This window comes from Cyanistes caeruleus, chromosome 1, assembly GCF_971803275.1.
Source record: "Cyanistes caeruleus chromosome 1, bCyaCae1.hap1.1, whole genome shotgun sequence".
NCBI classification, from domain to species: domain Eukaryota; kingdom Metazoa; phylum Chordata; class Aves; order Passeriformes; family Paridae; genus Cyanistes; species Cyanistes caeruleus.
In genome coordinates, this window is record NC_141701.1 from 24,685,404 (window position 1) to 24,829,582 (window position 144,179).

General features: G+C 38.5%; 1 protein-coding gene and 1 long non-coding RNA gene across 9 annotated transcripts; both read left to right on the top strand.

Moving 5' to 3' along the window:
* Positions 1-53,150: 53,150 nt before the first annotated feature.
* TRIQK (triple QxxK/R motif containing) lies at positions 53,151-114,152 on the top strand. Of its 8 annotated transcripts, none has more exons than XM_086882931.1 (6): positions 53,156-53,262; positions 70,771-70,867; positions 71,368-71,448; positions 99,139-99,224; positions 108,361-108,434; positions 108,916-114,152. In XM_086882931.1, the coding sequence occupies exons 3-6, from the start codon at positions 71,388-71,390 to the stop codon at positions 109,145-109,147; spliced, it is 453 nt and encodes a 150-aa protein (XP_086739057.1). In that variant the 5' UTR covers positions 53,156-53,262; positions 70,771-70,867; positions 71,368-71,387; the 3' UTR covers positions 109,148-114,152. The 8 variants fall into 8 exon arrangements, with proteins under 8 accessions (XP_086739036.1, XP_086739057.1, XP_086739044.1 ...); XM_086882898.1 differs by lacking the exon at positions 53,156-53,262 and adding an exon at positions 53,556-53,613; XM_086882887.1 differs by lacking the exon at positions 53,156-53,262 and adding an exon at positions 53,559-53,680.
* A 22,106-nt stretch (positions 114,153-136,258) lies between these two features.
* LOC111924552 (uncharacterized) lies at positions 136,259-142,903 on the top strand. Its single transcript, XR_015285009.1, has 3 exons — positions 136,259-136,373; positions 138,554-138,604; positions 139,718-142,903. It is a non-coding gene; the product is annotated as an uncharacterized LOC111924552 (long non-coding RNA).
* The last annotated feature ends 1,276 nt before the right edge of the window (positions 142,904-144,179 follow it).

The following is a 144,179-nucleotide window of genomic DNA, read 5'->3' on the forward strand; positions in this document are numbered from 1 at the left end:
GCATTCACCCTTTGCAAATATTGTTTCACTTTCATTGCCACATGTGGGATACTGAACAACACAATCGTACACTTGATTCTGTATTTCTTGACACTCACTGAAATCTCATTTCCAGAAATAGATGTGTGCTGTTTTTTGGTCTTTGTTAACAGGAGAACATGGTTTTCAGGACAGAAGAAATAAGCAGACAGCATATCAGGTGATCACAAGGAATCCTTGCTTAACCTTTGATTTGCAAGCCTTCCTAGCAGTGTTATTTCCACTTAACAACTATTCACTGATTTGCAAACCTTTATTAGCAGTGTTATTTAATATTGTATTAATTTAAGAACGTTCAGATGATTTAGTTATAATAATTTATCATTTTAACCTAATAGGTCTTTTTGTTTCCATTATTGCCTGTGCTTTTTTCATTTTCCCAGCCATGGTTCAGACTATTCAGATTACAAAACAGCCAGCAGTAGCAGACAAAATAATGAATATAGCTTATAACCATTGCAATGTGAAGTAAATATATAATAGCTGATAACAACTAATAAAAACACCAATAAATGATTAGCCCAGAGTCTGTGTGGAGCAAACTCACATTTTGAGTAAAAAAGCTTTGAGTTTCTCTTTGATAGTTTAGCAACTTTAATTGCCAGTGATCACAATGAAAAACCAGGAATGTACTGGGCTGCATCTCGGTTTTGTCCCTGCTGTGAACCACAAGCAGCATCGTGCAGTACTGAACTGGTCAACCCTTTCTCTGGGACAAAGTAGGGGAGAAAAATAACAAGAAATCTCATCAATAGGGGAGTGCTTTGGGATTAAATGCTACCCAGACTCTTTCACACTCCCAACTATTACCAATTCCACCTGAAAATATGAAATGTATAATGCTTTCCCATCTGCAAAGTCTCTCAAAAGACTGATAATTGTATTTAGTCAAGTTTGAAACACAGGTTAAGTGGGAATGGATGCCTTTCTGTGTCCTTCAGGAGTAAGTGCCTGAGCCCCAGACTGATTGCTAACATTGCCCATGTACATGACTGGGAGACACACAGGTTATTTATAGATGCCAGAAAGCAGAATTTTAAGCTTGGAGGTAATTCTTACACATCAAAGCATGTTTCAGAACTAAATATTTAAATTCCCTTTTCCCTAGAGAAAAAGAAAAGAAACTCAATAAATTTTCCCTGTGGAAATTTGATTTTGCAGAAACTGCATTTCTGTCACAAAAGATTGTATTGAAAAAGCTCTTGAACTGCTCTGGGTGTTCACAGAGAAGTAAGGAAGAGAATATCTATCTGCTTAAGTATTTCATATGAATGGACAGAAAGGCTTAGATTATTTTTCAAGAACAGAATGATTTGCTTTCAAGGGCATTTATTTCTTTGCTTCAAATTTAAAAATAATCTAATCTTTTTTTTTATATATAATTTTTTTTTAACTGTAGCGATAAATTTTCTTTTAAAAAACAGTCTAATTGTTAAAATAAGTGTTCATAATTGTTCTGTGTAGTAGTGTGTGAATGAGGAACAAGTGGAACATAGCTCACAAAGTTTGCTATTAAGTATTTTGGAGTAGGGAAAAAATACCAGGTTTCCCTTCACACAGGGTTAAGACCATATGAACGAATCTCTAGGATAAAGTGTAGCTGATTTCATTTATTGCAACATGATTTAACTTTTGTCATTTGTTGCTTTTTCCATCGGCCATGTGCAATAAGTTTTTTCAGCTGTTTCACCTCCTTCTCCAGAACATGTGTTTTTACAGGACTGAAAATAGTGGCTTTTCCCTGTGACAGTAAAATCCTCATTTATTAACCTACAGCAGCTAAATCACTCTTTCAAAGAATTTAGTAATATGAAGAACCCCTGCCAAGGAAAATTCAATGCAAATATAATGATTCTATTGGATGGTAACAAATACAGACTCTCACACTTTATCTATTTGGAGAGACTATGTAAGTCAACTGTCTGCCCAGAATTTACCACTGACCCAAGGAACAACCTTGAATAAGATGTCTTGCCCTCTCTCCACAATGATTTCTCCTGTCATTCTTTGTCTGCTTGGCTTGTTAAAATAATTCACATTTTGTCTTAGGTGTTGGTGTAGCATCTTTTACACTGTCAAGTTCTGCTCAGAGTTGGAGCTAACTGGTGAAATCAATGTATACTTAATAAGGGTAAGAGTTGTTCTGCAGAAATACCAAAAATTTAGAACCTTAAAAGTGGCAATTGCCATTATTGAAACATTAGTCCTCTTCTTGATTGGGAAATTGTGCAAAGGAGAAATGAAACTGTAGGAATTGCTCTGAAGTTTACAGACATTCTACCTTGTTGGTATGCAATATGCTATGGATTTTGCCCTGCTATGAATCTAGCTTTGCCTCCTAATTCACCCCCCATGCACGTAACTGACCTCCTGAAGTTCAAAGCTGTCAGTCCTTTGCAGAAGGAATCTGGGATTAAAAAGGAGATGTGGATCACCACTGTGCTATGATTTGTTTGAATGGGATAGTGAGCCACAGCTGGCTGGATGCTTATCAGGCTCATTGCAATGTCCCTTTGGCTACTTTTCCAGTTTCTACAGAGCAGTCCAGGGAAGACAAACGGGTGCCTCCTACCTCTCAGGAGTCAAGGCAAGGCAGAGCACACAGGCACCAGGTTTCTTTCTGCCTTCAGTGAGGTGCGGGCTGTTCACTGCCATCTCCCACTTGAGATCAGCACTGGCTGTGGAGAGCATTTTTTCCTCTCCATCTGTACCTGCTGGCAAAGAGGTTACTTTAATGCCTTGGAAGAATGGACCAGTGTCAAAGGAGCTCATCTTGATCAGCTCTGCCTGATCAAAGAGGCAATCACTGCCTCTAACTTTTACTACATTTTACCTGCGTGAATCATTCTTCATTTAAGACAAACTGATTGACTGATAGCAGCAATTTTGGTGGAGGCCTCGTGATTGCTAGAGCATGATTCTTTTCAGAGGTGACCAGCAGAGCACAGAGATCCTGGATTTGATTGTGGAGTGGCCATTAAGAGTGGTTCCTGCTCTGGTGAGATGCATGTTTGAAAACTTGCAGTATTACATTTTTACAGATTGGAGAACTGCAGCGCAGCATATGTAGAGATCGTGAACTCCTCCTGCTGTGGCCACAGACTTGCAGAGCTTGGCTCAAGTTTTGCCAGTCTCATGCTCACAGACTCAAATTAAAGATTGACTCCTTGAGCCTTCTGTCAGTCCTGCTTCCTCACACTGCACACAGAATAAATTACCTCCATGCTCTGTGGCTTATTCCTGATCTCATTCTTTCTTCCATCTGAAAAGCGTTTTTAGCATCACTTTCCACCCACATCACATTATAATGGAATAATTTTTTTGTTCAATTTTCTTTTTTTAATTGGAAATGCTGGGATGTGGATTTATATTTGTTATTGAATTATGGCTTTCTCAATCCTAAATATATGAGAAACTCAAACACTATTTGTCAAAAAAGGAATAACTTCAGTGCAGTGTAAATACTCTGAGTTTGTCTTCAACAAATCTGTGCAGCCATTAAACTTGGGTATCACTCTTTCAGGCCTGTAACCCAGGCTCCAGGCACAGGTAGATAGAAATGATGGAACGATAAAAACAATCAGCTGCACAGCAAGGCGTGTCCTCTGCAGCATTTCCATGTGCCTGCTAGCACATACGAAAATTAACTGGACCAAATGAGATGGCTTAGAGCAAGACCTACTGGGTGTTTAGAGAGTCAGTGTACCTCCTGGGAATGCTCTCCATGAGACACCTGGGGCAGAAAATCCATTTAGAATTGTGTGGTTGCCCTGGAGTGATAGCAGGATATACGTGATAACTGAGTTTGCCAACTTGTTACTGGGCAAAGCTTCAAGCTGCTCTCGATTCTGGCCTTCCCTTCAGTTTTGGTTACTCTGACATCTATGGGAAGTGTCACAGCTGACAACTGAAAGTGCTGAGTGAACCAACCAGTCTGAAGCAGCCCCAAAATGGGAGCAATGAGAGGACTCTGTGTCCTCAAACTGCATTCTGAGAGCTTCCTTTGACTTGATCAGGTGTACAACCTGAAGGGGTGTTAGATTATTTCACTGGATCTTCCAGTTCAAATGGCCTATTAACCCAGTTCTGCTCTATTACCCAGTAACCCTTACACTGAGGGTTGGAGGGCTGACTACCATTTAGGAAAGGGTGGCCAATCAAGCACCTTCCAGACATGCAGTATTGGCTAAGTTTCCAAGAGACAGAGACTCTGCCTCAGTGGTTTGATGATTCACAGTGTTAAATGTTACTTTATCTATATTGTCAGTATACCTGACGTGAGATGTTACTTTCTGTTAGACTAAATGGTGACTTCCATGGGTCCTTTGGGATTCATCATCCCAAAGTAGTCATCTCTCTACTCTCCATGCCATTTGTCAGTCTACATCTGATTAAGGAATCTGGATGTGTCACAGTATTTTCTAGCATATCTTCTCTAGGCTTCACATGGAGCTTAAGACTTTTTTCAAACTTCAAATTTCCAGTTTAAAACTGTGCACATTTCCCATCATAAGTCTTTTCAGTGTTCTGGGACATGTTAGCTCTTTGGCCCATCAAGTTAAAAAGCTGAAACTAGATTCCTCCAGGCATTGCACTGAAAGCTCTATATCAATTTCTCTGTATTTTCTACCCTTGAATCTTCTGAGTCCCTAGGTTCCAAGGTGTTATCCCTCACCTGCAGGTGTATCCTTCCTGCTTCTAAAATGTAAAGGAGTTGTAAAAGAGTGGATCCAAATAAGTAATCAGCCCAGATAATTCTGAGTGTCTTATTCTCATAATCAAATGAACTATGCAAAAATGTCTTCTTTGGAGCATTAGAGAAGAGAAAAGTCCTCATTGCATAAGTGCACTTGGGATTGAAAAACTAAAATGAAAATACTTGGAGATATTCATACACTGTCTTCTGGCATCTTATTCCTGGATTTCCAAGGAGCTGTGGACGTGATTCATAAGTATGTGGAGCACTGCAAAGTCCAAATAATTAGAAATTTAAAGGACTGACTAAAACCATAACCTCTTGTATTTAATGCAGAGTTTATGGATAAAAAATAGATATGGTTTTGCTGGTTCTCAAGCTATACACTTTCTTCCCCCTTTTCCCCCTCCCCAGTTTGATAAAATTTACTGAAGTGATACATGAACATTTCCACATTGTGACAACCATGGTTAAAGCATACAAATTCAAGGAGTGGTTGCAGAGGAAGAGAAATGGAACATTACTTAAAAAAAAAAAAAACAAAACCACAAAACAACAGACATCCCAGAAAGCAGTCAAATATTTATGCAAAATGAGTGTAGCTTTATACACTGGCACTGAACAACACAATGCTCTGTCTCACACAATACTGTCATTCATGTGCGTACATACTGCCACAGGCAAAAGTCCCACACAATGTATTTTTATACAATTGCTAGCATATTTCATTACAAGTTGTTTTTTTAATTCCCTTATGCAGGGATTCTCATGATAGAGACATTCTGTCTCCCTAGAGTTTCCTAAAAGGAGGAAGGGTTGCCATATAGAAACTAGAGAAAATCGTGGAATAAAACATTAAATTTCAGTTTTAAATAGCATTAGCAAAGAATAATGTTATAGTAATAACAAAGGAGATGGAAAGAAACTTTTTCTTCCCTTAAGAAAACACACTGAGTTCTATTGTGTGTTCTCAGAGCTATCATGTAAGCAATTAAAAACACAATGCAAAATAGAAGAATTGCTAGCATTACATTTATAATACACAGCACATTAGGACCCTGAAATCTCTTAGTGTAAATAAGAACTGGAGCATACCTCTGCAGCTGAAACACAGAGCAGAAGGACCCTTCTACCCCAAAAAAACAAATATCTGGTATCATTCTACCCACCCAAAGTGATATGATGACAGGAAATGGCCTCAAGTTGTGACAGAGGAGGTTTAGATTGAATATTAGGAAAAATTTCTTGACTGAAAGTGTTGCCAAACATTGGAACCATCTACCCAGGGAAGTGGTAAAGTTGCCATCACTGGAGACATTTAAAAGATGTGTAGATGTCATGCTTAGGGACACTCCTTAGTGGTGGACTTGGCAGTGCTAACTTAGTGGACCAAGTTAAACACTTGATGACTTTATAAGTCTTTTACAACCTAAATTATTCTACAATGCTACCTTGAAAGAATATCAAAAAGAAAATTTATAATGACTTAAAATTTGGGCAAGGCTAAAGAAAAGCATATGAAATGCTTCACTTTAGTTGTCTTAAAGTAGTTGTGGTGCAAAAGCCATGGTTGAATACACAGCAATCATATGCACAAGCTGAATCCTGGGCTGTGGGCTTTCTATTAAGCTGAAGCCCTTTGCACATCATGGGCAGTCTTTCCAGGTCATTGGTAGTATCTGGTCCCAATGTTCCTTATTCCAACACTTGGAAGGCCTGTGAGTGAGGAAGGAATTACATATACCATAAAATTATGTGGCTTTCCCTGTTCTACCCTCCCAAACTTGACTGCCCCTCTTCACTCAGCGTGGGTTGGAAATCAGAAATATGGAAGCATTGTCTGGTTCTTTCCTGCACAAATAGACTGATAATTTCCTGGGGGAAAAAAAGTAAAATAAATCCTCTGTGGAAGCATCTAGTGAGGAACCAGCTGTTTGTTCTTTTCTGAGATACCAGAGACAATGAAATGATGAAATCTGCACACAAGAAAAAGTCTGCTTCATAAATGAATAAAACATTGTTTTTAATTCCTCTGTGGGGGCTTTTCTGTGAAATCCAGGTGTCTTTTCCATTGAAACTCTCAGAAGAGGAAAAAATTACACTATTCATTACTCCAGGCACAGAATTTGCATAGAACACTTTTCATACTGTGGCTCTTGTCAAAATATCCCTCACTCTGCCACATCAGCTCTCTGCCACTATGTACTACTTGTGACTCCCTGGCATGTGTTTCCTATGTCCACTACACTCCAGCATGCTAAACATCCTATACCATGCATCCTCTTCACCTTTGCAGGATGGTTAAGATTTATTTTCCTACCTCTTCCTGGCAGACATCTTACCCTGCTTAAAATCCATAAATCTGTATGAAAACTTCAGGTCTTTATTAGAAGGGACATACTGAATGATTTGAAAGTGGACTCTATGGAGTGGTTTTTTTGAGATAATTTTTCTCTGACACTTTTCCCAGTGTTCACAGATACTTGTTTTGGGGGAAACCAGTTTGTTTTGTTAAATTACCAGGCCTTCAGTGTGCAGTGTTCAGTGTAGATTTCAGTGTTATTATGAAGCACAGAATAGGTAGGGTTTAAACAAGTCAGTTCCTGTAACTTCATGCCTTTTAAATGCATTACTTCTCTTTTATATCCTCTTAAATCATTTATGTACACATCACTATTGAACATACCATACTTTACATTCCTCGTGTAGCGGCACAGGACACTTACAACAATGCAAGGTAATTAAAGCTACAGGGTAAAACTCTGACCCTGTTGAAGTCAAAGGGAATTTTGTATCTTACTTCAATAAAGCAAGTATTTCACCCTGAGGCCCCTTCTGTCCCCCTCAGTCTTTCTGGCTGTTTGTGCAAAAAGTCCTGGAGAATATCAGGTCTCAGAGAGCCAATTAGCCAAAGACAGCTGTATATGAAAGCTTTCTCAAGCTGATGTGGAGTGGGCTGCCCTCTGTCTCAAGGAATCAGGCCCAGGCTGGAAGAGGTCCGAGCTGGGATGGAACTGTGGCTCCAAGTGGCAGCCCCCATGGGCGGAAGGTGAAGGTGGAGGAGCTGCTCTGCTGAAGCAAGGCCACAACTGGGTACAAAGCTCTGTGAAACTCATTGAAGGTGAGGGGAAAGGGCCTGAGGCTGTGTTGCCAGGGTAAGTGATCTGAGCACTTGAAAGCCAAATGTTTCCCTAATTGCTATTTAAAACACCACAGGCCCCTAACCTTCCCCACTGGGTGGGACACACAGCTCCCTCCCGTTGCCACTGAGGACCAGTACATGATGACTTCCCAATCCCCTGGGAAGGACCAGGGGATGTCTTACATTACGTGCAGAGGACATGCGATATTTTGCTTTTATTTTCTACTTTCCCAAGGTCTCCTCAACACAGGAGAGTAGAAACACAGGAGACAGCTGGCTGGAGAAAGTACTCCTGCAGTGGCAATCCATTCCTAGTTGTTCTGTGTCCCATGGGTTCCTTCAGCATCTCCCAGCTCATTTAACAGATGTGCACTTTCCACAAAATAAGAAACAGGGTGCCAGGCAGAGCTAGAGCAGTGGGTTGACCCATCTCCATCTCTACATTACAAAAATGAGATCTCTAATCAGCAACACCACTGGCTTATGGTTTGTAAGGCTTTAAAATGTGACCTACAAAGGTAAGTGTTTTCATGTACAAACTCTCCAAGCTGATTGCTCCTGGGAGGGTTGTGGAGTAGTCTGAGTAGCCCAGCAGGATTAGTTGCTCCAAGTGTAAAGCTAGATTTTGAAGAATGTAGGTGTATTCTGAAATACTGAAATTAAATAAATATATGAAATAATGAATTAAAACTATATTTCTCCTTGATATATTTGATTTCAATGGAAAGGATGCCTTAATATTGAGCAGTACATTGCAGATCATGCAGTGGGAGGATTGTACAGTAATTACAAGCTGTTGAATGCCTGGGTGGATATACTGGTACTCATAGAAGAGTGCACTTGGACTAATTCTCTCGGACCATGGTTACACTTACTGTGAAACTGAACCTAGAGAAGAAAAACCATCCTTGAATGTGGTATTAGATCAAGGCTGATTGGAGGTTTTTGAGATTCTTAAGCCTTATGAAAAAGTGAATCAGACATTGTTCACCTTCCAAGTGACTATGCCATTGCCTGAAGGCCTCCTCAGTGCTTGAAGTTCCTTGCTATTTTCACTTTACTTTTCTCTGTGGGAATAGAATGTGAACAAACAGTGTTCATTTTGGTACTCTTGTGCTGCAAAAGGTCAGGTCCAGTTCTACAATTCAATGTATTCATGTTTACAAAGAAGTGTTGTGTTCAATCTGGACACAGAAAGATAATGAAAGCTCTTTAAACTGGTCAAAGGAAGACATGGACTCATTTATCCAGTTAATTTTGTTGTTTTAAGAATAATGAAATAGCGCTTTTGAAAATCTTTGCTGAATTGCCTTGAGGAACCTTAGTGAAATCAAAATCAATGTACTTGTAAATACTTTAAAAGCTGCCCATGCCATGATGGCATGAAGTTTTTTGTCTCCATACTGCAGTCATTGGAGAGGATGACATAGGAGCTCCACTGTATTCTTATAAAATATTTGGATTTTTTTTTTCCTGAAATGCTTTATCAACATAGGGGTACGTTAGTCAGAAAGAAGCTCAGATTCAAAAAAATAAAGTTATCAAAATGAATGACCATAAGTTTATCTATCCCTGGCAGTGTTATTGATGAAATGCTGGAGTATTAAGGATTGTTGGATAAACTGGAAATAAATAGCTCTATTCTAGGCCACATCAACCGTGGAAGAGTTGTTTAATAATCCCCTTACAAATACAGACTTAATAATGAGATTACATAAACAGACCTTCCATTAATTTTCTTTCTAGTACTATTCCTAACTAAAAACAATAATACTCTTTTTTTTATGATGATATGTTTTGGGATGCAGTAAGAATTAGTTTCTCTTCTGGGCAAGCACAACTGGCACACTATCAGAAGACCATGACAGATGGTCAGAGGTCTCTTACAGATAGTACAACAACCACCTTTATTCCTGGTTGTACAGGGAGTAAGACTTTCAAAAAGGGATTTCAGGTGCATTCTGGTGAAAAGAGTTTTAGCCAGCAGGGAAGAATTGGTCACCGTTTTTCCTCTCAAAGTCACTCCTGATTATCTCTTGAGTTTCTCAGTCATCTGAGGTGCAGAGCTCATTGAACTTGCAATCATCACCAGCAGCAGCAGAAGGGTTAACTGAGTGCAACTCTAGGCAGAGACTGTTAGGCCAAACTAGGTCATCTTCCACAAAATATCACCACCATGCAATGTATCTCATGGAATGGTCTTTTGTTGTAACAAAGTATGATGCATTGAACTGAATGATTTCTTGCCAATCTTAATTTCCATCACATGGCAGCTCTGCCTTATGGGTGGTAGAGCCAGCTATTCAGAGATACCAATCTTCATTAAGTCCAGAAGGACTTATGCTAGGCACAAACTTTGTCAAACTGAGTATACTCTGAATTGCTGAGACCACCACAGTCAATAAGCCCATGGCCTTCAGTGTAAATGTAGAACTTATTTTACTTATTTAGCAGCTCCAGCTAAAAGAGGAATTTTCATGGATTCAGCAAGAGGCATTTTGGAAGAAGAGGACCTTTGACTGAAATGCTCATGCCAGGAGTGTGACTTTCCAAAATGCCCTTTCCTCCGGAGAATGAACAGATTTTTATTCACCACACTTTGAACAGATGGAAGAAAAATTTCTTTAATCCCACGCTGTAAGCAGTATTGTTTCCACTGTCAGTGGCGTGGCTTGCATTTTGAGTCTGAGCTGCTGTGTGATCCTCTGTGAAGGTGTCTCACATGCTGACCAGACAGTGTCCCAAGAACTTGAGGTCAGCGGCACAGGCTGTGGTAAACAGAGACCTGCTAGTGTCTGCTGTTTGTGAGTTCCCAGAGCAGGACACATGGATGTGATGGATGTGCTGATGTGCTGTGTGATAGGGACTGAAAAGGAAAATGCAGTGCATTGGTCAAGACCCAAGCCCATTTACAAAGTTGTTTGAAGTCAGTGGGTCAGTCAGCTGGAAGCACATGGTCAATGCAAACATTCACCGTTCACAGCCTGTGATCGCTCTGCTCCCACTTTCTACATGGAGTCTCCCTCCTATCAGGTGTGTGCTGCCCTTCCAAAAGCTACCTTCAAAATAAAAGTTATCATACCATATTGCTTGTTGAATTGACTGCTGTATTTATCTATTCCTTGACTGCTGTGAGGTATTGATCTCTTAAGATTGGATATGATCATACTTCCTCCCCTATTCTGACATAAGTATGGAAACAACTGTTGTTTGAAGGTCGTAAATCCTTCAAACATGATTATATTTTGTTCTTGTATATACCAATATGTGTTTTTTCATTAAGCAACGTGAACAGCATCTCATTTTGCATACCTTGTTTGTAGCTTTTTTTAATGAAAGGCTGAAATATAATAAAGTCATGTACTTGGAAACATAAAATTGTATTTTCTTTTTCATATATGTCATACTTTTCTGATGAACACCACCCAAACCCTGGTTTCCCCGACTGTTGAAATGACTGATTTACATCATTGGATAAGGATGGTTCTGCTGCCCAGACAGCCTTCTCCAAAACACTTGTTCTTTCCACTCTTTCTACGTATTATAATGAAGTGCTCTGGAGTAATCTAAATTATGTAAATACTCTTTCCTATCAACTATGCTTCTCATATATTCCCTTAGAGCAAGATTAAAACAGTGAAGGAAGTGTGCTTGATATTCCCTCTAAAATTCTCTGCACTTAAACTGTACTTTGTAGTGGCTTTTCTACTGGAATGAATTTGGCAAAGCAGAATTAACCTTGTCAGTCACCAAGTCAGTTTTTACGACACAGAATACTGTAACTAAGAATGCAGAAATAACAAGAGAGCCCCAATACATTCACCCTCCACTGATTCCTGCACCGAGTATGTAAAGTGCTTTGGGGTGCTCTGAGGAGATAGACCTAATATAAATGTAAAGTAATAGTTAGCAAAGAAAAGCCTTTTTGCCTGGAATCAAAGGGCAAGGGAAAATATTCCCGGGCAAAAAAAAGTTTCATGTCCAAACCCATGGATGGTGAGGGAAACTTGGCAGAAACCTGAGACACAGAAGTGAAGCACTGAGCTGCTGACTGGAATGTGTGCACTGAGCAGGATTTCGAGTAAAGGGAACAGGCTGCTTTAGCACAAAGCAGAGGAAAAAGGAGAGACCAGAAAGATGAAATGACTTAGAAGGGAGAGACCATGTACAAAGAGATGTGAAAACTGAGTAGTTGCCAGATCTTCCTGTTCTGGCTAATTTAGTCTGGTAAAGGTAGATGATAAATGAGATCAAGGCAACCATGTGCTTCTGAAAGTGTGGTACCTGCCTTTCTGCTGATATAAGGCCATAGGAACACCCTTTGCATTAGAAAATTAAACAGTTCTAATTTTATATGCACCTTATCTCTTTCTCTCTTGGCTGTCTGAAAGTCAAGAGCATTTACCAGCCCCTCAAGCCCCAGTTGTTATTCCAGTCATGTGTTCCCAAAGGGCAGGATGGATCCAGAACACAGCACGTGGGATGCTTCTGATGATGCTCTTGAATTTGAGAAAGATTAACTTCTTCTCAGGGGAAGAAGGGGAAAAAAGGGGAAGAATGAGGTGAAACTCCAATTGTGAACTGTTGAACAATATTGTTAGATGTCATTATGTGACAGAGAGCAAGGGGTTCTGTGTCAGAAACACCCTCCCAGCTGGTCCATGCTGCTGCTGAGCACAGTTGGGATAACAAATCAGAAATCCTAGAGCTGGCTTCAGCACACTGACATGGTCCAGGGCTACTATTGCATCTGGCACTAATTCAGGAACCTCTGCATCACACCTTGCTGCATGGTAAAGAGAAGGCCAATGGCTGACTGTTTATCATGAGCTCCACCAGTACAATTCATTGATATTTTTGCTTTAGAAACTCATTTGAGTTCCTCATTAGTCAGGCTGTTCCTGAAGTGTGAGAGAGTCTCTGAAACTACAGCTGAGGGTTTCCAATTTTTTTAAACAAAGCAAATAACAATTTCCAAAATGGTAGGGGTTTTAAAATTACCAAACTTTCTTCTCTGCCCTCGACTCTGTTTTGAATTGACTGTGTTCCTACTTGGTAGCTCTGAAAAAACATGGTGCCCTTTAGGCTTTACAAAATTCATACACCCATGTCACCTACTATAGAGCTCTGTTGTGACAGGATGTTCCCCAAATTGAAGATAAAATGTGATGCAATAATCATTATGCAATCATTAGTAACTAGCCATTTCAGTTTTGTGCTGCTGTTTTCTTGCCACATCTGGTTAAAGGAGAAAGGAGGTCCTGAACACTCTGAATGGGAGCTAGGGGTGCAATATCCCTCCTTTTTTAGAAGCATTTTCTTGCAAAAGATTTAGTGTAACTCAAACATCTAATTTTTAATGCAGAGCTGTTTGGCATAAACAGAAGTGCCTATAGTCAGATGAAAGGTCCAACAAGGTTCCATGTATAATTGCTTCCAAGGTAAAAACAGACGACCAGAAGATTTGTCCTACAAAATTTATAAATTAACTAAATACAACTTTGTATCAAAACACTCCCCATTAACACTGGACCACATGACAAATCCAAATGTTTCTAACAAGATTTTCTTAATTCTGGCTTTCTAATAATGTCTAAACAATTGAAGGATCCTTTGGTGGAAGGGAAGGAAATAAACTCGAGCAAAGCAGAAGCTTCAAGGAGAGCAGGTTATTTCAAAAGGGCTTGCCTTCCTGAGCATCAACATAATAGCCTAGTTTTCTTTATAAAATGTTACCAAATTAGAAGAAAAACACATCTCAAAATACTCTTTGTTCTGTGAATGCATGTTTGTGTAACAGCAGCAGCACTTATTCTGTGCCATCCCTTGTTCACGAGCCTGTTTGAGTTCCAATAATGGAAAATTATCATGTTGATTTGCTTCAGATTAACCTCATCTTCTTGTCATACTACAGGTATTTTCCATTACAAGAATCAAATATATGGTGATAGGTAAATGATTTTGATAAAGTCTGACAAATATTTTAAAACAGCTTCATAGCTGCTTATTTTATTTAAAAAAAACCACAATAGCATTACAAAATGGCATCTGTCAGATGTCTTTGGTAATTTTATCATTATGTGTTGTCATGACTTTCTACGTCTGGCTATAAGCTACAAACGCTTTTTTTCTGTGTTATAATTTTGCATATCTTAGAATTCTAAACCAATCAGTAATAAGAGCTGACTATAGTGACATCACCAGCAAAACTAACATTAAGGACTGTAAATAATTGCTCAAACCAGTTATAATGGGTTAGCTTCAGACTACAATAATTTTGTATCCCAGGCACAGAGCTGCTGATTGCTTCTTTTATGTTTTCCCCTTCAGATGCAGGATGTGGGAAAAGTGAGTGATTCTGATCCTGTAAGGACAGTACTAAGTCACAGTGCAGAAAGTATCGGAGCATACACAGAGGTACACACTTGTATGGCATTTACTTTATAGCTAACAGTTACTAGAAGACATTCAAAGTCAGCACTATTTTTGGTTATAACAAGACTTACCCCTTCAGTCCTTTCCAACACAACAATAACTTGTGCAATTGAAACCTTGTAATTCTGTTTCAGAAGGCAAGCTCTGCACTTACTTAAAATGTGTAGATGTTTCAAGCCTCTTTTTATCCACACCCATACAGCTACTGTGGTGTGCACAGTAACTGCCTATTAGGCAAATAAAATACAAACCTACTTGTGCTAAATGCTACTGGCACGGGGTTGAAACTTGAAGGTAGTCTTTGCTCTTTTTCTACAAATTTACCCTTTTATCAAGAGATGGAGAACACTTGACTGGTAACAAACTCTTGTGGTTTAACCCCTTTGCATTGCAGAGTGCAGCAGAATGTTTCAGTGTGATTGTCTGGGTTGGAGTCCAGTCACGAGGCAGAGAGCTTGAACAAAAATGGGTCTATGTGAAAATATTTGAGATGTCCTCTACATTTCATAATAATATTGACTTCAGAGATTTTGAAACTACCAGTAAAGCTTGTGAGGAAATCTGCAGGTCTTGGTGTGGTACAAAAAGTAACACCCAAACAAGCAAAACCAATGTGCCTAAATGACAAACCTTATCTTTACTACAAACATAGAAGGAGCTGGTAGTTTAGTGCAGAGCATTTTAAAACTGAACCCTATTGCTGTCTCATGCCTAATTGGTCCATGTGATAACATTTTCTGATCTCTTCCCAACTATGATCAGAGAAACAGTCCATCTAAAAATTCCAGTAGCATGATTAGCACTTAATGAGCCATCCTCTGAAAAAAGGAGAAGGGCTGAACAGCCAGCAAGGCAGAGCTGAGTCTTCTGATGTGATACCTCTGAAATAGGATCTCCCTCCTTTGACCAAGGACAGGAAGGAAATTCACCTTTTCCCCACCCTCTCTGTGGGTATCACCATCATGCAATACCCACTGACCAGCTCATGGGATGTAAGAGGGACAGAGACCCATTACAGAGCACAGTAGCTGAGCATGGGACTCCTCCTCTTGTTCTCACCGTGTCTGCAATCTCTGAGCACTCAACCCAGCTTGCTCTTTCAGTTTATGAAAGTTATGCTTTTTCAGTTTTCATTGTTCTCTCACACATCCATGATCCCACTTTAGCATCCATTTCCTTTGTCCTACCTATGTGAGGGAAGCACTTGGAATCTCATGAGGATTTCTATAATTTCCACCTTGGGAGATTTAGTGCATTTTTAGTGGCATTATCTGTCAGTCCAGGCACGAAAGTAAGGTCAGATCTATTCCTAGGGCCCTGTTGGCATCTATAACTGCCTGATTTGTGCTCTAACTGTATGTGACACCCACAGAGTGAATTTATTGTGGCAATCACTTTGAGCATATCTCAAGGATTTCATCATGATATTTTCTTGCTTGCAATGCCAGAGAGAGAACAACAGCATGGAATGCAATGCACAGAACTTCCTCTCTCATGAAAGAGAAATGAAGAAACAGAAAACAGGCTGAATTTCTCCAGGGTAATTTTATGTAAAAGAAAGACCAGCAACATCCTTTAAGGCCTGAAATGTCAAGCTTGTAAAAATAGTATTCTTGGGAGTTGTATTTGATCATTTGTTAAATACTGTGATATAAAATGTAGAAATCCATGTGTAATGCTTCAAATCCCTAATCTGGTTTAAAAGGTCAGTTGAAGCCTAAAAGGACTTGACATTTTCCCTTTAAAAATCTGACTTTTTGACTCAGAGCTAACAACATTTGAGCCTGAATGACCTGAAGGATAAATACAAAAGCTGATTTCAATTGAACTATTTAGAAAGCAGGGGATCTTCTAATTTGTAAGATAGCATTCAGGGAGGTTTTTCCATTAAGAACTCAATCGACTGAAAAATTATTTCCTTGGGTATTCCACAATCTTTCAATGCTTGTGTAAATTTTACACAGGAGGGGGCAGCGAGTGAGGCTGAAGATATATATAACACAATGCCAGGAGAGCAGAAAGCCTCTTATGAAACAGAGGTAACTGGTATTTGCCTCAAAAAGATGTACCCTTTTCACATCCTCTTTCACCGCCTTGGCAGACTGGCTCTGCTTCAGAATCTTTTGTGTCCAGTGCAAAGGAAGGGACAAGTGAGTACCAATGTCCTGGTAAGCATGAGTATAGTCCTTTCCAGCAGCACCCCTTCCCACAGACGTCATTTGGCTTGCAGTGGGTGCTCCATGGGGGTTTGATGGCTGCTTCCATCGAGGTGTGCACTAACCAGCTCCCTGGCTGTGTGGATATGGTTCCACGCTGAGCCTCTGGCTCTTCTGCCTGGCTCCAGCTGCACCACAGGTTCACTGTAGCAAATGAAAGCAGTCTCTTTCTCTTCCCCAAGCCTCCACTGCTCTCTGATCATCCAGTGCCCTGCAGTGCCAGACCTCCTCCTGCCTGCCCTCTGAGCTGATTTTACCAGTGCCATGGAGGAGAACCTAGGGATGCCTGGTGGTGGCTCACCCCCACCCCTCGGGCACACTCGTGGGTGTTTGCCCTGCTGTGCACAATCCTCCAAGTGCCCTGTGAGGCTGATGGAGGGGTGACATGCTGTGACACCTCACAAATCCCCCACTGAGGCTCTGCTCTGATCAGGAGGGTGAGAGGGTGCTGCCTTCCCTGGACAATTGCCCCATGGCTCCCTGGGCTGTGGGACCAGGACCATGGTGCCACACTGTCACCCATCAGTCACCCCCTGCAAAAGAAATACCATTGATTTCACAGAGGGTTGTCCCAGGATGAATGACTCCCAGCTTCCCCTGGTATTTGTTTTTGATAAACGCCTCAGTTTCGGCTCACATCCACCCAGCAGCTGGGGACTATTAATGCTGTGACATCCTTCTATTCCATTGTCACAGTGTCAGATGCCTGAAAGGGATAATAGGTAGATATTTCTGCTCTTTGGATGTTAAAAAGTAAGTGGCATTCCTATTCCTTATTTAGTTATTTCTTAATTTTAATTAATGGCTTTAGTGATAATTACCAGATTCCTATATTGATAAAAACTGGCACATTCTGCACGTTAATAATAGCACAAATTTGATATTTATGAACTGCTGTTCTTTTGCAAATACAGACATTTGGTAATCATCATTATGGTGATAAAATTCATTAGAATTTGAGAAACAACCTATTATCCCTTCTGCCCATCATCTTTTAATTAAGTAACACAAAAAGATTTTATAAGACTTTTCTACTCACGCTGCAGAGTATTGTTCCTGTAAGGGAGTCTTTCTGTATCAAAATACCTCCCTTTCATTTTAGATAGACTTAATGAAAAGACTGAAAGAAGACTGACAGTAGATTTATTCAAAAACATATTTCAGACATTTCAAAAATTCTAGCCATGAATTCATGAGTTCAACACGAACTTGAATCTTGTTTGGATGTAGACTTGTTTGGATGTAGACTGGAGTTTGTGTGTAAACTGGAGAATAACAATGCTAAGTCTACAATACTATATGGTAGTTTGCAATAGGGAAGAACTTTCCTGACAAATATATAGACTTCAGAAATTTCTCACAGTATGAATGCTGGAAAAATTGTGAAGTCATTCACTCATATTAAAAGTTCAGTTGTATCTAAGTATCTAATTAAGTCTCTCTTTTAATGTGGATTTGGCCAAAAATCAAAAAAGTCTTAGGATGGATTAGATTTAGACACATTCAAACAGTGCAGGCATTTCATGAGGTTCAATCAGAGCTTCCAGTCCTCTTCTATTTCTGATCTGCATCATACTTAAAAATTGTAATCTGCATTTTGAATGACAAAGATATAAACAGCATTAAAATAAGGGTTTGGTTTTTTATATCATATATATTAATATCAAAACAGAATAGATTTCTTAAGTAGTAGGAGTGTTTTGTCATTATGCCCATGACCTTTAGGACTACATCCACAGCATACACAATTTGTTTTATTTGATAATATCCTAAATTCAAGTCTCATCTTTTCAACACACACCTGAAGTTACATTTTTAATACATGTATTTACGTGGCTTAAACAAAGACTTATACTAATTTCCTTTGATGCCTCCTTCTAATGTAATCAGTAGAACTGTCAAAAATACTGCTGACAACTTATTTTTAGAGTTCTTTTGTATTTTCCCTTTATTCTTGATCACTTTGGTCCTGGAGAATACTCATGTGGGTAGCATGTCACAGGGAAATGTTTCAGGGAAAGATGCAGGCTGTGCCTACCCTATCTGTGCCTTTTATTCTTAACCAGAACCTAATATACTAACACATCCCGGCAGATTCTCATGCATACTGTGATATATCATCACTGTGTTCAGCCAAGAGTGAAGGAAGCAATTTTGTGAGGTCACAGGATGGTCAATGCTCTTCTATTTGAGTTTTCCTTGGGTTCATTCAGGAAATTTTAATCTCAAAAGGTTGTTCCCCTTTACATAGTTAATTCCTTCCTCTAAAATTCTGACATAACTCATTTGAAGAAAGCTACATAGGCATTTCTTCTTACAGACACAACCTGGTGTCACAGAGAAACCACGATGACACAGTAACAGGAAAAATAAAAAAAAAAAACCCTAATGAAACAGAGGAACAAAATATTTCCTCCTGCTTAGTCCAAACTTCACCTTCATGTTTGTTTGGAAATTAAATATATTAAATATATTAACTAAATTAAATACTTCCCTAGCTGAGGATAGCTAGGGAAATAAAATTCCCAATAGAAACAAACAAACAAACAAACCACAACCACCCTCCCACCCAAGCAAAAAACAAAACAAAGAAACAAAAAACCCGAAACAACAAACTCGCACCACTATTTTAATAAAAAAATAAATAGAACCTCAAGAACTGAAATACTTTGTCCTAAATGAGAAGATTTAAAATGGAATGTGATTAGGCACCTGGGATTTGCTTCCTTTCTGCACCCACCATTTTCTGAGGGTTGACTTTCTCTGGCAAACTGGAGCATTCAGTGATGCAGAAGAACCACTTCTACTTTTGAAGAGTAATGGAAAATACCACCCTTTCTGGTGTTTGTCCATCCAAACACCAGAATGAGGCAACTGGAGTGCAACATTCAGGATGCACTAAAATTGTACCACAGATGTGGGATGAGAAAACAAATCGAGCACAGTTTGATCCCCAAACTGGGATCTCTTCTGAAACATTTGCTTTAAAGTAAACAAATCAAAATACAGTTTGTTTTCTCAGCCTTTCTCTAAAAATCATATAGAATCACAAATTTTAGATTAATTATGTGATAACCTGCACATCAAGAGAAACCTGATGGGTTAAAACTTTGCCATCCCTCAGTTTCAGAATCTAAAGTTACCTGTAATAATGCTGAAATTCTGTGCAAACATTTTTACACAATTCTTGGTAAATACACAATTTTGTTGCTTTGAAATGGCAGATAAAACAAGCTATTTTACCACAGACAGTCTGTTCAAGTACCATCTTTCACTAATAATAATAAGAAGTGATGGAAATATGATTTATATCTCCAGAAATTTCCAAGGCACTGCCAAATGTTGTCTTCAAGCACCCTGCTCACAGGCAGCCACTGCAGTGAAAACATTCCCAACATCTTTCCAATGCAGCAAGCAGGAATAATGTAATACTCTTCCTCCAGATGCATTACATTGTTAAGCACTTAATCTCAAGGACCTTTTTGAAGTTCAGATAGTCCTACTTTATTCATCATCTAGTGTTTAGTTTAAAGTAACAAATGATTGAGCTGAAAGTCTTTCAGAAACAAAATTCCTTTTTTTCCCCATACATAAACAGAGTTGCAGCCTTTGCATTTTTCGCCATCTGGCCCGCAGTGTGAAATGACATTAGTAGCATGTCAGGTTTATTCCCTTTTCAAAGAGAGAAATAAAGAAAGCAAAAGAAAGAAAAAGCATAATCCTAATCTATAGTATGAAGAGTATTAAAATGAAACATCTGCCTTGCTGAAATGAGTGGATGAACTCTGAAGTCTACAAGCTGCTGGAGTTTGTCAAGTACGTGTTTACATTGCTGACTGTTGTAAATTTGCAGGATGATGACAAGAAGTCCACAAACTAAAATATCTTATTCAAATGTTTTTAAACATCTGTTTCAAACAGAAAAGACCAGAACAATGAAGTGGCAGAGTGTTCACAGGCAGACCAGGGATGCAATAATTGAACTTGGGTTACATAATAAAAGATGATGGCAACAGAGGCTTGTAACTGCAGTCACCAGCTTGTGCTCTAAAGTCAATTGACTGGAATGCTGAGAAGGTTGTGCCTGTCATCAAACTATGTGACTCTATCCAGAGTAAGGACAAAATACGGTAATTTCTCCTTTTAAAGCCTGCTTTTGCTAAAACACCTGCTGATTACAAAGCCAAATAAATTCTGTGCTTAAAAGAACAGCTTTGAACACCTTCAAGAATAAAAGATGTCAGATTTCTCAAGGGCGTTGAACAACCAAGAAGCACTTGACCAATGAGATTATATTGTTTAGCAAACAGATTTTGTCCTTTTTATTGAAGGGCTTTTGCTTTGCAGGACTTCAGATTAAAGTCCTAGGATACAGATCTTTTTTTATCACCAACACAAACTTGAGATGTTGCCATGTGCTGAATAGTAATCTTTATTCTCACCCTAAAAAATACAGAGACAATTAAAAGAAGGTGCTAGATTGTTTTGCTTCTCACTGTTTTGAGACACAGCCAAGAATGAAACAAGAAACCCCAGTATCTTCCTGATCAGTACACTTTTATAAACCAATTTATTAAAAATAAAATAAAATCATTACTACTTAATTTTCTTTGTGATATGGTATAACATTCTTCTGAAAATCACCAAAGTCTTTTGGAGAGACCTGAGACCTAAGCATTTTTGATATGAAGCAGGGATTTTGATATAAATCTGGGTTTATATAAATCCTTAGCTCTAGCAAAATTAAAATATTGCACTGTCTTCAAAATAACTTCATACTGATGGAGCACAGTGCCAGGAAGCTGGGCAGGGTGATGATGGCAAAATATAGCCATGGCATAATTATGGCCAGGGCTGTCTGTAGTATTTATTGTTAGCCCATTCTCCCATCCAGTTTGGGCACATGTCAGTTAGTAGCTAGTGTGCAGGAGTACTGAGGGAGACTGAAAGGAACTAGGATTGCTCACAGAGGAATTACATCGGACAAAACTGTTTGTGTTTTATTTTGGGAAATAGAAGGCAATGTGAATTAAATTTCATTATATGGATATGAGAGGTGCCACTTGCTTGAAAGTTATCAAATAGTCCTTGGCCACTTTTATTTCCTAGTATCTGTATGTTAATTTATTGCAACTAGCATTATCACAAACAAGAAAATTTTACTGTGTACTTGATTAATCTGAATGATACAATAGTATATTTGCCCCATTTCTCCCTCCCATTATCTTGGGATGATTAATTCCCAGCAACTTCATGTTTATGCAGCCGGGGTAAGGGCACTTGCTCATGTTTGTAAGGGAATGAGAATATTACTGACCTCATCAGGACAGAGCAGGGTGAAATGTCTACCTGCAAAGGAAGTGTGTGCTCCAGGAGTCCTGTCCAGGCTGCACCAACCTAGGTGCTAAAGCATTCTATGCTTTATAGACGGAGTTTCTTAGGGCAGTCACATAGCAGCATGACCTAAATTGATGTTGGATCTTCAAGGAGAGGAAGTAAGATGAAAGCAGGAAAAGGAAGGGGGGTGATTTATAATCTAATGATAAAGGAATGAATAAGGCTCCCTCATCCACTGCCCAGTGCAGGTCTTTGTTCTGGAGACATAACTCAAGATACAACTTATACCAAAGAATGCAGTTAGGCCTCATAGTTGAGCTTAGTTAACATAGTTATCTGATTGGTTTCAGATAGCTTTTATTATTATCTTTTTAATATTAATGCTGGATTTACTGTATCTTCACATTATCCCAGCCTTGCTGAACTTACAGTTAGCACTACTGATTACAGGTTTTATTCTTTATTTTCAGGGGTGTTGCTCTAGAATTCCTTTCAAGGGGAGGATTCCAGTAGCAAGTGTTCATCAGACTATCTATGTAAAATAATTTTCTCAAATACCCTATATGACTAAAACTTTAAGAGTGTGGCTATCCCTTTAAAGTAGATCTTCAGCTTCTTTGTGCTTGCTCACAGTCAGATCCAAGCATAAGGATTTGGTATCTGTAGAATTTCACTTCATCCTTCAGGGTCCCTACAAACCTGGGCTATATCACATAGAGACAGCATAAAAAAATAACAGCCCATATAGGAAATAACACAAGTCTTATGAGTGGTTTAGATAAGATAGAAACTTAAATGAAGAAATGACTGAAACAAATAATAATTACTTCTGTAAAGAATTTTTTGTCTAGGAGGTTCTTAATAGACTTAGGAGGCCTCTTCATAGACTTAATACCACTCTTCATACACTTAATGCCACTATTTCTTCATGTAGGTTTTCAAGCTGAGGTTGAACAGAGGTGGTGGTCATACACTTGGAGAGGGTATTTTGGTGGAAAGCAAGCTATGGTTTTACAGAGATACAGGAATGGATTGTTTATAAAGATGTCAGCATCCAGTAGTCACTTAGGCAACTTGCTTAAAAAGAATCTTCAGAAGCAGTAAGAACCACTGGTTTGTACTTAGTGAAGCAAAGGACTGCAATTTTCAAATCTTCTGGTTAGCTGCCCCAGACACTGTTCTGTTTCTGGTAAAATCATTGCTCTTGAGCACATGATTCCAAGCTGATGTGGAGAAAAATTTCTCCGTCAAGATGAAATTTGCTCCATCTCTTTTTCATTAGTTTTTTATTTCACTTGAATGTAGTGCCCTCTTCTATCTAATTGTTCATTTATTAGGAGATTGTTATCATGAACTTACATACCGGATTTTCCAGCTCCTTGGTTGTCAGTGAGCAGTGATCCTAATTTAGCCTATAGTCTAGCTCAGCTAAAAACACTGGAGCAAAATCTTTCAGGGTGAAAACTTAAGAGCTTCAGGGACATGTGGAATCCTCATTCACTTAGTAAATCTATTGCTCAAAAAACCACAAAGCTTACACAATTACCAATGTGCAGGCATGCCTGATGATAGAAACACATTTCTTAAAGCCTGGAAACAAATAATAACACTGTAGTTAATGATTTAAATGCTATTTAGATTGGAAAGAGAAGCTAAATGCCCCAAAAGAATTTTCATTTTCTAGCTGGTTCTCACACCTAATGTAGTCATATAAAAATAAAGCAGCCTTTACACACAGAGCACAACTTTCTTTAATATGTCTTCTGGGTTCTCAGCTCATCAGATTGAAATTCAAACAGAAGGCCAGGATAATTCAGAAAGTGTAGCAAATGTACACTCACAGAATCTTCTTCTGTGGTCATAATTCCAAGCAGTGGTGAAATACTGCCTCATTCTATACAGGATATAGGGACATAATAGACACATGTAAATACATTTTGTGGAGATATGTGAGCATATCATATGCAGAATAGGCTTAAGAAAAGGTCATTTGTTGGACTGTATTTTTACTGAGGGGAAAATTCACAGGGAAGGAACAAACAAGCGACCTCACTAAAAATATGTTTCCAGCACACTGCCTGGGAGAGAGTGTGACAAGCCCCCATGGTGCTGGGAGGCTAAACTGCATTTCATAAAGGGCTTTCTGCAAAGCTGCAGCAATGCTAACAAAGATTTGTCATTCTGAGCACTCAGAAGCTGTGTCAGCTCCATGCAAATGCAAGTACAGCACAAAGCCCACTGGATCCTCTGTTGAAGTCAGTGGAGTTACACAAATATATAATTTATTAAAATCTTTATCTAGACACAAGGTTTCTGTTGTAGTGAGGCTGCCAGAAGCATTGTTAGCTTCTCCACTTCACTCTTTGATAAAGTAAAAGGACTCATCAAGTATATCATATGCTTGGGTTCCCCTGCTGTACTGCATGGCTACAAAAGAACAAAAAAATATTCATGAGAAGATAATGTTTTTGGAGAGTTTGCTCTTCATATGTGAACAGAAAATTATTCCTCATCATTGCTGAAATAATTAAAATTATATTTAATATTAGAACTTAATATTTTGTGTATACCTTCAAAAATATTTGAACGCAATTTGAATCAATATCAGCATATATTAATATTAACATTTTTTTCCTGCAAATTAAACAAAACATTTTTACTCAAACAAAAATTGGAAAAAATTGTGAACATCAAGATAAATTAAGTGAAGAAAGCTTTCTTTCCTACTCACTGTTTTGGTTTGGAATGGGGAAGGCTGAGGAAGGTGTCTTTGAAACCCAAACTTCAGACCACAATTTAAATTCCACAGATTTTATTCTATAGAATTTTGACCAAAAGAAAGGAAGCTGGCAGTAGGGTAGCCCTTGAAAAGCATGAGTATTTGAAAAGAAATGAAAAGTGCAGGGTTACTAAGACTGTAGTAGGTAACAGCTTTCTGAGTGAACAATAATTTCATACAATGGAAAAAAAATTAGAACAAAATATTTAAAGTATAATAAAAAAAAGAAAATTAAGTTATGACTAAATATTTTGGGAAATACTTCATTCTATATAATATTATCACAAAAGTTGAATAATACAATGTACATCACTATTAGCAGTGCTCTTGTTAAGGAAAATATCCAGTTTGCCAAGTGTCTTTTATTGAACATAGAATCCTTCAGCTTGACTTTAACTCGATAAAGCTCTGAGTTTTCCTACAGAGTGTTTAATACTTCCCTGGTGGCCTCCTGAGTCCTTCTCACACACAAAATATTTTGTGAAGGGACAAGCTTTTCTAGTCAAGGTGCTTCTGCTTTCCAGTTTATCTAAAAAGTGCATTATTGGAAACCTTTTCCTTTCACAGGAATTTTGTCTATTGTTTATATAGGTATCACAGAGAGATATGTTTGATACAAATTGTTTCAGTTGGAAAGAGCTCTGCCAAAGAAAACAGACAGGCAGCTGTTTGCATTGCATATAGAAATTTTGTTAAATATGGCTGCACCTGTGTAAACAGAAATTTATTTCCAAGAAGTACCCCTGCAGCTGCAAAAGCTTTCAGACGTTGCCAGACAAGTTATTTTTATTAAACCATGTAACATACTAAATAGCTCTTTCAATGGTTGTCATGCCAAAAGAACATGTAACATAAAAAATCTTGTCCATTTTTAGGGAAGATTTATTTGGTTTTTATTTTTCAAAATCCAACAGAGCAATGGGTCCACTCTATAAATTAGAATTATTCTATATCAGTATGAAAATTTAAAGCAATGCATAGATGTATATACTTTATGAACACTTTGTGTGTGTGTGCACACATATGTAGAATTTAATACATTGTTAGAGCCTCAGTATCTGCCTGATGCAGAGTCCATCAGAGATGATAAAGAGTTTTTTACTGCCTGCAGCAGACTATGAATCAGAGTTAACCTGAAATCTGTGTATGGCATGGTATTGCATTTTCTGTGCTTCACCTCCAAAAAGCCAAAAAAAGACAGTCATTTAAAGACCAGGAGATGCTCAGATGCCCGGTGGTGGGCAGAGATGCAATCTGGGGAAGGCACAGGGTCCCTACTTTCCAACAGTCACCAACATTCTCCTGCTTCAGTGAGACAGGAGAGAGAGGTAACAAACCTCCTGGGCACATTGGAAACCCTCCCTGGATTGTGAGGAACCTGCAACCAAATTAAATGGCCAAAGCAAACAGCGTGTCTGTGCAGGACAAAAACAAGACAGTGCTTTCTAGCCACAAGGCAGAATTTCTTCCCCAGCTCTGGTCACCCTTGAAGACACAAAAGCACCTTGCCAAAGTGGGTAGAAACGAGTCTCCAGGGAGCACCTCGGTGACCAGTGGCCACAGTCTGTATTTACGAGTTTGCATTCTCCAGCCTTTACTAGCCTCTGGGGTAGGATTAATAGACATGGTGTGCCCCAGCTCTGGGTTTCCCTATGCAGATGCATATTATGTAATGTGTATTTGGGTAATTTGGGTAAATGGGTATTTGCACTCACTCTGAGGTCCATTCTGGTCATGTGCCAAACTTGGGACTGAAAATACATGTATCGTTATTTAAATCTATACATACACACATTCAGTCTGTGTGCAACACATCAAGAGGCCTACCTGTGCTAAATAAGTCCACAGATCTCCCACTGACATTTATTTTAGTTATTTATACTAAATCATTTTCAGGGAGAATAGAAGCTCTTTTATACACTCTAGGCTGTATGAATGGCTTCTCTAGAAAGCCAAAATCAATAGTGTTTAGTGATTCAATCAGTGTTAGGTGCAGCACCAATTCAAGGGTTAGGGAACTTCACTGGGTGGGGTAATATGGTGCCAATTAACCCATCTGAGCTTAGCTCTCCTTTCTGGCTCTCCAGGAGGATGCAGGCTACCGGGTGCTAGAGGCACTGCTTCAATTATAATTATATTATCATTATAATATAATATATATATATATCTTATATATATGTGTATTATAATTATAAGGAGAAGTAAAGGCCAGTGTTTTAATTTATAAAATGATCTAGCCATGCACAGTTATTTTTAAAGCATATTTCTGGTAATTAATGTGTAAATGTAAACACACATAGACATGCATTATAAATATACTTTTTAAAGACATTTTTCAATCATATCTCCCTTGACAGGTGCCTCTCTGCTACCTCTTCAAGCACTAGGGAATAGATCTTCACTAAATTCCACAATACTTCTCAGCAGCCACAATCCCACTACCCATGAAGCTTGCAAAGGAAAACTAATTGGTATGAGGGTATCATGCCAGAGCAGCATTCAGTGAGAAATGCAAGTATCAGAGCAGGTTCTTATACATTTTAACACAAATACAACCTGTATCAGTGGCACTATTAATTCATTTTTGCAGAAGGAACACACCTGAAGTACTGAGGGAAGCAGACTAGATAGAACTGGCATGTACCTGCTTGAAATAAAGCAGCCATATTTCACATGCTGCTCCACTTCTGATCAGAAGCTCTAAAATTGCACGGCTGATAGAGAAACCACTTTGGAGAGGGGAAAAAAAACGAAGCCTACAGATGTAGGGAAGAAAGAAAAAGCAAAGCAAGCATGATGAAAGGTGATCACCAATGTTTGCTTCAATTCCAAAGGGATGCTTTTTCTGTTCTTCACAAAAAAGTTGCCTTTGGCTCCCCCAAGCCTTTGGAGAACGATTTCTTTGAACATGTCTGCAGCGACAAGCACTTGGATCTGCCATGCTAGATCAGACAACTGCTGGCATAGAACTTGCACCAGATACATGAGAAAAATGTATATGGAACCTACGAGAGGCAAAGTTGGAAATAATATGACTTTCAGAAGATGTCAGGCAAGTCAAAAAGTAGGGATTCCTGTAATTTGGAAGACAGAACTTTCAGATAGCTGTAAGAATGAGGTTCTGAAATTCTGTGATTCTGGAGAATCTTGCTACTAAAGTGAGTCGCAGAAAAACAAGTAAAATTCATTGTTCACCACTGAGGAATTTTTTATTACTGTTTCAAAATTTCAACAGTTGGTCAAAGAAATGAAATTATGAAGCAAGTAATAAAAAAATGTCAAACAAATAGACGTTGAAAGAGGGTTGTGAATTAAGCCACAATTGAAAAATGAATATATAAAAACGATGAATCACACATTCACCAAAAAAAAAGACAAATCAAAACACAAAACCAGTAGGGGACAGGGAACGGGAGGAAAATCCCCGATCCAAGGAAACCCTCAGACACTCATGTTTCTGCTGGTAGGGGAAAAATATGAACTTCAGACTATATGTGCAGCTCTCCTACCTTGTAACAGATGAGTTCATGCATTAAGCATCCATCCCAGAATCAGACTGCAAATAAAGGTGCACAAGATTGAATTAAATTGTGTCCAGATCTGGGGACCACGATGAGCAAAGAGTAACTGCTCTCTCTGCCATTAGTGTATAAGTGAAACTTTGGACCATGGTCTGGAAGTGGGTTACTCCATACCTATGCTGGTGGCTATAATTTGGCATGTTTAAACTTCACTTCTGTAAACAGCATATTCTTTAATATTGTGTATGAGGCTGACTAGTTGGAAAATAGCACAAAGCCAACAGAAAAATATAAAAGATCAGTATGCTCTAGTACTCTTGGTAAGTAAGACTAAGGAAGGAGGCTTTTCTGAACTCACTGGATAAACCTTCTCCTTCAACACAGTGCTGTGTCAGCAGGCAGCAGTAGGGTACAATGCAGGACATAGAGTTTCCTCAGTGGGAGGCATGATGGCATCTGTGATGGAAAAACATGGCCATCAGTTTTCCTGCTGAATGGGTAAAGGAAACTGATGACAGCCATCAGTTTGGAGTTTTTGCTATCCGAAAAAATGGATGTGACATTTTTCTGACTGTCTGCTGTGTCCAGAATGTACAGGACTCATACAGGACTCATTTGGGTTCCTTATTCCTGAGAGAAAGTGCAGCATGATTGCACAGCCAGCACTGTGTGAAGCAATCATGAAATGCATTGTCCATGTGGTAATTCATATTTTACTGAAGGAAGCCCTAAAATATAAAGTGTTGGTTGATTATGGGTAACCAAATCACGCTAGATGTCCATAAGCAATTATAATAAAATATTAAAATGGTTTTTTAGTCTAGCAAAAAGAAAAGATAAAAATACAGAGCCACATTCTTTTGATTTAGTTGCTTCAATTTCCTTTTTTGTACATTAAAAATGTATACAGGAGTTGCCATTTCAGTTGCATAGGATATCAAGCCACTTTATTTTTTGAGACACACCAACCTAAGTACAGTTGATTTGCAAAGTCACAAAGATTTGCCCCCACTAAGCTGCACATAACTGAGTTATGCTCATGATCTGTCCTTAAATAATAAATTTAGAATACTTATAAGAAAAAGTGTTGCTGTCTAGCAGTTGGAGATAAACTATGCTGCAGAAGTTCTCTTGAAAAAGATAGAAATAAGTCGCTTAATAAAGTCTAAATCATTCCTTAGGTTAGCTAATAGAAGCACCCGTGGTTATAAAATTAATCAGTCTCTGCTATTACAGCAAATTGGTGAAGATTGTATTGACACATCTTCATCTGCATGTCTCATCAGAGGTGTCCGTGCCATTTAGCTACAAAACCCTGGAGGCTTTACTCTGCACAGAATCTTATAATACTTCAATTAAGGGACACCAAGCTGCCAGCCAGACAGCAGAGCATTTATTTCTTGATGACTCCTTAAGTTGTGCCACAGGCCTATCATTAAGAGAATATTTTTCACAGCATGTTGCAAAGATCCTCATGCCATTAAAAGGAATTGAAAAAGCATCAATTTGTTGTTTCCACCTAACACAGATATTTTTCATTGCTGGAACAGCCATTAAAAACAATCTGTTTTATTGCGTTCTGAAAAGATCACAGGAAGTACACATTGTGATTTATTTTAAGGATGACATTAGTATTAAAGGTATAGCAAATCTGAAGTATTTGCAATAAATACTTAAAAATGCAAAGTATTAAATATGTTTTCTTAAAAATTTTGCTATCCTTTAGTATGATTTCATATGACACTTTCAGAGATTCTTTACTGTGAGGGTGGTGAAGCACTGGAAGAGGTTGCTCAGAAATGTGGATGCCCCATCTCTGGAAGTGTTCCAGGCCAGGTTCTATGAGGCTTTGAGCAGCCTGGACTAGTGGAAGGTGTCACTGCACATGGTGGAGGGGGTTGGAACAAGATAACTTTTAAGGTCCCTTCCAAGGTCTGCTGTAAAGCAAGGTTGTAAGTACAATCACCTCACACATCCCCAGGGGAGTCCCCCATTTGCCAGGGTGTGCTCCCTCTGGAGTGGGTCTCCTCTGGTGTCCCTGTTGGAGATATTTTGCATTGCACTGAACTGTAAAGGCAAATGAGCAAAGGAAGTGGCTCTTCCCAAGCCCATGTGCTAGCTAGCACCTCAGGTAAGATTCCAAAACAATGGGATCAATGCTCCAGATCAGGCAGTATGGGGATCTGAAGGATTTTGCATCCCCAGTGACTCAGTCACTGTGCTATTGTCATGGGTTGAACCAGGCTTAGTGACAGATGACCATCAAAGCTGCTCCATCACTCCACCTCTCAGCAGGACAGGAGAGAGAAAATATAATATATATTTTTTATATATTTATAAATATAATTATATATAATATATAATATAAGGCTGATGGATTGAGATAAGGGCAGAGAAAGATCACTCACCAGTTTCTCTCACAGGCAAAACAGACTTAGGGAAGTTAATTTATTACCAATCAAATCAGAGCAGGATAATGAGAAATAAAACTGTATTTTATAAATAGAACTCTTTATCCCCCTCACACTTCCCTTCTTCCTGGGCTTAACGTCACGCCAAGTTCCTTCTCCCTCCTTCCCCTTGCCAGTGCAAGGGGACAGGGAATGGAGGTTCATCACAGGTTGTCTCTCACACTCCTTCCTCATCAGATAAACAACTCCTCACACTCTGCTCCTGCTCCAGCATGGAATTCCTCCTATGGGAGACAGTCCTCTACAAACTTCTCTAATACGAGTCCGTCCCATAGGCTGCAGTTCTTCACAAACTGCTCCAGAGTGGGTCCCTTCCATGGGGTACAGTCCTTCAGGAACAGGCTGCTCCAGTGTTGGACCCCTGCAGGGTCACAAGTCCTGCCAGCAAACGTGCTCCACAAGGCTGCTCCCACCATGGTCCTGCCAGGGCCCAACCTGGACTTCCATGGGAAATCTCTGCTCTGGTACCTGCAGAACCTTCTCTCGCTCCTTCTTCACTGGCCCTGGTGACTGCGGAGGTGTTGCTGTCACATATTCCCACTCTGTCTCTTTCTCTCTCTGGATGCAACTGTGCAACAACCTTCCCCCTTCTTAAACACATCATCCCAGAGGTGCAACCACTGTTGCTGACAGGCTTGGCATTGGCCAGTGCTGGGTCCATCTCCCTCTGTCTCTGTTGAATATGGGAGAAGCTTCTGGCAGCTTCTGACAGAAGTCACCCCACTAGCCCCTCTGCTACCAGAACCTTGGCAAGGTTCAAGAACTATGCTGCAGCTCTCTTTTATCTTCACACTTTTACTGGACAATTTCTCACATTTTAATCCTGACTGTCCTGGCTACAGAGGGGGGATAAGAGCCTCGTGAGAGCCCATGCAATGCTTAAATTGCAGTTTTCTCCTGAATACCACCACTGCTATTTCTGTGTCCTGGGATGGCTTTCCAAGAGACCTCATTCTGCTTGTGCATGGGGGAAAACTAACTGTCACTGAGTATTAAAGCCTTTCCAATGCTCAGGTCCCAGATGATCTCAGCCCTGACACACTAATGCTGTATTTCATGGGCAGCTTTGAAGGAAGTGCTTCCCCCATTTTGCACTTTCAGAGGAGCATCACCCTCTTCCTGATGCTGGAACAGTTATTTATACAGTCATGGACTTGATCTGGACAAATAGTGGGGATAAAAGCTAAACTGGCCCCAAAAAATAGTTGGTCAGTTTTCAGCCAGATTGGCACTAGACATGATCAAGGCATGGCTCCACAATGGCATGGGTAGACACAGGGCAGGGTGGGCTGAGAAGGCAGGAACAAACAACGCCAGCAAAGCAGAGCAGAGCTAGAATCCTTTCACCAGAAACAGAACCAAATTTATTACTCTCTCAGGGAATTGTACTGCTGGTATGTTGTTTAATTAGGGCTGATTAAGTATCATATCCCAAATCTTTTTGCTTCCTGAACATGTCTAACATGCAGAAATGAAAAGTAGAACTGAAAGTCTTTGTCACCCAATTTTGATTCTTCAAATTGCTGTTGCAGTGTAAAATGTTTGCCTGATATGGACCAAAGAGAAATCAATTATATTAGCCACTTGTTTATCTGGCCTTGATATTGATCCTAGAATCTTAACTCATGAGCAATCCCACTGAATGAAATGAAATTCTTAACATGATTAAAACCTACTTCCTGAAGTAAGAACTTCTGGGATTAAGCTCCTTATTTATAGGAAGTTGTTTTGGGATAAGCCATTAGCAGGAGACATCTTCATTATAAATCAACACTAAACTATTATGTTAATATATGAGAGATCAAATTATTTGGCCTCCTATCCTTATTCATATACGCAAATTTCTGAAACTATATTGAAAGAAGTAGCATTTGCAATTTCATCTCCTCTGCAATTATTTTATTTGTAACTAACATGTATGGTGAATGACAATTTTTGGAGGAAAAATACATTATATAATGAAGGCCAGACTCTATAGCTCTAATTCATGTGAATAGCCTTGCTTGTGTGAATAGTCCCATTGGTTTCAATGGACTATTCACACCAGTTCAATGGGATTATTCATATATATAATACACTATGGTATTTGGGATCAAAGATGCTATATAAATGTAAACTGCTATAAAAATATTAATAATATGCATTTTGACTTACAGCAAAATATGTGTTTATCCTGGTAGCCTTTATAGCTGATAAGGTAAATCACATTTGAGCTAAGAAACTCCTACTGTACATCCAAAACACTTATTTAACTGTGCTACTAATAAGTAGGCTTTTTGTGAAAATACAAATACACATTTACATGAATGAAAATACGACATGGATTTATGAAAAAGCTTTTGAGAGCTTTCAGGTAAATACTATGTATGTCTCCTTATTCCAAAAAGGAAATATATTTTCTTTTTTATTTTTTAGAATAAACAAAATACAAAGGTCCAAATTCATCTCTGCAGTAGTTCTATTGACTTCAGTCGAGTTTATCAAAACCTAGAAGGCAATTTCACACAAATGGTATCACAAAAACCTCTACTGCCAACCATTTAAAGGACCAATTTACAATGTGATGTGTGCAAGCAGTTCTTCCAAACCAGCATGCAAACCCTTCAGCAACTTCAGAGGAGATGAATTGCACATTATGGCAACAATCCATAGTTATCATAAATCCACAGAAATTCATAGATATCATTCATAGATTGCAGTAATAACAATAATTAGAGAAAAATTGACAGACAAGTTACATCTGAAGAACCTTTCCCCAACAAAATGGTGTATTAAAAAAACTCTGTGGGGGCACATCCACAGCCACTGTGACTCTGCAGTCTTCAATTCAAAGTCAGCCAACTCCTCAAGAATAAAAAAGGGGAGAGAAAGCATGTGAGTGATGTACAGCCTTGTGCCTCCCAAACTAATAGCTGTGCAGTGAATTAATATCATATAGTCTAGGAAATCAGTCACTGTCATGGAAACAGTCTGCTAATTTATTAGTTTGTTATTAATTTATTTTCTTATTTATTTATTTCTTGCCAATTTTTCAGGATGCTCAGTAATGCAGCGAGTATAATGCAAATCCCAGCAGTACCCCTTTGGTCTGAGAGGCAGATTAGCTTAGTTTAGACAACTGTTGCATATAGGTAAAGCCTTATAAAATAAGGGTCTTGTTACCCTGGTAAAATCATGGCTCAGGCCTGTTACTAAGGCTAAGTAGAAGAGAACTATGGAGAGTGACTCAGCTGGAATAGGGGAAGAGAGACGTGAGAGATGTGAGAGATGTGCTGTGTGACTGCTGCATGTCCACATCGTGGTGTGTGGTGGTTGGTTGGCTTGGGCTTGTTGTGCCTTAAACTTATGTGAACAAATGACCAGCTAAGTTCTGGAAAAGGCCTTTTTTTTTGCAATAAAGGGGCTCTCCTTTTCACCTACCTGGGGACTCTACATCACTTTGCTTCATACAGGTAACCAGCATGGCAACCTAGCACAATGAAACTCTAAACTTGTGCTAGAGGAGACAGCTCCTCAGGTCTCTTCCCACTTCTTACTCTTTCTGCATAGGAGAGAAAATTGGTCAGAGATAAGGGGTTGGTGGCTGGGTCTTCAAACTTGTCCTCCAAAATGCTGAGCATTGTTACTTCCATTGGTGACACCACATGCGCTCAGCACTTCTACCAGTGCATTTCATCAATGTGGTTTTTTTTGGTCTCTCTGTGTTGGGTTCTGATCCATGTGGATTTACACAGACATGAAAGAGAGAGATCTAGGCCTGTTCAGCCTTGGGAAGAGACAACTGAAAGGGGATCTCATCAATATATATAAGTATTTCAAGGAAAGGTGTGAAGAGGATAGAACCAGACTCTTTTCAGTGTTGCCAAGCAACGGGACAAGGCAATGGTCAGAAACTGATGTACAGAATATTCCACCTGAATATGAATAACTTCTTTACTCTGTGGGTGACTGAGCACTGGAACAGATTGTCCAGAGAGGCTGTGGAGTCTCCCTTACTGGAGATATTCAAGAAATTTCTGGATGCAATCCATTCCATGTGTTCTGGGATGACTTTGCTTGAGCAGGGAGGTTAGACCAACCTGACCCATTCTGTGATTCTGTGATGACCATACATCAGTATGGCACAGAGTACAAAGGGCTGAGGTTTGATTTGCTGGGGCCTTGAGTAGCTCCAATATTTTAAGCCCACACTATAGCTTCAGTGGTGAGGAGGTCTGAATGAGGTTCCAGTCCAGGCACACACTCTGTGCACAGAGGACAAACTGGTGGAGGTTTCTGAAGCCATACTATAGCTGGACCACACAAATTTTGTCACAGTGTGTCCTCAACTGCTTCCAGTAAAAAGAGAAACTTCAAGTGTAATAATGTATCTGAACATGTTGCATTGCTCCATGTGTAGGCATAATGCAAATTTACACCCAAAAGAAGCCCTCCAGTTCACTATACTGACACACTCCACCGAGACTTTAACCTTCTCCCTTCTTTCTTCCCTACTCCTGGTGCTGGTGCTGGCATGGCTGTGAAACCAGACAATTTTCACATGTTCTGCTCTACTTCTTTCTTAAATCCTTCATCCCATGTGTCAGACTACAGAAGACAGAGAGAAGCAATGCACAAGGGTGAGAAGAAAAAGCAGAAGCTTCTCTCTGGTGTGTAATCTAGGTCCTGTCACTCTTACATTTTACAGGTACTAATTTTCCAAGCTCATTCCAACTATGCTGGACTTTCCAAAGTGATTAATAAATGCTGATCTAAATGAGAACTACAATGGAATGACTTCATAGTAACAGCAGAATATGCAGATCCACATCCCTCTATTTGTCTCCTTTTCTTGGCTTGCCTTGTCTTTGTTTTCTCCTTCCTCAGGTGAAGCATTTAATCTCATTTCTACATACTCTTTTTCCGTTTTCCATCCTATTTCTTCATTAAAAAAACAAAAAACAACAAACCAAAACAACAACAACCAACCAAACAATCCCCCCCATCCCCCCAAAAAAAACCCAGCCAGAAATCCCAATTCACCAAAGTAGTGAATTACAAAAGTTACATTATTCTGTAAGTATTTCACAGCAAAATTTACTGGTCCCTGGGACTATTCTTTCTTCCTCTCCCCCAACTTGCAGTGGGGAAAGATGATTGATCAATTGAAAAGAACAAAGTTAATAGGAGGGCTGAAAGTGAGTGGAGACAACAAGGAGCTGCACAGCCCAGAGAAGAGAGAGTAGATCTAATACAGTGATCTGAATCTCACACAGTTTCAGTCCTGAGCTTAGTGCCTGGGGAAAGGCAGCTGGATGCCTGAGCTCCATCAGGACACAGAAAGATCTGAGAAGATGAAAAGGAAATGTGTTTTGTCCTGTCAGACCCAGCTCAAATTCTGGGCAGGCTTCAGTCTCTCAGAAAGATCAGGCAGACCCATTCCAGTGGTTTCAAAAGGGCCCTTGAAACCTGGTATTTTCATCAGCATCCTAGAAGGACTGGTATGTTCATCATCTTTAGAGACTCTTTTTGCACAAAACTTCTATCTGAAATCAAAGTAATAAGCAGGTGACAAGAAAAAAAAATAAATTCCCCATTTCCCACTGACTTAAGCTGAAGGTCCCATTGGGTCAGTCATGTTTAATAGGTATGAATGAATCAGTCTTACATAAAAATCTAATCTCACTGGAAAAAAAACAAAACAAAACAACAAAAACCAAAAACCTGAACACCACTTTTTAGTCTTTTTTACAATCTTGTAGCAATGAATTCCACAACTTAACTATATTTTTTTTTTAATTCCACTGCTTGATCTCCTCTAAGTCCCCCTAAGATAGTGACCTAAGAGTCACTCTCACTCTCTGCTTTTGGTTAATCTCATCTTCCTCTTTCATCTGAATATAAACCCAAACGTTTTTCCCATTTTAAAAGACTGGTCTTCAACTGTCACAATAATTCTTTCTTGTCTCTTCCATTTCAAAAATCTTTAGTTTTTCCTGTTTAAAATTTTTTTCTGCATCCTCTTCAATCTGACTTCTACCCCACTAAGCCTGGAAAATTGCACTTGAATTTCCCATGAGGCTATTGTGACCACTGAGGCACTGTATAAAAAAGAAGTAGAGGCACTAATTCCTCCTCCAGATCTGCTTTCTCTGGGAAAAGCAAATTTTCACAAAGCTGCACCTTATTATTCTCTGCACAGCCAGCCTAGAATTCTCCTTTTTTTTTTTCTTGTGAAACCTACAGCAAACAATGCTAAGACTGCAGCTTGTTTTAATGTTCCATTTCACTTCCTTACATCCATCTGCCATATATTTTTTCATCTGCTGGAACTTACTGAAACATGTTTTTTTTTTTGTCCTGTGTTTGTGCCTCTCCTTGTACACAGAACTCTGCTGTACAGCTGAGACTCCCAAACGTTACAAGCTGCAGCAGTACTAATAACTTCACATCCTGCAATCAATGTTTTGAATGTGGAACATGTACTAATTTCCATTTCACATGCAATGTGAATCAAACTTTGTCACAGGTAGAATGGCACACTTAAACAGTGCCAGGTATATGTTGGGAGGATATTAAGTACAAGTGCCATCATTTTTAACCAAGGGTTGGTGCCACACCTGGGATGGGGAAAGCCATGCTATCAACACAGGCTAAGGATGTTGAGAGCAGCCCTGCCAAGAAGGACTTGGGGGTGCTGGTGGATGAGAGGTTGGACATGACCCAGCCAAGAGCACTGGGAAGCCCAGGAAGGCAATTGTGTTCTGGACTGCATCCAAAGCTGCATGGAGAGCAGGGGAGGGTGGGGATTCTGCCCCTCTGCTCTGGTGAGATCCAACCTGGAGTCCCCAGCACAGGAAGGACATGGATCTGTTGGAGAAAGTCCAGAGTCTCACCAAGATGATGAGAGGGAGGGAGCACCTCTCCTATGAGGCTGAGAGAATTGAGATTGTTCAGCCTGGAGAAGAGAGGATTTCAGCATGACCTAACTGCAACCCTTCCATCCCTGAAGGGAGCCTGCAAGAAAGATAGAGAAGGACATTTCTCAAGAGCAAGACAAGACAAGGGGGAATGGGCTCCAAATTAAAGGAACAGAGTAGGGAAGGTTTAGATTAGATACAAGGAAAAGCTTCTTTGCTGTGAGGGTGGTGAGGCACTGCAACAGGTTGCCTGGAGAAGTTGTGGATGGCCCATGCTTGGAAGTGTTTAAGGCCAGATGGGATGCAGCTCTGAACAACTTAATCTTGTGGACGATGTCACTTCCTTTGGCAGAAGAGTTGGAACTGGATAATCTATAAGGTCCCTTACAGCCCAAACCATTCTACAACTCTAAGATTTTCTCCTGTTCTATCACTCACTTTTACAATATTTTAGCCCTCTTTTCATGAAAGGGATGAAGCTGTCATATTTTTCCTCCTTTAAAAATAGTTTTGCTGTGTACTAAACCACTTTTCATTCTCGCTGGAAGCTAAGTTCATTGTGACTGTTTGACTGGGGTCAAACTCACCAAACTAGAGACTAAATTAGGGCATGTTGAGATGCTCATCATTCAGCTATTTATTTACATGCACACAATGAAATACATATATTAATCTCAGAAGCTCAAATTCTACCTAGGCACAGAATGGGAGTAATAAAATTATACAATAAATAAACTGAGGAAAGAAAGATGCAAATACAGATGTGTGGGGTAATTTTTGACACTGAAAGGAGAAAACACTATCAAGACAGACCCAAATCCTGTAGACATTGGTTCGAGTAACTCAGGCCCTCTGTGCAAAAATTTTCATTTGAGCATCTGAGGTTCTGTAACCAGAAATGTGTGATTTTTCAGCTGATTATTTCTCTGTAAGAAACCACCATAACTGAGCCATGAAAACTTTTTAATCTTCGCAAAAATATGCTTGCAAGTAGAATAATACTGTAAACATAGATGAATGCTCATTCATGCTGTACTTTTCGCAATAGACTTGCAAGTCATTGCCAAATGATTTGTTTCCCTAAAATGTCTCATTTTTCTTATATAATTTAGGCAGCTCAAGGCCTGTGCATTATCTCAATCTGTAAGAAAAAACCCTCCATATACTGAGTTTTGTCTTATTCTGGCAAAACTCCCCCATGAAAGAACTGATGTGCTTCAAACACCCTACTAATGGTACAGTAAATTACATTTTCACATTTGGAACATTGTAATAGATTTCTCTACAGAGTGATTTATCATGCAACAATTAGGAACCCTAGGGAATTAGATGACCATTTTAAATTTTATCAGCTTGTTTCAATAAACTGTTAATGTGACCCTAATGTTTGGGAAGCACTTTAATATAATCAGATTTCAGTTGTTCAATCTACTGACATTAATGGCTACCTCATTAATCATAGGATTCTCACTGAGACCTCAGAGGCTGTACTAAGTTCAGTGGACCAGTCCTTACAATAATAAAACCAACAGGCTATTTTCAAGAGGGAGAAAGTCTAAATGAATAACACTGGGGTTTTTTTTATCCTCCAGGAGATGACAAGGTCATTTAATAATCCCTGAAAGCATGGAAAAACATCATTTTTGTGTAGTCCATTTTATTTGTAAAGTGGTCAGTTAAAAATTGTATTCATAAGAACCGCAATCTCATGCTTTAAACAAATAGTGCAGCCTAAGAGGTAAAACACAGGAGGAAGATTATGTAACAGCCTGTGTACAAATGGTTCAGAATGTGTACCACATGTACCCAGGGACAGTGATCTTTCTACCCTAAAAGCACTTGTATCCCACTGTGGTGGCTCTCACCTTGCCAAATACACCACTAATTACTAATAAAGCTTACTAATCTGTAAGATATTACCAGAATATTGCAGTGGCTTCCCTACCATCACCATCAAAGTATCTTGTTGTCCTGAGCTGTTTAATGAAAGACCATACCAAAGACTGTGTATCAGATGGGGTGATAGAATTTGTGTCCCAAGGTCTAGGGAAACCTTTATGACTGTTCTTATAAAGGTCTTGACTGTAGGTGTCCATATAGAGTATGTTAGGAAACACACAGAGATATTTCAGTGCAAACCCTGAAGAAAGGTGTGGGCAAAGGATGTGCGGAGATAATTTAACAATTTTTGAGAAATTAGAACTGCAGCAAGAATTACTAGTATCATAAAGAACAATATACTCAATTCAGTAGGACTTTTTCCCATTCTGCACAAGCAGGTTGAGCAGCTGATGCCCTGTTTGTCAGCCTTTGATGGACAAGCAGAATAGTGGAAACTTCCATTGCCTCTGAAACAAAACACTTTTCCTAATGAGGTGTCTTCTGGAAATGCAGGAGCCAATAATTGCTCTTAACTCTTAACACACAGTCTGAGAGTATCAAACAGCAGTAAGCACTGAAACAATTAATTTTAGAAGCAGATTTTAATAGATCCTGGTTTCTTTATTGAAAATGTAATTTATTTTTTGCATATGTACTTAGTGCATTATTCACCTGACAGTCAATACAGTTAATGTGTACTTGCCTTATTTGCTCAGTTAATCTGTCCAAAACATGGTTGCAAGCCAGAGAGGGTATGTACAGTATTGACATATTTATCTAAGTCTGTTGGAGCTTCAATAAAATTGGTTTTACCAAGTTAGAGTGTCAGTTCTTTAAGACACTAGCAAAAACTGTGCATTTTGATTTAATTCCTAGTAATTCCTAGTAAGCTAACATGCACCACTAAATTAAGTCTATTTTTCTAATACACTTAAAATAGGAAAATATTACTTTGACCTTATCAGGTAGATGTGTTCAGAGGAAGAAATGTTATCAGCACTTTGAATAAACTGGAAGACAGCAACACAAAGCCATACAGCAGAGGTAATTGTGTATACCGCACCCAAGAAAGGGATGTAGCATTTCACAGATACGTTTCCAAGGTCTGTGAAAAACAAGGAACCATTAAAATCCCTGGATCACTAAGTCTACTTCCTGGTTATCCAAGCACCACACCATGCCCTTTCCTTAATGCCTCTCTTACAAAGGTTCAGATTTCTTGCTATTAATGCTTTCCTTGAAAATTACTCCAGTCCTTCAACTCTCAAATGGTTAGAAATCTTCTTAGTAATAAAATTAAAGCCATCCATGGTCAGTTTTACTATTGTATTACTCTACCATAAAAGTACTACCATATTCCTTTTGCTATTTGACTAGCTTTATCATCTAGCTTAAATGTTTTCCTACCAGGTATTCCCATTCTCTGGGCATGTATCCCACCAAACTTCAAGTCTTCTATTCCACTGCCATACAAAATATATCTCATTTACATGAGTATCCAAAGCTTTTCCTTGTCTGTTCTGCATTTACCTAATTCTTCTGGAACATGGCTCATGAATCTTATTCTGGGCATTGAATAAGAGTGTCATCAGAAGAGAATCCAATATTGGTGTGCAGAGGGTTGTGACAAACATATAATGATGGGTTTGTAATCAGTATAGAAAAGAGGACTCATTAAAGACTGAGAGCTGCTGTTCCGAACTAGCCAGATGAACACAGGTGTGGTTATACGAAAAGTTGTACGAGAACAATAATTAGAGATAGTAAGCTATTGCATAACAATATTCTAGTTCTGTATAGATTTTTTACTTATCAGAAAAAGAAATCCTATTAAAAAAAACCTGATATAATTAAAAAGGGACAATGTGTGAGAGCTGGGATTAGTGAGGGCAGAATTAATGCTGTACCAGCCAGCATCGGAAGTTTGAAAGCTTCTTTAACACCGGACATTTTTCTAATATGCCTGCATGGACAAAACAGAGGGAAGAATTTCATGGTGGTGATTAGGGAGAGGAAAAAGAACTAGCAGAGAACATATGCTATCATTGATAATGATGTTATCATTGTGAAACATATTTTACATATATATTATATTAATTATATTATATTATGTTAATCAGAATGAAGATATCGGAAAACAAGTGGCCCTACAAGATTTGGAGAGATTAAGTCATTTTAATTTTGAATAAAATCCTTTAAAAAAATTTTTGGCCATAATCTATTAGGATTGTGTATGTGGCCTTGGCTGATGGTCCAGTGCAGGAGTTACCTGATCTATGGCTTTAGCATGAAATGTGACACTTTTAGTACATGTTATTGGCAGTGATCCATCAAAGCATAATATGTAAGATTACCCACTGGAACCCGGTCATTTTGCTTCAAGTGATTTTATTTATAGTTTGTGCAATGCAGATGAAGCAGTGAATCTAGGCTGGCATTGGAAAACTTAAAAAAAACAAGCACCCTTCTTTTGGATTGTGCTTTGAGATAGAGAGGATACTGAAGGTTAAACATCTTACGTTGAACAGCTTAATCTCATACTGTAAGCTTTAAAGGCACACATAACTCCAGGACAGATCTGGCTGTTTGCTCTGTGTTTTGAGAGGGAGGGAGTATAGTAAGTGTTGGTGTTTCAAGGGAGGATGGTATTGCTTGTACTTAATTTATTTTGCTCTTTCTAACTGCTGTTTGGGAAGGAATGGCTTTGAACCCTTAATTGTATATTTTGTTTTTATCAGAGCACAGACCCATCCTGTCCTTTCTCACTCCCCCTCCTTTTCTCCTGCAGTCCTCACTTTACTGCTTTCTTCCTTCTCTCTTGCCTTTCATCTCTCACCCTGACAATAAACAGTCTGGAGATGAATCCAGAGAGCAGAAATAGCTCTGATTCCCTCCCCATCCAATACAGATCCCAATAAAACTTTAAAATGGCATCCAGATTTTAGCTGGGTGGAATAGGGTCTGTCTCTAGCACAAAAGAAAGCACACACCACAATTAGTCAAGGAAGGGGATTTTCCTCAAGCATTCATCCTCACTAAAGAAAGTGCTCACTCCCCCATTAGCAGGAATGTTTTTGTATGAGGAAATGAGCTCTAGGAATGAAAGCAGCAGCAGCTTGGGAAGAGGTGGAGCTTGTGCAGAAAGGATGATGAAGATGCTAAGGATTAAGAGCCTGGATGCCTCTTGATGCACCAGGTATTTATATCAGTAATTCTCATTAGATTTAATGTGAATAACAGTCACAAATCCCCTGAGGACCAAGAGAAGATCAGATTCTTTAATGTTTCCATGAGGAATACTTTGAAACCTTCATAAAACATTCATATTTGATGGAAAGGAAAACCTACTTTAATAAAACATGTTTACCACTATTATACAATCAGCAGTTGGTATTTTATTTACTTGAGCATAATGTATAACATACTTCATTGTTATTATATATTATTAGACTAAGATTGCTTTACTTCATATTATTTGTTTGTTTATCTAACATTAGCAGTTCATTTTACTGTAACCTCAAAACTGAGCATTTTAACTAAGAAAGTCAGAATGAACCCAAGTTTACAGAACAGTTTCTTCTTCTTTCTCTAAGACCTTGTTTCTGAATGTGGTTCAATGGCAGACACAGAGCTGATGAGCTGGCAGCAATTACTGTTTAAGGTTTATTTTACTGCCTTAAAGGAAGTCAGAGTTAGTTTGAGGTCCTTTGTGCTGGGCACTGAATAAATGCATTTCAGAGGGCTAATTTTTTGACTACAAAGGTGTGTCACAAGACACCTGATGTTCACTTGGATGCTTCTGAAGGAAAAACAACCCTGCAGGCTCTGTGCCTTACATGAAGATCCTGGGGGGCAGGCTGATAATACACCACAGCATGCAAATTAGCATTAGATGCCTAAACTCAAGCATCTTAATCCCATCTTTAAAACATTTGATGCTTCCAGAATACATCCAGGGACATTTTGCTTGTGACTGCATACCCTCAATGTCCTTTGGCTACAGAGTAGCATGAGACATTCATAGAACAATGCCCACAGCTACTTAAAAATACTCCATGTTGCACATACACTGGTACCAAAATAGATACATATAATTCGAAGGAGGGCAAGAAAAGAAAGCTCTGCTCCATAAAAACCTTCCTCTGTCTCAATCTAATCACCCTCCTGCAGTATTCCAAGTCAAACTCACAAGTACCTTTTGTTGATGAAATTTATCATAGGTTATTTTTAATTCATGTGTTTTCATTTTAGAATTTGAGGAAAAAATGTGTTCAAGCTCCTGTGAAGCTGGGTAAGTACAGGTGTGTGATCCCAGTGTTTTATATACCTTCTAATGGTTGCTGACATTGCAACCATTGTGAAAATAAAAGTAGTACACATTTAAAGCTCACATATCATGAGTAAAATCTGCAACACTTCTTGAGGAAATGTTAAAATGTTTAACATCCATGTTCTCAACAAGTAAATAACACATTATAGGGCTACATTATGACCAGATTATATCTATTAGTTACTGCTGTGCACCATGTAAATCTCCAGATTCCCCTGGGAAATGAGAAAAATCATTTCAGACTTCAATAACTAACAATCAGTTATTGCTCTGGGCAATAATAAAGCTGAATGCAATTACCTAAAGTGAAGTTAGCAGTGTAACAAATGAAATACAGATTTCTTTCTCTCCTAAAATAAATGTAGCATCTCCTCATCACACACTACTGCATGGTATAATAGGGTCTTCTAAACAGTGTTTTGTCTGAACAGCCTACTTGAGATTTGAAATATATGTGATTAAAACTTATTTAAAAAGTTACTTTTTATGACATCACTTGCATGATTAGTGCTAGAAAAAGACTACCGGCTATGAATCTGAAAAAGTATATCAGTCATTCTAGAAAAACAGATTCAAAAAAAGATTATCTGCTCCCAGTAGTACTCCTCTTTCCATAGTAAAGACAATTTACCCCAAAAGGGAAATAGAAATTTTCTGTTCATAAAATGCCTTTGATCTGATTTTTCTCAAAACACATTAGAGCTGTAAATGCAGCATTTCAGTCTTCATACTTATCCTACCTCCTGTCACATTAATTTATTATGTATTCTGTTAAAATGAAAATGTTCAGTCTGTTAAGAAGGAAAAACTGGTTTTATTTTAATCTGATTTTTAAAGGAAGTGTTTGAGAACTTAAGTCCCTAGAAGCTAGAACTCTTCTTAACTTACCTCTTGATTGTACAATATAAAGCATATACATAAATGTTTGCAGGATGAAAATTTTTTGCATACAACTCAGGAATTAACAAAATTTCAATAAGAATGAAGATCCTAGATACTGGATGAAAGAATAATATGCACAAAAATATTCATAACTAAGAATAGTGTTTCCATCTATACTACCTTTCACCTTATTATGTAGAGCAAGTATTAATTCTCCATGCTGAATTGTTGCTAATTATTTGCATGTACTTTGTCACTACAGAATTCAATTATCCTGGAAAAGATTTCTCAGTAAAAAGTTAATCCAAATTCCTGATCTTTTGAGAAACCAGTTTTTTATTTATAAATACAGATTGGGCTTGAACCACGAATTTTCCAGTTATTTTGAGCTACTCGAGACTTTTTTTACACCTGATCTTTAAGAAATAGCTTCTTATTATGTAATGGGGTGTTTTTTCATATTTCATCCTACACTGGTGTTGACATCTTTTAACAGCTCCTTGGAAGCTAATGACCCTCTTTGAAACCATGTCCACTTTTTAGTTGTTGGACACTAGGTCATAATATTACACAAAGCTCATTTTCAGTTATTTGAAGGCGAAGAATACCTTTCTTGTTGTATATTTATATAATGCCTAGTTCAATGTCGTTGCTGTTGGACACAAAAAAAGTCACACAGACACAGGTCAAGGCGTGGTGAAAGGAAAGAGAAACTTTATTTCCTTTTTCAGAATTTATAGGTTTCTGACCACGGCCAGGGATTGGATGGTCAGGGTAACACTTTCCCAACCGCACTGGCCGTGAGAGATGCCCATCAAAAGACGTGTATCAGAAAGAATGTACACATCTCTATGTTTACAGTTACTGTCCTGGGAAAGTCTTTAGAAACTACGTCAACAAGCTCAAAAAGCTGAGTTTTCAGGGCGACACAATGTAACATTAGTACTATCAGTAATGATATATTTACAAATTGTGTCGAAGTAATTCCAGTCAGATCTGGTTGCCCTTCATTTTGGTACGTTTTATTTGAATAGAGATATTGAAAAGATGGCTCACTTTGGCTGTACTAACTTTGAATATCCTTTTGATGTAATTTTAGCTTATGTTTAGATCATTATGATGCAAATCTCATTTTTTTAAAAAAATTAAATCCATGCAGCTATTAAAGCAAGGCAGCATCAAGAAGAGCCTCAATATACAGCAGAGAGGATGAAACACTAGAGTGCAAAACTGCATCACTATGGTTCAGTATTGTCTCAGTTAACTGGAACAGTGCTTGGCAATTACTTGTAATGTTTGTGAAGTTCCAGTTTCTTACTGCCCTAATCTTATTCTACCATTGCAAAACAAGGAGAAGAAGAGGGATGCTCCCCGTGAATGCTGTTAAGATTCAGTGTCCAAACTCTAGGTTTGATAACATTTAGACACAGGGGAGAATGAAACCCACAGAGCCACGTCTCAGTAAAGGGGAATTCAGGACCTGATTACCTTATGTCTTTGGACCTGTGGCCAGCCAGGAAACATGGGCTATGTCTGTACTTACTTCAGTGGTTTGAAGTGCTGACAGAAAAAGCATCCACATTATTCTTGAATTCAGGCTGTGTAAAACTCCCATCTGTTTTCCCTCACAGGTGATGCCAGGATCTTTCTAAGAAGGATCCTTCTGTCTTGTGTCAATCATTACCAAAGGGAAAAGGTGTTGGGATGGGCAGCCTTGCCAGGAACAGCATGCCAGACAAACAGTGAGTGAGTTGGTGCCTGCATGGCTGCAGAGCACTTGCCACCACTTCTGCTGTCATCCCTGCCAACAGGAAAGGGACCAGCAGCAAACACGGCCAAGGGGACGGTCCTGAAGCTGCTCTCACACTTCAGTGGCCTGTAGTCACAGCACACGTCGTAAGTAGGCAGAGGTTGTCAAGCTAAAAGACCTGCTTTCTAATTGTGAATCTGTTAAAACTTATTACAGAATTTTGTCAGTCCACTTGTGTTTGTGGGAAGAAATGGTGAAGGGTGACTTTCCTAGTAACAAATCAATAGAGCACACATTAAAGATATTAAGAAATAGACAGTGAACCCAAAATATAGCTATGATTGATGATTCACTTCTAATAAGGTTTTTCCTGGAATGACAGTGAGCCACAGATGCTTTAAGGTTTTTGCCAAATCTCCAGTGAGGAATATAAACCCATTTTTAATAAAAAAATGAGAACAGAAAGGTTGTTTAAAAGGACAATGGCAAATAAAATTCAGGATGGAATTAAGAGTGATAAGAATCCTCTGTTGGTCTGGAACCATTAAGCCATTTTTGGTTTAAAGAAGCCAAACAAAGAATTACAAGTCATACTTAGGTGAAAAGCTTTATTCTGAAAACCAATGTTTTGAAAACATTATGGCCACTGCCTCCAAATGATTCAATGTGGTTTGCCAAAGCAAAGCTTTGACAAAGTACATGCTTAATTGTTGGATATAAATTCATGGAATAAAGTAACTTCCAGGGTTAATAACATGCTTTAATTCTGATTTTGTCACTGATGGGACCATTTTTGGAATGAATCATGCACTTCTGTAATCTGTATTTTGGAAAGCATTTTGATAAATTAGGCAGACCACAGCAGACAGCTGTAAAAATTATGTGAGAGCTGAAGGAAATGCCTAGTGGTAAGAAATCTTAGCAAAACTTCCCAAATCTCAGTTTATTAAAAGTACGCTTAGTCTGTGGTCTGATGACAGTATATAAGCATCTGCTCAGTGAAAAGATGCTGAAAACTTCTCTGATAGATAAAGACAGAAGAAGAGCCAATAGCTGAAAGAGGGAATCAAACAATTTCAGTTGAGATATCAGAAACAGTTTGCTTTTTTTTTTTTTTCTATTATTTATTGTTTTTTGGATCTTAATTACAAATTAGATTAACTATAGGAACAAACCACAGCAGAAAAAAAGTCTAATTCTCCATCTCTGCATTTCCACAGCTCCTTCGGAGAGCGTACAACACATTTTGCTCAAACTTGTGTCCCCGTGCTCAGCAAAACTCAGCACAACAGTGAATTGACAAGTTTTCATAGCACAGCATATACAAATGATCAAATTATTTAACATTCACTTCTGACTGTAAATTATGAATCTGGGGAATATAGACAGCACGATACTGCTGTCTGTGACAAACTAAATCTTCTCTGAAACATGTGTCATGAGGAGGGAGACAAACCTTTGTAGGAGCCATACTTACTTTGGTCTGTATCATGTAATCATTTAATTAATTTTGTTAACTGTCCAGGAAATGTATTAATTATATAAAATGAGGTGTCAGGTTCCACCCTTGCCAGGAGAGGGTCCTAAGGATTCTGCTGTTGCATGACTGGGTGTAGGACGAAAAGATCTCTGTTTATCCTACTGATGTGTTCAACTCCCTGTTAGTTACTGGGACAGTGATGTAGAAAGGGGGATGGTGCATACCCAAGGCACATATCTGGGATGGGAGAAAATCAAGCTCAGACTTAATAGAATATTTTATTATTCATACAAATTGGAGGAGATTTCTCTGATAAACTGACGAGAACTGTATCAGCCTAGTAATTTGGGACACTATAATGCAATTTGGAGAATATGGATCCCAAATTATATTACAAATAATTTATAGAATTGTAAATAAGTTTTTATTTCCTAGATGACCACACTAGTATTTCGAGGCAGAGCATTTCTTAGGTTAATTTTGTCATTGCAAAACCCACATTCATTCCTGGAAGCTGAGCTTTTTGTTTGATATAATAGATAATAGATAGAAATTTAATAGATAACTATTATACTGATACTTAGCAGGTAATCTTTTTTAAATAAAATTAATCAAACTAGTGTTACAGTAATTTTCAAAATATCCTATTTCCCCCAATATGAAATACATGATTGTAATTATCTAATTAGATCAGTAAATAAGAAAAGCTTCTTCCACAACAGAGATGACAGTTGTTCAGGTATAACAACTATATGTGTTAAATAGAATAATATTTGCAAGCAGAAACCTGTATCAGGAAAAGATTTTATTATAATGCTTTATAATTATAATTATTTGAAATGCATTATAATTTAAATATGTATATAAATATCTTTGAGGTAAGTGGGGATCTCTAACTGTCCAGATTTGCTTCATAAGAAAGGGAAATCTCTGTCAAGTAGAAAATCTGTTAATGTAGAATATGAAGTAGTATTTTCTTTTTTTGTTCTTCAAGGTTCCTAAAAAAATCACAGCTAACTTCTGTCTTTTAATAGGGCCTGTTCCAAAGACCTTTGATGATTCCTATTGACTCAACAGGCTTTGGATCTGGCCCTAAAGTAGAAAAACCTTTGTGGAATGTTTATAGATAACCACTTAGTCCGTGCCAGCTTAAAGAAAGCAAAAGGAAATAAATTAAATGCATCTTCCAATGACATAAGTCTCATGAAGAATTAACTAGGATAAGCACTTACTCTAGTTGGTGCACCGTCGATCTGAAAAATGCAGACAAAAATAATAATTAAAACATAGCTTCATGCTGAGATGAAACTTTCAAGAGTGTCTAGTGTGTTAAGCTTATGAATTTTTCTAGTTTTGTATTTGCAAGCATAATTACATCCCAGAGGCAACAGGGGCTAGAGCTTGTCAGTCTCCATTTCCTGCTCTGATAGGAAATTAATTTCTTTACAAAGAAATCCAAAAGTTGATGCCAGAGCAATAATAATAATAATGTAAACAAGTCTTTTATTCTTTTAATCTGGAAAGCATAATTTAATGGCATAGTTGTATAAATAATGAAAATATCACTTCTACTTTAGACACTTAAGGGTAAACTGAAGGTAACATTCAACGCAGTATTGATTGACTGCATCAACAAAACAACGGCAGACATCTGTATGGATGATGGCAGCTAGGAAAATGCTACCAAGTCTATCAATACAGATTAAGTAGGGGTGGGATGGAGCAGACTTGATGGCTCAGAGTCCTAGTAATGGAATATGAAGCCTTTCACCTCCAGCACACTGACTTGAGCCAGCCTAGGTCAGTGTCAGTGAAAGTCATTACCATCAGATGGTTCAGTGAAATGGGTTTGTCCTAATGGCAGGCTGTCTGTGTCACAAAATACACCATCTATCATGACAGACATCATGTTGAGATTTTCAGCTGGAAGCCTGGAAGGAGAGAGGATGGGCTCCATGACCCTCCTATCCCTGAAGGAAGCATGGGTAAGGACAGCTGTCTGGGGCTATGCTGCAGGGATTTTAGGATTGCCTGATTTTAGGGATAGTGGTGTCAACCACTAACCCAACATACTGCAAGAGGAAGGTATCTGCACTGAAGAAATTAGAACTGAAATGTGAGACCAGACATGAACTAACAGGAAAAAATTCTAAGTGTGGGAGAAGCAGGATAGGAGTAGGCACAGCACACTATAGCAGCATGAAGTTACAGTAGCTCTCTTTTGGGTGGATTTGGGAGAGAACCAGTGACATGTGGGGAAAGCAAAACAGGGCTTGCAAAAAACAAACAAAAAAAAAGCAGTGGAATCAAAATTCTTTATTAGGCAGAGGTGAGAAATGACATATAAAAGCTAAGTGAAAACAAGACAGGATAGGAAGAAAGGATTTGAAAATGAAGGCAGTGTGTACAGAGCCAGCATAGGGAGACATTGGAGAGATGCAAAGTGAGGAATTACATGGATAAAAGGATGAGCTAAGGTGATTATTTATTTCAGTAGCAGTTCTGGTTGGATATTAGAAAAGCAATATTGTATCTGTCAAAGTTACCAGAAATTACATTGTTAGGAAGTGACAGGAGCATGAAGAGAGTTTTAGCTTTGCGGTTAGATGGGGAATACTTTTAGAAGATGGGGAGAACTTTTAGAAGTTCTGAAGTCAGGTATTACCTGAGGGTCCTGGAGCCCATCCTCTCTCCTTCCAGGCTTCCAGCTGAAAATCTCAACATGGTGTCAGTCATGATAGATGGTGTATTTTAAACCTGAAAGTTTCAATGTTAGCCTGAATACTAGCCCCAGTCAAATAGCTGTATTATTGGCAATATTGGCTACACTTCAGGATAAGAAATGGGACAAAACTTCTTCTTGGTGATTGCAAGATTAATAGAATAAAAATAATTAAGAACATTGTTTCACATCTTTGAGTTTAACTTAGTGTTTAGACACACATTAAGAGACATCAGGATAGACAGTAGACAAGTTGTTGCACTTTGGGGAGGTAGTTTTCTGTATGTTAATCTAATCTGTGTTGTCAACTTGGAACAAAGATGTTGAGCATCATTTCACAACCTTCTACCTAAACTAACTTAACTCTAAAAGCTCAGGAACAGCTTCTTGGAGCTTTGCAAAACATAAATAAAAAAGGAAACCTATTTTCAATGGGATTAACTACACTTCTGTTAAAAAAAGTTTCACAAATCATAAACTTAAAAATCATTGCATATGATGAGAACAAAAAGGGACAGATTCTTGTCAAATTGTCAGAAGAAGCCAATGATCTTGTGAAAGAATGAAAACAGGAGGAAAACTAGGGAAAGACAATGAAAACAATGGCTGATAAATTTCCTTTAAAAAATTGTGAGATAAAACTATGTAATTTAAAAAAAAATATTTAGTTTTACATTAATCTGATCCAGTGATATGACAGCAAATATTGATGGGTGTGGCAAGGTCAACAAGAATCCTTCCCTGATTGACATACACTTCAGTTACACTCACATAATAGTAATGGTACCTATCTTCTATTACAATCTGTAAAAAACAGATTAAAAAAAATCCTAGGACACATATACTACACCCTGGATGCTTCTAATCACACAAAGCACAGCAAGCTTGTCAGTAGCACTTCACTGTCTGAAAGTCAACTGCCCTTCTGACCATTCCATTCTGACCAGTGTGAATCCCTTCTTGCAGAAAAAAAATTACAGTGGGAAACAATTTTCCCATAAAATGAGGATTGAGAATGAAGACATGAAAGAGTGAAACTAAAATGCTGAAAACATCTCAGTGCTTATAGAGCTCTTTTTCACAAAGTCATAATTCCTTATGGCTTCTTTACAGATTGAGGCTGCTGAGCATACTCTGGTTTATTACTTAGAAGAACAACTAAGTAGCAAAATGAATATTGTGATTAGGTCAAATTAGGTGAAACTGAACTAGAACCAGATGCATTTTGCTACTAGGGCTCATGTGGACAAAGTCATCATTAGGAGAGCTCATATGAACAAAGTTCTGTATTATGTGGTTCACATAATACAAAATAATGTGGCCAAGAACACTGATCCTGTTATTTCTTAACGGAATATTTTTGCTTGTGATTTGACAGTCAAAAATCACATGTAATGTCTGTTTGAATGTGATTGCTGTTTTCTACATAATACTATATTCAAATATCCATGAGCATAATAATGATTTGGGTTTAAGTGAATCATATTAAAATAATCAAGGAACCAAAATGAAGTATTAAAATACTTTACACATAAATGGTTTCTGCCATACCATTAGGAGTACAGATGAAATAAAATTGTTGTTGAAAATTCTGAACAGAACAGAAAGTTGGAAATTTCTGAACAGAAGTTGGAAAAACCAGAGAAGGTGCCAGTAGCGGTTGTACCAACTCCAGCCCCAGAGGGGAACAAGATTTCTTGGGAAGAAAACATAAAGTTGTGTCTGGTGACCTGCCATGTTCAAAGCAGCTAAATACCCTTAGTGTGAGATTTCTTGACCAAAGAAAAGGGTACAAAAAAAGTATAATTTAAAGCATCTATTAAGTCTGTGATGGAAATGATTGGAGAAAACTGTGGTTTGGTATGCATGCCAGACACAGACTCTGAGTAATCAACATTTCTGCAGGCTCATTCTCCACTCTGTACGCACGTCATCTAGAAAGATGAGAAATTTCAGCTGGGTATGGCTTTCACTTCCAAAGTTGCAGAGGAAAACAAAGGCAAATATTTATTTTTCTGTGTATCTTTCCTTACAGGGGAGCGCTACATTTGGTTATTAAGTGCCATTTTGCAGGAAGCAAGGCATGCACTTGCAATATTTATCAGTAAACTGTTCTGAGTCACTGGCTTGCTTCTTTGCACAGAAGTAACATCTGTTGCAAAAGGCCAGGCACCATCTCACGGTAGGCAAAACCTGTTGGAGTTCGTAATTTTCCACGTTTTCATTTTAGGACTTTGAATGCAAGTCCCGACTTGGCTTGTGCTAAGTGAAGACGATGGAACTACATGACTTTTACGGACCCTTCCAACCCAAACCATCCTGTGATTCTGCACTGTGAAAGTGGTTAATTGCTTTTCGCTCTGCAAGTCCGGAACAACATTTCTGTTGGCAAGAAACCCAGCGGTATAAAAGGGAGCAGAGGATGTGAGCGGGGTATGTTGAACCACTCCGTAGCTGAGCATTCAGCCTGCCCCAAAGCATCTTCCCTGAAAACCCTGCAACACACTCAAGACCGCAGACGACCGGGAGCCGCCGCATGTGCCGCGGGGATGGGCACAGCGGGCGGGGCCGGGAGGCGGGGACGCTTGGGCAGGAGGTGGCGGGAGCCCCGCTAGCACAGGAAGTGGCCCCGGCGAGGGAGGAGGGAGGAGGGAGAGGCGGAGCTCTGCCGCTCGGCCCGAGGTACCGCGCCGCGTCCCGGGGTGGGCAAGCGGCCGCGGCCGCCGGGCCCTCACGGGCACTGCGCCGGCCCCGCCCCTCCCGCGCCGCGGGGGCGCCGCCATTGGCCCGCGGGCAGAGAGGACTCGCGCCGGCGGCGCGCGCGGCCAGCCCGCTGACCGCCGCGGGCCCGCCCTGCCATTGGCCGGCGGGAAGCGTGCGGCTCCGCGATTGGCCGGAGCGCGCTGTCAATCTGGGAAGCTCCGCCCCCGGACCGCGGGCTGGAGGGGCTAGGGTGGGAGGGGGTCGGCGGTGCTGCCGCCATTTTGGGCGTGGGCGGGAATAGCTGCTGGGCTGCGGTGTCCTGCGGTCGCGGTTGGTGTTGCGTTTCACCGTACCGGGACCTCTCGGCTGCCAGGGCTGCCTTTCGGTGCTCGGAGAAGTACGACTCTCACTAGGCAGCCAAACTGTAGGGAAACAAACCCCTCACCAAGGTCTCCTCGGTGGGGCCGTGTTCGAGGCCTGTCCCGTGCACGCCAGCGGGGCCGACCTTGGCCGAAGTGTGCGGTGCCTCCATGGGAGGATAGCTCACGGTTTTCCTTCGTGAGCACGACTGCTCACTGCTGGCGGCCCGTGCGGTGTGGTTGGGTGTGTGTGTGCGTGGAACTGTCTGGTGGTGAGGTGTTAGGGTGTCTGGAGCTGGACAGTCCGTTGCTGTGTGTGGGCTGATCCCCCGCATGCAGCGCTGCTGGGTGTGTTCGGCCGGCCGTGGGTGTGCAGTAAATCTGACCCAGCCCGGAGTGCTGAGCTGGCTGTGTTTGCCTTACAGGCGTGATGTGTTCCGGGTACACTGAACTTCTTTGTGTTCTATGCAGAGTGCTCTGGTCATGCCTGTGCTCAGAAAATCCTGAACAGAAATATTTGAGAATGTGCGAGCTGCAAAAGCTTCTAAATGTGAACTGTTGGCGAGAGATTCTCTGCCACGCTGTTCATGCAGCTCTTGAGCTGTTCCACCTTCCATCAGCCCACAGTTACAAGGACAGATAATAGTAGTTTTAGAAACCTCCTCTGAAAGAGCTGATGGTATAATTGGGCTGTATATACAGCACACACCTTCACACTCAGTAGTTCAATTGAGTTTGTTCCTGTTGGGGCCCAGGCTCATTCCTAATGAGATTGGAAGGGTACCTGCTATTAAAGATACGTTGAGTTCTAATGCAACCTTTGCTACTGATACGTAACTTCTGTAGGGGAAAACTGCATAAAGTGATGTTTGGGAGAGATACAAATTCTACAAATCCAGGGGAAATTCAACTGTTTCTTAAGTACTGCTGTTTGGCATGTCATCCTTGACTGAATCTCTTCACTCTTTGATACAAGGTGGGCTGGGGACAAACCATTGTTCAGAAAATAGCTTGTCTGCTCGCTTAAAGAAAAATTGGGCCAGCTTTTTTGTTGGCATGATTGTCTTTCATCATGCATTAATACAATTTACCCTCTCGGACTTCTTTCTGTTATTGTGGAAGTTGGAAAAATATAAGTCTACTTCAGATATAGTTTATGTATAGTTTTCTAGATAAACCTGGTTGAGCAGGAGTAGATGAGCACAAATAGGTGACCTCAAGAGGTCCATCAACAATCTCGGGAATTCTGTGAGTTTGATTTATGTAGCCAAGAAGAGATTACCACAGTGTTCTACAACTGACTTACTGTGTTTAAAGTAGTATTTTGTATCTGCAAAAACAATATAGAAAATACTTTTTCAATGCAAACGTGGGAACTCTTCGGACACCTAAGTTTTGAAAGATTACTTCAAATCCAATTACTAAAGCAGAGATGCTGGTTAACAGTGCTAGAATTCCTTATGTATTTAGCTTTAAGTCTTACATTGAGTTTTGTACAAAGACATATATAAGGCTTTTATAAAGTCATATAAACAGAACTATGCCTTCCATTTTGGATACAAGCCACTGAGTTCCAGAGTTTATTTCTGATCACATTGAGTGACTAGGACTTTTCCATATGTCTTTTCTTAACAATATACTTTAGAGAAAGGTAATATGCAAGGAGATACATAATTTCTTCATAAAATCGTGAGTAAAAGCAGTACCTTCATTATTGTTTTTTGGTTGGTTGGTTGTGGTTTTTTTCTATGAATTTGAACTCTGCAGACTAAGTTTATATGCACTTAAAGATGCTACACTCACTTTTGCTTGTTCTGGATTTCATAGTTCTTGCTGTTAGACTCTGCAGCTTCTTCAGGTGAGGAAGCCAGTTTGTGTGCCAGTTTGAAAATCTACCTCGCTAATGGTCAGAAATACAGAATGAAATCTAGTCTTGTAAGCTAATATATTAACCTGTGGTACTGCCCAGAGTATCTTTAGGATTTACTTAATTCAAACATTTCAGCCAAATTCCTGCAGCCCAGTCTAAAAGGCATCTGAAGCTCAGTGTACTTTATGGCAGTAGCTCCAGAAAACAACCAGTTTTAGTAAACCCTATGTAGAAAACAAGACAAGTGTTGTTCTCTTTGGATTATATTTTTGCAATGCAGTGAAGATACTGTCCTTGCATTTTTCTGTGAAATTTGTTTCTCTAGATCATGAATTAGTTTTGGTTAGATAATTTTAAATATCTTTCAAAATGAATTGATACCATCAAGACTAGTTACTGTTAATTGCAGTTAGGATTAGAGTTCATGTGAGATTTTTGTCAAAATAGGAAGTTGGATTTTTTTCCTTTGGACTATTTCCATATTAATCTAAGTTTTGCATTAAGAAAGGCAAGCTGTGAATTATAGGAGAGGATAGGAGTGGGCTAATGTTACAGAACTGGGTCACCCATTGAAAAACCTAAACTGGTTTAATATTGTGGGGAGCCGAGTCACTCTGTTGTGAAGAAATAATGAATTATTATGTTTACACATTATGAGATATGTAAAGAGAGTGGAACATAGATGAGTGTAAGGTGTGGACAAAGAAGCTAGTGATTTCTATTTGCAGTATGAGTCTTCCCCCAGTACTCTGACTCTCATACAATACTACTGTTGTAATGCAGTTACTCCTGGGAAACAGGAGTGTGAAAGTCAATGTTTTCTGACCCAAATTCTGCCTTAAATGTTTCTGCTCTTGTGGATTTTTTCATTTGCTTGCAGGTTTGCTTTACGTAAGGAAAAAATGTGAAGAGATTTACAGAATAAATACTAGCTGATCATTTTTCAAAATAAAAAATGAAGTGGTTTTCAGTGAATGGCTATCCTCATTCCAAATGAAGTCTGCAATGATTAAATATTAAAATGATCCATGGTTTAAATTAATATAAAAAAAATTCAGGAGATTATTTCAAAGATTAACATTTTTAATGTTTTAATAGTTCCATAGTTTATCAATCACGTGCACAGTGAAACTGCTTTTAGTTAACAGTCCTGATGATACATCATTGCAGTATTATGTGCAACATAAACCTCATGGTATGTCTGGTAGAGGAGATGAAGAAACAGTCTATCTTATAGCTGTTTAATAATCAGGTTTGTTCTTGATGTATTTTTTGGCACACAAAATAAGTGGGTAACAATTTATTTTTTTCCTTTTGAAAAGGAAACAAGAAGGAAAAATAGTTCCAGAAAAACTGTGGTGTTTGCTGTAGAGAAAGGAGGTGTTGTTTCATGTAATGACAAGCATAGATGGTCACTGTTATGGCTGTGGAAGAATAACGAGTTCTTGCCTGTGTATTTTCAAATAGGACTTGCATTAATGCAGCTTTAGTATCACAGAATTATCTGCAACAGCCTATGGTTCCTGATACATTTTTATTCTTTAGAATTATGTTTGAAGGTCATGGGAAAATGTCATGGAATCCCAGGTGCTTTTATATCACTAGCTGTGCACAGATACCCCTTTAATCAGTGAGTTGAGTAAATACTTGAGGCATTCCTGACATGGACTGTGCTAATTCCTTTGTTTCTCATTTGTTTTGTGTTTTCTTAGCCACAGGGCTAAAAATCAGCATTAGTGATTTTTTGAGTTTGATTCTGCCTTTCTAAACATACACTGCAGTGATACAGTGGAGCTTTGCACAATACAGTTTATTCTGTTCCGAGATTTTTTGCAGTTTTAAATATAACTCATGCATCATCAGAATATTGTTCATTCATGTGTTGTGATTGTTCTTGTCACCATCCTTCACTCACTATGATTTACAATCAAAAAGAGGCAGAATTGGGAAGAAAGGCTGACAAATTAGCCAATATAAACCCAGAAGGGCTTGTGAAGAAGAATTTGAGATAGGAAAGGAACGGTGCAGTAGAAATCCAGGGCTAGATGTTGAGCTGGTAAAATGAATAAATAAGGAAAGACTGTTCTGACAGCAGAAACTTATGGTGGAGAAGTCACAGCAGAAAGGACAAGTGTGAGAGAGGGAAAGAGCAAATGCTGGCAGTAAGTTAGTGTTGGGAATGATAGTTGGAAAGTTAAGTCCAGAGGACAAGCTGAAGCACACCATTTTCTACACATGTTTGTTGTCGCTTATTAATGCTCTTATTTCTAGTCTTGGGTGAGACAAATTAAAAGTGGGGTTGCATTGTCTTTAGTTGGTTGCCTCTAGCCAGAAAGCTAAATTAATCCTCACGTGTTTCTACTGAAATAAAATAAATAGTGGAATAAAATAATAACCTTTTATTTAATGAACTGTTTTTTATATTGGGGAAACAGATTGGGTTGAAAATGTAGTAGATTTTGAAGTCTTAATTGTTTTCTCACTGGCTGTGCTGTGTGGTGTAAATGAAGAAAAGGTTAAGTTTACCCATGATAATTCCCTCTCACATTTAAATTATCAATCAGCCTTTGTAGCTTTTTGTGCTTTTATCTATTGTGTTTTCATTGTAATCTTTACATATGAAGTTCTCAATTCTACAAACTCTTATGCTGAAATTTATTCACAAATGGCTCTGACAGATGTACTCTGGAAGCCTTAAATGCTGTAGTTTAAGATGGTGCCAGCTGGTTGCTTCTCCCCACCCCTCAGATTGCAGTCTGTGTATAGAGGAGCTGGCAGTACATGTACCTCAGTTCACTTCCCTCACCTGAACTCACATTTCTTTTAGGGTGCCATGTGCTGATGTGGAGGCTGGGAATCAGATCCTGGGTCTTGGGCACAGAATATAACCCCTTTTGTTTTCCTTTCTTACAGCCTCCTAAACTGTGGAAGGAGATTAAGCACCTGGGTCAGCAACATTTTAAAGCCTCTCAAACACTCAGAGCTGCTTGATGAGACTCCTTTGTAGTTTTAAGTTGATCTTGTTAAAAGTTTGGGTTTTTTAAATTACCTGTATTTTCACCCTGCACCAAGTCAGTGTGGAGGACATGTCCAAGCTTGGCTTTACTATATCACCATCTCTGCTTAAACTGACTTTTGTCAGTTTTGAAAGTGATCATACCTTAAAGCTTATATTAAAAACCATAGATCTTTCTTTCATGTAATATGTATGCTATAGAAATTGTTTAGTAGGCGGTGTGTTACTGTCATTTTGTGAGGAGCTGGTTACACTGCTTCCAATTAAGATTCCATCACTTACTTTACTGCTAGACCAGTTTTGTATTATTTATGCTCTTGCCAAAAGGAAACTGTTAACCTGAAGCAGTGGATTACTTGTTTTGTTTTTGTGTCTTGGCTGTCAAACTGAAAGCAGAGTCTTTATATAGCTAACATTTATATTTGATTAGGTCCTTGATTTACTGTTTCTCAACTAAAATTAATTTTAAAATTAAAACTGTACAGTAACAATAAAACGGATAAAGAGCTGGGGAGTTGCCAGCACTCAGAAGTAATGGCTGGGAGGCCACTGGCAATGGTTGAGAGCTTGTGGGGACTTCCTCCAGCATTTGCATCAGGTGTAATGTGCTTGTCGTTTTGGTCAGTTATCTGTGTGTAAACTGTAAACATACAAGTAGTAGTGGCAAAGGATGAATAGTTCAGTGATTGCTGGATTGATGAAGAAAGGATAAAGCTTAAAGCATGGCTGAGACCATGGTAACATGAGTATATTAGAATGTAGTTTGTGCGCATGTGCGAGGAACAAGGAATGCTAGATGTGTGTGCAGAATGGAAAACTTTTATCTTGTAAAGCTTGTGGCTGAGCGAAGGCTTAGAGGTTTGTGTAGACGAAGGGGATTCAAGTGCAGGGCAGTGTCAAGAAGGGTTGGTGCTGCCTAGGAGAGGAGAGGTAGAAGCACAGTTTGAATAATAAGACTAGTGCTGAAATGTTACATCTAGTTTTACTTCTGTGGAAAACATGTCCTGAAAAATTTGAAAGCATGATGAAGGTCCTGAAAGACACAGACTTAGTTCTGTTAGTAGAATTGCCCTTGAGAGGTGAGTTTGAGATTGGGTTCACGCTTGCCGTGGTGTTTCTGACCACACATCTGCCTTACCTCAGCCAGCTCTGTTAGCTCTCCCTCTCACCTGGTTGCTGCAGAGGCCCTCCTGCATATGTGCTGCTTAGTGTCCTAGGCAAGGCTATGCTGGATCTGTCTGAATTTGCCATTTCTTCCCTTTGCAGAGGACATGAAAAGCATTGTTTCTGTTTTGTTGCATACCTATGCAGCATGGAAAGCTTTCAAGAGCATGTTTTGTCAACAAACTTGAGTATTATTTTAATGGAACTGCTAAGAATTGCAGCAACTAATAGTTTACTAGGTTGGTTGCTTTTTTTTAAACTTTGAGATCATTAAACGGTAAAAGCAAGGATGGATGTTGATTTCCTTGGAGTTTTTTGACATGCTATTTAATTTATGAATGAATCTTTCTGTAATTTGGAATGAAAAGGTTAATAAAGCGTTTTTCGATTGATGCTTATTCTTTATTCTGAAGAATAGGATAATTTGAAAGCCTGGGCTATTTTAATATCTTTTTGTGCATGCAAAGCTAGAGACTAACAGGCTAAACAGAAAGGATATTCTGGAAAAAATATTATAGAGACAAAACCTATTGAAAAAGACTTGAAACTATTTTCATTTTAAGTACACCAGTGGGTTAAATAATACTAATAACTTCTGTTAGAGTAACAGATCATAATAATTTAAAACAAAAGTTCCCAGCACACTTGCTAATATCTTTTATGGCTTCATTAAAATGTATCTGAAATAATTTACAGAGGAAAGCTTCTGGGTGAATTCTTCCAGTTCTGCATGGTAGGAGTGCCTGTTTATCTTCATGCATGTTTATATAGACCCGTGGAAATTATGATGTAAATTTGGATGCCATACTAAAAACATAGCCATATATGCAGACTAAGGAATTCAAAGCATTTGTATTCTGTCATTTATTGCACACAAGTAATGTATATTGTATAGGCTTAGTTCAATTCTGTATCCTGACCATAGAAGGACACTATAGAATATGTACTCTACCTTGAAGGGGACCTAGAAGGGGAAGGAATAATGTGTGGAGGCAAAAGCTCGTGGTGATGATTGTCTGACCAAACTTGTCTCTTTTCTGCTTTTGAGCCTTCCCATTTATGCATTGTCATTGCTGGACATAGTGAAGAGCTGGAAGGGTGTTTCCGTTGTACTATACTGTTGTTTGTTATTAAAATAAATTTATAGATCAGTGTGGCAACAACTAGGACAGCTGTAAAGCTGAGTGCGTGGGATAAAGTCTGCTAAAAGGTAAAAGAGGAGGAAACTTAGCTTCATTTTCAGAGTTGACCCAGTTCTTAAACTTCTAAACTTAGTTACAGAGCTGTACTGCTGTTGGTACAGTAGTGGCTAGACTGGGCAATTGTAGCAGGAAGAGAACAGACCTGCAGTTTGTTGTGATGGTGGTGTGTTCTTAAGAAAACCAATCTGAACTCAATTTACTGTATGCTCTAGAAGGTTTTTTTTTGTTGTTGTATGTCATCTACAAGGCTAGATTTCAAGCAGTGTGATCACCTTCTCCTAATAAAACTTGATGGCAGAAATATTCTGCTTTGCCTCTAGTCAAGAGAATGTGCAGACCCCTTGTCCTGGTTTGCTACCCCAGGACACCCCTAGTGTTTAAAGAGATGCACTCAGGAAATATGAGCAAATGGAGTCATCTGCCGTTTTATCTCAGGCCAGGTTCTTTAAGAAATGCTTACAAACTGCTTTTCAGATTATGTCTTTTAGCAGTCTTATAACTATGCTGTTTGTAACTGGTTTGTGGTACAGGAATCTCTCATCAGAGGTATCTTTTAGGCCAGAAAAGGCCAACCTTTAACACATCAGAATCCAGGATCTTAAAACAAGTGCCATCTCCTAAAGCAGACACACATCAAAATGTGTTCCATTTTGTGTTTTACTAGTATTTTTATGGTAAATAGAATTTTACTCATACTGAATGATTCAAAACAAAAGGATACTTTGGTTTAACATGTCTCAGTGTTATTCTTTCTTTTGGCATTCTTCTGGACAATGAACCCTGAAGCAAAATCTCTTCTTTATGACACACACCTGCATGCTATTCAGGAATGGAGGGAAGAGATAGGGATGCAGTCTCTTCCCACTCTGTTCCCATTAGTGGGAAGAGCCATAAAAAGAGCCCAAATCGGCATTTGCACAAATGGTTTCATCCAAAATCTTCATCTGCTCATAGGATGTTCTGTTTCAACTGGTACTTTTTGCTGGTTAATGATTTTTCATTTTTCTGCCTTTCTTCCCAGCTGCCCTCCACAATTTTTTCTGCCTTAAAATGAGGCAAGGAAACAGTTTACCAGATTTTATGATGGTTATCAAAGCTTATTTTTTCATTTGGTGCATATAAAGGTTTTAGCCTGATTTTGATCTATTCATTTAATTCAATCTTTGTTCAAGGTTCAGATTGTAGATAGATATTAATGATCTTATACTCCCCTTTCTTCCCAAATACCGCATAAAGCTCCCAAAGAGATGGTATCGTGTAAGCTATTACTTTATTCTTTATCTTAAAAATCATTGCCTTTAATGGGATCTCTAGGTAGTTTTCAGGAGAGCCAAGTCTTGAGCAATTTAGATAAAATCTGCAGAGAGTGTGCTTGGCCTATTGTTTTGAACTACTTTGTAAACTACTGAGCTGATGTTATTTACGCTATATTAAACTTTTCACCCAGTTATGGCCTCATTCTTCAAAACCAAATAGGACTTGGTTTTGAAAAGGCTGCTTTTAACATCTGTGGGTCTGTGTTTACTAAGCTGACTATTAAGCTCATTATTAGTGTTGTAGGGCTGAACTTTATATTTTATGTTAACACTAAGTTAGCTACTGGTTATGTACTGGATTTCACCTCAGTTTTAAAGAAAGTACAAAAAAAGATACATTGTGTTAAGGTTGATGAAATGCATGCCAGCTTTATGTTCTGATCTTTACGGGGAAGATCTGCATCTGGATGAAGTCCTGTGTCATGTGTTCTGGTAAGACTCTGCTTGATCAGGGATGTTGGAACAGATGACCCACTATGGTCTTGTCCAACCTGACTGATTGTGTGATTACTGTTTTTAATCAGCTGTTGAATAATGAAGGAAAACATATATACAAAACACCCACCAAATTAAATCTCCTTATACTTCATGTTTCTTTTGCCTGGTGACTAGACTAGATGATTTTTTTTAAGCTGAGTTGCTTTCCTGAATGCCTAATACAGCATGTGAAACAAACAAACAAACAAACCAAAACAAAAAAAAGGCATAAAACTGTTTTTCTTCATTCACAGATCAGCCTATTTATTACTTACTGAGCTGCAGTAGCTTTAGAGAAAGGAAAAAAATGTGCATTTGTTCTGAATGCTGGGTGGAGAGATTACCCCTTAAGTTCTTTTGAGCACCACGTTTAGTAATGGAACTAATAATTCAGTTTTGCTGAAGTGTTACGGTTAGGTTTATGTGGACTGAAGCATTATTTGCTGCTGTCATTTGTAGAGTGCTTTTCAACTTTTGCAAGCTTGCTCAGGGTAAGAAGGGAAGCAGTCATTAGGCTATAAATACAGTGACCAGTTTTGGCAATTACTGACTGGAAGTTGTGTGATGGGACATTGTGTTACGCTACAGTGAAATATGTTGCAGAAGGACACATTTGTCTGCTTCCCAGCTTTGTGCCTGAGTGGCATATTTGTGGACGTTTTCTCTTTTGGTTTTCAGTTATTAAGATAATTTTATTTGCTGAGAGTTGGGTTTCTGTTTGAAAGATAGACATATTAAAAGAAGGTGGATATCAATATTGGAATTAATAGAGAAAAATTAAGCTGAGACTTAACTTCACATACTCACATACATGGTTTGTTTTTTTTATAAACAGTGTGAGAGCATGAAAAGAAAGGAAAAAATACAGCAGTTTCAAACTGTCTTGTTTTGATATATTACTTCAAAAAAACTATTTCAGTTTTTAAATAATTTGCTCTGAAATCTTATGGTTTTAGTAGTCTTAAGGTAAGGCAAATGAAAAGAAAGGCACCATAGAAACAAAAGCATGATAAAGATGAAATTGCTTCCTTGTTCCAATTTTTGTGTGTGAATAACTTCAGAAGTTACAAGATTTATTTTCAATAAACATGATTATCCCATTTTGCAATATTGAAAACTTTGTAGATGGTTGAGAGCTGTAGTTTAAGATGGGTATACTAAAGGGAAGGATAATCCCTAAATACTTCTCACTTGAGGAAGAAATCAGAATTCCATTTCCATCACAAATGAGCCTAAGCTTGAAAATCTACAAATGAGAAATTAACAAGTATATATAATTAAAGCATTCAGGCTTATAGCAAGGCCATGGCTTGTGGCAGTCCCAAGAAAAAAAGTAGCATTTAGGAAAAATAGAAATTTTGTTAGTTCCCAAAAACTAACAAGGGGAGAATGGAGGGTTTAATTTCTCATTTAAAGAAAGGAAGGAAAGAAGTCATTCTTTCATTGCTGTGACACCTAGGAGGGCAAAACAGAGTTTCTGAGATTTTGGAGTAAGACTTTGGTAAAACCATACGGAACTTTATTGAATTTAAGAATAGCAACTTCATAGTTTATTAAAATAAAGTGCTTAGGCAGACTTAGCTGATTTTGAAACTTAAGGTCTTTGACCTCTACTTTATACCTGTTATTTAAGTTAGTCCCCATGTTATGAAAGGAAATGAGTGCTGAAGGGGGTATATGGTGGGGATCAAAGAGGGAGTAAAATTGCTGGGAATTAACTGAACTGCAAAAGTGTCTTCTGCTGATGGGTCAGTTACTGAGAGAGAGCAAATAATTGTTTCTCATTATTGCTCTTGACTTGATGAACTTTTGAGAGAGAGCTGTGTTTCACTCTGCTTTCTGTGGTGGTGGTGAAGTCCTCCCTAAACTTCAGGCCACAGAGGTGTCTACAGCTATATCCATCCTTAGTGGGTCTCCTGCCTTGGGGCAATGAGATGTCTGTTCTCCTTCAAGAGAACAGACAAGGAGACCTCACTTTTTAGTTCTGATTTCTGATGTAATCCCATGTCCTTCCCACTCCCTCCAAAAATGTTTCAGATTCTGAATAACAGATTCTATTATTTTGAAGAATGTTACTGTGGAATACTGCATATGGTATAATTTACTATCTAATTTTCCCTTTAGCAGACGTTACTCCTCTGTCTGTGAAGTACTACATTTTGAACTCTCTGGCAAGGCAGAAATGAACCACTTGTATGCTTTATTCCTTCATGAACTTCTTAAAGGATATTTTCTTGACATATCAGTGCCACCATAGATTGATAAAAATGGGGGGGAAAGTTCCTGCTTGAACATTTGGAATTTTAAGATCTGTCTTCATATTAAATTTAGTATATGTTTCATACATGCTATATAGCTATACTCATCTCTGAAGTAAGTAGGGAATCTTGTTCTGAAGGCATGACAACCTAGTAATGAAAATTAAATGTAAGGTCCATAGAATCACTACAGTTAGGAATATTCTTCTGCAAAATTACATATTTTTTATCACAAGAATAACACCAATTGCTAAATAGATCTCTTCTGTGTAAATAGTGTTTTTGTAAGTGTTTTGGCCTACTGCATTTTTCATTCTGTAGAAGCAGAGACAAACTACTCTTTTGGGAATGGAAGGGACTTTTAACATTTTTAATAGCCTATTTTTGCTTAAGAAAGCAGTTTTACATAAATAGTATCAGTTCTTTTTGTAACAGTCCAGTCCCAACCCAGATAGTCAGACCAGCTGCTACTGTCGTCGGGTTTGTCAGCTATTGGCAACTTTGGCGAGAGAGACGAGTCTGATCAGTTATCTGGGAACAGAGCTTTAATAAGGCAAAAAGAACAAACAGGATGCCGTGCACTCCACCAGGAGATGGACTGGAAAAGACCAGGGTCAAGGGACAAGCACAGTTACTTATATTGGAGAACAGGGAGGCGTTAAGGTGGGGGTCTGGGGGAAGGGTCCAGTAGGGAAAGAGAATTAGGAATATTACAGTCACTGTGGCAAAAAGTAGCCAATAGTAACAAGAAGAACAGGGAACCTTCTAGTAACAATTTGCATAGAATAGTTAGGGGAATCCCAGGGGTGAGTTTATACATCATCCAATTTAAAAGTTTTCCCACTGCATTGGGTCAGGCTTCTCTTCTACTTCAGCTGGGTCAATTCCAACACCTTTTAAATAATCTTATTCAATTTTTGTCACCTTTGAAATTTTCACTCTTTTCCTAGCTGTGAGTACATTTAAGGATAATCTCAACTTTTCAAATGTTTAAAAACATTTTATATTTAGCAAAATTATGTAGACTCTTCATTAGACGAGAAAATGCAAATATTGGTGTAAATAATCCCACCAAATTTTAGGCACTCTGAGGAGGTTTAGGAATTTAACAAGAAAGCAAGATTGCCTGAGGTGCTTTGGATTCCTAACCATTACATTTCTTTCTTCATCCATTGCAAAGTGGAGCTGGCCTCCTGCATGGCATGTTTGTCTCAGGTACATTCCTGAAATTTAGTGGAACTAATCTGGGTTGTTTATGAAATTAGTTTTTCAGAATATATTGCTTTAGGATTTTGAAACATTCATGAGAATATGCTCAAAATTCCTATGAACTATTACCTGTTTATTACTTTGGTAAATAAACACAGAGCTAATTTCATGCAGTTTGTATAGCTAAAAAACAACGGAGCATCTCCTTTCTATAGCGTGCAGAAGGTACTAATTGGAAGTAACAATGTGTTTTGTTCCTAGTGCTTACATGAAGCTATGAAATAGCCTGATACATATCTGAGTAAAAGTTCTAGTTACTGTATAATTTGAATCCTGGGATGTCATACAGTGTTTGTTGTTCTTGTGTAGAAAGTTGAAATTACTTTAATATCTATTCTGACTGGAGTTATGGATCCTGTGTTTTTGATTAATTTTTCTAAATTTAATTAAATTTAAATCACCTCTGCTGCGTTCAAGGTTAAATTAAGTTAAGAAGTATTACATTCCTTTTATTAACAGAAAAATAAATAAATCCCCAGATAAAGCAGAGATAGATTCTGCAAGAATCACCATGGGCAGGGGACTCTTTCCTTTGAAATAATAGTCTAATTCTTTGAGAGAGAATTTCCAGAGGAATGGAAGACTACTGTAAGGCTTACCAAAAGAATATGAATGTATTTTGTTTGTAGAAGTTTTTTTTAAGATAGTAATAGTAGTAAAGATTTTTAAATTCTTCTTGACTACAGTATGATTAAATAATTAATCTACATTATTTTAGCAATTTTGGCTGCGGGCTGCTTCCACTGCCATGTAGACAGAACTTAGTTACTGTACTTCAGCAGTACAACAACAAAAAAAAGCCAATTGTAATAACCAGCAACAGCAGTTTCCAAAATACCTTCATGCACATGGTTTTCCACTTTCCATGTAGCGCTGCCAGTTCTTTGGCATAACTTTGTTTGCAGATGTTCTGATGTGCTCCTTGAATTTTACCTAAGGTGGATAAAAGCCTACTTTTCCTGTCTTGTAACTTGTAATTATTTAAATATCCATTAACTATCAGCTGTGGAGTTAACTGGAAGAAGACCAGTTCCTCCAGTGATATCAGTAAGTTTCATAGCATATTTGAATCATGTTTGAACTCATAAACTGAGTAGTTTTTGATGATCAACTTGCATTAAATCCAACAAAACAAACAAAAAAGGAGTTACGTTTAAGGTAGATATCTATTTGCAATTAGAGATGAGGAACCTCTGCATAAATGCAGATGCCAGAGACATTTGGTAGTGGTTCTTTTCCATCCTGAAGTTTTACTTGCTTTTCTCTCAGCTGACTAACTATATTTCAGCTATAAAACCAGTCATTTCACTGATTATTTCTTTAATGTGCCCATTGTTAATATTTAGGCAATCTACTGTTGGAGAGTGCAGACATGCTGTCAAATACCACTGCTAGGAAAGTTTGTACATATGCAAATATTCATGGCTTTTGAGTTCACTGATTTATATTTTAAGGCTTATCACTGTTATTAATCATTTGTATTTTACCAATAATGTACAAAGTGCAATCCCTGTATATATAGATCCTGTTGTTATTTTTCATTAGTATTTCTAAAGTAATTCATAGCAAGTTTCTATTTCATTAAAGTAATTGCTTAAGTTTCTTTTTTTTATTTTTTTAATTGGTGTTGAAAATGCTATGTATACATAAAAACAGTGAATTAGGATTTTAAGTGTAACCAGACTTGAAATGGACATTTAGACAATTAGGTTTTAATTTCACAGAATACTACTGGCAGTTACATGTGATAATAAGCAATTTGTTATGTGTTTTAATTATTATCAGCCACTGCCTAAGACTAAAAGAAGAGAAAAACAAAGTCATATATTTTTCTGCCTGTGTAACTTTCAAAGGTGAATTACTAGAGGGGAAGCCAAAGGGGGTGAAAAAATAGTAAAGGGTTCCACAAAAACAAAGACATCTCTTAATCTTGTACTATATCTGAAGCAGAAATAAAAATCATTAGCTGGGGCCTCACTTCATTTTTTTGTAAAACCATCTTTTGTAAAAAATTTTGTAAAACCATCTTTTATAAAAGCTTGAAAGTTGAGGAGGGCTCACATTGCTTTCATGTTATCTGAAATGATGTTTCAGGTATTTCCAGTAGCCAGTAAAAGGAGCAGGGACAAGCTCCTTTACATGTTTTTTTAAATGGTTATGTAGTCTTTAAAACTTCAGGGACTTGAAGGCTGCTTGGGATGCATGCAGCAGGGTGTGCTTTCTGTCCCATTGGTTGGCAAAGAAATGCAGGAGAAGCCAGATCCTCCATTTGCTGATGGCAAAAGGGTCAGAGACCCGAGTGTAAATTTATTTTACAGTAAAGATGACCATTTATTGTAGGATGACCACTCCTGTTTTAAATGGGGAGAATTAGTTTCGTAATTCACAAATGTTTCAGACTTCTTCTTTATTGAGAAATGGTGAGAAAGTTGCATTGAAAACCATTCCTACAACAAGGTTCATAAATAATAAATATTGCCTCTTATTAATCCATATTTTAGTTTAAGTCTAGCTCATGGCAAGTTGCCTCCTTGGGGAATGTGGGATTCTTTACAAGAGAAGGTGATGAGCTGTAGTCCCCAAGGAATTAAATTGTGAAAACAATCTCAGTTTCATACATGCTAATATAGATCTGTTATTCCCTTTCCACATCTATCACAATGCATTCTAAATTGTGGCTGATCTTCTATGCAAATAGCTGTCTTATTAGACAGTGGGCTCTGTGTGCCGATGTCTCCGTGGGTTTCTCAGGCATTTGCTATGTAGCCATCAAAGCGGTGGAAATGAATGATGATTACTGCATCCCTTTGAAGAACGTGGGGGACTCGAGGTTCTAGATGCGAGAGTCAGTGACACTGAGCCATGCAGGCAAACGCGAGTATCTCTGTGGCTTATTTTAAGTCAGGAAATAATTTTTGCCTGTGTTTTCTTCTGTTTTATTGGCATTGCTAAAACTGCAAACATTTTTCACAGCTGATGTTTTGTTATAAACCATTAATAGACTATGGAAATTGCAAAAGACAAATCAAAACAGTCTCTTAACAGTGACATAAAAAAGCCAAGAACTAGTTTTGCAGTGTAAAAATGTATCCGTTACCTCCTCAGTTAGCTGGAAGTTCAAATAGTACTTTTATTTTTTCCAATCTAATTATTATGATGTGAATGTTACGAAATACAACTCAGTGTAGAGAATTTCTGTGAACCATAACAGAGAGGAAAAGAAACGCATCTTGGTGAGTTGCAGTTCATTGCTAAGGTGTTTTACGTAAAACAGGGAGTATTCTCTGAATTCAACCACAGTAATGTATGGAAAAATTAGAACTCTATAATTGAATTTTCAGTTCAGATTATTAGTGGCATTCTTCTCTACCTTGCTATTATTCCTGAATACATTTTAAAACAGGTTGCTGACTTCGGAACATCCGAGTTATGTCATGTGTCCCACAAATGAAATTAAGGAGCCTGGATTTGTCACTTGATACTAAATGCCAGTAATTCCTATAGAATAGATAAATATAAAATAATAAACTTTTGTGGTTTTAAAATGTACAAATAACTAGCGGCCATCATTCCTGCAGCTATATTTTAAATCATGTTTGAAGCTATGGAGAAAATAATGGTGAATGCTTTAAATTTGGGATGCTCACAGTAGTGTTCAGCAGTGCCATGGCATGTTTTTGGGTCGTGATTTGGCATCTCAGTGCCTTCCAAGGCTGCACTTCCCAGAAAGCGTGCCTTGGCAGTGACCAGGGGTGCTCATCTTGCTGTAGCACAGCTGGTTATGCCTTACAGGAAAATATAACTCTTGCAGATACTCTACAGCCATATGTGCACAATCTGTACGTGGTTTGTGGCTACCCAGGATGATTCAGCCAGTTTGCCCTTGGCATGGTGCTTGCCAGGGCCAGTTGGGAAAAGGCAGGGGTTAGCTGCTGTGTGTCTCCTGTGCTTGAGCAGTAAATCTGACACTTCTTGAAAACTTCAGTCCTCTCATGAGTGTGGGTGTTGATGTTGGGACTCCTGTGTTGTAGAGGCAGCCAGATGGTGGGGCTTATCATCACCGTGTTGAGTAATGTCCAGCCAAAATGGTTCGATCCCAGTGTTTTGAGCAATAAGCATGACTGTAACAGCCAGTTGTTTCTTAACCAGGGAAAAAGAGGTGAAATGAGCATGTTTGTAGAATCTGCTACTTGAGTGGCAGCCCTGTGAGGGATGAATATGAGACCATAAGGTTTTGCTTGTTAAAAGATACATCAAGAATTTGCTAGAGCACTCTTCAGATGATGCTTGTTCAGTTACATGAATGGTGCGGAACCACCAATATACCAGAAAGAACATCTTTGTATGGATGATTATACAGTATATTGTGCAATTCTAGTGTCACCTACTTGTGAGGTGGTGTGCAACATGACTGTGCAACATGAGAATCCCATTCAAGAGCCAAGATGGTTGTTGCTTAAAGCAACGAAGGTGATGTAAACTATCAATACCATGCCTGAGAGGTGTAAAATGCATACAGGCTTAGTTTTTGTTCTTTATTTCCTTTTCATTCACAGATATCTAGAGCCCATGGCTGGAAGATAGGAGAGTGTGGGGTTGCTGTGGTATCTGCTCCTCTCTTTTCTCAAGGAGGCTGGAGGGCTGTGTCTGCAGGTGGGTTTCCTGAGCAATTTCACCTGTGGATGCATGCAGCCTAGTACTGCCTCCGGCTCCTGTGTGTGGTGTAAATGTATTTTCAGTGCTGGAAGCAGCTCACAATACTACATTGATTCCCTGGTTTATTAAAGAAATAAATTATATAGGAATGTAATTCAGTGGTACCAAATGGTGAATTACAGTGCAATCATTTTAAATCCTTTCTTTTTTCTTTATTTTCATTCAAACTAACAGGCATTCTGTAATGTTAATAACCCATGCAATGGAGAAAAAGGTATGTTTAGAATATATCTAATAGTCTTCAGAATAGTGATGATTAACTCCAGTGTCTCATTGTACTGTGGGAAGACTTATCGCTTTGTGTATAATCATGTAAATGTTGCTTGTTACCATTTTTCTGATTTTATAAGCAATTGATTTTGTTAGTAATTTATTTAGGAATAATATTGTGGGTTTTGTTTTTGTTTGTTTTTTGTTGTTTTTTCTGATTCTGACAGTGATTTTTGGATTGAAAACAATGGGTAGAAAAGATGCCTCCACATCAAGGACTCCTGTTGACCAGTACAGGAAACAAATAGGTAAGAGTTTGAAAGAAAAGTCTGTGTGCTTAAAGTAAGAACAAAACTTTTTTTTTTCCAGCAAGTCCCACTAGTGTAAGAAAACATAGCATTTCTCTTCAAAAACTTCTTTTTGTGTATGCTGTTGAGTAATTCATTCTACTTTATGAAGAGAAGTATTTTGGGTGACTTTAGATAAAGTATGGGCTGTGTGTTTAGAAGCACTAGTGAAATAACTGCAGTGAAGTGGCTTCACATTGTTTCTGAACTGTTAGAACTTCCCTGATTTTCCCGTTTGTCTCTAATTTCTTCTTTTTCTGATAAGTATCTGACAAGATACTTTCCTCATTCATCATGATTTTTGATACACTGAATGTTACAGACCTTTGCGTTGTATAACTGCATTTATTCTCACACTAATGGATATTTTAAACGTGTTACTTTTTTTCCTTAGGACTTTTTCTATCCTTACCTAGTACATGTGTAGGTAACATATATGTGAAGTATGTACATGCACACGTGTACCTTCACATAGATACTTACATAGCAAACACAAATCCCACTTTGTTTGCTTAAATGCAGAGGTGAGTTATTTTTGAAATGCATATATGAGGATTCTGTCTCTGTATGTTATATAATATGAAAGAGTCACAGTCTTTCGAAAGTTTATATATAAAACAAAGTACCTTTATTTTGTACTCAGCTATTTAAGTAAATGACTTTATTTTACAGTTGCTAAGTGCACACACATATATTTAAATATGCAGAAAACAAGTGTCTGTGGAAAAAAGGTTGTTTACAGTGTGCATTCTCAAGGTGAAAGACCTAGGGTTACGTGAGCAGTCTAATTTTTATCATGTCTTAATTTTTTTAGTGCTGTCTGATTATTTTAATATAACTGTTTTAGTGGTCTTTTCAACTTATCATCAAGTTGTTAGTAAGGGATTATTTTGTATTTTATTTATTTTAGATAGGTATGGAGTGGTCTATGTTTCCTAGTCTTGGGCACTTTGTGTGGCTGATTCTTTAGGCCCATTCTATGAGAAACATTGCTGAAAGCTTGTGAGTGCCTTTTTGGATGAGAAACAGATACAATAGAAATATTTTTTAAAATATGAGCTCTCTGCTTTTGGGTTTTTTAGGTTTTATGTAGATAACCTTGCAAGGAAACTGTTGTCCAGTAGAAGATGACACCATAAATATTTCACCCAAATGTGTTTGGTGAGAAATGAGAGCCCTGCAGCTTGTTTTTGGGACAACTCATCCTACGCAACTGAGTGCTTGGATAGAGGATGATTGTATCAGCTTTTTGGCGTTTTCTCCACTTGTTTTTCATCATGGTCACTTGTTTTTCAACCACCAGCCTTAAGGTTGCTTATTTTGTTTTTTTGTGAGCACTTTCAGGCGACCATGGTTGGAGTTGCTTTTTGAAATCCTCCTCTGCAAGGTGAAAGTGGGTAGGGTCCCTGGAGACGGCAGGTGTAAAGCTTTATTTAAGTAGGAGGCTCAAATAGTTACCTCCCACTCTTTCACAGCTTGTGCTGTTTCTTGCACATGACTTCTTGTGTGGACAGTCTACAGCTGGACTTCTCAAAGCTGTGAGATGCCAGGACTGATGAGCTGTGCCTTGAGCAGGGGGGAGGACACTGTGCTATATAGCAAGGTGCTAGGAGTTTTGGTACTGGAGTCCAGCATTCAGAGGTGCTGTTATGTTACTGGCTTGGCTGTTTTGCCCTGGTGTGTTTTCTGAACAATTTGGCACCTTTCCTGTTAGACACTGCAGCAGCAGCATCCATTGGGTACTGAGAATATGGAAGGGGTTCATAATAAGCTGATTTTCTTTGATGTGAAAGATGAAGGCAGGTGTTAAAAATTATTGTAGGGAAGAATGTCATGCTAGCAGGCAAATAAACTACATAGCGTAGGAGGTGTTTCTGTGATTGTAATACTACTTAGAGGACAGAGAATTCAAATAGACTGTGCTCTTCCTTTTGCTCTGATGATGGTTGTTTGAGTTCCTGGTCATTCAGTGATACTGCTATAGAGTTTGGCAATGGAAATTAGTTCTCTGAACTTATTGAATGTAAGAGGGGGGATTTGAAAATTTATGGATATGACTTTAAACTTAAATTTTGCAGATGTGTTTGAGTTTTGTGTGTAACCATTTTGGGTTATCTTTAGGCCTGGTAGCTGAGCTTGGTGGAGTGAGCACTCTAGTCTTATTGTGCCTTTAGGTGTATTATAGGACAAATAGGTGTATTATTGACAAATACCATCCAGTATTGCCCTAATGAATATAAAAGTGGTGGGGTTTTTTTTCTTACATAATTTTGCATAACTGGTAATAATTCATCCATTTATCACAGGATGTTTAAGATTAACCAGTGGAGATCATATCATCCATCTGTCCTGCTCAAACAGGGCCACCTACAACTGGTTGTCCAGAACAGTGTTCAGATGGCTTTTAAATATCCCTAAGGATGGGAACTCCACAACCTCCCTTCCTGTGTTTGACTGTCCTCAAAGTAGAAGGTTTTGTTGTGTTTTTGTGTGTGCCCATTGCTTCTAGTCTTGTGACAGGACACCACTGAAAAGAGCCTGGCGCTGTCCTCTTTGCACCCTCCCTTCAATTATTTATATACGCTGATGAAGTCCTCCTTGAGCCTACTCTTTTTCTCCTAGGTAAACAGTCTCTGATCTGTCTTTCCTCATGGGAGATATGCTCTAGCTCCTTCATTTCATTTCATTTTATTATTATTTCATTATTATTTAATTTAATTTCTAGATTCTTCATTTTCATTCCTCTTGATTCTTCTTGGCCTGATTTAATTCAGGTACTTATTAGAAATTATACAGAATAATTTTTTTTAAACGCAGTTATGCATTAAGACTTAGATTTGACAGCTTAGGTACTTTTGCAGGGATGTTTTAGTGTGAAGCTGTTGAACAGATGATCCTTCATAACACAGAATGCCCTAATGCTCCAGGCTCATTTGTTTTGGAGATGGACATTTGGTTACCCTTTCTGAGGTAGACTATATCCAGAAACAGTAAACAAAGTGAGGCTGCACAGGGCCTGTCTTTAAAAGAATAGATTTATCAAATGCATTTAAAGCTCAAAATCTATGCTTGGAGTGACTGCCGGCCTTCTTTTCCAGGCATTTGGTATCTATGGATTGTTGAAAACATTATGATAGATGCTGGCTGAACAGCTATCTCCTGCTGACTAATGGTGTGATGTTATTTTTTAGCTTACAACTTAATGTTTTCTAGTCTTGCTGGATAGAAGGTAACCAGATTGAAACGTTTTTCATACCTTTTTTTTGATGGAAAATGGCAGCCTTCAAGGAACAACATGTCACAAAGTCATATCAACTTCCAACACAATATTCAGTTAGATGTTTAGTGGAGTAATTTGAAATAGAAGCAGATTTTTAATTTCGTTTTGTTCCAAGCTTTCTGTTTTGTTCGGAGTTTCCATACGGCATGCCACATGTTTGCCCTGTGCCATGGTTCAAGTTCATGTTGATTACTTCAGTTCAGCCGTTTGCCTTTTTCTCTTCTCCGTGAGAACAGGATCACTCGTGTCTTGTTTGCTTCTGTGCCGCTAGCGGTTGCTGTTTGCTTCAGTAGCATTTTCAGAGGATTCCCCCAGCACAGAGATTGATACTGCTCTTCTCTGTCAGCTGGCTCTCAGCCATCTCTCCTGCCACCTGCCAAAATTTTTCTGTAGTGCCACTTAAGCTAGTGCTCCAATATCTGACAGTGGCAGTGCCTTCTCAGTGGGGAGCAGAAGCAGTCTTTTAGTTTTCAGACCAAGCTGGCAATGGCTTTGTGAAACCTATCCCCAAGTGGACAGGGGACAACCACAGCAATCTTTTCAAACTGGCTTCAGCTGTGCATGGAGGAGGTAGGATGGCACCAAGGGATCTCTCCCTGTTCAAATCTCCATGAGCAGCCAAGGCTGTGGAAGAGACATGAGGAAAAGTAATTTTAACACTTCTTTATTCATCTCTCACTCACATACCCAAATATATACCTGTAGTGCAGAAGCAAACAGGGAAGCTCTTCTGCAGAGCATTTCCTTCTCCCTGCTGCTGTTTGTGCTGCTGTGCTTAATTTGCTGGAATCTGAGGAAAGGTGTGAGGCAGTATGCATCCTTCTGCATTTATGCAGCTTTGCTCCACAAATGCTGTGAAAATAGCAACAGGTTTTGTACCATATTTGCTTTGTTTACTGTTATGTGTGCTTTAAGTTCCCTGAACAATTCCACATGTATATTTTCCATCCTTCTTCATCTGGTGTGTCGCTTGCTCGGCATGGAAGCCGCAGGATTTGTGGGTAGTGTTCATGACTTGTGTGATTGTGGGATCCTAAGCAGCCATACTGAGAGGATTATAGCATAACTAAAACCTGGTCTGCAAATCAGGAATAGACATAATTTTGGCTCCCATTACTACTGTGTTGCTGTAGCATAATTTTTCATGAGGAGAGGTTGTTTGCCAGTCATTCAACCTTCAATTTGTAGGCTCGAAGGTCTGCCTATTGTCTGCTCTGTATCTCCTGATTTGCCAGTTTGATCTTTTAGGAGCTGAAACTTATATAGGCATAGCCCATGGGTTCTTTGGAGCAAATAAGATTCCTCATATCCCCTGGGAAGTACTAAAAGTTATGAATGAAAATATGTTTTCTTTTTGTTTTGGAAAGCACAAAGCTACTCACTTTGGTAGAGTGAGCATGGTGACTTGGTGATGGAGGTGGTGCTTGTTGGCATCACAAATGTGGAGCAATAGGGCAGGGAAGGGGACTGGGTAGGAGTCCTGAGTCCTGCTGTGGCAGCACGGGAGTAGAGAACAGTGCCCACCTGAACTAATAGATAATGGGTGAAGCTGGGCCTTTTAAAAATTCCTTGGTTTGGAAGCTGGTGACTTGTCCAGAAGAAAGGTGCTTCATTCCAGGACCAGGGCTGTGGTGTCACTGTAGCCCTGACATGGAGAAGTGCTTGGGGACTAGTGGCAGCACAAACATCTCTGGGGTTCCTGCCTTCAGCTACCAGCTGAAGCATGGCCCTGTTGCCTTCTTGTCTCCAGAGAGAGGCCCTTCTTGTGGCAGATTGCCATTTCCATCTGCCCTACTGCTAAAGGAGTTGTCTTTACTCTGTACCACCACCTCACTTTTTCCATGTTTTCTGTTACTGTTTACCTTCCCTGTGTTTTTATGGAGTTAGTGTGCCTCTACTTTTCTTGTCCTGAGTAGTGCTATTGCATACTCAAAAAAACCTGACAACTATCAGCCTTCCTTTTCAGCTTAAAAAGAGGGAAAATGTTACATTTTGATACTTTCCTTTGAACTACATTGCATACTTTGAAATAAAATGTGGTTGTTTTATTTTGGATCAGGAAATGCTTGTTATTAGCATAAAAATTTTAGATGTAATTTCTGAAATAACGGCAGCAGCAAAGAATATTTGACTGCATTTGGAACTGAAAATTTCAAAATTTCGCCCATTTGTCACAAAAAAGCAATTCCTCTATCTTTTGTCTGTTAAGAAAGGGCACAGAACCAGAAAGCAGCATCTGCATCATTGAGATTGCTCTTCTCTGCCATAAGCAAAAATGTAGCAGGACAGATGTCAGTGGATTAAAAATTCTCCAGTCTGTTTTTTTAACTAGTCATATTTCTTTTTCCCCTACTTTAATGTCAGTCACCTATTTACTGTGGGAAAGGAGGAGCAAATACTGACTACTCAGAAAGTCTTCTCTTACTGTTTATTTACAGTGAAAAAAACCCCAATAAATAGGCAGTTGTGCACCCTTTTTTTTGCATATGGAACATTACATTTGCTCTCTTGAATTTTTCTAATAAAAATTTATTACTAAGCATGTAATAAAGAGAAGTAGAAAAAAAAGCCCTCCTTTTGCTATTATGTGTGACTGTTGGCAAGTTTTGGAATCTGAGTTCCATACTTCACAGTGATAGGCCACTGATATCATGTGTAGCTACTTTTTTTTGGATGGTTTTATGAAGACTGAATTTTGGTGTCACAAATATAAACTACATCCTTTGGTCAGTTAGTGCTGTTTTGATTTCAGTTTTCTGCCAGTGGAATCACTTTTTGGAAACTAAAGTGGGAGCAGCTGAGGAAAATACTGTGAAGTAAAGCCTAGTCTGGCTATACTAATTTAATCCACATTTTTGATGATTGGGATGTTTTTAAATATGATCTCTGAAGACTGATGATGGATTTTAAGCACATCCATCTTGTGATCACATATTTTGTAAGTCCAAAGCAGCAGAGCTGTGTTTTATTGCCTTGGCTGAGAGCATAAGAGGTGATGGTAGATCTGGATATGTGCTTAGATTTGTGTGGATATTATTTAGTTTTCATTTGTTGGACAGACATAGACTCAGTCTGAGCAAGAATGGGAGGGGTGGCTGCAGATCCAGAGGACTGTGGGAATGTGTTCATACACCTTGAAGAGAAGCTAAGGAGAAAGGTTGTGTATCTAAACCTTTGACTCCTATCCTTTCTCCACAGTAAAAGTTTCTTTGAGCTTGTTTGCTTACACTACTTTTACTGTATGTTCATACTACACTTGCTTAGTACTTTTATACAGATGGAGGCTCATAGTCTGCTCTTATTTTAATCTCATCAACAATATCACTTTTTCACTCAGTGGATTTACTATGAATTTCTTGTAGGTGTAAATGAGAGTGAAAGTTGACATGTTTCCAGTTGCTGAACTGGCTTTCAGCGTGGTGTTATTTCAAGAACTTGCAATTCCTGTAAGGTATCCAGTGTCTACAGGGCTGTTGCAATGTTACTTATTTGTGTTTGTACTTTCAGCTTCATCCAATTCTTCAATGAATTCATTTTTCTAGTCAAAGTCAACCGAGAAAAAACCCTTATAATCCTTTACAAAATACATAAAATTTTCACTATAGACACATATAAGCATGTCTGTATTACATTCAGAGGCAGCGCAGTTTAACATTTTTAGAAATTCTTTCACCAGGCTTTGAAAATCTTAGCTCATGTGTGAAAGCTGGACTTCAAAGTACTCTCATCTCAGTGTGAATATGTAAATCTAATTTTAGACACCCATTTGTAAGAAATCTCAGACATAATTTTTTCGGTGTGTACAGTGTCATATATACACATTCTCTACGTGTCCTGCATGTGCTTATATTTGTAGGTATTATTGCATTAATAAAAATGCAAGGAGAGTTGGGGCAGTGAGCTACAAATTGGATTTCCTCTCATTTCATCATAACAAAGCAATGGAGCAGGCATGAGAATGAAATGCTCAGCACAGATGCATCTCTCAGTATGTGCTTGATAGATATTTAAGGTGAACATAATTCATAGTTGTAACTGCATTGCTTTAGCTACAGTGCTATGAGAAGTAGCTCTGGATTTTTTGGGTGCAGTTAAGTTTTGTCTAGCCATTATTCTACAATGGAAAATGGTAGTCTGTTAAACCTCTGCTGTTCCTCCCCTGTCTGGGCTAGCAGGAATAAAGGCAGCAAGGAGTCTGACAAGCACTGCAGGGACAGTGATCTATGAAGAAAGACATGAGTCACCTTGGATCAAGTTGAGAGGTCAAGGGACTTCTGTATTTTGTGCTTCAGGATGTAACCAAGTTCATTATGTAGCACATCGGGTATTGCACCTATTTATGGCCTTAAAATAATGAGTTAGATGTCTACATTCAGAGAAAGTTTGATCACAGAATAGTCATCTGGCTTTTGTAATGAATTGAATGTAATGAATCACATTGGTGATTGCTATCATGCAGTCCATTAATTGCATGTTGTCATGGATTTCTGTAACTGGACTGTGTTAAAAATATTTTTCTTTTCAGTGGAAGCTTTTGCTTGTATTATGCCTTATTTTGGAAGAAAGTTAGGAATTGGCTACATTGTGCTTTTCATGGTCTTGAACTATTTATGGGATTGTCTGCTCAGCTCTACATATTGTTTGCAGGCTTAAAGTGTTGGATAAGAAAAGAACTTACGGGGTAGAATGGTCTTAAGCTCAAACTGCTAGAATGAAAATAAGAAATGGCATTTGCTTGATTTGAATTACAGTTACAGAAGTCTCAAACATGTCACTAGCTTTTGCTTTTACTTGATGGTAAAGGCTGATTAAAATAAGTACTATTGAAAGTATTCACACATTTGAAGTTATTTTGAGATATTTCATTTGTGTAGTAGTTGAATCAGTACAGAAAAGCCCTGTGAAGTGAACAAAGAGCTCTGCAATATGTGGAATGTGGGAAAGCAAATTATATGCCCTGATTGAGCGCGCTGGTTACAGTTAATAAATTTATAGATAATGTAAGGCAAGTAACTAATCTGTTGCTTAATTTTTGAAATACTTTACTTGAAATCTGTCATTTACTTGTCATTATCTCAGTCACATAGATACCCTATTCACTGTAGGACCAACTGAGGGAATTTTGCTCAGTTAAGCTACTGATACTATTCTAGAATAACTCATAGAGTAAACAGCAGTATTTTCAAGAATTTTGACTTCCTGTTCAGTAGGCAAAGTGGAAAAGCCTGTGTTTTTGTTCATTTATTTTCGGTGAATATCTTATCATTATCAGCATATTTGCATTGGTGCTATAAGATTTGTATCAAAACTGATATCCTCAGTTGCAATATTTGATTTTTTATTAACTAAGTAACAGTAATTTTAGAATGCATGGGGTTTTTTTTGTTAGAAATAATTTTCCTGTGGTATTTTAACTGAATACCTGTGGGCAATTCATAAGCATTGATGTTTGGATGATCTAGGGTGCGATAGGTAAGAGGATGTGACACAGACTGTCAGTAAATCACTTGCTTAGGTTCAGCCTAGGTGATAGTCATGGGAAGATGGTAACTGCCTGGCAGATGTTGGGTGGCATTTATGATGCGATGTTTGTGCATTCAGTTCCTAGTGGAGGAGTGTTGAAAAACATCATTATTTGTTGGCAGTCAAAACAGAGAGGAACTGGATAATGAACTAGCATATGGAGTGAAACTGTCTCAGCATTAGACATAGTCCCTTCAGCTCAAGGTTATAGCATACTGGTAAGAGCGCAGCCCAGATTTACTGAAGCTGTTTTGAATAAGTCTGAGCTCACATTGTGCACTAAACCTTCAGATTTGGGCCTCTTGAACACAGTGCTTGTATTGACCTCTTATCAGCACTAATTAACTTAGCTGTGGTGCTGTGTACTGTGGCAATGCATCTCCTGCTTGCATCTTACCAATTCACATCACAGGCAGAATGAGTCTGCAGCTGTCAGTTTAGACCTGGCCTGAGGGACCTGCGGTTACTGTGAACTGAAGAGCAGGGAGAAGTTTTAAGTTAAAGTAGAATGTAAATGGGGCCTTTTGCACGTGCTGAGTGTAGATGTGTAAGAATAATCTCTACAGGCTTCTGTTCTAACAGGTGAAGTGTGAGTTTGGGTGATGATTCATGTCTACATTAGTAGGTTAAGCAAGCATTGTACTGCTTTCTGGCACAGAGGTCAAATAACCCTGATGGTACTGTTAAACACTTTTATCCCTAAAACACAGTGACTGCTTGCACACTGCTCATGGAAAATTGCTCCATGCAATTTTCAGTTCCTTCCTGAGCCATGTGTAGGAATTACTTGGGAGAAGGCGACAGTGGGTACATGTGTCAGGGACTGTTGTAACAGTTGGAATGAGCACACCCTTTAAGCCAGTTCCTGTTCACTTTGTCTAATATATTGGTGCACCTGCAACCAGATATTCGGAAAGTATGCTTCAGCATTACCAAGTGACCTTTGACAATACCTACCTCTCTCTCCTTGTTCCTGCCACCATGTTACACTGTATAGTATACCATCCTCTGGGATGGCAGAGCTGTTTGTATGCCATTTTGATCCAGCTTGAAGTAAAATATGTGCTGAACAGTTTGTGAGTTGAGTGAACTCCCTGGTCTGCTTTATCGTCTGGATGCATGCATAAACTAATACACATCAAAGCCAGGACAGCACACTGCAGGAACTGAAGTGTGTGGCAAAACTCAAGCCAGCAAGTGCTATAAGCCAGTATTGCTGTTGAACACTTTCCAAAGCCAAGCCACACATCAGCTGAGTTTAGGGAGAGTCTTTATTCCATATAACATGCAGATTGAACAGATTAAGAAATGCAAGAAGGAGCTGTGCCCTGTGTAAGTTTTCCTTAGCTTCTCAGAGTCACTTTTGATTTCAATTCAGGGGCCTCTGTAGGCCTGCAGGCTGTTACTTTATGAATAATCACTACAATAGTTTAAATCCATGTATTTTCAGAGGTATTTTACACTGTCTTCAATGAGAAATGATGTTACCTTTCATACATGTAGTAGGCATAACAAAACCTGAATGCAGTCCTGTTTTTGGCAGAGCCTTTCCCATAATGTTCAGGTATAGTACGATGGTGTTTTGCCTACTGAACAGTGGAAAGAAGTGGAGTGAAATGTAGTGGGGTTGTCTCTGAAGAAATACTTTCACAGAAAAGATCGGCTGCAGTCCTCCCTGTCTTTTCTGGAATAGCGGAGGACTCTGCAAACTAGAATGCACGGAGAGAAACATTGAATAAATTGAAAATCAAATAGAACTGAAGGTACAATCCTTAGCATAATTCATAGTGTGAAGTGCCTCAGAAAATCCACCTGTTAAGTACAATACCAGATGGAAAAGATTGGTAGAGTTACAAGAAAGACTCATGTCTGCAATACAGGAGGCTCTGTGTGTCTTGATAGGCGGCTTGGAAAACCACAAACCTTGTAGCATATATACTTCATGAAAGAGTTTCTATCAAAATGGTTTAGTGGAAGAAGGAAATGTAACTCATGTTTGTGCAGAGAAAATTACCAAATTCTAATGAGTAATCATCATGAAAAGGGCAGAGGGAGGAGTGCTTTCATGTAGTCCTCAGAGAGGGAGAATAAAACATTTTGGCTCTTAAAAAAGCAACTCTAAGAAAAATGTATCCCACAGTGGATTGTCTTCCTCATCTTATTGCTGTCAGAGATGAAAAAAGAGAAATTAAAAGCATAGTTTAATGTTAAATTTTTTGCTTTATTCAGCTACCTTTCAGGTAATTTTTAGTCTGAAGAGAAACACTTCCTACAGTCAAGAGACCATGAGTAGGAAGGTTGGATTTTCTCGTGGTGGGAATTTGGGGCAGGTATCACACTACTGAATTTAGCATTTATTTCAGATGCTTATCCTTGTAACTGGGGACAAAATCCAATCCATAAGTGTGAAGATAAAATGAATAACATTTTGGTGCTGGAAAAACTGATTCTGTTTCTTCACCATTTGTTGTTTATGGCCAAAGTGGTATCAAAGAACTGTCCATGTTGATGACCAGCTAATTTGCAACCAGTGATATCAATTTGTCAGCTGGAAATCTTAGTGGAAAGGTTCCCTTGTTCCTAGTGATTACTCATGGTCATGAAAAAAGTGTACTTTATCCTTGTATGTATTTAAAGTAATGATAAAAAAAATTAAAGCCATTAAATAGGATACTGGGGATAGTGAGTTTGAAGTACTGAGTACTGTTTTGCTCATCTGTGTTTAAGAAAGATGAACTGAAAGTAAAAGGAATGCTGAAAGATCTACTAGGCAAGACCAAGAAGAGCCTTGTTTAGCACAGCTGAACACAAATTGAGACAAAACAACAAAACAAACCAACCAAAAAAAAAAAAAACCCAAAAAAAACCCCAAACTGAAAGCTCTGACTTGTTTTCCAACTGATCGTTTTCTATGATCAGTTTTAAAGAAAACAGAATGATACATGTGCCTTCTCTAGCAAAGCACTGGATTTCAGTAGTTCACCAAGTCCTTCCTAGTCATATGTTCCATATGGACAAAGTTTCACTGTGAAGTGGAGCAGCTTTCTGAGGTATTTATAGCTAGAGAATGCATTTGGAAGGATTACCATAACTTTCTGACTGAAGTTTTACTTGTGGAAAAATTAATACTGAATATTTTTACCAACATCAAGATTTCAGGAGAACTGACAACATAATCTTGAATTTTACAGGCTTTTTCCATTTTTTTTTTTTTTTTTGAGAGAACATGAAATTCATGCTGAAAGGAGGGAGATAAGGGAAAAGGGACACATTTTGATCACAACAGCAAACTTCGGTTTTTACTGCCTGTGCTCTCAACACAGTGTGGTGAAGCTATCACAATATTTCCACAGCATCATTTTTTTCTGTTTGTTTTGGGGACGTTTTAATAAATTGAGTGTACATTTGGTGCTGCTGCACTTTTTGTTCTTTATATTACAGAAGTACAGTACTTAACAGTCTAGTAGTAAGTACAGAGTGCAGTTTATCAGAGGGTCCCCAGTTGTACATCTTAGACAGGGCTTTCCTATGTTACCCATTGGTCCTAGCTGTTACAGCATGTCCCAGTGGTAGGATGTGACACAGGCATTTTGTCATCAAAAAATCTCAGTAGGGAACTAAAAGGAGCTCATACCACATACTTCTAGCAATTAGCTCATCTCCAGGGAGTGACAGAAAAGAAAAACATATAGTGTCTGTAGGTTGACAAGGAACTTGGGAACATATTTTATTTAGTAACTTAAAAGGAAGATTTTCAAACAGTTTACAGCAGGTACCAAAGGTGGTAGCATAAGGGCATAGTAATATGTTCTATCCCCACTGCTTACACCACTGACTGAGGTGCTTTCTTTAGGTGGAGTTTTCTTTCTCCACCTATTTTTTTATTACACAGGATATACAAAATCAGTCATTTTCCAAATATTATTTTAACTGAGTTTATCACATTTTGAAGGAAATTCATGCAGATGCGCAGCAGTTACTGAAATCTTCCCCACAGAATTGCTCAGTTCTTAGAAGTGTACACCAGTATGGGAGACATTGGAAGAGCTCTGTTCTCAGTAAATCTTGGAATAGGTTGATATATTGGCTGGAGTGGGTTATAGCAGAGTAAACACCTGGAGTGGAAAGTGATGAAGGCACATATATGTCTGGGGACTGTTGGTCACTAACATGTCACACTGGTGTGTCCACTAGGCACACTGTGCCATTTGAACAGTGTTTGAACTCAAATGTTGTAGTAATACTGTTTTAATAATTTAGTGTCATCTGCATTTGCAAAAACCCTTTGCTGAATTCTTAGAACTTGGCATAGTTAGATTGACTGGATTTTTTTTGGCTCTAGGAAAAGCATGTCTGTCACAAGGACCATGTTGCTAATGAAAGTGACCTTATGTCTCTTTTCTTCTGAGGAATGGAGCTGTTGAAAAATGGGCCATAGGGAGAGTATGTGGCTTTTTTTCTTGTTGTTCTGTGTTCTTATATCTGTCTATTTATCTATTTACAAAATCAGACATTCAGAAAAACATTTCATTCCAAATGTGAGACAAACCTCTCGGTTGCAAGGAACTGAAAAATTACTTAGAAAAAGAAATGTATTGACTATTTTTCACTCTGCATGTTATGTATAATGAAAGTGTCCTTTCTGGTGTGTTTAAAGAACAGAATCAGCCAGATTGGGGAATGTCAATAGAGGGCCATTCAGAGAGTTTACAAATAAACTCTCATTTGCACAGATCAGTGCCTGTCATGTCTGATGGGAGCCCACCTGGGAGATGGGGGGTTCTCTGTGCTGATGGTTTGCATCAGGAGTCTCTCAGAGGAGATGGAGTTGAACTAAGACCAAGTCACTGGCCACCTAATGGTGCATGGTTGATGGTCTGTGTCCTGTGTCCCATGCTAGACCACATTAGGTTACTCTAGATGGGGACTTCATCAAGGGAAGACAGGGGATGGCACATAGGATCTTTGTGTACTGTCCATGTACCATTTATGAGGAACAAAGCATAGCTAAAAGTTAGTTTTCTGTGTAATTCTGTTTAATTTTGTATTTAATTTTAATTCCAGAAACTGAAATTGCTTTGTCCACGGGTTTATAAATATTTAACACACACTTTTAATAAATAAGAAATTGAATTCAAGGGTCAGTAGCAGATTTAGTTACTTTTTCAGGTACTTGTTTAATTATTTCTCATCATATGTGTAAATGTAGTTTTAAAATCTTTAAAAATAAGTTAATATAGGCCATCAGAGAATCCTCTCTAATAAATTACATTCATGAGGATTTTTTACTTCTATTATACCATTAGACTAGGATCTCAAGAGTTCTTGATGAGTACCAAAGTCTTGCAAAGAAAAGAGGTTTCCCAAGGTCAAACAGTAATTTTATGGAAGATTCAGGAGTAGAAGACAGCTCCATGCTTTATCTGATCTAATCAAATAGTCTTCCAGATGGTAGAATTTTTTCCTTGATAGTCTTTCAATCTTTTGTATGTTTCTTACAAGAGACATCATACTTAAAAGATCATCCTGTGGAATAAAGACTTGGAAAAAAGGATACTGGGAACAACCCTTGATTCTTTGAATAGTTTTCCCTAATACATGCCTTTCACTATTTAAATCATTTATAATATAGTGATGTTCAAAGTAAGGCTCTTACTGAAACCAACTGATTTTATTCATTAAAGTATCAACAGAGCCGTGATCCTGATGCAAATGCTGAAATAAAATCAAAGGGTCTCAGATAAAATCATCACCAACACTCAGATGTCAGTTATTGGAAAAAATGCTACATATAAATCACCTGAAAAATTTGTATTTCTAAAGAGAAGGTTTGAAGTAAAGTCTAGCTGTTCTTCACTCTGTATTTTAGACTGCAGTATTTTTGAAGGATTCCAGACATTCACCCGTCAGGCAGTAAGTCCGGTCCTGAAGTTAGGAGTAAGATGCCATTATTTTACTATATGCACATGTGTAGTTCCTTTTCTGTAAGCCTTCAGAAAAAGAAAAAAAATGGACTTGAAGGTCTGAAAAATTAAAAGTTAGCCAGGCTCCTTTATCCTATTATCTTAACACCTATCTCATCACTGACAGAAGCCCAGTTTGGCTCTTGAATGTAAAATTCTGTCTCCTAATATGCCTTCAAGACATTATTACACCTTTAGTTCTCAGGTCCATAAACCATTACTCTGGGTGCTCATAAATATGCATTTCCTTTACACTTTTAAGTAAGCTGCTATTGCTGTCATTCACTTTTAGTTAAGACCTGTCAGGTGGTGTTTCTGTTGAAGGAAAGAAGTTTAAATTATGGGTGAACTGAAGATATGTAATTCTTAGGCGTGCTAAAATTATGAGTGAGTTGGAGAGATTATTCCTCATAAGTAATTTTAGGATCCCAAGGGATAATGGTGATGTGTACAAGAGATGTTTCCTTCTTGGCTAATTCCATTAAAAGCTTCTGATTTCTGCATTGCTGGAGTGAGACTCCAAAAATCTGCTTTTCTATCTTACATAATCACTTTCACAGTATCCTGTAACATCCACCTCTGCTACGACTGTCAGTGCATTGACTTCTGGAGTGACAGTGATATGTAGGTCTGACGAAGCATCCTTTGCAATGTGCTTCATTGAAGTGAGAGCTGCAAGTGCTGTCAGTATTACTGGAAACCTTTTACTTAGGCAGAATTAATAAATTACAACTTCTATTTTGGTCTGGCCTTGTTATATACAGCTGGTCCAGAATGATATGGCTTACAAGTAAGAAATTACTGCATCTTGGCAGACACCATTCTATTTATTTTCAATTCTGAGAAAAGCATCCACTGGATAAGACACTGGATCAGAAGTTAAGGCGTTCAGGATCACATTTGTACCATTCTTATGGTACCTGACTTCTTGCGGGTCTCCTCACTCAGATGTTTTCTTCCTTTTGCTTTTCAAGCATGGTTGTGATTATTCATAGGCTTTCCCCCTCAGCTCTTGTAGGTCTTCTGCTCCTAGGTGAACAACATGAATCCCATACTTGTACTAAATCCATAAATTTAGTCTGTTCCCCACAAGGTCTAGCTCTATTCCAGGCTTTATTTGGTTCAGACCTGGGAAGCTTTTCTTTAGCAAGTTGTGACCAGTGGTGAGTTAATGTAAATTTGTCAGCAGAGTCACAGGTTAACGTTAAAATGTGTTTCTGCTCAATAAAGCAGGTGTCACAGGGAAGTGACCCTAGTAGCTTCTCCTGAATACATATATATATATATATATATATATATATATATATATATATACTGTCTCTGGTGCTCTGTCCCTGGTTCACCATGTGATTTTGTTGATCTTTGTTTACTGCAAGGCTTTGTTTGTTTTTCATTAAATCAGATACATGCTTTTTAAGTACTGTTCAAGTACTGTGCCATCCTGTCATGTGTAAGAACAGAAAATTGAAGCTGATAGAAACAGATGTGTTGTGGTGAAACCCTGCACTATGTTTCATATGGCTTTATCTGCTCAGGGTTTCCATGCTACCTCCAAGGTGTGGGTGACAGATTGTGTGATTTTCTTCCTAGATTAGTTATCACCATCCCCCCATATAAGTAAAGCCCTCACAGCAGAAAGGTTGGTGAGGTATTGTAGGGGATCTCTGTGGCTCCGTGGAGGTACTTGTAGAGGAGCATTAGACATGGGAGAAGGGATGACTCCATGATTCCTGTGGTGACACAGTCCTACTGTGTTATGCCCCGTGGACTGGCCCCAGTCACCTAATAAGGTTGGACATTTCAGGTAGTGTGATGTCAATGACAACAAAGAAACCACCAGTGACTCTTTATCCAGAAGGTTTAATAGTGTTGCTACAGTACTTGGTGATATGGTGCTTTTTCAGGCAACCATTTTTGGGAATTAGTGTTGTCTGGCAGTAGTATGATACACACCAGAGTAATTAGGAATAAATTTAAGGTTACTGATATTGATGACATTTTTTAGGCATTGGTTGATTTGGTCCTGCTTAATGCCAGAGATGTGGTCTGGAAGAATTTCTTGATAGTTCACATGGGCTAGGGCTGCTGAACAGATTTTCTTCAGTGAGGAAAGAAGGAAGGTGGCCTCCTTTTAGCCAGGATCCTTTTGATGCTGGTGCTAGAATTATGTGCATGTATGTTGATTTTTCTTCTAAAAACATAAACCAGTGGGTATCTGACTTCTTCTGTGATTTTAGTTGCTCTTGTTCTGTTCAAGGTCAAAAATCACTAATTAATATAAGACAGTGGGAGAAATTTCTGGCTCTGTAGTTGCAGAGACAAGAAGAGCAGAGAAGATATTTTATGGAACATCTGTTACATGGATATGCTTGATTGTGGGCAACTGAATAGGATGACCTGGTTATCAGTCTCTGTATTTTCCTTTGTTGTCTTTAAGTGCTCTCAATAGAGATTAGTAGTATTTTCCTACCTTGCTGCCTAAGCACAGGCCAGCATTTATTGGAGCTAACCTCTGGTAATTATAAAGCCAACATCACAGTAACAAGCAAACAGATGGAACATATAATATTCATAAATTATTGAATGCAGCTTCCTCATCCTTCACAGTAAGCTCTTCAGGATAAGACAGTTTCTTGTAAGGATTGACAGTCCAACAAGGAGATCAGCTACAGCCAATGTGTTTTGTCAAATCAGTTCAATTTTCTTCTCTGATAGAGTAGCGAAGTTATCTGATGGGGAAGAGGAAGAGGTGCCATTTACCTTGACCTTGTCAGTGTATTCTGGTAAACAAACTAGAGTTATATGAATATGAAGCTACTACAAGATGGGTACCAAACTGATATGAAAGCTGTTCTCAGTAGTTACTAGTGGACGTACAGTGGCTTGGGCCTGGTATTGTAATTGGCAATGGGATGATGAATTTAGTCTGCAGATTATACCAGTATGAGAGGCAAATTCAAACTAAATTTGAGAAATTGATGAAATGGCTTGGAAAAATAGAATATAATATAACAGAAAAAGGACAAGTTTCTTAACTGTGGCATAAATATTGAACCTATAAACTGAGTATGCACAAAAAATGCTTATGCAGTAATCTTGGAGAAAGGGTTTGTAACAGCAAGAATCACAGGCAGACTGATTGAATGTGTAAGAAAAGTATGTACGTAAAAGATACTAGTAAGATCTGTTTCCACTTTTGGGGGGGGGGGATATAAAACATTTCTTCTGATTGCAGCCAACCATTAATAAAATCAGTGTAAGTCAAATTGCAACTGGGTGCAGCCTGAATCAGATGCAGAAAGATTCATTGTGTTCTGTGTCTTACTACACCTTATGCTGCCTTTTTCACACCACTTATAATCAAAGAAATAGTATGCTGTTGCCCAAGAATCGTCTCATCAGATGTTTGGTAAAAATATGGCTTTTAATTGCACTGATAGTGAATAGTTCACAGAATCATAGAATGGTTTGTGTTTGAAGGGACCGCATCTTCTAACCCCTGCCATGGGCAGAGACCCCTCTCAGATGAGGTTATTCAGTGCTCTATCCAACCTGACCTTAAACACTTCCAGGGATGGGGTATCCACAGCTTCTGTGGGCAACTTCTTCGAGTGCCTCACAACAGAGAATTTTTTTTCTAATATCGAATCTAAACCTACTTTCTTTCAATTTGAGGCCATTCTCTCTTGACCTGCTTCTACATGCTCTTATAAACAGTCTCTGCAGCAGTAGTTTTGGTTTGCTTTTTTCATTTTCAGAATTTATACTAAAATATGGTTGTTTATATGAAAGTGTAACTGTGAGCAGTTGTTCCATAGCAAAGTAGTACAAATGTACTCAAAACAACATGTACAAAGTAATGTATGTATATATTTACATAAATGGAGAAGAAAGAAGCAAAATACCCACCCAATGATCTGTTTCAAATTGTGTCAATTTATTTTTAAGAAAGGTATTTAATGTTTTCATAGTTGTCTGAGTAGGAAATGTTAGCAAGATTGTTGGAAAGGTTAATTGAGAGCTGCCATCGTGTGTGTGGAATCTCCTTTTACATGAAGCCAGTGCTTTTTAATGGCTGTAGCCATGCACCTGTTGGACTTAAGCACAGGATTGCAGCAGAGTTTAGCACTGAAAGGCATGAAAAAGGACTGCCTATAAAATAGTAGTAGTAAGCATCAATATTTTTAATGTTCTTCAGCTCTTTCATTATAGTCTTGCAGTTAAGTGAATATATTCTACAGGTATTGAAAACAAATTACTGGAATAATTAGCTGATTTAAAGTATTGCTTTTATTTGTTGTTATGTACATTATTCATAATTGGTTTCCGGAATTTATTTTCTTAAATGCTCATACCGATTTTTAAAATATTCCTTAAATACCAGAAAAGGTGCTAATTTAAATGTGTTCTTAAATACTTGTTACAATCAAAGTATGTCTAATACAAATGTTAAGTGTAAACCATTTTTTAATAAAACTTTGCTTTTCCTGGCAACTCATAGAAAATTTGAGGGATTTTCTGCTTCCAGTCAGAATATTATATTTGACAAATATTAACAGACTTCTGGCTTGGAATCAGGGAAAGAGAGCAATAATTAAATGGGTATATTTTTGTGTACTTAAGAATGCATTATATTTTGGGTTTTTTAAATCTTGCATACAGCATAAAATGAAGTTATTCATTTTAATGCATCCTTCTTGTTGGCTTAAAGCTGAAATATAGTTGCTTGAAAATTAATTTACCCCTCATGAGTGACTGGTTGGATTATCTTTGTAGCATTAAATGTCAACCCTGAGCTCAGAGCACATTGTGTCTGCGGTAAAAAGTTGTCCCTGAGCACTTAATGTTGTGTTAAATGATGATGTGTCCTTTGCAAATGTATTATTAGTGTCAAGCTGTTCCGTCTCTCAAGATTGAAAAATGGTCAGTGATTTGAGCTGCCATTAAACCTGAATAAAATAGAGAGGCTGTGGGGGGTTTTCATGCCTTTTCTGAGTACAGACACACTCTTGTGTAGGTATAAGACATATAAAAATTTTTCTGTTAACCTAAGATTCCAAAAACTCCCTTTGGAATCACATCAGTTAAAAACAAGAAAATCTCACTTCTGCTTCTTGGGAAAAGAATGGTCATTGAATTTATCTGTGTGACACTAATAATGCAAAATACAATAATAAATACTTGGGAGCTTGATCTTGTTTCCATAGATGTGAGCTAGGGCTGTGTTGCCAATTCTCAGACATAGGTTATTAAACTGTTACTGCTGTGTGCTTTGCCAACTGATTTTTACTGAGCTTGGGCTTGAAATTCCTGTGGAATTTTGTTTTTCTGAGGTTCCTCAACATTCTAAATACTTATTTTCACAATGAACCAGGCCTGTTCAAGATGTCTTCTGTGAGAGTAGAGTTTCACTGGATTGAAGTTCTGTTACTCAGTGAATATACAATGACTGGTTTAAAATCTCTCAAAGATCATAGAATTAAATACTTGTTTGTGCACTTTAGGAGGCAGGTGTGTAGGTACTTCTGTGCTTTTGAATGGTGTTACAAAGCACTTTAGAAAACACTTGTTTTCCCATGCCAGCCACCTAATTTGTTGGCATTTAGAAAGGCACTTAAAAATTGTACTACTATGAGATGATATATATATATAAGATGATAGAGCTCAGTTTTGGAGTCCCAAGGCATATAAGAAGATAAATGTTTTCTCCTTCTAAAAGACAAACTACTCTAAAGTTAAGGAATTGGTAGTAGTGCAAACTGATTGTATCCTTTTAGTCCGTGACTTGCTGTTTACTGACCCTACTGAATTCCTTTGGTACACTTTAGTTTCATTGCAATGGTGACATTAAGATACGTAATGGCAGGCAATGTGATTTTATGCCTAAATTCTCTTTCAGCTGTCAGCCATTTAGCTGGTTCCACGGAAGTGGTTCCCTGATAGTTGAAAAAGGCAAGTGCCATGCAGATGCACAAGAAAACAAGGACATGGACATAGTAGAGTGAGTCCTGTGAAGGGTCAGGATGTCCATCTGGAGCACAGGATGTACAAGAAGAGGCTGAGAGAACTGTCTTTCCAGCTTTAAGAAGAGAAAGCTCAGCTGAGATGTTACTGCTGTCTACAAATACTTAATAGAAGGCTACAGGTAGGGTGGAGCCTAACTTTTCTCAAAGGTGCACAATGATAGGACAAAAGGCAAGTTAGAACATGAAAATTCTTGGTAGGTAGGTAAAAAATATTTTTATTAGAGGAATAGCCAAATGTTGGGAGGAGTTTCTTAGGGAGGTTGTGGAATCTCTACGTTTGGAAATACTAACAACTCAACTGGATAAGCTCAGTTAGACTTGCTCCCCGGGTCACTGGAGCTGACTTTCAAGTTGAATACAGTTTAAAAATTGTCTCTGTTCTGAGCAGATGGATGGGTCATATGACCCCCAGGAATGTCTTCTAACCTAACCTATCCCCTAAGGCTGTAGCTTAAAGCAGGACCATAGCTGGTACATGGGAGCAGTTTTGAAGTAGTGTTAGTTATGGTACAGAGCGAGTAGCTCCATAGCACAGGCATAGCTAACTGACATGGGAACCACCATGTCATAGCTGAGCAGGAGTGGAATTCAGGCTGTGGTTTTCAATGCAATTTATAGTCCCTTCATGGCTCTGTGATATTCTCCTTATAGTACTAGTAATACCCAAGATAATTACCTTAAAGGTAATTTGGCCATGTCTGTAAATGTCTTGAATCAAGACAAAGTCATGTAGGAACTGGTTCTTCTTCTCCATTTGTCCCTTAGAGCTATTTCCTTGCTTCATATTTATTCTGTTTAACCTTAGAGTGGAAGCCGACCCACCTGACTTGGGTTCTGAACATCTCTAATTGTTCTTGACAATAAAACAGGCAGCACCAGGGAGCTTTTTAGGCTGTGCTAGGCTGCTGTCACTCTTTGGAGAAGTCTCTCTATGGGAAGTAAAGAGAGAGCTAAATTAGGAATCACCTAAAACTGAAATCAGGGCGTGATGTATGCACGTGTAATGGGCGTGAGCTTCTGTGTCTTGCATGTAAGGAACTTGTGGAGGATGGCATGACTGAACCTTCCTCCATCCTGGGGCTTTGTCCCTGCTAATGAGATCTAATTCTCCCTTACCCTTGTTACTGTAGGGAAAATGACAGGATGCTTGAAGGCAGACTGTGGAAACCCTGAAAAGACCAGAAGTCTGTTTTCTTGTTCTGTTTGTTTTGTGGAGGATTACTGGAACCTTCACTAATTCATATCAATAATCATAATAAACTGATTGATTTCAGCTTAACTAGATGTGTGATTTCACACTTGCAGTTTGTCAGTAAATCTTGCCACAATCTGTCTCTAGTTTCTAATTAGATATGTATATATTTTAGTATGGTTTTCAGTATCAGTTACAGTAAGGTGCTTTAGTTAAACTACTACTGGTAATTAAAATTTACCCTCTAGTTGTAGTTTTATTGATTCTTAAGCAATACTTTAACATACGAAATGGATTTCTAATGTATGGAAAATGTCTTACTAATGTTTTGAATATAACTATAATACCAGCACAGAAAGATTCAGGACAGCAGTTTGTTGGTTGTTAGGAATTATAGTGAAAGTGTTGAAAGGAATTTTAAATCTCTAGCGTTGATTAAAAAATTTAACTATCTTTCAGGTTTTTTGGCATGCTGTAAATAACTCATCTTCAAATTATTTGTCTGAGTAATTAAATTTAGATTGCACATTTCTCATTTCAAATATTTTGACTCTTATCTATTTGGTTTTCCATTGTGGCTTAATTGGTGTGGTCTATATAAACGGACAATAAATTTATATACCTTTGTTATAAAGATCAGTCAGTGAATAGAACTTGGTATTCATCCCAGACAGAATTATGATTGAATGTATTTGCAAGATTAAAGCACTGAATTTACTTCTTTCTAATTAAAGGCAATTAAAGATTTGCAGACACAAATAAAAGACAATGAATTGAGGAATAAGTGTAGAAGCAAGTCCATTTGCAGGTGAAAAGAAGTGCCTTTGAAGCAGAACCAGCTGTATTTTCATTGAAAGAATAACAGTTTAGGAAGCTTTTCTGCATGTGCTTGCTTGATAGCATAATGTACTCATAAGCAGCTTACGCAGTACAGTATTCAGAAAATAGCAGTGCATTAATTTTTAAAGTAGCAAATGCAGGCAAAGAGCAATGCTGCCACATGATGATAATGAAGGTGGATATTGTAAAGTCTGCTGAGAGAAAAGAAAGCAGGGAGCTCCTGAAATGTGAACATTTATAAAACAATAACTAGATATTCATATGATAATAAGCTTGGACAGCAGCATCAACAAAGACCAAAGATGCAGTCCTGTTTCTGCTTAAGCCTGATGAATTGAAAAGCAGAGAGGCAGTCTTTAGTCTGTTATTCAGTTGCAGTAATGAACTATTGTTAGAATGAAAGAGTAAATATCTAGAAGGGTTGGAAAATAGAATTTATTTTTTTTCTCATGAAGTTATTCTGCAGATTTTTTCAGGTTGTGTCTTAAACAGCAGCATCATTAAGCGCAATCCCAAATGTAGTCAGTTTTCTGAAATACAGTGCTCAACATGCTGCATTCTCAGTTACATGAATAAAGAAGCTTGTACATATCCAGAAGTACAATATTGTGCATATTACCTGACAGTGTCACAGTATTTCTGTAGACTAAAAAAAAATTAACCCAGAACTTAAATGAACTTTTCTAGCTTATACATATTATTTAGTTTTTTGCATCTATCATCATGTCATTGGAGGGTTAATTAAAAAGAATACTGAATATGCAAGATCAGGTCATCTCTAATATGTTATTAAAATCATTGAATAGAAAATGTATGGTATCTGAATTTACCTTGTAAACAGAGCTAAATAAAAAAATATATACTGCAAAATCCATAGGTTTTTTTGCTAGTTACATGAAGAGAAACAAACTTTTCATATTTTATGAATCCGTAATATCCACTCTGAAACAGGCAGCCTTTGTCATTTTTCACAATATAGCTGTTTTAGTAGCTAAGAAGCTCCCTTATCTTCACCCTGTTCTAATGCAACAGCTGCTAAAATAGTCCTTATTTCTATCTGGAGAAGGTTTTCCAAACAGGCTCTGTAAACATGGCAGAGCTCAGTTCAGGTGCTACTGGGATCACTTTGCCACCAGAGGAGTGGAAAAGAGGGATGGAAGGAAGGAAGAAGGTGCAAGGTGAGCTTTGTAGAGTTTCTGAATGGCAAAGGCTACTTCAAGCACTGAATGGGAAAGTGGGTGATCTTTGGAGGGACTGTAAAGGAAGCAGGACAAGCAGAGAGATGTAGTCATTAAAAATAGTTGCCTTATCATTAAGTATTTCTTTGGCCTTAAAAATGGAAAGGAAATTGTGGACCTGAAAAAGGAAAGAAATGGTGCATTTGTTTAAAAATATATAAATAAATAGGGGTAGTTATAAAAAAGTTAAGGGAAGCTGGCACTAGAGTTTAGAGTTTGAGAGATGACAAATTGATAACAATAATGACTAGTCAAAGAGGTAAGGATTTTAAGTAATAAGAAAAGTAAGACTTGGTCTGGAAATCTTCCAGTTGTATCTTTTTGGCTTCTTCTTGCCTTCATATATTCCATCACGAAAACTTGGTGTCTCAGGCATTGGATAATGCAAGACAAATGGGGCTTTGTCTGATGAGTCTGTCTCAACTGGTTGTGATGATCACTTCCTGAGAAGAAGAAATAGCTTAAACTCATGACTCTGGCAGATAAATGTACAAGACAGCTTGCAGGGTAAGTGAGATAAAACTAGAAGACATTGAGAGTGTGAATGTACTTATCCCAACTGATTGAATTTGCAAGCCCAAAAGAAGGGAGGCTGCAGGGAGCCTGTATTACTTTTTTCTGCTTGTTTTCCAGGTGGCAATGATCAGTATTCACGTGGCAGGAGCTTTGCATTTCATTGTTCTTTATAGTCCTGTAGAGCAGATGTCTTTCCCAAGGCCTCAGAAAGTTCACATGTTTTAAGAGTCTTTTAGTAGGATTGCTGAATCTGGTTTTCATTACAAAGAAGTCCACAGATGCCCTTTTTAAACTTTTGCACTTGGTGGACTCAGACTGTTTCCCTACCATATTTTTTTCCTTCTGGCTATTACATTTAGCAAGGAGGAGTGGTAAATTAATGGCAGGTGCATGGATTTGGAGAATTACCAGCTCTAGAGTCATCACTGAAATAGCCTGTTTGTTATAGGAGGGCTAATTTTTCATATCAGACTCAAATCTGGAAGTATTCTCTAGATAAGTAGAATCCAGTCCTATCTGTAGCCATGATACTGGAATAAAGAGTAGCAGGGTGCCAGAAACCAAGGGGAAGAGCACCAATAGTCTTTCTCATTTGAGATGAATAAACATGGTTCTGCCCATGTGGAATACATGTATTTCACAGACTGGGTCTTCTATGCAATATTTGCCCCTGCTCACATCACCTTCACACTTGTGTGAAGTTGTGAAGAGGAGGAGGGGGAATGGGCAATGGGAGGAAAAGAGAGGTGGGTTTTACTAGCTGACTTGCGTCCCTTTCCTAATGGACCTTACCAAGCTTTCTAGTTTTCATTATCTAGTGCTGTTGCATCACTGGAAGGGAAATCTCTGTCTTGTTTCATTTGCCCCAATGGAAGAGCAGCAAACTTGAATTATGAGAACTGAGATTGAATTTAGTGCTTGTCAGTTATATAGTTCTAAATGAAGATATTTTTCATGCTTAGAACATTTCATATTGATACATTTCTATAGTTTATTCACAAGTAAGTAAGAACAGCTGCATCACTTATGAACGTTGGCTCCCAACAAACAAACAAAAAAATTCAAGGCTGGGGTGTGTCTATGCCAAATTTCAGCCTGGAGTGTATTTTTATGAATAATAAACTCCTGCCATTTGTAATAGAAATTCTGAAAGATCTTTTAACCATTTCATGGCAAAAGTATAAGTGTGGGACTTAAGAGAGAAGAAACACATTTTCTCCCTGGCTAGCTTCATCTCATGACTTAGCAATTTTTGTGGTTTCTGCAAGTCTTTCCCAGCTGTTCTAAAAAATTACTGTACTCCTGATACATTCTATTATCAGATATTACTGACTTCTGAAAAATAATGCTGCAGTGGTCCTGTCCTGCTAGTAAGATGTATCGACTGGATGAATATATTGGAGTGTCTGACATAAATCATCTTCCTGTCATGCTTTCTTCACTCTTATCTTCTGAATTTCCTTGGATATATGATGCCTTTTTTTTTTATTCCTAATACATATGGCTTCAATTATTTTCCCATTTGCTATTGAGTATTTTAAGTTATTTCAAGTCTTTAATGAATAATATCTGACCAAAGAATAGTATGGAGACCTTCACAATGTATAATCCATGGGACTGAGGAGGGATTGTATAAGGAAAGCAAATTTGTAATGCAAGTTCAGCGTTCATGGTATGCTACACAGATGATCTCTGTATTGAGTATGAGCAGGATGATAGAAGGAGTAGACAAAGTCAGAGGTGTGTTTCCATGAATCCAGTGGATCACTGAAAGAAGACATTCACATTTCAGAATTTCGTCACTGTAATATAATACTAATATTAATACTATAATATCCCACTTTCCAGGGTAGCCTTAAAATGAGAACTTTGCAATATTGATTATGAATGTAAAATCACATCTGCTTGGGCAAATAGGATTTTTGTATACAAAACCACTGGACGAAGTTTTAGAGGAAAGGTTAAACTATTTGACTATAACAGTAATGAAAGCTCATGTACAAATAGGTAAACTTAGTGATTTGAAAAAGGCCAGACACTCTGCTTTAAGCATTATAATTTAGCTTTGGAATTAGGCATAAAGAACAAAAAAGACGTGTACACATTAGGAGGGAAAAAATGAAAAGGACTTACTAAAAAAGCCAAAGCAATTGTACTGAGGCATTATCCCTATGAGCAGTTTCTTCACAGATTATTCTTTTTCTTCTTCTTTTGTGACTGTATTTGTACCTTGTCTTCTTTAACTTAAATAAACTATGGTTAATAGTTCATAATACAACAATAAAAGGCCTTTCAGACAGTGGAATTATCCCTGAGAGATATCAAGTGTTTCAAGCTTCATTATTAAGTTGAGATGAATGATTTATACCATTTCTACCATTTCTGAATGTCCTCCTCTGAACTCAGTTCATATGGACTCTCAATAATCAAGCCCTGGGCTACACTCGTGGCTGCAAGAGATAGTCCCTGTAACTTGTAGAAAGTTCATCTAGAAGAATTTGTGTAACGCTTTTCTACAAGCAGATGATGTCAAGCAATGGTTTTATTAGTGTTTACTTAGACTGATCTCCGTATCTCTGAGTTTGGATATCTGCAAATAATGTTGCAGTTCAGAATTATGATCATTCAGAATTCAGTATTATTTACGTTCACCAGAATGTCTTGTATTGCACATTTATATGTGCATTAGAGATGACTAACCAAGAAAAGTTCTAATGAAAATTTTTGTTTTGATTTCAATGAGAGGGAAAAACATAATCTACCTTTAATCTTTTTATTTGCTGGCTGATTCCTATGGAACAATTTATTTTTCTACTAGTGGATATCTATCCATACATGTATTTTGATGTCACTTTGGAGTAACAGATTCTACACTGATTTGTCGGATCTTGTTTCTGTCACTGTCCATGTTAAGCATGGTTGTTCCATTGTTTGAATCCCTGTGTTACAGAGTAGCTGTTTAAAATGCTGGACTGTGTTTTTAATATGTTAAATCTTTTCAACTGAAATAAATGCTCACATTCTTTATATTATCTTCGTGTGACTTTCATTAAATATGCTTTTTTTACTCTAGGGAAACAAGATTATAAGAAAACCAGGCCTATGTTAAGAGCTACAAGATTAAAAGCAGAGGCCAAGAAAACTGCACTAGGCGTAAAGGTAGAGACTTCTTTGATAGCTCAAACCACCTTTCTGTTTGTTTCTTTTCCCAGTAGATGTACTGTGTGAATATTGATTTCTGAGAGATATTGTTTATGACACTTCAAAATCTAAGTAGAATGCTAGAACCTGAAATATTTATGATAAACTTTTTACTTAACCCTAAAATGACTTTAATTTTTGAAGTGCTGAAAGATTTTACATAGTCTGCATCCTTATTATGATGCATGCTTACCTTAGGGTTTAAAGTACAGTGTGCTTAGAAAATTGATGGTTTTAGGGAGCTGGTCTACACACAGAACAAATTCTTTAACTATTTCATATAGTTAGACAAATTACAATAAGCATCTCCCATGTTCCTCTTCTCATCCTATACCAGTAGTAATTTAAAGACTGGATTTGTTAAGTACTGTTTATTCTCAGCATTATTGTCTCAGTCTGCATCCTTGTGTACTGCCCCTGACTTGGAAAGAGAAGGCTTAACTAACAGCAAAACATATGGAAAGGTACTAAACTTTATTTTAAAAATGTCCCTTTTTCAGGCAGATATGAAGTATAACAATTACTTTTGATCACAGCTGTGAATATTAGCAAGGAGGAAAATTAGAGATATTTTCTGTTATCTACTACCCAGTGTCATCAAAACCGAATCTATCTGAACACACATTATTTATGCTGCCAACACTATTTTTTCCTCAAACTTACTTTGTTAATCTAACTGATACAGCAAGAGTAAAACCTGAGGAAAATAAAAAAGTGGATCCATTACCTGGATATTCTAGTAAAAGAAACCTCAGAAATGTTAAAAGGAGAACATTTCCTTGTTTCTGGCAGATGAGAAATCAATTTTTTCAAGTTATAGCTTATAGCAAATGCAAAGGTATTACTACCAAGCTGTAACAGCTGTTCAGCTGCCAGATGATGTATTTGGTTGTCTTCCAGAATTTGCTATTATAATCACGAAACAGTGCTTTCTTTTTGCTCCTGATTGCTGATCTCGATCAAGCATTACCATGCGATGCAGTATGTTTTCACAACATAATCTCCTCAGTTAGTGCTGTGTGTCAGGTTTTAATGAGAAAAAGTAGATTGCCTTTTTTGTTTAAAGGATAAATTATTAACCTTTTGAGTTCTTTTTCCTTCCTTTCTTATTAAATTTCCCTTCTTCTTTTAATTTTTCTTTCAATGATGTGACCTTTTAAGAGTGGTGTTCTACTTGGAGACTTAGTGTACAGCCTAATTCTTTTAAAATATACACATTTTTTGCATATCTTTCACTAGTGAGAAGAGTTTGAGATTTGGTCCTTCAAAACCTGTTTAATTTTCTTAAGTAATTCTTTCCTAAAAATGTTGATGAATGGGAAGGCATATGTGTAATCATACATGTAATGAAGAATTGAATACTGGTGAATAAAGGACTTCTGCCATCAAGGTGCACATGTGCTCTCCAGGTCCTAAGTGGGGGTGTTTCTGGGGTTCTGCTAGTTGCACTGTGTGATGTCTCAGGTTTACAATTCTGCTTCTGCCTTAAAAAAAAAAGAAAAAAAAAATTGAAATATTTTTTTCCAACTTGAATATTTTTTGTGCTTCTGGACCTTAAAAAAAAAAACCCTGAATCATCCCCAAATAGATCGCAGCAATTTATTTTGCTTGCAAATTGCTGAATTTGGAGCTGAGAAAATCAGCTGGGAAAAGCTGTCAGAGCTGAAGCAAAAAGGAAGGTAAGTTGGGCACCTTTCCCTTCCGGGATTTGCTTGTAGGGGAAGGAAAGCAGGGCTTTTGATTGGATCCTTTTCACTGAGTCTGCTTAATGCCAACAACCTCAGGCTTTCTAAATGTTACAATACTTCTACCAGAACATGGACAATTTCTGTAGAGTAAACTCTGCACTTTGCTGACAGACTCTACAGTGCTTGGCATGGAAGCGAGGTGAATTTAATGTCTTGAGGTAAAGGTACACCTCTTCCCACCTTGCGATGACAGCTCTTCACCCTGCTCAATCCCTCCAGCAGCAGAACTTCACCATGGGCAGTAGACGCTTCTGGAGTGTCTGCAGGGAAATCTCCTTCCTTACCCCTGGAGAGGCTGCTTAGTTGTGAAGCCCCATAACCTATACCCCTCTCTCAAGCACAGCTTGTTTTGCTCAGTCCAGTGCTAAGATCTTTCAGCTGTACAAGTGCCATCTGTTTACATCCATCTTCTGCACCTATCCTAAATACTTCTCAGTTGTTTTCTGGATAATTTTTGAAATAATTCTTGACAATTTATGTTTGGTATGACAGCAACTGGCAGGACAGAAGAGAACACAATTTGTTCTTCAGATCCCTTGACCATTTGTCCCAAGGCCCTGAGGTCCTGCTTGATCATCCTTAATCTTGTTGGGACTTTGTATGTGTCCACCTGGAAAACCAGTGGGCAATAGTCAGTGGGCCATGCCAAGCTGGGAAGTTGCTTGGTGATTTCCCAAATGCTCACACACCTCCCTATGGGCTGGGTCCAGTTGGCACACTGGGCCCTCCATTCCTCTCAAAAGGGAGTCACCAATGACTACTACCCTTTGTTTTTTATTAATTGAGAAGGTTTTGATGCAGGGGGTGGGTTGCCCTGCCCTAGACAACCCCTCCAACCTGGATGGATCCTCATCCACATTCTCATGTCCCTGGTCCTCATATTCCAGGGCCTCATATCTGTTGTTTGAGAGCACCTAGAGAGGTGAGGTAGGTCAGGAGGGAATTTGCCTGCCACCACAAGCTGAAACACATCCGCTCCCTACTGTCTCTTAAGAGCTCCTTCTTTTCCCTGGGATGAGTAATGGTAATAAGCAACATGATTCACCTTCCAAAGGCTGGGATTTTAGTTTTTTATTATGTAGGCCCTAATTCTATGCTGTAGCAGTTGATTAACTTCAATCTGTGTTGAGAGAAAAAAACAAAAAGTGATATAACTACTATGCAATGTAATAAGCAGGCAATTTCAATAGAGATGTCTGAAGTTCCTTTAAATTTTTGAGAAGAAACCAGACACATACACATATTTGGAATGTGTTTTATTTGTTTATATACGTATCTATTCATTATATGATGCAGTATGCAGCATTTCACAATAAATTAAGCTTTTAAATAAATAAATAAAAAGCTAAGTTGAAGCTAATAAAAACATTGTACAGGAAGGATAAATGTAAAAGTACAAACTTTCTGGTAAAGAGTCATATGTTTGTAGTTCTGTGAAATAATAAGCAAACACAGTAAGTACCATACAGCCATTTGAAACAATAGGCTTTTTTATGTTATTGGTAACTCTAGGGTTGTTTTGCATTAGTGTCTTGAAGAACTTACATGCCTGGCTGTAAACTAAGACTTAGTGTAGTATTTAGGGCAGAAAAAAAGAGGACTAGAAATTAGTGAAGGGATTTTAGCCCTTAATTTCTATGATGATAATGAAATTCAACTGTTGTGTATCTCACCATGAGAGCTGACAACATTAGCTTAAAAAAGGCCCTATAAATGACATAAAACTTTTCAGAGCCAATCCCCTGGAGATTCTTCACATTTCATCGCTGGCATACTAATTAGCTTGTCTTGTCAAACTTTGATTGCCTTGTCATTTTAATGCAAGGTTTAAAGTAACAAAGTTTCTTTCAGTCAGTGGCATTTACTACTTTTTAATTTCCCCAATGAGGGATTTTTATCTGTGTTGATAATGTCAGAGAAGCAGCTGAGCACTAATAACTCTACAAAGTTAGTTCAAGCAGGGTGACCATCCTAGTACTTGGTGTGTCATATTTGCTCTTTAAACATGTTTAAAGATTAAATATTGTAGCAGAGCTATTGCACTGGCTCTGTTTGCATATGTGACACTAATGTAGACAGTGCCAAAATACATTGTGTCTCTTTGAAAAGCAGGACCCCTGTCTCAAGAAACAACTCCAAGTGAAAGCAGCATGCTGTATGTCTCCTGGTGTTTGGATAAGACAAAATTCTTTGTAGCAGTACCCAAAAGGGAGCCTCTGAACTTATCTCTGTGTCCCTTCACATGGGGCTTGTGCTGCTGGAAGCCCAGCTGCCCATCCTTACCAAGTAGAGCAGGAAGGATTTTCCACCACGGGCGCTAGCTCTGCTCTCAGTGGATGAGGAAAACATGCCAGCAGGAGGGCAACAAGGAGAAAATGGTTTGAGAAGTGTGGAAGCTTGGCCTCCAGATAGCTGGAGTTTGTTTGGTACGCAGAGACCAAAAGTTATTGGAGGTCTTGGGGAGAGATTTTTTCACAGGCTGCAAGAACAAATCAATGGTCCATAGGACAACTGATGAAGTTTTCTCTCTTCTTATAAGTTAGGTACAAATCTTAACAGTAGTATTTGCAAAGTACTTGTAAAGACATAATTAACTGCACAATATCACTCCACAGAGAATTATTAACAATACAGTACATCAATTCAGATAAGGAAAAAATATTTCCTAAACAAAATGAGAGTTTACTGTCTGTCAATCATTTGCATATCTGCTTCATCTGTTGTGTAGTAAGATACCTCACTATGGAGACTTTATCTCATCTGGAACAAGTTAGATAGGAATAGATAACAACACATTCCTAGTGTATTTTAGCAAAGGATATTCTCTGATTTCATGCTGTTCGTAATCTGCTAAGTTAGTGAACTACATTTGACAAGATACACTTTCATAGCTTTGTAGAAATTAAGGCCACAAGAGACTGTTAGATCATTTGATCTGTAAGTTTATATATTGTAGATCATAAAACTTCATCCAAATACTTTCTGCAAAGTCCAAGCACTTTGTTATGGCCAAAACTTATGTGTCTTACAAAATGCAGAGCAGCTTAATGTGTCAGCATTACCTTGGAGCGGTAGATCATCTTTCTCAAGATTTCTTATGTCTCTACTTAGGACCAGTCTGTAGCACTTCAAAGAATAATCAGCAACAGCAAAACATCAAATCCTAGAAATGAAATCGATGTAATTGGACAAAAATGTCAGCAGCAAAAGAAAACTTTTGATGCTATATAAAAAAAGTCTGAGCAGTTAAACATAGGGTGCTATTACTTTTAATAACCTCATACTTTGGGGGCCCAGAATGCAGTACTGACCATGGAAGTAATCTGAGTTTTCTTAGGTCTCTGAAGGAGAGGAGCAGCTAGGAGAGCTGAGTTTGCTGACTCCTGGCAGCCAGGTCCTTCTTTTGATACAAGCCCAAGCTGAAGTATTCTTTCCAATTGCTAAATAAAAATTCACTTTTTTCAGAGAGATCACATGATAAAAAACTCACAGGTACGAAAGTCCATATTTTCCTGAAGAATGTTCAATCATTCTTGCTCCTAGCAAGAATAGCATCTTAGTTTAAGGCTGAACTTATCTAACTGCAGATGGGCCTTTAAAGTTTCTTGTAAACAGGATAAAAGGACCCCACACTGTGAAATGCTTTACTTAAATACAGGTGTATATAATTATATGCTGTAACCAAACTGCCTCTCATTCTTCTCTATGATAAAATAAATACCGGTCATCTCCCTGCTGGAAATCCCTCCACCTTTGTACATCCAGAAATCACACTGAGGGAGTAGTTACCCATGAAATCCAAAGACTCCACTTTATAAGGACTGTCTGCATCTTTGATATCTGTATATATTATTTTGCATTTAGTTGTAAAATGAATCCTGTTGCTTTGTGAGCATATCACCAGGTGTTTTTGATGACTCTCTAATAGTACCTTGTTCTCATTGAGACAACAATGATCTTTTCTTCCATTTGAAATTTTCACAGTAAAAAATAAGAACCTAAAAGGTGTAGATGAAACTTCATAAATTACTTTTGTTGCCTTCTTTTAGCAGTAGAATTTCCTGCATTAAGGAAGTAAACATTCATTTATAAATATATATGATTTTGTTGAAACTGACTCATGGTTGACTCATGGTCACAGTGAATATAACCTAACGTCTTCAGTTAAAAACTACATGAGGTAAAAAGATTGTCAATTCCTATATATTTATTTTCACAGGTATCCTTGGTCAGCATGATTTTCTTTTTGTCTCTTTTCAGAAAGAGCTAGGGAGAGGTTAGCATTTCGAAGAGAGCAATTTGTAGTACTCTGCCATTTAGTTTTAAGCAGATTTCAGGTAAAAACAGTGTGATTCCATTTGAAGAACAATTAAAAACCATGTAAAACCCCCCTGACATTTCCTGGAAGTATGATATTTCTCCATACGTTTAGGATATGATGCTGCCATACACAGTGTCCAGATTTGTGTTATCATAGCTAACATTTTTTCCTCACCCCCTCTCCTGGTTAATCTTGTTTAGATCCCAGTTCTGCCACTTGCTCTATCAGGGTGAAACTGAGTACATAATCCAAGTCTTTTGGCATGAGAGACATAAAACTGACAAAAAATGATAGAATTAAATTTTCATTATGCTGTAATGGTATGTGTTTCCTTTATGAAAAGTTTCTGGAAAACTTAACCAAACTGAAATCAGTAGGGTTCTACATATATTATTCTATATGTAAAATAATAAAATAGAAAATTCTATTCCTTTTTAAAGGCTTCTGTGACGGTACTTTGGGATTTGAGAGCAGGAATGTTGTTTCCTAGTGTTCTGAACCGTGGTATAAAAGAAAAAAAAAAGGAGAAAAAACCCTCTGATCATTTTAAGTGTATTTCTATAGGACTTTTTCTCTATTCTTTAATTATTCATGGTGAAATTCTTTGAGTAAATGGATTTTGCAGAGGATGATGGGGATGATCCATAAAGTGCAAGAGAAAGGGAGCTGTATATGCCAAGCAGGGAGTATTTTAACATTTCATTTCTATGCATGACTTAAACTACAGATAGCAAAGCCTGAAAAGTATAAAACAAATTAAAATGACAATATATATCTGTTGTTGCAAATACAGTACGGTGGTGTAGCATCTCTGTTGCTATTTGCCTTGCAAAATTTATAAAAGTTCATAAACTGGATGCAATTCTTAGAAGGCTACATATCCCTAGCAGAGAGCCAGATGTGCTTTGTAAGGCCATTTATTTTAAATTTTTGTTACTCTGCCTTTTTCAGTAACTCAAAATTAAGGTTCTTGCATAATTCTCAGACCTGCAGTTTTAGTAAAGCTTTTCCATTCCCAGGGATAATAAATACTGATCACCCACCCAGTTCCTAATGGCTGTGCAAGGAAAATAATATTATCACAGTGCTACTCATTGTGAAACTTAGGCAGAGGAATTAAAGAACTGGTTCTGTCAAGCAGTTACTGGGCAGCCTGAGAATAAAACTCAAGATTTTCCCTTCCACTTCCTTTGAAACAAATCTTTAATGCAAAGGTTCCTGAAAAGTTTGCTGCTGCTACCCACAGCATTTCTTAAGGGAGACTGGGGAGAAGGGAGGGGAAAGGTAAACCTATTGTAAAGCAGAAAGCGTGGGAAGTATGGCATCCAAACAAGGGAAAAACTTTTTAATACTGGAATGAATTTGCTCTCTGTGTCAAGTGTGAATGGTGCCTTCATTGTATGGTTTTGTTGTCCACTCCTGAGCAGATGGAGCCTGCAGTTGTATGTCACTTGTTTATTACATCCTCTTAAGATTAGTAGCTGTGTGGCCAGATGGGTCTGGGAGCACAGCTGTGGATACAAGGAAATAAATGAAACCTGTCTGATGCTGCCATGCCCTTTTGTGAGATACTGACGTGTTGCAACTGCAACAAAGCAAAAATCACTTTCCTTTAATATATGAATGAATTAGATGTACTTTTTTTAAAAATCAAATCATGAAATCAGGAGGATGAAGTTCAATTCTAAGGAGGTTGGTACAATTCTAAGAAGAAAATGTAGTTGAAATCTGTAGCCAACAGCCTCAGCAAATTTGCAGGAGCAATTTTAATGTGGTAAAACAAATTTAAAGTACATCTCAATCATCCATATAAAATATAAAGCAAAGGTTTCTATAGAATAAAGAATATGTTCCTATAGAACATATGCCAACTAGGCAGTAGTATTTCAGAATTTATTAGATGGCATATGTTGAATTATTGATCCAACATTCTGATAAACTATATAATGCATTCATGTAAATGCAAATTAAATGCTGTTCTATAAAAGAATGCCAGATTATGGTCTAGACTTTAAAAAATGAAATGCACAGTTTTAACTCCTTCACGTCAGTGGACACAATGCTGGTCACCAACCTAGAGATGCTGGGTAGGATTAATCCCACGATGCACACAAGAGGTACCATCTTCATTCCCTTCTAGTCTAAAAGAAGAAATGGTCATTTTGGGGAAGAATTCACTTGGCTGCTTTTAGAGGACACAATGAATCTTACACCAAAGATGGACAGATTCTGTCCTTGGACAGTAAAGTGTGTCTTGTTGTCTTGATTCAATGTAGGCATCTCCTTTCAGTCCCACTGACAAAGGAGGTTTGATGTGACATCCTCTGTACAAATTCAGAACAGATGTTTTAAATCACTTTTTTTATTTCCTCATTTTAAATGTACATGGGGATTGTTCTGATGTAATTATTTTATAACTTAATATGAAGCTGAGAATTGGAGGGGAAGTTTTGCTTCTTTTCTTAGAAGGAGAGTGGGGTTTGGAGGTACAAGCTAACCTTTGGAGCATCTCAAGTGCACAATTTTAAAAATTCATCATGATGATCAAGAGTTAAGCAGTAGATGTTGTTAGCTGTAGAGTCATACTTTCTGTGAGCTGAAGGGACATAAGGATTTTTTTCTCAGATTTATCATTCATCTTTCATTGCCTAGCAAAATGAGACTCAGCACTATAGGAAGTGTGCTGTGCCTTACAGAAAAATAAAAACTTAAAAATGTGAAATACAGTGTCTTTGAAAGAAATAAAAATGAAAGAAATATAGGAAACAAAAGAAATACAAAGAGGATGATTGTACTGTAATTATATTTTTACAGAGTCCAGCCTTAAGATGATAGGCAGTCACATAATGAGTATAATGTGTAGTATAAAAACATTCTTCTGCTTCTGAAAGCTGCTATAAATCATGTATACTTTGGAAGTCTCTTTTATGTTAATTAAGGAAGATGCATCAAGTTGCAATATTTTATGGGAAGAGAATCAAGTGCAAGTGCAAATTGTTGTGCTTTTTGCCTTATTGCAGAGCAGAAGAAAGAAAAGTTTCATCCAATTCTGAAGGAGTTTGTAGTTCCATATTGTACTGCATGCCAGGAGGTTGGGAGGTAGAGGTAGCAATTTTCATTGACTTCCACCATACTGTGTTTGCTTCATTAAAAAATTACAAATTTGTTGGCAAAAAGCAGTAACATATTGCTAGAAAACATCAAAATTCACAGTGTAAATTCATAACTTAAATTTGTGTTCAAAACTGTGGTTTGTGAATTCTGTCTTTTTCTTTAAAAAAGAGGGAATAAGATAATAAAAAGACATAAAGCTCCTATTTCTAGGTAAGACTAAAGATTTTAAAGCTAAATATCTTCTTTCTGATGGTATATCAGACTCACCAAAATCTTTATTAAGTGAATGGATTCTACATTTGAAATGGTAACCACAATAGAGAAATCATTAAAGCATCAATGCCTTTATTCCTGATTATTTATTATTTATTATTATATTTATTATTATAAATTTATTCCTGATTAATCTGAAAATATGGTATTATTTCTAACAGGTTTTTGGTTTTGTTTTCTTTTATTTCTACAGGAAGTTGCCCTTGTCCTTGCAGCTATACTGGTATTTTTGTTGGCTTTCTATGCTTTTTTTTATCTTAATGTTTCCAATGAAGTTGACCTTGATCTGGATCCAGATGAAAACTAGTAGATGCAATGAATCTATCATCAAGATTTCTTCAGCTTCAACAAGACTACATAGGAACACACAGACTCTTCACTGTAAGACAGTAAATGATGCCATTTCTTTAAGTCCAAACTCTTAAAGAAGTTTTGCAATACATCAGTCACATTCCAGGTCTCCAAAATAAGAACACTTATGCCTGGCCAAGTGTATTTGTTTAACACCAAAGCCAGGAGCAACAATACAATACATGAAGTTTATTGTTTACATTATTTTTTTTCTCAGGCAGAGAATTTTGATTGTAAAAGACAGGTGCTACTATTATCATGGGTATTGATGCTGACTTCACAGAAGTGTCTGCCTTGACCAAATTTAGGAATCAGAGCTTCCTAATAACCAGATTAGTTTTCTGTTCCTTTCTGAAAAGAAGGCAGAAATACCAAATAAAGTCTTTTCTTCATTTGTGTTTAAAATATTTTAAAACCCCCTCATCCTTTCTGTCCCTTTTAATCTTTCTTGTTCATGTGTGCACATGCATGAAGATGGAAGACATGGTAGGAAAAAAAATCTTCTTACAGTCTGTCACCTTCTATATGGACTTAATTTTCTGTCATTCCAGATTCTGTGTGCCCGTATATCTGCAGTAATCTTTTTCATTCTTTTGCCAACTGTTCAGCACACATGTGTTCTGTTAGAAATGGCACCTGGATGACAGAAGCTCGAACATTCACATATGCTTCTGAAACACAGTTCTTTGCCTCCTGTGCTGTCTGAACTAGTGTAAATAGAAAGTTTAGTTGATGTTAGTTTTAATTAGTGTATTGGTCTACTATTCATATAAAGTCAAAATTGTATTTTAATTATGCTCTTCCTGATGGTTTTGGTTATCAACTTGCTCTACCTGTTAGGGGCATGTTGCATAAAATCATTCCTTTTCAGCTATACAATCATTTAATCATCAGACTAATGTGAGAGGCTGTAAGTAATATGAAAACAATTTTTTTTCTGGTATACTAATAACTTGTAAATCTTGGCTCCATTGCATCCTTCAGTTCTTGCAAAGTACCTTTCAAATTAGGCACTTTAGATAGAATTTTTGTTCCTTTTGGTAGCCAAAAGCTACTTGAAGAATTTGGTGTGTCAGAGCAGCTGCAGAGAGCTTTAAAATTCTGGCTTTATCCTGTTCTGCTTTGTGTTTGGCATATAACTGAGCTTGTGGATGTAAAGACTGCGTTTTGATCCTCTTAAAAATGTGATCAGTCTTTCTCTGAGATTCAGTTACGATTCAGTTTAATATCAAGAACATGTAGAGCCATCGGTGCTGAATGTAGCAAGGAAATTTAGGTAGACTGACTTTCAGAAAAGTTTTCATAATTCTGCAGTTAGTGAGCTAGTTTGGTTTTTTCTTTAACATGAATTTCAGAGCTGAATGTTAGATTTAATTGCAACTGAGGTATTTACTGTCTTGTTCCTGAGATGCCTGACTAAGATTTTGTATAGTGATTTTGAAGACAAAGGGATACAAATCACAGCAAATATTATAATGGGAAATATATTTCTTTTAAATTGACATAGTCCCATTATCACCACTTAAGAAACTTGGATCAATACAGTTAATTTTTAAAACATACAGTAACTATGACCATATACATTATGAGTCTCTAAGGATCCACTTCATAAGTGTCTTAGTCTTCATTCACTTTGTCATGCGAAACAGCTCATCTAGAAATTCAGAGTACAAGTCTTCCAAAAAACATATGAAAGAGAAATGTAGATATGCAAATATATCTCATTTTCTAATTATGACTGTTACAGACACAAAATCTTAACATTTATGCATGCTTTTGACTTATAGTCCACTACTAGTCCCACACATGACCGAACACCTCACAACTTGTTGAATATATTGTGAAGCATTATCTGACACATGGCCCAATTTCCAGTGGAGGGAAAAGCATATCACAAGCTGTCTCCTTGGATGTGACATGCCTTTCACTTCACCAGCACCCAACCACATGTCATAGAAGCTGCAGACCTGTCCTGTTACTTTACATTAGCAGTTTTCATTTTCTATAACATGCTGGAAGGATTCCTTCCTTAATGTCAGCATACAGCTCTCCAGGTCATGTATGGTCTGAGAAAGATGTGTAGTTACTCCCTTCATGCAGGTCATCTCGTAACCTGCTCTCTCAATTGGTCACATTAAAAAGCAAGCAATTCTTACTGAATGTCAAATTTATGAACATGAGGTTCCTAAAACAGGAATATTCCATTTCCCATAACTATGAATCAGACCAAGTCTAAAGTGCGTATGGATGTGATTCTGTCAGCTTCCCCAATGTGTGGCTTATAAGTCCATACTGCCCACAGTTTGCAGTTTGTCTGTTGTTTGGATTAGGTCTTTCTGTTTGCATGAAAGATCATAGAATCATGAAATCATTGAATGGTTTGGGTTAGAAGGGACAGAAAAGATCATTTAGTTCCAAAGTCTCTGCCATGGGCAGAGACACCTTCTACTAGGGCACATCACTCAAAGCCCCATCCTGGTCTCAAACACCTCCAGGGATGGGGCATCCACAGCTTCCTTGGGCAACCTGTTCCAGTGCATTACCACCCTCAGAATATAAAGAATGCTTTCCTCATGTCTAATCTGAAGTTGCTCCCTTTTAGTATAAATCAGCTAACTCTTACATTGTCACTACATCCTCTTATAAAAAGTCCATCTTTTTTGTAGGCTCCCTTCAGGTACTAGAAGGATATTCTCATGTAACAGGAAAATTTATTTTTCCTTAGACCAGGTAGACTTCTGTTCAGTCTATGTACGAAATACATAGTAAGTATTGCAGCAAATGCACGTCTTCTCTTATCAGTACAATAATTCCTAATGGGACATGTGACTTATTTTGCTCTTAATTATATCTGAGATTGATATATGCCTTTTGGATTTTGGACCATTTATCTTTGTATGAGTTGCTCAGTCTCTATTTTAATAAATGATTTTTTTTCTATTTTGATTCTCTTATTAATGTTGAACACATTGAATTATGTGTACATTTGAAAGGACATTAATGCAATCTAAACAGCACAATGTTCAAAACAAAGCACTGTTGTCAGTTTTAGAATATCTGGATTACTTTAGGCAGCACTAGCCACTAAACTCATACTAAAACTAAATGTGGCCTATGAATACTTAAAAGACAATGAAGAGATCTCCCTTTGGCATCCTACCCAATACTAATAGATCAGATCTCTTTCTGGAGTTGATCCATGCAGTTCTATCACTTCAGTCTTACAACAACACTTTTTTTTATTATAAAATTAGTAATTTTATATGCTTGTTTCAGAGAAGGATTGCTGATCAAATAATTTACACAGCAACCTGGCTTAATGAGTTTTTTCAAAGATATTCACCTGAAGGAAAAGGTAGACACTGGTAGTTGCCCTCTACTCCTGGAGTAAACTGAATTTCTTTCTAGCAGGGGTTATGGAAGAGATGCCTATACTGACTCCATGTGCTGTGGGTAGGAGCAGATGTCCTGTCTGGAAGAATCTCTGGCTAGGAAGGTGTAACAGTCTTCCAGCACTGATTTTGCCCAGTAAATCTTGTTAGGTGGTGTTCCTTTTCTCTTTGACTCTTCAAAAGCAGAACCAGTATGTAGACCATCTCAGGACAGAAGTCTCAGTCTAGTATTTTTACTAGTGCTTCTAGTGAACCTTGCCAAGGAAAGGCTCTAGCTCTACTACCTAGACTCCATAAACATATTTTACTAGGAGCTTAGGAGGCATGTTAAGCGCTTATTTCCCTAATAGACTTTAGAGATACATTTAAACTTTTCTTGAAAAGTGCTGTAGTTCACTGTTGCATGTCATATAGACATCATGTGATTCAGAATCAGCTCCTTCCGTGCATCAAAACAGCTCTAGCAGAACTTGTAGACTGGGAGATTGTGCGTTGCAGGTAACTACAACATGAGCAAACTTATCTGTTTACTTAGGTGTCCTCTAGAGCAGCTGACCTAAAAGTTTTGTTTGAAAACGTAGGTTTTGAACAACTCTACTAAAGGAAAGCACAGTGAAAGCCCTACAGAACTATTCATGCCTCTTCCATGAAAGTTGCTCCTATGGAGGAGGCTCATCTGCTGACTTAGGGCCAACTTTTGAATGCTGCCATTTTCAGAAGAAAAAAGCTGATAGGAGCTCCCAGTAGAGGGATGACTGATAAGGGATTGTCCCTGTAAGGCACAACTGAGCCAGTTGGTTAAGGTCAAATGCATTCAGGACGATTCTCTGTAGAGAACTGTACTTGAAAAGCAGAGTAGGCAAGTTAGAGTGCAAATAAAAAAGATGCTACAGATCTTGATCACATTTCAAGTTCTACTTACAGTAGCATAGTAATTAGTGGTGCTTATGACTAAGAAAATAACAATATGGCACATCAATAAGACAGCAGAAATGTGATGTTGGAACTGCATCCTAAAAGATTTTACAGTGGATTATGCCTGCACTTTGGGAAGTGAAGCCATGAGATGAATAAATTGGCAAAGATTATCTGTGCTCTTATGCTTACAGTATTTTTCCCTGAAGGAGCCGGCGGAGATATTTTGCAGTACTTTTCCCCATCGTCTTCTTAGTTTGCTGTAATGCATTTTTGTAGATTTATTTCTTTCTACACTTTTCTGAGAGTGAAAAAATATTTTTTTGAAGTTCATCGATTCATTTAATTGACAGAATCCTCTACTCATCCTTTTATCCCCCCTTAATCACAATCAAATTAGAGGGGAGACAGCCAAAATGTTAGGTACCAGTGTCTCTCAAGCAGATGTCACACCACTATTTTTTAGCTCGTTTAAATGAATAAACATGTTAAACTGTGAAGTATTACATTTTAGATTTTTTCATTAAAAAAATGGGACAATCTGTTTACTGTCCTTAATTGAGACAACAGTCCTGGTGGTTGCCAGTTTTGGCAGTTGTAATGATGAACTATAAATATTGGGACAGACTAACTGATGATTGTGGAGGATAGTTCAAGTACAATACTCATTCTGCATGAATACTTTCTTCAGTGCTACATTTTTTCTAGATTCCATGATTGTTGTACTGGTTTTGCACGTTAAAAGCAAATAAATACCTGACTAGTCAATCAATAGGCTTGATTCTGTTGTCTTATTTTCCATAGCTACATAAAGCATAGAAAAGCTGTCCACCCTGGACCACAGTTCATGCCTTGCCCAAACTCTTCCTAAAAGGTGTATGTCCACGTCAGTTACAAATATGAGCTGCAAAGAGCTTTGTTTTGCTGAATTGTGGAAAAATGAAGCAACATAAAGTTCTTTAGTACTCTTTTTGCCATTTCACAAAGATATCGTAGAAATTTAAAATAGTGCAGCCATGGGAGGTGAATATGGAGTTTAGAGTTTGGTGACAGATGTGTGTCTATCGCACTTCCTCCAGAAGCAAGACTGGAAGAAAATCGAAGCAAAATGGCCAGTTCTTCCGGGAGCCAACCACCTCACAACTCACCATGTTGCTCAAGAAGAGCTAAGTCTGATATCAATTCAGAGCTACCACAACTTCATTTTCATAGGACAGTAAAAGGGCCACAAGAAGATAAAGGTGTCTGGAGCAAAGCAGCTTCTTCTTGGACCAATGGACCATTTATTTAAGTAAGAAAGAAACAGGGTTTGGGGATTTACATAAAGCATAAGTCAGAGTAGTTGCTGCTGCCTTCATGTGTAAAAAGGTCACATTATACCAAGCTAGAGTAGCTTTGTGTGTCTGTTACAGAGTTAAATGTAAGTGTTTTGATATTGGCAATGTCCACATTTCTCTAGAGGCACCTTCTCCTGTGAGACTATTAGCAGAGAGGAGGGGTGTGGAGGGAAATGGCAGGGGAGCCCTTTTGCTGACTCTGCACTTCTAAAGCGTCTCTCCTGCTCAGTGGGGAGCTGCTGGTGTTTAGAGTAGTCCTGGATTGCTTTGGACAGGCTACAAAAAGAATAGAGCAGAGCTTAACCTACAGGGTGAATCTCCTACCATTACTGGTGCCTGATTTGTTACCACAAGTAAATAGAAGCTGAAACATTCAGCCTTTTCACTTTTATTTATTAGGTTCTTGGGAAGGTGCCAGATTGTCTTTTGTTGTCCTTTTGAAACTGTTCTGCATAGTTGTTTTGCTGGCTGTGGGGGGCTCCTGTCCAGTCAAAGAATGCCAGATTTATACCTACTGCTCTTTGGTAGTACGAGGCATGCTGCCTTATCCTTTTTCAAGGAGGGGCAGGGGAGTGACCTGCCATGTCCCCTGCTCTCACCTGGCTGAAGCTGAAGAGGCTTCAAGTCACTATTACTGTGTAATGTAGTAAAACTTTTTCTGTTTTGGTGAAGACAGCAAATGGTGAATTCAGGGCAGCTTTATTTTGCCTTTCCTGCCTGAGGAATCTTCAGAGCCACAAGTGTGGTGAAACTCAGTTTTTTCCCTACTTCCCTTTTGATGACTTCCTTCAGCTTAAGATGAGCTGAAGTACTGTGCTTGTCTGCTTAAGGCAGTGCTGTTTTAACAACAGTACCATGGTTTTTTTCTGCCCTAAAGAGCTCATGACTGCAGGTGACCACGTTTATATTTATCTGTTCATTAATCATAGTCTTGAACTGCTCTTCTCAGGCAGTACTCTGCCTTTATTCCACTGTACTGCTCCAGTAATAACAGGATGCACTAAACAGAAAAGAGAGTAGACTGGCTTTTTTAGATCATTACCAAAGCCACAAATTAATTTAAAGTTAGGCAGTATATGTGGGGGCATTCTCCCAGTACACTGTATAGATGTTTATTTTGAAAAGCAGCCTGTTCTTGTGAATTATATTTGACACTTTGCATAGTCCTTGCACTTATCCATGGAGGCTTCTGAGTTCACATTAAAATAAGTTATAAACATGACTGTGTTATTCATGAGAATACATCTGAATTTTTTATTTTCTCATAAACTGATCATCAGCTGCCTTTAATTAATAGAAGAGTGCCCTTTATTTTTCAGTGATACAGTTTGGTCAAATATAGCTTCTTATCTGAAATGTTACAGAATGATAATTACATCCCTTTGGTTAAGGGTTACATCAAAATAAGAATTACTTGTAATATGTATGACTTTTTCTGGAGACTGCGATGATGAAATTTGGTAAATTCTCCACAGAAATATCAGATGTATGACTCCAACAAGAGCAATAGTGTTGAAATTGTTTCTTGTCAGTGGGTTTTACCTTATGTCTTAGGAAATTTTCAAGTTGATATTGGGATGGTATGGGAAATGCCTGAAGGACAAATGAAAGGACTGAAATAAATGCTCAAGAGACTGTTCCCATGCATTATTCAACCCCCCAAGTAGACACGTCTGCGACTGGGCTTATGTCAGTGTTATGGAGTGATGGGGAGGCAGCACATCTGAGACAGCCCACTTTGCTTGTCAATGTAGCACCCTCAAACCCACAGTAGCAAGTGTTTCTTCTACACTATATTAGGCTCCTATACACAGAAGTCTCTTACTAAATTAATTCCTATCTACAGAAAAAAGATAGATTCTGTTTCATACATCTTTACAGACAGAAAAAAAGAAAAAATGTTACCTGTGAGCAAGGGCATTTTGAAATAAGAATCATTCCTGCAGTACAGGAGCTGTGCATAGGCATCAAACATGTTCAATTTAAAAGATAATACAATTTCAGAAAGGAATATTCCATTGATCCACCATTCCTTGCAGTACAGATCTCTAGAATAATTTCCACAGAGCTATTATTCCCCTTATTCCACCACTAGTTTAAGGATCATTGTCAACTCAGAATGGAAAATGATCTCGTATTTCCCAGAACTTAAACAGGAAAATTAATGTATCTGTTAAACACTGAGGTACTCAATTGCTTTGAAAGGATGTACCACTGGGTATTTACAATAATGTAAAACTCAAAGTGATGTAGAATACCAGAAATAATATGTAACTGGATTTCAACTAAACAGCTACAGAACTGGCCTGGGGACTTTCAGCAATTCCTTGCTTCTTCCTTCCAAAGCCTTGAGGAACAGATCTGTCACATCCATTCATAAATATTTATCTTAGTTACTTAGTTTTCCTGTAATTTGTAAATAATTAAAACTTCCTGGTTATTGGTCTGGAGAAGGCTAGATTTGATCTTTGCACCTAGATCAGGCTTTCCAGCTTGGTCAGATCAAGGTTCTTTATCAGGTTCCTTCCAGAGAGCCTAAGCAGTTTGAAAAGTCTGAGTAGTCTTCCATCAGGTGAGCAATGAGGTAACACAGGATAAACATGCTGAAAAACTGACACAGCCTCCCTTAGAGAGAGAAATATTTGCTGAGGTTGTCTGGCAGTGGGGTACACGATCTGTCAAGTTCTGTATGGAGGGAGGAGTGAGCCTGGGCAGACAGATCTCCGGATGTCAGCAGGGACTTGATGCAGATGTTCTGCCAGATGCTGCTGCTTATGGACTCCCTCCTCCAATGGCAGAAACCCAAGAAAACTTATGAGGACCTCAATGCAGTCTTTTCATGAGTAAGATCATGAGAAGTGTTTCTCATGCTAAGAAGGAGAAAAAGTTGTTCAGTTCATTAACAACTCAGGATTATAGGATCTGCAGGTGCTACAATAAACCTTTATTTCCTTAACAGCAAAGGTTCCTTTGTAAAGCTTCACAAACGTCCATGCACATTACAGATAACTAAACAATTTAATTCTTGTAATCAGGAAATTGATGCAGCTGGATATGAGGAAAAAACCCACACACTACAAAAAATCCCAACCCCCAAAAACATTTCAATAAGAAGTATGCTAATTCTCTTCCAGAGGAATTACAGAGGCCCTAGCTCTGATGGAGTCTGAGGAAGGAGTCATGTACACTACTGACATCTCCTTTCATCATGTGGTAGTCACAGCATAACTCATCTTTCCACCCAGCCAACAGGAATAGTTTAATTAAGTAAAACAGGATTACAAAACATTAACTGCCCCAGTTTAGAGATCTGCAGAAATAAAATTCTCAGTTCATTAAATTACAGCTTATATAGATACCCCACTATTACATCCCTCACAGCCAAATATCAAAAACAGATCCACCAGCAACATATTTGTGCTCTGTAAAATTCTCATGTGTCTCAGAAGCCTTGAAGAATACAGAGACACTGAGAGATTCTGTATTATACTGGTCCTCTCACAAAGTGTTCCTTGACCTCAGCATGGACTGAGAGATGAAGTTGGTGGGCTAATGAGGAGGAAAAAGAGGATAGTCTGTATAAACCTCTACTTTATACTATTCTTAATTATTGGGATGCAGATATCACAGCTGTTCTCGGAGGTGGAACTGGAATAAAGTATTTTGGGAAAGGCACTGTTGTTCCTCTTTGGAAAGCACAGTGGAAAAAGCTTTGGGCCATCTATCTCCCAGTGGAGGAATAATTAGTGATTTGGAAGGCTGAATAGATAGTACTGAAATGAGGAAAGCAACCAGCAAGCAGAGCAGGCTCTTCTTCCAGAGCCTCAAATCCACAGCAGTGCCATGGCCTGGAGAGGCAGCACTTCCTCTCCATCTGAATCCCAAGCCTTTGGTCAGTTCACTTTGCCTGGGAGCTTGGGAAAAGCAAACCTTGTGTGACCTTCAGCAGCAATTGTGCAGGAGGTCTCTGCAAGAATGAGAATTTGCTCACATGGAAGAAAAGGGCTTGGAGAACTGCGTAATACTGCGTAATACCCACTGACACTTCCTACTTGTGAACTGTATCACTGCTTTTCATCCCTCTGAAAAACAAAGCTGACTTGACTAATACTGCTATGTTCCTAATGACTTGCTTTTTGGATATATGGCATCTGCATTAAAGGAGAAAAAAAAACCCACTCAGATTGGGGCAACCCACACTTGATTCACTGTGGGTGGCACAGAGATGGGTGCAGTGTGTCTAGCAGAGCAGCTTATTTTGAGAAGGCAAGAGTCTGTTCATGGTTACGCCATTGCGCCATTGTGACGCACTTCTCCCAGTGGTATTGCCTGCTCTGGGAGTCCAGAGTCCCTGCAGGGCCAGTGCAGCTGATGTGTTCCCTGCTGCTGCATCAGCCTTCCAGGCAATTTTAGTATTGACAGGCCTGGTCCCTGTAGTGAAACTGAGCAAGCAATATCCTAGAGACAAAACCAAGTCAGGAATGCCCATGGCAGGATGAGCAGAAGCCACAGGGGACACACAGCCTAGATTTGCTGAATTATCAGGAGGCAGGTGTCTAAATCCAACTCTGGTCAGAAATGAAGGGAATTTAGAGATTGGTTTGGTTAAGGGCTGATTCTCAACTGATCCTGAATGTACAGTGTGCAACTGGGCACACCAGTCTCTGTAGAGCAGAAGGCAGTCTGAGTTGCAGATGTGTGAATATGCCACCAAATGGGCCTGCCAGGATGTCTGCTCCCAGTCCACAGTGGAACCACAGTGACTTCTGCAACAGCCTATCTGGTAATGCACCGACCCACTTCATGCCATGGTAATATTAAATTTACTTGTGGGTGCACTTGGGTGTGTGGTCTCTGAAGGGCTGTCTCCAGCTGCTCCCAGGCTAGCCCATGTTTGTTGCCTGTATGAGGGAACTAATAGACATGATTATGCATGATACTGTGCTGAGCAAGTCTCTGTGGGCACATGCATAGGAGCATAGGATGATTTAGGGTGCAAGGGACTTAAAGATCATTTAGTTCGCATCCCCCTGGCATAGGCAGAGACACCTTCCACTAGACCAGGTTGCTCAGAGCCCCATCCAACCTGGCCTGGAACATCTCCAGGGATGGGACATCCACATCTCTGGCAAGCCTGTTCAAATGTCTCACAGTGCCACTCTCACAGTAAAGAATTTTTTCCTAATATCAAAACCCATCCATTTCCAATTTAATGCCATTACCTCTTGTCCTATCTCTAGTGATATAAAAGTTGTAAATTTTCTCTGGCATAATTATGACCTTTCTGTTTATGACTTGTGATTTGTTTTTTTCCAGTGTTTTTCACACCACTCTATCTAATCGCTACTGAGATTTTAGCAGAGCTCTAGGAGACCGTGTCACTTTATTTCCCCCACATGCATGTGTGTTTTCTTGGGCTGCGTTAAATAAGAGATTTTGCACTCACTATATTTTGCAACAAGCCAGTACAACAAAGCTGCAGCTTCTGAACTGTGCTGAATAGAAAATACAGGGAAAATAATAATAATAATGCCTAGACCATTATTTGCAAAAAAATAAGTTTAATAATATACATTATTAAGTCACTGATTAAAATACTTATTTCTAATTATTAAATCATTAATAATTTAAATACTTTAAATATCTTTAATTAAATCCATTGTGCTGAATAATACCAAATTCATTAAGATGAAAGTGATAGTTTGGGATGAAAAGAGTCATCTTAAAAAGCTGTTCACGTTATTCAGTGCATGGTGCCAGCAGGCTTCCTCCTAAAACCTCCTCAGGATATGTTTTACAGCCATTGAGAAGGTATGGTGCTAGTATGTCACAGCCAGGTTTTTTCCTTCCTCCACTATGGTGTTGGGATCACTGCACATGTTAAGGTTTTGCCATTACGTTGAAGCAAAACTCAAAAACCTAATAATTACTAAGCACCATGTAGGACTTTTCTCTGAAGCAAAGGGATTTTAGCTGTTGTTTTTCTACAAACCTGAACTCAAATACTTTCTCTTTCATTATTATATAATAGTACTTATTCGTTCTCCTGATCCTAATCTATCATACAGGATTGACCTTACCCATATTTGAGCAGATGTTGTGATTCACTCCAGAGGTGGCTGCATTTCAGTAACTGAGTAAAGTGGTCCCACTGTATCATTTTGCAAAGTTTGTAGAATTATTTAATGGAAACATTTTATTTAAATGTAAATCATTTCACTATTACCATCATGATCATTATCATTATTATTACTGTCATTGTCATCATCTACTAGGGGTGAATACTAAGAATTTTTCTATCCACATTAGGAGTAGAAGGAAGCAGCCAGGAAATCAGCAGAGATAATTGTCTACCTGTTCCTTAGTGTGAATGAACTTGTAGTTTACTATCAGCTTTGTATTTTTTTACTTAAGTTAGGTAGTAGTAAATGTAATGAAAACAGTTCAGAGGTATTTGTCTGAGCTCAGTAAACAAGTTGTTTTAAACACATTTAACATGAATTTTATATTATGTCTTAATTTTCCTGGCAGACTTTATTATTCCTTTGTAGGACATCATTGCACTGGCTCTGTAAAGCCCTCAAAGAAATGTTTTACAGGCACATCTCACCTGTAAATGAAATCCATACCATTAAGAGAATGGCTGTAAAATGTTCTTTGTGGAAGTGCATTACCTTGTTATCTAAACATAGTGCATAAAATTTATTCCTAATAAAATCTGTTAGTCATTATAAACATAGTCTGTTCTCCAAAACTAGGTAAAAGTTTGTCCTTTGCACTTCTGAAGGATGCTGGCCACTGGCAGAAAAATATTAGGAATTTCCCAAATACAAGCCCCAGGATTTAAAAGGATTCAAAACAAGTGCAGGTTTTACCCATCACAACTCTCTACCAATGATGTATGCAATTTCTCAGTCCCTGATCCTTGATTGCGTGTCCAGAGTCCATGAACAGCTGGAGGGTAAAGCATACTTGATGACGCAGAGATGTGGAAGTCAGGAAGGAGTCTGTCTGAAATCCCATGCCCTTCCCCACTTTGGAATGGCTTTTTAACAGGCTTTTTCATTTCAATGTCATCAAGAAGACTTTCCCACCATCTGAATGCTGTCTTGATGGCAGTAGGTGCCAGCTCTGTCAAAAGTGGAGGACCTTCCGGATCTCTTAATCATGGTTCTGATAGAAGTTACCATTCCTTTTCTATGAGAAGGGATGAGAAAATCTCAGAATGACTTCCAGGGAGATGGAATCTTCTGATCAGAGTATATTGCAAGACGAATATGTTCCTCTGGGGGTCCTGGTCAGTGAAAAGTTGACTATGAGTCAGCACTGGTTCAGCAGCCAGGAGGACCAACCCTGTCCTGGGGTATATCACCAGCCCGGAGAGGGAGGGGAATATCCTGCTCTGCTCTGCACTGGGGCAGCCTCACCTCAAGTGCTGGAGGCTTTTTGGGGTGCCACAATGTAACAAAGATAATAAACTATTAGAGAGTGTCCAAAGGCAGGCAACAAAGATGGTGAGGGGCTTTGAGGGGAAGCTGTGTGAGGAGCAGCTGAAGTCACTTGGTCTGTTCAGTCTGGAGAAAAGGAGACTGAGGGGAGACCTCATTGCAGTCTGCAACTTCCTCGTGAGGGGAAGAGGAGGGGCAGGCACTGCTCTCTTCTCTCTGGTGACCCACTGGTCAAGGACCCAAGGGAATGGTGTGAATTTGTGTCAGGGGAGGTTTAGGTTGAATATCAGGAAAAAATTCTTCACCCAGAGGGCGGTTGGGCACTGGAACAGGCTCCCCAGGGAAGTGGTCATGGTGTCAGCCTGACAGACTTCAAGAACTGTTTGGATAATGCTGTTGAGCAGATAATGTGACTCTTGGGAAAGGTCATGTGCCAGGTCAGGATCTGGACTCAATGATCCTTGTGGGTCACTTTCAACTCTGGACACTCTGTGGTTCTGTGAGCTCTGACTGGGCATAATAAGGCATTGAGCTGCATCTCTCATATCCCATTCAAATACTACAGTAGCTTAGAACAGGGGAGAACTCTAGCAGTCATATTTCAAAAGAAATCAATAGCTGCCATTGTGTTTTATGAAAAATCCAATTTCAGAGCTCTTTGGTAGAAATTCTTGGGAGTGCTCAAACCAGCCCTGGGGGAAGATAAACAGGAACATATTTTTGTGTCTGAACTAAGGTGGTGCCTGAAGTGGATGCTGAGCAACTTGACCTTTTTAACATCAAAGAGCTCTTGTGTATGAACCAAATTCAAGATGCCTGGGAAACTTTTGTACTGGCAGCTGAACTTAGAGTTTGGAAACCTCCTGACACAGACAGCAGAATCTCTCTTTTGGATGTAAGCACATAAATTCCAACTCTACCATGTTTTAAGCACCTAAATCCTCTTCTGAGTATAAAGCCATGACAGATGCACAGCCTTCCATCTGAACTCCAAGATTTCATTCTTATTGCACAAGTCAGGAAACTTTTAAACTGTAATTTATGCTGAATGTATACTGAGGAGTGTGCTGGTTTTGGCTGGGGTAGAGTTAATTTTCTTCACAGTGGCAGATATGGGGCTGTGTTTTGGATTTGTGCTGAACACAGGGCTGATCATATAGAGATGTTTTAGTTATTGCTGAGCAGGGCTCACCCAGAACTAAAGCCTTTTCTGCTTCTTGTACTTCCATGAGGAAGTTGGGGGTGTATGGGAGGTTGGGAGGAGACACAGCCAGGACAGGTGACCCCAAATGACCAGAGGGATGTTCCAGACCATGTGGCATCATGCTCAGTATATAAAGTAGTTGGAAGAAGGAGGAAGGGGGGATGTTCAGATTGATGATGTTTGTTTCCCGAGTAACTGTTATGTGTGATGGGGCCCTGCTCTCCTAGAGATGGCTGAACACCTGCCTGCCCATGGGAAGCAGTGAATTAATTCCTTGCTTTACTTTACTTGTGTTCATGGCTTTTGCTTTCCTTATTACACTGTCTTTATCTCAGCCCATGGGTTTTCTACCTTTTTTCCTTGGATTCTCTCCCTGATCCTGCTGGTGGGGGAATGAGCTAACAGCTGTGTGGGACTTGGCTGCTGGCTGGGGTTAGACCACAACAAATAGCATTTTCGTCCTGAGTTTTCCTTTCACCATTTCTTGCTAAACTAGCATACAGCAGACATGAAAACACATGAGGGGTTTCTATAACAACGCTGTGAAATAATAAATTCCACAAAGCAACTCTGGAATCTACAAATGATGTAAATGTTTTTTTCATTTAATTACTATCCACATTTGTGTCCAGCTTCAGAATAATGCAGCTGCAAAAGTAATTAATTAATATAGGAATGCAGTTTAATAACAGCACAAGGGTTCTGTGTTCACCGGTTGGTTACGGGCACCAGCTAGCATGTTGATAACAGGTTGTTGCCATTGTTGCCACCTCATTAGAAAATTAGCATTTAATTAACTTAGGAAGATATGGAACAATTTTGGTATGGGAAATATTTGTACACATTGTCTATTGGAATTAAAAGCTCCCATCCAGTAAAAAGCACAGCAGCCTCTACAGCTGGTGGCTGTTGGCCCACAGAAACTAAACAGACTCGCTGGTCTGTGCAGCTGCAGCCGCTGCCTTTGATTTGGAGGGGAAAGGGAAGCTGTGAGGCTGTTATCCCAGGCACCAGCTGAAAGGAGCGCTCCAGCTGTGACGTCAGCGCTTGCCTTGCAGCCACCCCAGCAAGTCCCCAAAAGTATTAATGCCTAGACATTGTGGGATCCGAACTGTCGAGCAAATGTTTTAAAGGAAAGATGGCTCTGCTTCAAACTGGGCTTGATGCAGCCTCCCCTGAAGCCAGTGGGAGTATTTCCACTGACTTCACTGGGCTTTGGATGGCCCCGCTGGGCTTTCCTGGCTCCAGAGCATCGGTGTTGATTTGAGCCAGGTGCAGGGAGAGGCAGGTCAAGCTGCTCCAAGGTTAACCACGGCTGGTTTGGAGGGGCAGAGGGTGGGGAAGAGAAGGGGACAGCTAGAAAGGGAATGAACTGCTGAAAGGCAGCTGGATTTTCTTGCTGTTGCTTTGTTCCTGTTAACACTGGCTGAATGCTCTGAGGTTTTGTACGTTCTTGTGGATGAAAAGATCCTCTTTAAACTTCAATGTTGAAAAATAGCCTTAAACCTCCTGCTGTCAAACACAAAACAGAAAAAAAAAAAAGCTCCTGGCTCCTAGGGTGAATTATTTTTCTGACCAGCCTCTTCTGTGTAGTTAGATGCAAAACCAGAGGAACAGTCAGATGACACTGAGCCTCGCTCCTGCGGGGTAAGGAATTCACACCTACGCCTGCCAGCTCTGCCATGGGCATCTGTGGGGGATTCCTCCAGGCGGGGGTAAATGGTTATATCACCTCTGTCATCCCTCGGGCTCAGGAGCACATACTGCAAACCCTCTGCACGTGTTTAATGTTGCACATGCAAAGCCATGGAGTCGTGCCAGCATCCCACAAGTTTCTCCCTCTGACGTCCCCTCAGCTGCAGCTGCAGCAGCAGGATCTATCCTAACCCCAGGCTGAACCAGCGCTCTGCAGCAGCCAGCCTGCCTCAGCTGCTCTGGCAGCCCTGCTCCAGCGTCTCCAGGTACTGCTGAGAGAGATGTCACTGCCCTTGCCAGCAAACGCCGTGCTCCCGGCTCTTCATTTGCCCTTCCCCGTCCTGCCGAGCAGGTTGCCAGCTGCCAGGAGCGCTGCAGCAGGACAGCAGGGTCTCACCGAGCAGCACGGGTGGGCTGTGCTGTGTAAGGCTGCCTCCCCTGGGGGATCTCACTCCTGTCAGTGCAATGAGCTGACAGGTAGGGACCGACAACACCCATCAATCACACCCTTAAGAGACTGAAATGCTGCCATTTCTCTTGTGGAGAGCGGCAGCCAAGCCGACAGGCTGCGTGGGGCTGCCAGTGAGGCAAATGTCCTCGCTGACATGTCAGAGCTGGTCCTGAGAGCATCTCCCACAGTCATTCGTGTTTATCCCAAGCAGCTGCCCCCTGTTCTTCCTCCTGGTGTGAGGTGATCAAATGCCAGAGCTGGAGGGATTAAGAATAATTGTGTTGTGATTGGCGCAGCTGCTTTTTGAGGCAGACGCTGAGGTGTGTGGCACTGCTCTGCGCTGTGTGTCAGGCCCTCGGGGAGGCAGGAAAACCGCAGTGGTGTTCCCTGAGCCGAGGGCAGACACACCTAGCACAGCGCGGCGTGAGGGGTGCGTGCCGGCACTACCGCCTTTCATTGGTGACAGCAATTAAAGTCACTTTGTTGTGTGAAGGAAGGGACGTAGATGAGCATAAGTACAGAAGATTCACCATTTCTTTGAGGGGGAAATTATTTGGGCTTGAGTACTGCAGCAGCATTTTATCACCCCGAAGTCATCTGGCCTATTCACAGTAAGATTAGTGCTGAAGGTCAAAGGTGCTGGTGATGTAGTCTTTTCACTGCCCAGCAGCAATGGTTAAATACGTGAAGGGACAAATAAATTAGGAAGTACCGCAAAAAGCAGCAAACAAACAAAACATCTCATTAAAATCTCATTCTGTGTCGGTTCTGTTTTTTTCCCACCACTGTTCAGAAGAACTGGCTGCTTCTACCTTACAAATAATCCCACGGGTTTATTGTACGGAGCACGTGTTGGGCTCTCATGGACAAGTGAGTGTTGCTGTGTGTGCGGCTCTGTGGGAAGGCAGAAGGACAGATCCTGTCTTTCTCCTGATGAGCCACTGTATGACACAGCCTGACGTGGGCTGGGGCCTTCTGAAGAAAGCACCATGTGGTCGTACACTTTTACGCTGGCCTTTCCATTAACATTTTCCTCTGTTTATGCATTGCTCTCACAGCCAGTAATTTATCTTTGGTGAGATTTGGACCACCGACTTCGTCACTAAAATTTAAGAATATGATTTAAAACCCTACAGGCCACTGCAATTTAAGCCTAGAGGCAACCACATCCATATTGGTAGATCCCAGAACTCCCAGAAGCAATTGCCTCCTATTCTTGGAAACATTTGGGCATTTAAAGGAGTACAAATTGCAGCACGGTGCCATCATCTTGTCACATCCCTGCTCCATGTACTCCATTCTCCACACTCTGAATACCTGTGGGGCACATCCACATCAGCAAATCATGCCAGGCCAGAACACTGTTGTGCCTCCTGCAGTTGTCCAAGATCTTTTTTTGGCATATTTCTCCCCAGCAAGATTCATGTTTCAGCCCACCTGCTATCACCAGTCAAGGTCTGGTGGCAATCTGGGACTCTATGGCCATCTCTGCTCATCCTTCAGCTAAGAGCCACCGCTGCCATCCCTGGGTACAGACATGCAGCAGCCAAATCCTTGCAGCCCGTCCAGTCCCTGCTCTCAGAAAATGTAAGGAGGGTTATGCTGCTGAACACTGATGAAATTTCAGGTAGTGCTTAATCTCCCCACTACACACTACCTACATTCTGGCATTTCACTAATTTGAATTGCTGATCTATTTAAAATGTAAATTGCTGATCTATTTAAAAGGCTACAGCAGGAGCACAGTTTACATGGAGATCCAGCTGGGATGGAGGGTCAACATTCAAGTTCAGTGTTTTCTTTCTAAACAACTTGGCTGCTAGAACAACACCTCAAGGATTTGAATTTAGTAGATCAAATTTTCTTCACAGTACATTCCCACTGACACCACTTAGGTCAATGGACCAGCTTGTGAACTCAGTTAAATCAGCATGTATTGGGAGTAACATTACAGAGAGTAGTGGAACTATTCCAGATTTAAATTGGTGATAATGAGACCAAAATTTGGTCCAATGTACTTGCAGAGATCTGAGAGCAAAGCATTCATTTCAATCCTCAAGTAAAATATAACCCCCTGCAGACTTTTTAAAATCCTTGAACACAAGTCTTTGTGTAACAATAAGCATAAACAGAGTGAACACTAAGAGAATAAAAGATTAAGAGTTATCCACTAGCTTATACCAAAACTAGTAAAACCTGGGAATGTTCCTGGGTTGATGCAAAAAAAAAAAAAAATCAGATAAGCTACATTAATTTTCAGATTGTGAGCTTGCAAATATTTTTAAATGTTCTAGTTTAACATAATATTTTGAGATGAGAACTATAATTCAAGGTTCCACCCTTGCAATAACTAGGTACACTGCTTTTGTTAGTGGCACCAGCATCCCATTTATTTTATCCATGTTTCATTAATCACCCATATGATTCTTTATACTTCTGGACTTTAGACTTCTGACTAAATGCCAGCCAATTCCTTTCCTTTTACTCTTCTCACCCTAGCTGCTTTGTGATTTACCAGCTTTCCCAGTGTTTATTTCAGAAAGTGTTTTTTTTTTATTTATTTTTAAATTTTTTTTACTATATGCATGAAAATTTTATTGTTGATTAGTTCAAGTTTTTGAATGCTTATTCATAGAAGAGACCTCCCTCACTTTAGCTTATTGGAAACATCTGCTTTCTTCCTATTTGGACAATGAAAAGTGATAACTAGCTCTCTGACAGCTCCCAGAGTTAATACATATGTGATGCAGTCCTAGAAACCAATACGCCATTCAAAATAAAAGTATGAACTGGAGAGCAACCATGACAACTCCAGTTCCTCCAGCATTACTGGAGCTCAAAGAACCTGTCTATTTGGGCAGAGGAACAAAAATCTCCGTATTGCTTTCCAACAAACCATTTGAGAAACAAAGAGAAAGAATGGAGCAAACATATATATCTAGGCTCTCCTGTCCCTTTCCTTTCAAATTAAATGAGAACACAGAAGTGGGTGGAAGAAGAGGGAGGTTAGGGCAGCAGAATATGGAAAAGCTGAGGAATAGTTTTAATTCCTAATATTCAGAGATACCTCTGAAGAAGGATGTTTCCTATCCTCCTGTTCTGAGAGTCCTATTTCTTCAGGCTTGCCTTTTTTTTTTTTTTTTCCTTTTGCTCCTTTCTTTTAAAGTTATATCTACATGGACTGGAATTCAATATGGAAGAATGTATGTACACATGGGAGAGGCTCAGCTGTGTAAACCACTACAGTTTTTATGGGAATCAGTGGAGCTGTGCTGATTTACATGACAAGAGGATCACACCTTTGTATCTGGTATTTAAAATGAAATAGCAAACTACTGGTAGCCTAATTTGCACAAGGTTTGTATTTCTGTTTTAGCCAGTTTCTGATATGGGCTAGAGAGAGAAAGCAGAGATCTTTATTATAATCTCTAATAAAAATCTGAGCTACTAACTGGATAGTATGTGACGATGCATAAAATTAACTAGATGTGTCAGTTAGCAGATCTGGCTGAAGTTGTGCCTGATTATATTCTGCATGCATATTTGTTTTCAGTCATATTTACAGGGGTGCCTCTATCCTGATGCTTCAGTTAACTGTTACTTTGAGGAAATAAACAGAGGTGAGGGTCCAGTCACCTTCAGCTGTTGGAAGTTAATAAGGTGTTAATGAAACGTTGGCAAATAGCAGCAGTTTAGCACTTGGTTGACACTTGATTTTTAAAAGAGACAGAGTGTAAATAAGCTGTGTTTGCAGTGAAAATTAGAAAAAGTGGGAGGTGGGGGAACAAATAACACTCTCACAGCTTATTAGTTTTAAGCAGAAAATACTCGATAGACCACATCAGGGAGAGTAACTCTGATGCTGCAATCACTGGCAGCAAACAATGCCCGAAGGCAAAGCGGTCTGTTTTCACACAGGCTTTTTAAGGCACTCTTCTGATGTAAGACCAGCCAATGCACATAACGAGTGTAAGAGCACCCTTAGCACCGCTGCCTCTGACCTCTGGCAGTGCTCTGAGGGAGCATCTGGCCCGCTTCAGACCACAAATCCTATGAACCCTTGTGGTTGTTTATGAGGGATGGGCAGTCCCTTTCTGCAGGACACTTAAGGCTGTCAAGGGACATGAACTCTGTTATTCTTGCTGCCTTAAGGACAACAAACTACACCTTGATAAATGGTAGCACTCTGAAGATTTGTTAACTACTGTGTGCTGTAGCAGGGTTGTGGGAGTAATCTTTGGGATTCAGGGAGCAATCAATTCAGGCTTGATATATCTTTATATATATATTAGGCAACTGTACATAAGATAGTACAGCATCCTCCTGAGTGAACTTGCCTTTTTACACCTCTCTCAGTATGTGAGTGTGTACAGGAGATGGTACAGCCAAGCTTCCTCTATGTGGTAACTTGCTCCTGGCTCTGAAGATAGAGGAGGACAGGGATGAACCATGAGTTTCCCTGGTGTGGGAGCAGAATTAAACAATGGTGGTATAGCAGGCTAGCATTTCAGCTGCTAATGGTCGGGGAAGATCATTAAAACTTTGTTTCAGAATGGCTTCTTTGAATAGGGATCATAGACATGGACAACTAACATAGATCTAGGCTCGGTAGGAATATGAATATTTGTAACTGGTGCACTGAGAATTTTCTGTTTATGCAATATAATCAGAAAGATTTCTTGATAAAACATTCAATGACAGAAGAGTTAATGCCAAGGCCATTCAAAAAGGAAGATACCCTGGGGACATCAATTTTTCTGCATAGTTACAAAGACATGGTTTGTTTTTGCATGTGAGTAGTGTGTGAGTGATGTTTCTTTGCCAGGCTGTAGAGATTGGTGGGCTCTGGCAGATTATCAGCCACATCTAAAATTACTTCAGCAGTGTGGAGTTGCAATAGTCAGGAGCTGGAGCTACCTGATGCATCTTTTCTCTCATTCTCATGTGTCACATTCATTCACAGCAGTCCCTCCTATGGTGTACCTTACCAGCATAAGGTAGCTCCTTTGGCACACATACCATACAATAATCTCTTACAGTACATTACGATTGCAAGTTAGAACTACCTTTAATTTAAAATGTAAAATTTCATTTTCCTGAGGTAAGCATTGTCAGAGGAATAAACCTGTGGGTGTAATATACCCATGGGTATTAGCAGTTCTAAAGTGTTGAATAAATGAAAAGCAGAAAGCCTGTATTTTTGTGTAGGGTAAATAATGCCATACATAAATATTGAAGTATTGAACTTAAAATACTCTATGCAGAAACATAGACTTTGTTTGCTTGATTCTCCTGATGTGTTAGAAAAGCTTTAACCCAAGGGGGACTGTAAGTGAAGTCTTTAAAATTAAATCAAGTGTTGCATGTTGTCTATAAATTTCTGTATTGAAATAGTCTTATTTTAGTTTGAGGCAATAATATTGTTTTGTTTATGAAGACTAAATTGTAGCAGGGATCTTTTTGATATCAACATACTGTGAGATAAAAATCTTGCAATATTTTTGAAAGAATCTGCCAATCTACGCTTCCCAAATGAGGCAGAATCTCAAATTCTGTAATGTACTTCCCAGTAGCACTGGAGTTTGGCCACAGTCAGAATTGGGATGTTGGGCAAGGCACAGGGGGTGTCTCAAGTTGATTGTGAAGCAGTTTGGGTACCTGGCTGTTCCATCACTGAGGACCTGAGGTCAGGATTTCCCTTGACAGGCTGGCACAGAACATTGAGAGTCCTTTCTCTGCCTTTGTTGTATATGGCCAATTTCCTAGGATAATCCATTTTTTCACTAGCGGCTATTATGAGGACATAAGACACCAGGAGGTGCACTTTGACCTCTCCTGTTCTCTTCTGTCATACACAGAGTATTTGAAGCTTTTGGCCTTTTGTACCAAAGGTCCAGTTTTGTTGTAGGATGTCAAGGCTCCTTTTGTAAGGGGCACAGAGCATAATTCCTATGATGCTTTTGTCACAACAGTGTATTTGTTTTAATGACAGCTAAGCCACATTTAGCAAAAGCAATTGACCCTTGGTGATGGATTGACTTGCTTGCCATCAGAGTATGGAACATTTGTTTTGACATTAATGCAATAATACCAGTACTGCTACTTTCTCTAGGTATTTTTCTCTTACTGTGTATCCAAAATTTTTGAATGCAAAACCCTCACGTTCAGTACATACAAGATAGAATCTGAATGAAAAATATTTTGCCAATGGAAATTTCATCCTTTTTCTCTTTGTTTAGCATTTAAAATATAGAAATCAAGCCCTGTTTTCTTCAGAACCAAGTCAGTGCAGCAGAAGATTGTGTGACAACTTATAAAAGAATCATTTGAGGCCATGAAACAAGAAAGAGAAGGTGAAGCAAAAATGCTATCATTTATGGTGGAGCAGAAAGTAAAGAGGGGACTGAGATGAATAGAAGGAAAGAAGCACTAATGTTACTTGAATGAAATTATTTCCTCTGGAACATTTTAAAGGCAAAACAAAAAGTAATAAGGGATTAATACCTGAGGAAGAACTGCTCTATGATTTTACCGTGAATTGCTCTTTGCTCATAAGGAAAAAGAAATTGTCATGAAAATGACCCATTTGGATTAGTCAGGAGCCAAAAATCTCCTGCACAGACTTCTGCTTGATTTCAGATCCTGGGGAAGATTATTGCAGGTGTACCTTTTCCTCAGCCCATGAAGACAATATTTTCCTAGGCTAGGCTAGAAGTTCGGGGCAGTGTTCAGTCTGATATTAAGACATGCATACTTGAATATCTAAATGCAATTGTCCTAGTCTAAAACAAGTCTATACCATCTGACCCTCCATGGCTATTCCAGACAAATGTTTCCTTTCCAGTTATGTTCATTGAACTTGAATAGATCTCTCCAGAGGAACTGACATCCAACCAGTGCTCAGGATTTCAAACTTAGTTGGAACAAAATTCCTGGATATGCTCAGGTGGCTAATTTTATGGAACACCTAAGTAAATTTAACTAAGATGACTTCTACATCTAGCCTTTAAAATTAATTTTTAAGCTATTCTAAATTCCTGTCATTCCCTGAGCATCTTTGAAAAACACGCTGTCCTATACTGGCATACACGTTTGTCATACCACAAGGACACTGGTGTTTTACAGGCACTTCTGCTGGGCAGGATGGTGTGTGCTGCTGGGGACAGATGTCAGCCTGTGATCAACAGCGTGCTGGACATGCCAGAATTTCAGCTTCTGCTCTGGGCAGCTCTGGAGGAACTTATGGCCTCCCCTTGTGGAATTGCCACTAGTTTGCTTGCAGTGTGCAGTGGAGAGTGGTTGCTTCCCTTCAGGACTTTTATTTAGCAGTATCTAGAATGTACTGCTTATTTTTCTGCCCTTCTACACTATCTGTGAAATTAGCTTTTGGGAACTCTTGGTGTTTGTTAGCTGTTTTCCCCTGTTAAGTGTGGCCCATGGACTATGTATATAGCTTGCATTCAGGCTGCTACCCTGTTTGGGTAACTTGTCTGGGGCTCACAGATATCTTGCACATGCCCAGTCAGAGATGCATAAAACACCATTGTAAATGAGAGGAAGGGAGGCAGATCTGGACAAACAGGCCAAGTTCCTAAACTAGCTGTGATGCAAAGGATGTTGAGACCTTTCCCCCATATGTAATAATACCTTGTGGTTTCTCTTAGTTTGAAGTTTACACAGGTGATTTTCTGATGGAAACCTGTTGGGGTGCTCTGATGCCAAGCAGCTGGACCACTAAAGTTGGAAGCTCTGTTTAACTGCATTCTCCACATCCAAAATAATAGTCATTCTGTTATGAAGCAATAAGCATGACTGTGCACAAAGGGTTAAGCCTTTTTTAATTAGGAACTCCCATGATGATTATTTTCATGACATACAAAAAAAGGAAAATTAACCTATGCGTAGTTTGCCTCCAAGCACTCTTCAAGGGTTTCATTTAATTTGTCACTGATACGGAAAGAGGACTAATTTCTTAGTAGATATTTATCTGGAGGGAAGAAGGTGGTAAATAGTTACCTGTACCTGTGAAATGCAGGTGTTCATTAAGTGCACCCTGACATAAATATCTTCCTTTTATTCTTTCGTCTCCTCTGTTTGTTTGCTCTCCGCTGTTTTATTCAGGAGCAGCCAAGTGTTACCCACAGGGATATCCACCTGTGGTCACTAGGGTAGATATGTCATAAATATTCCTGGAAACTCATTAAAATTAATCTAACTCCCAAGCAGCTTTTGTTTGCTTTTGAGCATTCTCTGAAGAAACTCTGTAGCCAACATTTTTCTAATGTCAAAATAGGAATCCTTTCTTTTACATGGACTTGTCTTTTATATCACTTCAAAAAGAACTGTCTGTGCTGCTTCTTCGAAGTGAGAGTTAAAATTTCATTTGTAGTTACAGCAAGACCACACTTCCTTAATAGGCTAGAACAAGAGCCTTAAAAGAAATTTAATATGAAAAAAACAAAACAAAAAGCCCCCACAACCAAAAGCTAAAATTTCAGAAAGCCTTAAACTTCAGTCTGCAGTTTGTTTTACTAACATCTTGTTTCTTCAAAAACTGGCCAGATAAAACCCCTTTTTTGTTCTTTCACATTTTTCTCAGTTTGACTGTCTATGTTTTTCTGGTACAAAAATTTTGCAGTTATACCTCTTATATTATTGGGAAGCATTGCAGCAAAAGAAGGTTTAAGTCAAAAGGACCTTGAATATGCAGTCACATTCCAAAAGAGTTGCACTTTGCATTTTTCTGACCTGTTTCTAGGAGTTAGTTTCACAGCTTCCACTTCTTCAAATATTCTATTTCTGAATTTCAATAGCCTTCATTATGGTTGCAACCATTTACAATAAACTTTAGTTGCAGCTACCTTGTTGGTGTCTGGTTGAAAGCAGCTATTAATATGGCAAGGACTTTATCTGTTATTTTCTTTGAAAATTAGAATCAAGGCACTGACTTTCTGCAGTAAGGCTGAGAAACTCCTAAGTTTGGAGCACACAGAAACCCCAGACTTTTACTGCCTTTCCCTTTTGTTAAAACTATAATTCCCACATTTCTATGCAATTCCAAGCATATCTTAGGATTTCTGATAGATGCATGAAGCTTCACCAAAAATAATTTAATTTGCTAATAAACAAAGTTTTATATAATAAAATATTGTTTTCCTGGTTTGTTAGGATTGTTGTCATGTGTGACATAGTAACAAAATCCAAGTAGTTAGAACAGAATACTCAGAGTGTTTCTTTGATGTATTCAAGTTTGAGAAAGGTATTATTAAGGGATTGAATGCCATTAATTTTAAAGTTTTTTTTTGCACTTGGTCAAAAGAGAATAAGGATTATTTTGTTTGAATGCATATGGTTGTGTCTATATTTCACTAGAAAATAGTACTAAAGAGAGTAATAAAAGCAGTAGGCATCAAAACCCAGTTGTGATCAACTCTGAGAGAAATTTCTCAAGGTGGGTCTGAAAGGTAAGCAAAGAAAACCACATAGACCAAGAGGCTATCAGCAGCTAAGGTCTGGGCATGATGAACTCGAATCAAACACAACTTGGAGAATGGATTCTGCAATGCCTGGGGACCCAATGTGGTGGACTTTGCCCTTCCAGCTGCAGAACTCTTGGCAATGATGTCAAGTGTGAAACAGCTGCAGATGCAGATGGATTGTCCAAAGTGAGCCCATGCTCAAGGCATCACACAGCACACAACATGTGGAGCATATCTGCTGGGATGACACTGCTCTTTTCTGCCTATATTGGGTAACTTCTCTAGCCTTGCCTAATTGATAATGAAAAGTTTGGTCAGCAAACAGGTATTGGAAAAGAATATTTGTAATTTAGATATTCATAGAATTATTATTCAGCATATGCTATATTCCAGTGGGGAATAACAGGCTGGGGTGTTTGGGGATGAATGCATAAACCATTCAGGAACTATTTGATAATAATTAAGGAAATAAGATGCCTAGTGTATATAAAGTAGGCTTTTAATTATAATAGAAAAGGAATTCTTCAGAAATAATTTGTAAGATAACTTATATCTCAAGTATGTTTTGGCAGGGTTTCAAATAAGGTATCAGATAGTGAGCACATATTCTGTGAATGGATTGCAGCTAACCCAACACATTATACAGGCCCAGATACTGAAGCCCAGCTTCCGTGTAAATTTAATGGCATTCTGGGAAGATATTGGAAAATGTCATTCTGTGTGCAAGATTTTCTGAAATTGAGTCAGAAGTGCAGAAGTGTACTGTTTGCTCTGTCACATAAAATCCTTAAAGCACGTTGATAGGATGGTCTTTGCTGGGAATGTGAGGAGCACTTACTCCCCTTTTCAGGAAGGTGGTGGCTGCACAGTACAGTATTGGGTCTGTTAAATCCACATTTGATCTGGATCACAAACAGGTATATGAGCATTTCTGATAAATTAGCCAAACCATGCACTAGGGTTTAGACCTCATGTTTTTTATATCATTCCTTGTCAGGACAAGGGCATTAAAGCTGTCAGAAAGTTTTGTCAGAACTTTTGCATGAATTTGTGCTGAGAAAGTGAAAGCTTGATTAACTCCTTTTATCATATGGCTACTGCATGTTTTGCCCCATCAGAATTTATAGGAGGAGGCTTGTGCATGTTCTGTTTAGTGAACTCTGATCTGGTGGAAAAGCTCACGCTGACCAGTGCTCATGCTTGTGAGGAGAGTTGGTGCTGCTGTTTTCTTTACTCAGAGTGGCAGCAGCTGGAGAATAAATACAAGGGAAGATTACCTTAGGTTAGCTTCCTCTTTGCTCATTAGCAGGGATAGGACACTCTACCAGCAAACTCCCAGGAGACAGCTGCAAGTGCCTGAAGACCTGATGTGATCTGGGGTAAGCTGTTGGCAGTTCCTGGGACAAAATGCAAGGAAGTTCAGTGGTTCTGGCATCACCCAGGAAAGAAATACTAAATTTCCTGAGCTCCAGAACAGGTTTTAGTGCATATTTTGGTGTTTCATATGATAACACGAGTGTAGCAAAGCTGTAGCTAATCCTTCTGTGTCTGGCTTTCTCCTGAGTGCAGGCAGCCCAAGCTTGCTGTGTCTGCTCCTTTACCATTGATACTGTGGTAACACCTACAGAGAAGACAGGAGAAACTCAGAGAATGCCACCTTAGATTACAAGGTGCTGGCTAAGGCAGATGAAGGTGAAAAGGAAGATACCTTGGCTGTGGTATGTGAGCAGCCGTTCATGTGGCTGTGAGAGGACACAAGGCTGTGTACCACAGCTGGTTGTATATTATACACATATAATACCACAGTTGCATGCCCACCACCTGGAAGGCTAATTTTTAGAGAATCACAGAACAGCTGAGGTTGGAAGAATCTCTGGAGATTAACTAGTCCACCCTTCCCCCACTCCAGTTTTGGGAATATACCTACAGAAGAGGGAGTCCTACTTAGCTTTATGCTTTTGAAACCTCTAGACATATGATACTCTTGACAATATGACCATTGCATGTAATACCTTGAAAGTAATTATAATAAGATCTCCCTCTTGAAATACATATAATTCTCTTTAATTCTCTCTCTTGGCTTAGAAACTAACCCAATATTTGCAGTTGTTGCAAACTGCCCTTTGCAAATGGTTTCTTCTCTTCGTCTGTGAATCTCAGGCTGTATACAAAGCCAAGGGTATAGCCCACAGTTTGCATTAAGTAGCATTTGATTAGGTGGTAATAACATTAATTGGCACCCAGAATCAGTTGGCTGTAGGTGATCTGAAGTGATAATGCACTAGAGCTTCTAACATTCTAAGTCAAAATGCTCCCTTAGCCTGGGGAAAGATGCAGGTGTTTGGGATAAAAGAGTGTTTTGTAAATGAAGGACTTGAACACTGTGATTCCACTTCATTACTCCTCTCCTGATGCTTAATGTAAAATTATTATTGCTGCCTCTCTTCTGTGTTTTAAAAGTATTAGAAAATTAAACAGCAAACTTTAAAGATAAAATATGTCCCAAGTTATTAAAAAAAAAAAAATTAAAGCAAAGAAGCAAAAAGGGTATTGAATAACTAAAAAATAATTTAGAAACATTCCAGGTTCAAGCCAGCATATCTATTGTTAAAAGATACAATTATAAATTATCAATTCTTGATTGTCTTGCTTGCCTTTGTAACAATGAACACCTCAAAACAATTGCCTTTCCTGAAAGACTATTTCAGCTTTGTGGACTGAGGTCTTCATGGAGACAGAATATATGTATGCAGCTGGCAGAGCAAGTGTCTTAGTGAAAGGTAATTGTTCCCCAATTCCCACAAATCCTTTCATAAACCATAGGCCACGTTCTTTTTTAAATGTTCTTTCTTATATTTCATTAACAGCTGAGCCATTGCTGAATTATAGTTAATATAATCAGGAGTTAGGCTTTAGCAAAAACAGCATTGCCAACTGAGGGAGTGTGACTGTTCCAGTAATTTTGTACTCCTTGGAAAAGACATGAGCAAGAAAATTATGAAGCCCTCTAAAATTTGTCTATGTTATATATGGCCATGTAGAATATTGGCATAAAATTAAATTTGACATTGTTGTGAAATTGCAGGCGTGCACTTCATGTCTTATTGTCTTCCCTGAAAACTTTCTTTCCTGTATTTTTCAAGGCCCAGGACCATGTCTGGGAGAGATGCTCTGTCATCAGTGCATGTGCAATAAGTGCCAGATCAACCCTGGCAAGATCAACCTCTCTGTTCTGCAAATAGAGAGCACAGCACCAGGTGCCTGTGTCCGGCTCTGGAGAGCGTGGCATGGAGTGGTGAGGCAGTGAAGAGGGCTCTGGCTGTGCTGCCTTTGACAGGCACTGTGGTCTGCAGCTCGGGCTGGCCGAGTGGACAGTGCTCCGAGCACACAGGGGAGGCAAGCTGTGCAATCTCGAGGATTTAACACGTTGCTCTTCTTAAACATATGCACTCTATTTGTCTGTGGTCTAAATTATTCTCATGGATTGCTCTGAACAAGGTTTTGGTGTCCTCAGTAGTACCCCAGAATAAAATTTGTTTCCTTTATTTTTAAATAACAGAAAAGAACAAACATAATAGAGAAGAACGAGCAAATAATGAAGACGCATGGGGTGAGTAAAGCTCTGCAAGGAATAAAACAGCATTTAGACATGTAGATAAGAATTTCTTAAATTATGCTATCGGAATATCCGTGGGGTTCTATGGGCAAATCATTTGTATAAAACACTGAAGAGAAATGTGTAGTGTAAACACAACAAAGATCTGATTCTTTTCTTAAGGACTTATTTGCAGTTTACATAGCTTGTGGTTCCCAAACAAAGACTGGTTTTGTCAGACAGGGAACAATGTGAATTGCTGCAGGCATGAGAAAGGAGAGCTGCATTTGGAAAGTATTACAATTATAATGGGAGTAGATTACGAAGCAGATAATTAATGGTAGGGATACAGGATCTTCCCTTCCCACTGGGATTCATTCTCTCTCTGCTGGTGTAACTTATAGCCCTGAGGAACACTCTTTTTAGTTTCAAGACTCTCTTTTCTAATCTCTAGGTCTTTTGGTGTTTTATTGCCTTGGTCACAAAAGTTCAAGGAGGTCACTCCAGAAGATATTCTCTGCAAGGGATTAAAGTGACTCAGAGGAACAAAGTAATTTGGAAGTTTTTGCAGAAGCCTTCTTCCACCTTTAAACTAATAAAGTATTCTCTTCCACTCCTACAAGACCACTTCTGAAGTGTTTTGCTCTTCTGATTCATATAATTCTTCTTTCAGGAAGATCAGGAAAGAATATGTAAATCTAAATTGACTTCATAATTCTATCTAAATAATGGAAATAGTATATTGAAAAATGTACATGCTTGGAATGATGAATCAGTTAATGATATTATTACTGATAAATATAGCATTGCTCTTGTCAATTACATTAAATAATATAATTTTCTCCCCCAAAAATATCTTTTATTATAAGATTTTGGATGAAGAAAACTAATTGACAGAGGCTGATACTTAATAGGGTAGATCAGTGTATGAGATTTATTCCTGAAAAGCTCAGAATAGAAATTAAACATAGTTATTCACAAAGAATTAAGAAAGCAACACAAACATTGCAAGCAGAGAAATAAGTTTTAGATTTTGAATTGGTGACTGGTCAAGTACATAAACAAAGAATAAGAAGCATAGGTTACTGTATTCTTTAGACTATCTGATACAGATTGTTTTTCACTTAGTGCCTGGCCTGTAAATAGAAATCTTCGAATTTGCATGCTGAGCACATATATAAGAATAAGAGAAGACTTGTGTGAATGGAACACAGCATCACCTTGAAGTCTTCAAAGTTATTCGGAGTCATCAAAACAGTAACTCAAAGTATCATCAAAGCAGTAAGCAGCATAGCCTCCATATAGCAAAATGTAAATAATTAGCAGAGAACCATCTGTAATGCATTATGAGCAAGTGTGCTCCGAGTATTGATCTATTAACGCATACATATATTAATGTAGTCAATGTGTTGGGGTATGTCATGCTGTACAGACTGCTAAAAAGGAGGAAAACTATTTTAAAAGCTTTTATTTTCCCTGTGTACTGCGGCATTTCTGTGGTTTTGTCTTACATAATATTAAATTTAAACTTCATTGATTATATTTGTGTGAAGATAACTAAGTCTTTCAGTAGGCCAATTGGTATGGCCTACTGATAATGGTAAAAAAGGCTTTTATCTGGTCACTCAGCCCCTTGTGGTCTAGCAAGCGTGCATATCATCCAGTCAATTAATATATTTCAGTGCAGAGTTAAAAAAAAATTCGGCAAGTTTTATAATTGCTGAGGTTTCTGGAAAAAAGGTATATATATTCATGAATTAGGCCCTTTATTTTGATGTTTTGCATAATATAAGCCCTAGAACCTCCCCAAAAGGCAGTCCTGCTTAGAGAAAAATGCTGACTATATTGTTTAATAAGAAAATGGAAAATATCATTGATTTTGTTGTAAAATTATATATGCAGACTTATTTAAGTTTGAATAATGTTTAATTCATAGCTGATTCTATTTATTTTGCAGAAGGCTTTGTGCAATTCAATATTACTAAAAAAAATAGTATTTCTACAGCCAAGCTAAGGGCTTGTGATACGGTGAGGTTGAACAGTGTTGAAATATGTAATATCTTAATATGCATAAAATTTGTGTTTTATGAATAGCATATAGATATAGCTTCCCTGAGTCCTCAGCATTTTTCTCTAGCAATTCTAAGATATTTTTAAGAAAAAAAAATTACTGTAAAATTTTACGTATCAGATTCCTTTAACCTAAACCCTATATATTTTCATAAAAAGGGAAAAAAAACTGTAACAGACATTTAGGAGAGAGGACCTCCCATGCCAGTGTTTCTTATGGGTGAAGGTGAGGAAAGAGGGCAGAAAAGCAAGAAAACAGGTGTAGGTATTATCATGTCATATATAGGAAAATGATATGGAAGAGAAATTGTCCAGCACAAAGTTGTTCAGGGAAACTTCATCCCAACCAAGAAGCAGGTCATTTGTCTGGTCCCAAGTCCTATTACAGGTTCTTAACCACAAGTCTGGTTTTCCTTCTTCACTTGCAAATAATTAGTAGGATTCTGAAATTATAATTTCACTCAGTCTAGTTTCCTGTTGTGCTGGCTGGTGGTTTTCAGTGTGGCTGGTGTCTTACCTCTTATTTTTCATTAATTGGTTGGCATTTGATTAGCCACCAGCCCCCCAAACCACAGGGAGTTTTGTATTTGAGCAAGCTGAGGTGAGAATTGAGTCCAATATAAGTCATTTGAGTGCAGCTGAGCTGGAGATTCAAGGTGTTAAGTACTTACTGAAGACTGTTCTTATAAATCAGGTCAGTCTGTGTATGTACAACTGTGCAATTTGAATTAATACGCTTCTGCATGTGCTGTATTTTAATAGAGCTGGACAAAGGACGTACAGTAAGGAACCGAGTAACTCAGGGAAAGCCTAAGCTGCCTAAATGCCAGTGGGATAAAAATATTGCCATATTTACCTCCAGTGTAACCAGAATTTTATTTTTTTTAACATTTTCATGTTTGTCTATGTGAAAATGGAGAAATGAGGTAATATGAGACATTAGGTTCGTTACTGTTCTTTTGCTTCTGTTTGCAACTATCATCTCACTTTTTTCCCTCAGCTAATATTGAGTTGAGGAAAACTTATAAGAAAAGAAGTTCTACAATTGTCTGCTCTGTTCCCTAAGGAAAGATTTTTTAAAAGGTTTTTGGTTTTGTTTTCTTTATATATGGTAGGGCAAAGGGCTCCAACTCACTTCTGGCTGGTGTTGAAAATGGCTTCTTACAGTCTGTCTCCTTTTATGTTTTGTACCCTCTGCAGTGCCCTTTCACTGCCTGAATATTTACTGCATGGCAGAGGAACAGAGATCCCGTAAATGTGAAACAGAGTTTGCAATGTTTTGGAATCAAAATACTTTAGCACTAAAGCTTCCTGTGTTTTTAGCATTATAGGAAGAGAAGAGTCCGTAAATTTGTAAAGCAAGTCACTAGTTTAAATGTCATATGAACTGTGCTTGTCATGCAAATTTAGGAACTGATTTACAGGCTGAAAATGTTATCAATTGAGCTAGAGTATTATGTAATACCTGAAGTAACTGCTCACCCTGCATTATTCAGAAGCATGTATTTATTAGAGAAAAACAAATTGAGCTCAAGTTTGGTTTTTTGTTAAATTTAAAATGGGGAGGAAACTGACAATTAAACAGTCAGAGCTTCTGAAAATTATTTGTGACTAGAAAAGAGAAGGGAAAAAAAGACAAGGGATGAGAGGTAAACATTGTACTGTGCAGATTGGTTGTGCTTTTTCCTGGAGCAAAGTTGTGCAAATCTGTTATAAATGTGGTAGCTCAATAATAAATTAGGAGCAGGAGAATACAAGCAAAAAAATTGGGTGAATTCATAGAGTCATCTGTATTTTAGTTAAGTGGATGCTGTAATGTGGTAATAGAAATGTGTTACCTATATATCTGGTTTTAACAAACATTGCTTCATTACACAGCTGTAGTGACTGTTTCTCATTTTCAAGAACATAAGAAAATATCTTACTGTGGGGAAAATAATACACTTATTAAACTGCAAGTTGCCAGCATGACATTCTTGACAACCACACACACACACGCACGCACACACCCATACATATGTATGGAAAGCATAAAATAATTAAAATGTTCCTGAACCTGTGCATACAATTTCATTTTTTGTAATATTCATTTCATCTGTTGTAGAGAAATGCTGTTTAATTTGAAAGAGGCTGTGAATTTTACAAAATGAGCTGGTAATAGCATTTTACTTAAACTTATGGCATCTCTGTTCATATTGTGTGGTTCAGGAATGGTTTCTTTATAATTAAAGTGTCAAAAAACCACATTTGAATCAAGAATGATGAAATTTATTCTGGATGATTTGCTAAAGAATAATAACTTTAAACTTTCTCCCTTTAAACAGAATTGTTTAGGCTTTCTCATCAGCTGTCCAGGGCTTCCTTATTTCCTTTTCCAGCTACCCTAGGAAATGAACTGGTCTGTTATAATGCTTTCTTTTTTTCCATATGCTCTGCATGTTATACACATTTCATGGGTCAGTTATTGGAGGCTGTTGTACCAATGATTTACATGACCATTGGTAAATATTTTTTAAAACTGTACTGAGTAGGTAAGAAGATGCAACATATTGCACCTCCAGTACAGAGAGTATAATCAGTGAAAGTCCAAATTTTTTGCAGAAATCTGGAGACTTCCAGGAATCCAAGTTGATAAATGTGAATTTGTCAGCATGTTGAACTTGACTCCACAATATTTGGCTTATTAGTTCACTGCTGAGCACAGGATGGTACCTCTGGCCTTGATTCAGCAGTCTTTAAATAAATGGATAAGTGCTCTGCTGAATCAGGGCCAGACTTGTGCAGTGTCAATATAGGGCATTTTGGGTGAAAGAAAATGTTGACCACAGGGGGTTTATTTCTTCTTCCTCGTAGGGGAACAAATCTGAAATAAATATACAGAAACATTAGCAGGAAAGAACATGGACTGAAAGGTTTTACCTAAAATAAACTTCAGGTTGTAAGTTCAAAGCAACAGTGCTTGTTCTGTGAGATGGAAAAGATACGCTTGATCTTCAGTATTATTTTTTTAATTACTCACTGGGCTTGTATATAATAAGGGTGGGATTTGCTGCACCTTAATGGCTATCTGAAAGCTGTCTGGTCTGAGCTTCTATAGGTGGAAAGAGACAGCCTCTCCCTAGGAGCTGATTTATCCTGTTGTAAGGTACCTGTTGTTAATTACCCCCAGAGAAGCTGCTGCATGGAAGGAAACTACTGGACTCTAATCAGACAGAGGCTAGGTGAGATAAAGAAGATGCTACCTGACTAAACAGGAAAAAAAAAGTTTATTACACAGGTGTCTGTCTTGTCTCTTGCCCAGCAGAATTAAGACATGAAACAAAGGGAAGAAATTATGTTTACAATTTACCCCTGTGCCTGTGTGAAGCAGGTGTCTGAATGCGAGCCAAATAGCCAGCCCTTAGATCCAGCTTAATTTCTGGAGAATGACTGCTGCAGCAAAAGCTCCCAGTGTTCCTCACATTGACCTAGTTTTCAGTCATCTAGTGACTCTGTGCTAATGTGACCCAGTATTTCTTTG

What these genes read in the sequence shown, in the direction of transcription:
- TRIQK (XM_086882866.1), top strand. Translation starts at nt 53,976, where the DNA reads ATGCAGCGCTGCTGGGTGTGTTCGGCCGGCCGTGGGTGTGCAGTAAAT. An exon ending in CTGGAGGGCTGTGTCTGCAG is followed by an intron (nt 70,868 to 71,367) that starts GTGGGTTTCCTG and finishes TGATTCTGACAG; the next exon opens with TGATTTTTGGATTGAAAACA. An exon ending in GCATGCCAGGAGGTTGGGAG is followed by an intron (nt 108,435 to 108,915) that starts GTAGAGGTAGCA and finishes TTATTTCTACAG; the next exon opens with GAAGTTGCCCTTGTCCTTGC.